The sequence below is a fragment of the Nomascus leucogenys genome, chromosome 25, assembly GCF_006542625.1.
Source record: "Nomascus leucogenys isolate Asia chromosome 25, Asia_NLE_v1, whole genome shotgun sequence".
Lineage (NCBI taxonomy): Eukaryota > Metazoa > Chordata > Mammalia > Primates > Hylobatidae > Nomascus > Nomascus leucogenys.
In genome coordinates, this window is record NC_044405.1 from 17,679,286 (window position 1) to 17,806,597 (window position 127,312).

A 127,312-nucleotide genomic window follows, 5' to 3' on the forward strand; every position below is an offset into this window, starting at 1 on the left:
TAGTTTTAGTAGAGACGGGGCTTTACTATGTTGACCAGGCTGGTCTTGAACTCCTGACCTCAGGTAATCCACCCACCTCAGCTTCCCAAAGTGCTGAGATTACAGGCATGGGCCACCATGCCTAGCTGATATCCTCCTTCTCTTACACCTCTCTCACACACTTTGGGAATATAAAGGAAGGGAGAAAATGGTGACCAAGATGACTTCACTGGAAGGATCTCTTTGGAGACGGGCCCCTCCCCAATAGAGAAGATGAGGGTATCTGCCTCCTTGCCTCAATTTGGCTGACAGGAGACTTTGAGGAGACATTTACATACCTGTTGGTTCCCAGGCAGTTGGGTACAGGGTGACCTGCAGTAGCGTCAAACTGCGTGTGTTTTGGTAGCACAACAAAGGCAAACAAGGTAGGTTGTCAGCCAGATCTGAACTTTGCTGGCAGGATGTCACCTAGAGTCTTAATTTCTGCCTAAGGAGCTAACCTGGAAGCACGAAGACTCCCCAGTGGTGAGTCAAGTGTGAACAGCACTCCTGGAGAACCAGGGCAGAGGGAGAGCCAGCCTGAGATGAGGCCTTGCCCAGTGGGTCATGGGCATGCACCTGGGATTTGGGAGGTGCAGGGAGTCCCGGAGGGGGCTAGAAGAGAGGGTCAGGTCTAACTAGATCTGACCTAAGAGTGCAAAACAAAGTTGGAACAAGTTTAAGTGTGTATTAGTCTGTTCTCATGCTGCTATAAAGAACTACTTGAGACTGGGTAATTTATAAAGGAAAGAGGTTTAACTGACTCACAGTTCTGCATGGCTGGGGAGGCCTCAGGAAACTTATGGCTGAAGGCAAAGGGGAAGGAAAGCACGTCTTACGTGGCAGCAGGAGAGAGAGAGAGAAAGCCAAGGGGAGGTGCCACACTTTAAAACCACCAGATCTCGTGAGAACTCACTATCATGAGAACAGCCTGGGGGAACTGCCCCCATGATCCAATTACTCCCACCACGCCCCTCCCTCAACACATGGAGATTGCAATTCAAGATGAGATTTGGGTGGGGACACAGAGCCAAACCATATCAAAGTGAAAACTGTCCTATCCCCCACTTTCCCCATCTCAGGCTAGGCAGAAATGAAAACTGCAGGGAACAGGTGAGGTGGGAAAGAACAGGGCCAGCCACAGCCCCTTCCCCACCTGAGGTGGGAAGGCTGAGGTGGCCTATGTCCTACCTGGGGCAAAGGGAAAACAGTTCTCATCCTGTAGTGAAGATTGCTATGTTGATTAGTATCTTGGACTGATGCTACCATTTCTTCACTGAGATTCTGTTTGCAGCAAAAGTGCCTACAGAATTGTCTATTCCCTAAGAGGGCATTAGAAGAACACAGAGAGCATGCACTAAAATTCTGCTAGTATGGGGAGGGTTTCTTTGCAAAGGTTTGTAAGAGAGAACCATGAGGGATGGTACAGGAATCCAGGTTAGCAGTACTGAAGCCAACACCACCCTTCCCTCGACCTAGAGGGATCCTGGGCGAGGTTACCAGAAGGAAGGAGAGTTGCGAAGAGCAGACCACCTTGAGACAATCACCTTCCATCCAGGGTCACAGCCACCAGCTGGGTTGACCTCATAGGGAGGGAGACAGGAGATTAAATTCTCTGACCTCGCTCTCTTCTGTCTTTCCGGTTTCCTGCTGGAACTTGACATTGCCCACATCCAGCCAGAATCCACAAGGCACGGAGCATATTGATGTAATCCATACAAGTTAACCACGGTCAAGAGCAGGGTGGAGCGTGAATGGGAAGGAATCCCACACACAGACTGCCCTTGTGCTCATCTAGGGCCACAGGGAAGGCGGTCATCACCGAAGAAGGTCTAAGGGTGTAGCAGAAGGCAAAATGTGAAAGAGAGTTCCATTTTTATTGTAACCTGCAGTCTTTTCTTGCACAACAAATGGGTTACTTGAACTACCTGATTCAACCCTAATTTTTGGCTTGAGACCATAGTATTGTGAGAATTGCCTAAAGCACCTCGTCCAGGTCATCGTTCAATAAACGTTTGTGCCGTCTCCCTCTCTAGATTTCTCCCTTCTACCTTTCTCTCCACACTCAATCTGTAGTTGTGATAATCACTAATGTAACAGGAAACATTCTAGAAAAAACAACTTCACCTTCAAGCTTTGGGTTACAAATTAAAGGGAGAAGAAAAACAATGCTAACAGTCAAGGACTTTGAGGTATTTGTTAATATAAGTATGTCATTATTATCTTAGAGTTAACCTTGACGGCAGTATCACTTCTTACTAATGTCAAAGGGGCAACGTTTTTTTACATTGTTTTTCTACTAGGGTACTTGCATGGATCTTTTTTTTTTCTAGTAAGTCTCTGCTTATCCATCATGAATATTTTAAAATCCAGATTATTATCAGACAAATTAATTCAACTTAATAATCAGTATTTTGTCAGACAGAAGTAAAAATTCCAAACTAATAAAATTATGCTCAACTGGAAAATGTAGAAAGGTCTTTTTAATTTTATCCATTCTGTAGAGGTATCTCCTGGTTTTGTTTTTTGTTTGTTTGTTTTGCTTTTTTTTTGTTTTGTTTTGAGACAGAGTCTTGCTCAGTCTGGGTGCAGTGGCACGATCTCGGCTCACTGCAAGCTCCGCTTCCTGGGTTCACGCCATTCTCCTGCCTCAGCCTCCCGAGTAGCTAGGACTACAGGCGCCCGCCACCACGCCCAGCTAATTTTTTTGTATTTTTAGTAGAGACGGGGTTTCACCATGTTAGCTAGGATGGTCTCGATCTCCTGACCTCGTGATCCACCCACCTCGGCCTCCCAAAGTGCTGGGATTACAGGCGTGAGCCACCGCGCCAGCCAGGTATCTCCTGGTTTTATTTGCATCTCCCTGATGACTAATGACTTGGAGCACTTCTTCATGTGCATAGTGGCTATTCACATATCTTTCTTTATAAAGTATCTGTTCAAATCTATGGCCAATTTTTGAATTGGGTTATTTGTCTTTTTATTAGTGATGTATATATTCTTGGTATAAATTCCTTAGTAGATATATAATTTTTAACTTTATTTCTTTCCAGTATGTGGCTTGCCTATTCATTTTCTTAGTAATCTCTTTCGATAAACGCAAGTCTTAAATTTCAGCCGAATGTAATTTATCAATATGTCCATTTCTACAGTTTGTAAAGCTGCTGGGATGATGATTGGGATTGCAGGGAACGTGATCAATTTGGGGCCATTTAACATCTTAATAATACTGAATTTTTCAAACCATAAGCTGGTACCTCTCTCCATATTTTAGGTCTTATTTCATCTCTCTCAGTAACATTTTGCAGGTTTTACTCTTGCACATCTTTTGTTAATTTTATTCCTATGTATTTTATAATTTTTGACACTAACAAAACATTTATCATAGTACAAAAAAGCATAAATTACACTTAAAAATAACAGTCTGCTACTGTTGAATATAGTATTCTATCCAAGGCAACTAGATCTAGATGATGGATAGTGGTATCGCTACTGGCAGCAAATTCATACGGGTCTGCAGCAACCTCAATTTTTGCCTCTTCAGAAGGAAGAATTCGACTAAGGGGCATAAGGCAGAAAACAGACCGAAGCAAGTTTTAGAGCAGGAGTGAAAGTTTATTAGAAAGCTTTAGAGCAGAAACGAAAGAAAGTACACGTGGAAGGGGGCCAAGCAGGCAACTGGAGAGATAAGTGCACACCTGGACCTTTTGACTTGGGGCTTTATATGTGGGCATACTTCCGGGATCTTGCATTCCTTCTCCCCGATTCCTCCCTGGGCGTGGGCTGTCCACATGCCATGCTTGAGCCCACTCACTCAACTCCTGAGATCCTATCAGGAAGCTGCTGACCAGTTTTAGGTGTTTTCTATCCATTGGGATTCTGCCTTTTCCTGGCGCCGCCTGTGACCAATTATTACTTTAGAGAGACAGTTAACAACAGCCTATCACTTGATGGTTGCCCGACACTCCTGGTGTATGTGTAGTGGGACCCCTCTCCTGCCTTGCTCATATCTGACTAGCTACCCATTATTAGTCGGCTTGGTCTGCCCAAGTAGCCCAAAGTCCCATAGAGTAGGTGTCTTAACAGAAATATGGCCAGGCATGGTGGCTCATGCCTATAATCCCAGCACTTTGGGAGGCCAAGGCAGGCTGATCTCCTGAGGTCAGGGGTTCGAGACCAGCCTGGCCAACATGGTGAAACCCTGTCTCTACCAAAAATACAAAAGTTAGCCAGACGTCATGGCGCATACCTGTAATCTCAACTACTTGGTAGGCTGAGACAGGAGAATTACTTGAACCCAAGAAGCAGAGGTTGGAGTAAGCCAAGATCACACCACTGCACTCCAGCCTGGACAACAGAGCAAGACTCTGTCTCAAAAAAAAAAAAAAAATCAGAAATGTATTTCCTCACAATTCTAGAGGCTAGAAGTCCAAGATCAAGGTATAAGTGGGCCTGGTTTCATTCTGAGGCCCCTTGCAACTGTTGATGGCCGTCTCCTAGCTATGTCTTCACATCATCTTCTTTCTGTGCCTCGGTGGTATCCCAACCTCCTCTTCTTATGAAGACACCAGTCACCTTGGATTAGAAACCATTGTCATGGCTTTTTAACCTAATTATCTCTTTAAAGATCCTATCCCCAAATACAGTCACATTCTGAGATACTGGGGGTGAAGGCTTCAACTTAGGAATTTGGGGGAGCACAGTTCAGCCCAGAATAGTGGTGTAATTTGCACAGTGTTGTACACCCCTGGGAGGCATGTGTACAGCAGTGTACACAGAAACATCTGGAAGTACACAGGTGAGTGCATGGTGTGGGGGATGTCTGTGATATTCTGATATAAGAATCATGTAGAGCTAGGTGTCACTTCACAGCGGGGATACATTGTGAGAATTGCATCGCTAGGTGATTTCGTTATTGTGTGAACACCAGAGAGTGTACTTACAGGAATCTAGAGGGCACAGCCTACCACGCACCTCGGCTGAACGGCCTAGCCTATTGCCCCCAAGCTACAAACCTATTGTCACTATGCTGAATACTGTAGGCAATTATAACACAATGGTAAGGATTTATGATAGTATTATGATATTATTAGTGTTAGATATAAACATATCTAAGCATACAAAATGTACAGTAAAAATACACTATAAAAGGTTTTTTAAAAAATACTACATCTGTATAGGGCCCTTACCATGAATGAAGCCTGCAGGCCTGGAAGTTGCCCTGCATGAGGCAGGGAGTGGTGAGTGAATGTGAAGGCCTAGGACATTACTGGACGCTACTGTAAACTTTATAAACACCACACTTAGCCTATACTAAACTTATTTATAAAATAAAGTAAATATGCAATGATGTTATGTTGGCTACAGTGTCACTAAGTGATAGGAATTTTTCAGCTCCATTATAATCTTATGTGACTACTGTTCTATATGGAGCTGGTCATTGATGGAAACATTATCAGTCAGCATTTGACTGTATTTGATCTTTGTCCCTGGTAGCACAGAACTCATAAAACTTGCAATATCTGAGTAATGGGGTAAGAGGAGCATCTTCTGTTATTCAGCATAAGCCACTTTCAACTCTACCTGAGTTTATGCTAATGAGGTGGGGGCTGGTTGTCAGAGGAACCAACCATATATTAGAGGGTTGCAATGTTCACTCCCACCCTGGAAAGGGGAGAGAGGCTGGGGATTGAGTTCATTCACTGATAGCCAGTGATTTCATCAATGGTGCCCACATAATGGAATATAATCATAATCTAGATGGCATAGCACATGATAAAACCCTACAAAAACCCTCCTCGAGGAGGTTCAGAGAACTTCCAAGTTGCTGAACACGTTGAGGTGCTGGGAGGGTGTGCACCTGGATCAGGCGTGGAAAAATCCGTGCCCCTTCCCACACCCTGCCCCATGTGTCTCTTCCACGTGGCTGTTCCTGAGTTGTATTCTTTTATGACAAACCAATCATCTAGTAAGTGAACTGTTTGTCCTGAGTTCTGTGTGGGAGGCATTCTAGCAAATGACATAGTGTCAGGATTGAGTTACATTGCGGGACACCCAGCCAGTGTCTGCCAAGAATAAGAAATTGCTTGGTATGGAAAAGCCCACACGTCTGGTGTCAGAAGTGTAGGGTGTAGCGGGACCAGGGGTTTTATTTTACTGTTCAAGTGGATCTTTCACCCCTCCCTTTGGAAACGCAAGAGCCTCATTCCTCCCCTTCTGGTCAACTGAACTACCCTCAAAGTTCTCCCCAGGGAATGCCTCAGGCGTGGCAGTCCTCGGCAAAACCAGCAGAGGCACTCAAGTTATCTGGGTGGACTGTCTACACTGTCAATACCCAGCTTTATTCTGACAGTGTAGACCTGAATCAAGAACACAAGAAAGCTGGGCGTGTTGGAGGGAAAGGCCCCGTAAGCTGTGTGTTTTGGCCTCCTAATTCTCAAAGGCTAAATTCTAGGGTTCTTCTCACCTGTGGTCCTGCTCATTCCAGATGTTCAGAATGTTCCTCTTGTTAGTGTCTGAGGATCTTAGAAGAGGGTGTATAATTTGGAGTCAAACCCTACAGAAACCCAGAAGAATCTGCGTCACATGTGGTATCAGCCAAGAGCTGAGTGGACTCTATTTCCCAAGAGCTTGAACTACATGCGGTCGTGGCCCAGATAAACAGCCTTTTGAGTCTGAACAAATGCAGCCACTGGTTGGTTCTTGGGGGCTTAGATATAAGCGGAGAGGTGCACTCTGTTGGGGCAGGGGGCTCTATTTTGGTTTTAATTAACTGGCTATGAGTACATGACAGAGGTTTACAAGTTCAAGTTCACGGCTGACATCACTCAATTTCTGCCCTCAGATATTGAATCTAAGCCAGCAGTTTGGTGGTTGCTCAATAGCATCAAGAATTGCTTAAATGTAAGTCAAGGGCACTGTCAGGCTTACATTTTGGTTCTTTTAACTTTTCAAGTATTTAAGGCAAAAAGCGATTGTCTTTCCAGCCCTATTGGGCATCTTCTAAGGGGCCCTGGGCCACTATTTCCCACCCAACTCCCTGTCCTTACACAGAGAGGGATCCTAGGGCGGCCCTGGAAAGCCGTTCTCCCGCCTCTCTGCTCTGTTTGCTTTGGAGTTTTATCAAGAAGGGGCAGGATGGGAAGCTCTGCTGGATGCTGGCGTTGTGAGGCACACCCCCCCTGACCTTTCTTCCAGCCAAATAGCTCTGATAAGTGGGCAGACCTTGAGCCTAGAGACCCACAGACACACTTGGACGATTCCTACAGAAATCAGTGAGGCAGTCTCCTCCCAGGGGCTTGGCGCCTAGCTCCAGAGGCGAGGCTGCTGGCCCGGAGGCTGACTGCCCAGTGCCACAGACATGGCCAACGGGACCAATGCCTCTGCCCCATACTACAGCTACGAATACTACCTGGACTATCTGGACCTCATTCCTGTGGACGAGAAGAAGCTGAAAGCTCACAAACGTAAGTCTGAACTAGGGAAGCCGGCCAGACAGAGGCTGGGGGCTGGGGCCCAAATGACTGGGCTTTCTCTGCATTCACTTATTAACTCCAGTAGACATCACGGGAAAGCAGCAATGTGGCCAGTTCACTCATAGATATAAATGAATGGGGCTGGGAGAGAAACTGTATCTGTTAACTTCTGTAATAAGCTTGGAGTTAACCTGCTAAGTCATGAAGACACTTTGGAAGCAGAATTATTTTATTTTATTTTATTTTATTTATTTTATTTTAGAGATAGGATCTAGCTCTGTTGCCTAGGCTGGAGTGCAGTGGCGTGACCATAGCTCACTGCAGCCTCGACTGCCCTGGGTCAAGTAATCCTCCTACCTCAGCCTCCCAAGTAACTGAGACTATGGGCACATGCTACCGCACCTGGTTAATTTTGTGTATATTTTTATAGAGACATGTTATATTGCCCAGGCTTGTCTGGAACTCCTGGCCTCAAGTGATCCCCCAATCTCGGCTTCCCAAAGTGCTGGGATTACAGGTGTGAGCCACCGTGCCTGGCCAGAATATTCTTTTAAAGACAAATTTCTTGTTTAATTTGTTTGGGGCTCCAATAAGCTGAGCGGGTTCCCTCAAATTAAAGATTTGCCCTTTCCACTGCCTGTATTTAGATTTGGGACAGTTATTCTCTCCATCCCTAAGATGCAGGATTTAATAATTTTTACTAAAATGCCAACATACGTTTAATCTTCATGGTCTCAGCAAGGACAAACCAGCGTGACTTCGCTTCTTTTTGCTCATCTGCCCTCGGGTTCCTTATCTCTTGGCTAACGTGGCATGTGTGGACAATCTTCTCTGAGGAGTCCACCTACTTGGATCACAATGACAAATTAGATGCGGAAGTAAGCATGAGAAACAAAACAAAAACAAAGCCTGGGAAGATTGGGTCTCAGCCCTGGAAACCCACGTGCTACCTATCCCGTAAGAAGTCTTGGCTTCCTTGGGTTTTCACTCACTATAATCACACACTGTCAAACAGTAAATGCAGGGCTGGGTGCAATTGCTCACACCTGTAATCTCACCAACTAGAGAGGATCACTTCACCTGTAATCCCACCAACTAGAGAGGATCACTTGAGGCCAGGAGTTCAAGTCCAGCCTGGGCAACACAGTGAGATCCCATCTCCACACACACACAGAAAAAGTAAATGCAGACCAGGCATGGTGGCTCATGCCTGTAATCCCAGCACTTTGGGAGGCCAAGGCGGGCAGATCACTTGAGGTCAGGAGTTTGAGACCAGCCTGGCCAATATGGTGAAACCCCATCTCTACTAAAAACACAAAAATTAGTCGGGTGTGTTGACACATGCCTGTAATCCCAGCTACTCGGGAGGCTGAGGCACAAGAATCGCTTGAACTCGGGAGGCAGAGGTTGCAGTGAGATGAGGTCACACCACTGCACTTCAACCTGGGCAACAGAGCAGGACTCCATCTCAAATAATAATAATAATAATAATAATATTTTTGCTTCAAAAGTATCTTCATTTCTTAGGAGGTGAATTCCAGATTTATGACAGAAGATAACAGACACCATTTTACCTCCAAGCCCCTCAGGGTGTCAGGAGTCCTTGGCACCCACAGAGAGATGCTTCTTGGGGTCTTTTTTATTCCTATTTGTGTCACAGTATCCCAGTCTTTATGTTTTATTTGAATGTAATTTCTATTTTCTCTAGAAGTTTGGGGCTAGACAAAAATCCCCCCTACCCCCCACAACACATATAAGAATGTTTAAGCTTCGAATAGGTAGTTGTTGAGATTTTTTCTAGGAGACCCACCAGGAGGCAGGGGCTAGGCAGATAGATGCCAGGCATGTGGACTGCTGAGCCAGTCGGCTGGATTCACATCTTGGCTCTGCCGCATCCTGGCCGTGTTCCCCTGGCAGGTCTATTACCCAGGCTAGCCAGATTCAAGCAGAGAGAATTAGAGCTCCCCTCTCAATGGGAGAACTGTTAAAAATGTGAGAACTGTTAAAAATGTGAGGTGGTCTTTAATTCACCATAAACAAGAAAAATGTGGCAGATGGTAATATGTGCTCCATACAGAAAAATAAAACTGGGCAGGGCGCAGTGGCTCATGCCTGTAATCCCAGCACTTTGGGAAGCCGAGGTTAGCAGATCACATCTGAGGTCAGGAGTTTGAGACCAGCCTGGCCAACATGGCAAAACCCCATCTTTACTAAAAGTACAAAAACTTAGCTAGGCGTGGTGGCAGGTGCCTGTAATTCCATCCATTTGGGAAGCTGAGGCAGGAGAATTGCTTGAACCCGGGAGGCAGAGGCTGCAGTGAGCTGAGATCGCACCATTGCACTCCAGCCTGGGCAGCAAGAGCGAAACTCTGTCTCAAAAAAATAAAAAAATAAAACTGGAGGGGGCAGCTAGGGAGAGCACGGACCCAAGAAAAGATTGCCACTGTGAACAGGGTACCAGTGAAGGCCTCCCCAGGGTGCCTGGGAGGAGGTGAGCCATCACGATGGCACCTGGAGGACGTCTCAGAAGAAGCCTCCCATGCAGCAGGAACGGCAGGGCAAGGGCTCTAGGGCAGGCGAGCACCTGGCGCTTTCAAGGCACAACAAAGAAGTTGCAGTGAACCAGTCTTTCTCTCTCTCTCTTTCTTCTTTCTTTCTTTCTTTCCTTCCTTCCTTCCTTCTTTCTTTCCTTCCTTCCTTCTTTCCTTCCTTCCTTCCTTCTTTCCTTCCTTCCTTCCTTCCTTCTTTCCTTCCTTCCTTCTTTCCTTCCTTCCTTCCTTCTCTTTTTTCTTTTTCTCTTTCCTTCTTTTTTCTTTCTTTCTCTTTCTTTCTCTCTTTTCTTTCTTTCTTTCCTTCCTTCCTTCTTTCTCTTTTTTTCTCTCTTCTTTCCTTCTTTCTTTTTTTCTTTCTCTTTCTTTTCTTTCTCTCTTTTCTTTCTCTTTCTTTCTTTCTTTCTCTCTCTTCCTTTCTTTCCTTCTTTCTCCCTCCCTCCCTCCCTCCCTCCATTCCTTCCTTCCTTCCTTCCTTCCTTCCTTCCTTCCTTCCTTCCTTCCTTCCTTCCTTCTTTCCTTTCTTTCTCTCTCTTTCTTTCTTTGAGACGGAGTCTATCTCTGTTTCCCAGGCTGGAGTGCAGTGGTACAACCTTGGCTCACTGCAACCTCCGCTTCCTGGGTTCAAGCGATTCTCCTGCCTCAGCCTCCTGAGTAGCTGGGATTACAGGTGCCTGCCGCCACGCCCAGCTAATTTTTGCATTTTTAATAGAGACAGGGTTTCGCAGTGTTGGCCAGGCTGGTCTTGAACTCCTGACTTCATGAGCCACCTGCCTCGGCCTCCCAAAGTGCTGAGATTACAAGCATGAGCCACCGTGCCCAGCCAACTATTTTCTTATATTTTTGGAAACTGTTCTGGAAATATCTTTTTTCTTTTAAAATGGAAACAACTTTATTATTTCATCATTTAATGCGATTTATCAGTCAACAAGAAAAAGAACAAAACAGTATAGGCAAGGGTATGAAAAGATAGTAGCCAAAGGGAAAACTCAAATGGCCCATAGAGGAAGAAAATGTCCAGCTTCACAAGCGGCCTGGGAAATGCATGGGGAGAGAGCCATGAGAGAGCACTTCACGACCGCGGGATTGGCAAAAATTGCAGGATGGATATTCAGCCAGGGCAACATAGGGAGACCCTGTCTCCACAAATGAATGAACGAACGAATGAATGAATGAATGAGTGAATGAATGAACAAACAATTAGCTGGGCGTGGTGGCATGTACCTGTGGTCCCGGCTATACAGGAGGCTGAGGCAGGAGGACTGCTTGAGCCCAGGAGGTCAAGGCTGCAGTGAGCTATGATCGCATCACTGCGCTCCAGCCTGGAGCATGTTTTTTTTTTTTTTTTTATAAAAGGATATTGGTAGTGCCGGGGTAGGAAGTAGAAACATGAGAACTGTCATATGTGGCTGGTGGGATGAAAATTGGGTCCAACATTTTGGAGAGCAACTTGTCAAGGACTAAAAAAGCCAAAGAGGACCACAGGGCACAGTTCAGCATCCCCCTCTAAGTGTCCACCTAGCAAGATGCTGGAACCTGTGGATGTTTACTGCAGCACTGTTTATGGAGCCAGAAATTGGAAATAACCTAATATCCACCCGCAGGAGGTGGGATAAATAAACTGCAGTTGTATTACTGCAACCAATAATACACCGTGGTTATAATGCATGAACCAGGTCTACATGAGTCAAATGAATAAACCACTAAAATATAATGAGGGAAAACAGCAAAGGAAAAAAGGGCAAAAGGACACATCCAATATAATTAAATGATATTAATTATTAATAATCCTATTGATTATAATTACAGCTACTTAAATTATAAATGAACCTATTATAATTAATCACATAATTAATATAATTTGTAAACATTAAAATCTAGTTTGTAACAGGGACACACATGCTTAGTAAAGCATAATTGTGCACATTGATTTCAAGATCATGATTTCCCCTGGAGGAGGACACAATAGGATAGGGGAGGGTTCAAATTCTATCTGTAATATTATTTTTTAATTTTTTAATTTTTATTTTTTGAGATGGAGTCTTCCTCTGTTGCCAAAGCTGGAGTGCAGTGGCGCAATCTTAGCTCACTGCAACCTCCGCCTCCCGGGTTCAAGCAATTCTCCTGCCTCAGCCTCCCGAGTAGCCGAAATTACAGGCACCTGACACCACATCCGGCTAATTATTGTATTTTTAGTAGAGACGGAGTTTCACCATGTTGGCCAGGCTGGTCTTGAACTCCTGACCTCAAATTATCCACCTACCTCGGCCTCCCAAAGTGCTGGGATTACAGGTGTGAGCCACCACGCCCAGCTAGCTGTAATATTTTAATTCTGCCTTTTAGAGAATATCTGGATCAAATAAGGCAACATGTTTGATGTATGCATAGGTTTTGTTACATTTTTTATCTGGAATATCTTATAATTCAAATTGTTGAAATATATTTGTAAAGGTTAACAGGCTCTTGTTAAAGATTTAGGCAGTAAATTACTTCACCCCACCATTCCGGAAGAAAAATCAGTGTTAGCATTTGAGTACCTAGCCAGCTAGGGTCTTCTGAGTCCATATATCCACATGCACAGAGAGATACACACGTGCGTGTGTGTACATTCACACAAACACGCACACACACAAATGGACTTCTACTCCACACCCTGTTTCCAGGAACCTGCTGCCAGCCACTCCCAAGGAGAAACCGAGAATTGCTTTGAGTCACCTCTCTCCTCCCAAGATCGTCTGGGGCTGTGTCAGGAAGGGTCCTGTGGGTGGGCAAATGGCCAAAAGAGGGACGCGCTGCGCTGGAGAGGACAAGTACTCTGAGTCTGTAGAAAGCTGTGTCATCAGTTGATGACAGTAACTCCGGGCCCTGAGTGGTTGACAGAATGTTAAACATTTTGATTTAGTTCATTTTGACAAAGATCCTCTTTTTTTTTTTTTGAGACGGAATTTCTTTCTGTTGCCCAGGCTGGAGTTCAGTGGCTCACTGCAACCTCTGCCTCCCAAGTTCAAGTGATTTTCCTGCCTCAGCTTCCCGAATAGCTGGCATTATAGGCATGCGCCACCACGCCTGGCTAATTTTGTATTCTTAGTAGAGACGGTGTTGACCAGGCTGGTTTCAAACTCCTGACTTCAGGTGATCCACCTACCTCGGCCTCCCAAAGTGTTGGGATTACAGGTGTGAGCCACTGCACCTGGCCTTTTTTTAAATTGTGGAAAAATATACACAATGTGCAATTTACCTTCTTAACTATTTTTAAGTGGACAGGTCAGTGGCACTAAGTACCTTCACATCACTGTGCAACCCTCACTACCATCCAGCTCCAGAATATTTTTATTTTCCCCAACTGAAACGCTGTACCCATTAAACAACTCTCCATTCTCTCCTTTCTCAGTGCCTGGCAACCACCATTCCACTTTTTGTCTCTATGAATCTGACTACTCTAGGTACCTCCTATGGACTAAGTGTTTGTGTCTTCCCAACATTTATATGTTGAAGCCTTAATTCCCAATGTGATAGTATTTGGAGGTGGGGCCTTTGGGAGGTGATGAGGTCATGAGGGTGGAGCCCTTGGGATGGGATTAGTGCCCTTTTAAGAAGAGCCACAGAACTGTCTCTCTCTCTCTCTTGCTCTGCCATGTGAGGACATAACCAGAAAGACAGCCCTCACCAGGAACTGAACTTGCTGACACCTTGGTCTTAGCACCTTCTAGAACTATGAGCAATAGATATTATTTAAGTCACCCAGTCTATGGTATTTGTGTTACAGCACCTGCACTGACTAAGACAGTAGCTCCTATAAGTGGAATTATACAGTATTTGTCCTCTTGTCACTGCCTTATTTTACTTGGCATAATGTCCTCAAGGTAACAAGAACCTTCTTGAGGCAGGTCATTTTGCCAGTTTACAGAACCATGTGTCAGAAAGAATAAGCCACTTGCAGGCTGCCACTATGGCAAATGTCACCTTGAGGTTGACAGCCTCCTGACATAGAAAACAAACACTCACAACATAGTGGTGTAAATAGAACAAACTAGTCATCGGCTAAAGACTATTGCTGGTGGCAGAGGGGACATGGGCGCCCCCTGGTTCACAGGAACAGTAGCCACAGCATAATGTCCAGAGAGTTGGTCACAAAAGTGCCAAATGTGGGCACAGATGAACTGTCACAGGAGCCCAGTGAGGGGCATCCAGGCCGCTCTATTGTCAGAATGCTGTCGTGCCCCCACAGCTCACATGCTCAGTCGGGGGGCACCTCCATCTTCCACATCTCTCTCTGTCCAGTGGCCTTCTCACCTGGGTCTAAAGTGTGCCCAGAGCCAAATCCCTACTACTGCTCTCTTGGCCATTAGGCAAAGTCTCTTCCACCTCTAGGTGCCAAATGTCTTAAACGAGTGGTCTCTTTCCCCTCTCCTTCCCCCTTCTCTGGGTCCCTGCAGTAGGCCTCTGTGCCCACCATCTGAAACTGCCCCTTCAGAAAACATTGATCTGTAATACTTACATCCTTTTTCCGGCCAGCCTCCGCAAGTCTCAATCTTCATCTCCATCTCCCTCCATATCTTTCTTCTTTCCCTTGTTGTATTCTGCTTAGGTGAGTATGTGGTCTAAACGTTTGTGTCCCCCCAAAATTCATTTGTTGAAGCCTAACCCCCAATATGATGGTATTAGGAAGTGGGGCCTTTAAGAGGTGATCAGTTCATGAGGATGCAGCCCTCATGAATGGGATTAGTGCCCTTATAAGGTGCGGTTGAAGAGGACACAGTTCTACCCTTTGGCCATATGAAGACACAGCAAAAAGGCACCCTCTATGAACCAGAAGGCAGGCCCACTAGACACCAAATCTGCTGGTGCCTTGCTCTTGGACTTCCCAGCCTCTAGCTGTGAGAAATTTCTATTGTGTATAAGCCACCCAGTTTATACTTTTTTTGCTTTAGCAGCCCAAATGGACTGCAGCAGACCAATTCTTGGTTTGCCCAGCACTATTCGTCTTATCATGGAAAGTTCCACCTCCAAGGAAACTCAGACAGCTCAGGATGGTCACCTACTTCTCTTCTTCCTCAAGCCCCATTAACATAGGAACAGGGCATCCAGTAACTCCTATCTTGGAGAAAATTAGAAAAAGGCTCTTCCTTCAGGCACAAAGCTAATCACAACACATTTAGCAGGGGTCCCTTGAGCAGTGCCCAACCTGTGTAACTCTTCAGCATCACTGCATGCAAGAGATATGGCTTAGCCATGTGCCCTCTACTCATTCCTTGGCCCTGCCCTGCCCAGTAAGTCTAAGCTCCCCTCTTTCTTTTGGCAGTTCTGAAATTTGGTCCTGTGAATTTAATTTTTCATTCTTCCCAATGACACCCACTTCTTCACTATACCAGAGACACACCATGCCTTTTCCTGAATTTAATTTATAAAATTAAATTATAAATTATAAAAGGCAAGATGGACCTTCTTGCCTTTGCTCATGTTTAATTCAACAATCAAAATTCTGTAACTGCCTATTATGAGCTAGACATTGCAATGGGAGCTGGAAGCACAAGAACAAAAAGATTAAATCCATGTCCTTGTTTGTTTTTCAAGAGCTATTTCATTACTATTATTATCAATTATATAATGATGTATCTCTAAGTAGATTATAGTTATCAAGATAGTCCCCCACCAAATGTTTCATTAGAAAATTATTAACAAAGAAGAATATAACATTAGTACACCTAAAACATTTCAATAATGATTTCTTGGTATCATTTAATACTCTGCCTATCTTCGACTTTCCCCAGCTTCCCCAAAAATGTGCTCATGAACTCCTTTGTCTGATCCACGTTGCTGTACTGCATCTGGTTATGTCCCTTAAGTCCTTTTTATCCTAGAGGAGGCCCTTTTTGCAGAGGACACTGATGTGATAGATCAACAGGCTGCTCTGTATTTATCCTTTCTGCCCAGTTATGTGGGAGATGGTGATCATTAATAAGCTATTTTTGGATTAATGGTATTATGCTGCAGCTTTTCAAATGGTGTTAGTCAACCACACAGAAGGAGACTCTTAGAGAGAAGTAAGAGGTCTGAGGAGGGGCAGGTCCCAGCAAGTGAAGGAAGGCGATAGGGTTTGGCTGTGTCCCTACCCAAATCTCATCTTGAATTGTAGCTCCCATAATTCCCATGTGTCGTGGGAGGGACCCAGTGGGAGATAATTGAATCATGGGGGCTGTTTCCCCCATATTGTTTTCATGGTAGTGAATAAGCCTCGTGAGAGCTGATGGTTTGATAAGGGGTTTCCCCTTTCACTTGGCTCTCATTCTGTCTTGCCTGCTGCCACGTAAGTTGTGCCTTTCACTTTCCACCATGATTGTGAGGTCCCCAGCCACGTGGAACTGTGAGTCCATTAAACCCATTTTTCTTTATAAACTACCCAGTCTCAGGTATGTCCTTATCAGCAGCATGAAAACAGACCAATACAGAAGGCTTCCTAGGGAAGATACAGAGAGGCTGACCCTGAAGAATCTACAGGAATTTGCCTGATAGACACAGGGCTCACCCACATAGAGAACAGTTACACTCATATATGCAGAGGTGCTTCCTGGAGAATGACGTGGAGGGTGTTTTTGGGAAGAGTGATGGAGTTAGGAGCTACAGGTCACATCGGGGCCAGATTCTCACAGGCCAGCCTCAGAGGACTTCCTGCCAGCTGTGGGGGTCATTTAACATTGTAAGCAGGGAAGAAACAAAAGCCAATTTGCTTGCTGAAAATGTCCCAGTGGCAAAAAATGTAAGGGTGGCGGGTGACAGCTGAAACTGTGTGTGATGCGCTGGGGCTGGAAATATAACGTTGAAAAGAATCCCACCCTTAGCAGATGACAGTCTGGGACGCAGATGCCAACTTAAGTAAGTGAGTAACCCATGGTGTCCTAGATATGGAAATGGAAGCATACGGATTACCAGGCCCAGAGAAGCCAAGTGACTTGCTCGTGGGCGCCCAGCTAAATATTTGCAGAGCAGGGGCTTAAAGTCCAGGTTCTGATGCCTCCAGGCCTGTTGCCAAGACACTTGTAGTGATTAGTGGGCAGATTCTTACCAGAGTATATGATCCAGGGAATAGGAATCTGGATCCAGCTACTCAACTGTGCCCGGCACATATTAGGCAGACAATAACTTTTTGTTCAATGAATGAATAAACAATGTGAAATAGGCAGCTCTCGCACAGATTGTTAACTTTCATGATGGATATCTGTGTCTGTTATCAATGATTGCCTTTCAGCTCTGAACGCATCTTTCAAAATATGCTCTGAGATAAACCATGAGATTCCATTGAGCACTCCTCCTTGGAAGTGAGCACAGTGTCAGCTCTCTCAGGAGAGGGAACTGGGGGCATGACAGGAGGTGTAGGGTTGGGTTGGGGTTCAGCAGTGAGGTCTGTATGAGGACATCTGGTGGAACCAGCTCCAGTCACTGGCCAGAGCCAGGCTCCTCCGACATCTTGCAGCCTCGGTGGGGCAATAACCTCTGGGCAGCCATTTCAACAGGGAAACCAGAGCCCCTGTGCAGCCTGCACACAGCCACCTGTGACCTCGGGAGCACTCACTGCCTCCTGGCCAAACCACCACTTGCTCCCACCGGCACTCTGGAAGGTCATCTATTGTTGGTCCATCAGCTCCAGGCCAGCCCAGGCCTGGCTAATCCAGCCAATGTCTCTGCTATCTGGTGGCCAAACCACACTCTCTCCAGAGAGGTCTGAACCCCTTCCAAGTTTGCCTTTTCTTGGTGTTGAGGGCCGAAATTCCTAAAAGCCTCAATCCCTAGTCCCTCAGAATGTGACTATATTTGGAGATAGGACCTTTACAGAGGTCATGAGGGTAGGCTGTGATCCAATCTGACTGATGTCCTTATTAGAAGAGAAAAAGAAACATGCACACAGAGGGAAGAAGAAACAGAGAAGATGGACATTTATAAGTCAAGCAGAAAAGCCTCAGAAGAAACCAACCCTGCTGACACCTTGATCTTGGACTTCCAGCCTTCAGAATCTTAAGGACAGAGCTTTCTGTTGTTTAAGCCACCCAGTTTGTGGCACCTTGTTATAGCAGTCCTAACAACTAATGTAAGTGGGCACTCTCCCTCAGCCTTAGGGTACCTTATGAGGTCTGGAATTTCCTTATCCCTTACAGTTACTCTTTTATCATCTTTAATAGTTCTTCATCTTAAACCTCTCTGTTTAACCTACTCTATGGTTTCTGTCTCCTGATTAGGCCCAGACTGCCACAATGTCCTTCTAGTCTTTTTTCTCATGCATCTGCATAAATGCACAGAACCAGTGCTCCAGAAGAGCAAGATGTATCAAGTGCACTCAGAAGGCTGCTTTAGTTTTCCTCCCAGCTGCCTTGCAAACCTAGCTAATGACACTGGCTCTTTCCCTGCCTCATAGCTTCACCACTCACTCTTAAATTTGAAGAAATGTCTGAGTAACTTTAGTTCCTAAAGCAAATGTCCAGTCAAATGTTTAAAAACAAACCATCCTTGAATTCCACTCAAAGTTAGAGCTTCCTATTTCCCTAGAATGGCAGAACAGATGCTTTTCCTTTATTTGTTCTGCCAGCTCCTTTCTCTGTTCTCAGACCAACCCCACCTGGTGTCGTTCCACCATCACTTTAGCCAGCTCCAGGCTCTGAGCCTGCTCTCCCCTGAGGCCCTCTAATGTGCCTTGCACTGCACACAGCTTTCCCTTTGACACCAGGATGGCAGCCCCCCGTCTACTCTGCTGCCACCAACTGCTGACCCTCTTGCTCTGGAGATTTTCTGGAACACACGCCAGACTCTAGCCTGACTCAAGGGCAGGAGAAATGCCTCTGATATGGTTTAGGTCTGTGTTCTCACCCAAATCTTATGTCAAATTGCAACCTCCAGTGTTGGGGGTGGGGTCTGGTGGGACATGATTGGATCATGTGGGCAGATTTCCCCTTTGATGCCACTCCTGTGATAGTGAGTTACTGCTTGTGAGATTTGGTTATTTAAATGTGTGTGATGTCCCCCACCGCTTCCTCCTGCTCTGGCCATGTGAAGATGTATCTGCTTCCCCTTCGCCTTCTGCCATGACTGCAAGTTTCCTGAGGACTCCTCAGCCATGCTTCCTGTGCAACCTGCAGAAATGTGAGCCAGTTAAGCCTCTTTTCTTCATAAATTACCCAGTCTCAGGTATTTCTTTATAGCAGTGCAAGAACAGACTAATGCAGCCTCCCACCCTCTCCTACAGAGTAAGAGTTGTGGGAGACTCCACACACTGTCGTGTCTACCATCTCTAAAAAAAATTCTTCAGAGCCAAGCATCACAAAATCAAACTTGAAGTAGTTGGCACCTGCCTTACTCTGCTCAAGCCAATATAACAAAATACCATAGACTGGGTGGTTTAAACAACAGAAATTTATTTTCACACAGTTCTAGAGGCTGGAAGTCCAAGATCAAGATGACAGCAGATTCAGTGTCTGGTGAGGGCTCCCTTCCTGGCTTGTAGATGGCTGCCTTCTTGCTGTGTCCTCTCATGGCCTTTCCTCAGTGGGCACAGTGGGGGTGGTGCAAATGCATTCTGTGTCTTGTCCTCTTCTTAGAAGGACACTAATCCCATCATGGGAGCATCAGTCTTATAATGGCATCTAAATTTCATTAGATGAGGACCCACCTCCAAATACTGTCACTGTGGCGATTAGGGATTCAACATATGAATTTTACGGGGACACAACACTCTGACCATAACACCACCTTTGGATTGGATTTCAGTCTTGGATTTCAGCTAAAGCAGCCAGAGAGAGTCTACTATTAATATCTTATTATATATATATATATATATATCATGATATATATAAGATATATCATGATATATGATATACATATAATATATATCATATATCTTATATATATCATGTATATAAAACGGGATCTCACTCTATTGTGTTTTGTACTCTGTTCATATTGACCTCATAATATTTTGTTTTCTCATGTCATTAAATATTCTTTCACAAAAACTTTGCATGGTGTTATAGAAATTTGTAACTTTGAACATACAGAATGTTCCCAGAATTTTGTTATGGTAAACAATGGCCTTGGGGAGAGTAAAACTTCTTCCACTGTTGTGTGTTAAGTGAAGCTGTTCTGTGTACTTTTGTTCTCAGTATTTGAATTCAGATAAGTTTACTGGAAAAAAAAATCTAAAGCAGGCAAAAGCAAAAATCTGTGTCAGGCAGTCTCAGGGATGCTGTTCCATGGCTTCAGGGGTGGGGTGAAGTGAGCACGAGTCCGGTGAGGGTGGACAGAGGTCATATCGCAGAAAGCAGGTGACTGCCTTTGTGGACTTCCTTGCTGATGAATTCAACTTTCTCTCAGCTGGCCAGTTCTTTGGAGCCTGGGTCTCCTCCCCAGTCAAACAAATCAGAATAACATCACCTCCCAGTTCTGCAAACCTTCTCTGCAGCAATACACATCAAAGACAGGAAGAAGTTGAGGGTGGATCCCAGGGCCCAGGGATGCTTCAAGATGGAAATAAAAAGGCGAAGCTCTGGCTCAGATGTTTTTGCTAGGCCTGGCGTGGTGACTCACGCCTCTAATCCTAGCACTTTAGGAGGCCAAGGTGGGTGGATCACTTGAGGTCAGGTGTTCGAGACCAGCCTGGCAAATATGGCAAAACCCCGTCTCTACTAAAAATACAAAAAATTAGCTGGGTGTGGTGGCAGGTGCCTGTAATCCCAGCTACTCAGGAGGCTGAGGCAGGAGAATCACTTGAACCTGGGAGGTGGAGGTTGCAGTGAGCCGAGATAGTTCCACTGCACTCCAGCCTGGGCAACAGAGTGAGACTCCATCTCAAAAAAAAAAAAAAAAAAGATGTTTTCGCTAGAATGCCATTTGGGCAGCTGGCTAAAATGTGTGAGGCCAGGCTGGGTTCAAATCTTGTTCTGAGTAGAGGAGGAATCAAAATACAAAGAATATGCAGGACTCATGTATTAACCTAACAAGGAGGATGGATTTTTTTTTTTTTTTTTTTTGAGACAGAGTCTCGCTCTGTTGCTCAGGCTGCAGTGCGGTGACGTGATCTCGGCTCACAGCAATCTCCACCTCCCAGGTTCACGCCCATCCTCCCGCCTCAGCCTACCAAATACCTGGGACTACAGGCACCCGCCACCCACGTCTGGCTAATTTTTTGTATTTTTAGTAGAGACAGAGTTTCACCGTGTTAGCCAGGATGGTCTCGATCTCCTGACCTTGTGATCCACCTGCCTCAGCTTCCCAAAGTGCTGGGATTACAGGAGTGAGCCACCACGCCTGGCCCAAGGAGGATGGATTTAAAAATTTTTGTGTTTATGCTATGATATGATTTGGATCTGTGTCCCTACCAAATCTCATGTTGAATTGTAATCCCCAGTGTTGGACGTGGGGCATGGTAGTGGGTGATCGGGTCATGGGGACACAGTTCTCATGAATGGGTTAGCACCATCCCCTTGGTGCTTTCTCATGATAGTGAGTAAGTTATTATGAAATCTGGTTGTTTAAATGTGTGTGCCATCTCCTCTTTCTTCCTCTTGTTCTGGCCATGTAAAGTGCTGGCTCCCCCTTTGCCTTCTGCCATAATTGTAAGTTTCCTGAGGTCTCCCCTGAAGCAGAAGCTGCCATGCTTCCTGTACAGCCTGCAGAACATAAGCGAATGAAACCTCTCCCTTTTTTTAAATAAATTACCCAGTCTCAGGTATTTCTTTACAGCAATGTGAAAACAGACTAATACATACGTATACTGGAATATATCCCATCATGTTTGGGGCAAATATTTGGAAACATTTAGGGATTTATATATATTTTTATATGCAACAATCAGTGCTGAATTGAAGGCTCTGGGCTGCCCTTTCCCAGGGTCTGCTCAAAGTCTGGTGTGATTTTGTTGCAGGCACTTGACAGGGATTTTGCCCTTGTGATTTTCAGACAGGGCTTCTGACTGTTCCAAGGAAAGGTTAAGAATCACAGCACTGTCTGTCGTCAAGGTAGAAAATGCAAATCTGTTTCCTGAGGCCCTGCCTGAATTGACTAATTACATGTTTGATCTTCATCTGTGCCCTTTTCTGAGGCTAAGCTTAGAAGAAAACCAATCTTACAGCAGCAATACAGATTATTGTAACATAGTGAGTCTCCAGATACCAGCCTAATGCTCCCTTTCAGAGAGTAGGATGGGCTGATTTCCCTTGAGTAGTGCCTGGCTTAATGCTCTATTATTTACCTCTCAGGTCAATATATCTCCTTCCCTTTAGTTATGGGTTAAGAAGAACTGGTCATAGTCCATATTGACCTCCGCTGTCATGCTGGTTCAATGAGACAGTCTGTTCATCTGCTTCTCTGAGCAAAGGAAGCAAGAGAACAAAATGACACTGTCAACCAATTTCTCTGTACACAATGTAGAAAATTCAAAGTACAGATTAAACAAAACAACTACATAAAACCCTTTTTCTCTCATTCAGAGCAATCAATTTCAGGCCTCAACTTTAATTGCAGCTTCAAATTCTTCAGCAAATGATCACTCCCATGGGCATGACATAAGTAGCAAAAGTAATTTTTAAACAAAGATACCAGAATGTGTATCTGTGAATGAATTTCCATCAAGGTAGCACCAGGGGCAGGTGCAACGCTTGAGTGACTCTGCTATTGCTCAACAACTTCTTGAACTGATGTTGTTGGGTGGCCACAACACATTCCAGGAAACATCTGTGGTGATAAATTGTATATATCTTTTGAGGATGAATTTTCTTTTTGGAAATAGTTAAGATTGACCCAGAAACAAGTCAGGTTAATGAAATGGGTGATTAAGCTGGTTGATACCATCTGGATGTCATAAATGAACTATCTCACAACGTAGCAAAATTGTGTCTATGTGTGAGTCCTTGAAGGTATTCCAAAAGGAGAGACCTATAAGTGTTTGATCAATATATGTGTTTTAGTAAGAATTCTATGACTCCATGGTAGAGAGAGGATGATTATTTTGAAGGTCACCTTTCATTTGGATTTTTTAGTTCTGGTACATTCATTGAGAAAGTCCGTTTCTTTGCTGACTTGGTAAAGAAACTGGATTACAACTAACAGAGTACCAGATGAAACAGAAGTTAGTTTATCTCAGTCTACAGGACTGGGCTGGTGAGATGGCTCCATGGAGTCCTTAGGAACTCACATCCTTCTAGCTCATTGTACTACCATCCCTGGGACATGGCTGCCCTCATCCTCAGGTTGCAAGCCATGCTCTGACCATCGCATCCATGTTCAGGGAGCAACATGGAGTAAGGAAATAAGAATGGACACACGGTGCTAGAAGTCTAGCAACCCCTGGAGGGAGGCTCCTAGAAGCTGTCCTGTGATGGCTCTACTCATATCTCATTGGCCAGAATCTTGTCACATGGTTCTCTGAAAAGGAGGCAAGGAAATGCAGTCTTTAACTCAGGCGGCCATGTGTCCCGCTAAAAGCAAAGGTTCTATTATGATGGAAGCACACAAGGGCTGACCTTAGGGTTGACAGCTAGTAACCTATGCCACAATTCCCTTTCTTTTTTTTTTTTTTTTTTTTGAGATGGAGTCTCGCTGTGTCACCCAGGCTGAAGTGCAGTGGCTCAATCTCGGCTCACTGCAACCTCTGCCTCCCAAATTCAAGCAATTCTCCTGCCTCAGCCTCCCGAGTAGTTGGGATTACAGGTATGCGCCACCATGCCTAATTTTATTTTGTATTTTTAGTAGAGACGGGGTTTCACCATGTTGGCCAGGCTGGTCTCGAACTCCTGACCTTAGGTGATCCACCCACCTTGGTCTCCCAAAGTGCTGGGATTACAGACGTGAGCCATCGCACCCCACAATTCCCTGTACTCATATCCGATATTTGGGTGAGCTTGAAGGATGCAATGATATTACTTGCCACAAAATCCTCTTAACAGAAATAATTTTAGTTCTATTTATAAATTGTTTCATAAACATGGAACAAGAAATGGTGGCATGTGCATTATATATACATATTTTAATTCTCCTAACATATAATTTATACTTAATGTAATTCTCTCTCTATATATATAATATATATAGAATTACATAAGTATATTTATATATAAATATAATACTATCCTCAGTTTACAAATGAGCAGATTTAGAGATTAGCCAGGAAACATCCACCTGCGGAGGCTGGGTTCTTAACCACGTTATTATTCCCTAATAAGGAAAAAATCTTTTTTTTTTTTTTAGACCAAGTCTCACTCTGTCACCCATGCTGGAGTGCAGTGGCATGATCTCGGCTCATTGCAGCCTCCACCTCCTGGGTTCAAGCAATTCTCCTCCCTCAGCCTCCCAAGTAGCTGGGACTACAGGCATGCACCACCACATCCGGCTAATTTTTGTATTTTTTTTTAGTAGAGTCAGGGTTTCACCACATAGACCAGGCTGGTCTCAAACTCCTGACCACAAGTGATCCTCTTGTCCTGACCTCCCAAAGTGCTGGGATTACAGGCTGAGGCACCACGCCCAACCAACCACATCTTGATTTTCTACTAGAACTCTGGAACCCAAACGTTAGTAGAATGAAGAATGGAGGAATGCTAAAACTGTTTATTTAACAAAACAGAAGTGCCTACTATAAGAAGGAGCCCTTAGATTGGATTAATTTTTTAACTCCAAGTTAGGGTAAGAATCCTCCCAAGATGAAGTGTAGCCTGGCCATGCCATCCAGAACCATTCCTGTCACTCCGCGGCTGAGGACTAATTCCCCTCATTCCACCAGTGTGGACCCAGAGGGGAAGGAGAGAAAGGAAGGAGGGAAGAGAGGAGAGAGGGAAGGAAAGGAGGAAAGAACAAGCAGGGAGGAGAAGGGAGGATAGGAGAGAGGAAAGGAGGTGTAAGTTTCTATGGCTGGACCAGTTTCACTGTCAACCCAGCCTGGGGCTGCTTGTTGGGAAAAACGGCCTAGGGATGTCTAACTATTTCTGACACTGGAGAGTCACACAGCTCTTGCTTTTGGAATGAAATGTTCTCTCCAAGCACTCGGGTGAACCTTCAGAAGGAAGAGGAAAAAGAATCGTATTCTCTTGCCTGTTTTTTTCAACAGAATATGATGAAAGAGATTTTAGTAAAGAAAATGACTAGTGGCTGATGATTGCCTTTTGGTCTGACAAAACTTAAACTCCACTTATCTGAAGACACTGCGTTCTGTGAAACCTGTCATCTTATTTCTTGCTTAATATCTGGGATGACGACAAGGACTCAGACAAGTGTCAGCCTGGGAGAAAGGGGCTCTCAGGTGCTGAGTTTGAAGCTGTTCCCTTAGATCCCTGGTAGAACTTATCTAGGTGCTATAAGACCTCAAACCCTGCACTATTTTTAGGAAGGAAAAAGAGCATTAGTGTCTGCAGAAACCTAAAATATCCCTACAGAATAAAACTTCCAATCCCATTTTCTGACAGCATATGCACTCTTATACTGTAAGGGTTGTAAAATAGATTCTAACTCTTGGGGAGTGTAGGACAATGCACAGGGGGTGGGCAAGGAAGGCTAAGAGAGTCAGAGGCTTCTTTCAAAAGTCCTTAAGCTGGCCGGGTGCAGTGGCTCACGCCTGTAATCCCAGCACTTTGGGAGGCCGAGGCGGGAGGATCATGAGGTCAGGAGATCGAGACCATCCTGGCCCACGTGGTGAAACCCCATCTCTACTAGAAATACAGAAATTAGCTGGATGTGGTGGTGGGCACCTGTAGTCCCAGCTACTCGGGAGGCTAAGGCAGGAGAATGACTTGAACCCAGCAGGCGGAGGTTGCAGTGAGCCAACATTGTGCCACTGCACTCCAGCCTGGTGACAGATTAAGACTCTGTCTCAAAAACAAACAAACAAAAAACTCCTTTTAAGCTTAGGACACACAGTCCAATCTCATTTCCCTTTCCCCAGGAATCCAGAGGTGCCCTTAAAAAGTTCACTCTTCTAGGGGACTGCATCAGTTTCTCAGTTCGGAGACAGAGAGGAGAGATGTGAGAGCCAGCCTGGAGGTCTTTGCTGTCCCTGCCCCCATGGAGTGTAAATGCCAAGTTGCTGATGAATTATAAGGCAACGGATACTCATGATTCTTTTGCAAATACTGTGCCTTTTCATTATACCTTGTTTTGAGGGGGATTTTTTTTTTTTTTTTTTTTGAGACAGCATCTCGCTCTGTGGCCCAGGCTGGAGCACACTGGCATGATCATAGCTCACTTCACCCTTGAATTCCTGGCCTCAAGTGATCCTCCAACCCCAGCCTCATGAAGGGGTAGGACTATAGGCATACACTACCATGCCCAAGTAATTAAAAAAAAATTTTTTGTAGACATGGGGTCTTGCTATGTTGTCCAGGCTGGTCTCAAACTCCTCCACCTCCTACCTTGGCCTCCCAAAGTGTTGGGATTATAGGCATGGGCCACTGTGCCCAGCCCATTATACCCTGTTTTTAATGTTAAATTTTAGAGTCCAAGATCAACTCTTATGAGTGCTCAGTTTTTCCTTCTATCTCTCAGGGATCGTAGATGGCAGAGATGACATCCTTTACTCAAATACCAATCTTCACCCCAGAGCCTCCAACTCTGCCTCTATGTAGATTACTCTCACTTTATTCATTCTTTCAGTGGTTTGCACGTTCTCTCATTCATTTATTCACAGTGTTAGTGCTGGAAGCACTGCAGAAGTTCAGAGGAGGAGGAGGTTGGGGGTGGAACATTGTGGGTGAATGTGGGGAGTTAGCAATTTCTGATGTGCTGGTTTAGCCCCCTCTGAATCCTGAACAGTCCCTCGTAAAAGGTGCTCAATGAATTCTCATTAGGTTATCATCCTGTAGTAGCCCCTTTTGGTCACACACATAGGCGTCTAGAATATCCCAGCTTGTGGCATCTTGGCCTTACGCAGTTGGTCTGGCATAAGACACTTGCAGACCCTAATTACGAGCTGGATTGCCCATAGCCACAGACAACCACCAAGAAAAACTGTCGTGCTAGAAAGTAGTTCCATAGCAACCGGCCTAACATTCCCAAACTGGAGCCTGGAGAAGGAAAAAGGCCCCTCCTGGCCTGCCAAGTTCTACCCAGGGCCCCAGGGAGGCTAAGTGCGTTTCCTGGTTTCCCTTTCCCCCTTCAGCCTCAGGCCACAAATACAGCCATCATGCTGGTGGCAAAAGTGCTTTTTCCTTCCTGCCATAGCCCCTGAGATGAGACTTTCTGCCTGAGAGAGGGACTCGCTATTTCTACCTCGCCGATCCAGACATGAGCAGACCTAGGCTAACTCCTGTGGAGCGGAAAGGGCCTCTCCACCAGAGCGCTGCAGCCCAGCGCACATCCTCCTTAGAATATCAACTCTTGGGGTCTCTGAAGCTGTTCCACCAACGGCCCCTGGTAGGCGCTGCATCCCTCCCGGGGGCCCAGGAGTCCTTCCTAATACACGGATATGCCCACAGCCCTCTCCTCTCCCTACCATCCTTCAGGACTGTTCCTCTTAGCACCACTAGGAGCCGGGCAAGCAGATGCATAGGGTAGGGGGGCCCACAATTCCATTCAATGTTTCCTCTTAACAATCACCCTAAACAGACCCCATGGCCAGCTGCCCTGAGAAAAAAAACACTTCTTGGCTCCCCTGTTCTTTCCCAAAGTTATTGTTAATGGGAGATCTTCCCCATGGTAACAGCTGAGAGGCTGGTGGACAACCGAAACTCAGGGCCCTCATTCCACAATACCCTGGGACTCCTTACTGCCCCTCAGTGTTGCTTTACGTCGACATCAACGCAGCGCTGAGATGCATCTCCTCCTCCCACAGATTCCATCGTGATCGCATTCTGGGTGAGCCTGGCTGCCTTCGTGGTGCTCCTCTTCCTCATCCTGCTCTACATGTCCTGGTCCGGCTCCCCACACATGAGGTGAGTAAGAAGGGGTGTGGGTGTGTGGGTTACTCAGACGCTTTCCAGTGAGTAACGGTGCAGGTCGAGTATCCCTCATCCAAAATGCTGGAGACCAGAAGTGTTTCAGTTTTGGGATTTAAAAATATTTGCATTGTATCTATCAGCTGAGCATCTCAAACCCAAAAATTTGAAATATTCCAGCGAGCATTTCCTTTGAGCCTCATGTCAGCGCTCAATATGTTTCAGATTTTGCAGCGTTTCAGATTTTCGGGTTTGGGATGCTCAACCTACGTCCCTACAATGGAATAGTATTCAGCAATAAAAAGGGACGGAGTTCTGATCCATGCTGAAACATGCATGAACCTCAGAAACATCATGCTAAGTGAAAGAAGACAGACACAGAGCTGCATGTTGTATGGCTCCATTCACACAAAACATCCAGAGTAGGCAAATCCAGAGACAGAAAGCAGATTAGCAGCTGCCTAGGTCTGGGGGGAGAGCAGGGAAGGGGGAATGACTGCTGATGGGTTTCTTCTGGGGATGATAAAAATGTTCTAAAATTAAGCTGGGTGCGGTGGCTCACGCCTGTAATCCCAGCACTTTGGAAGGCTGAGGTGGGTGGACCACTTAAGGTCTGGAGTTCAAGACCAGCCTAGCTAACTTGGTGAAACCCTGTCACTACTAAAAATACAAAAATTAGCCAGGCGTGGTGGCACGCTCTTGTAATCCCAGCTACTCGGGAGGCTGAGGCAGGAGAATCGCTGGAACCCAGGTGGCGGAGGTTGCAGTGAGCCGAGACTGTGCCACTACGCTCCAATCTGGGCAACAGAGAAAGACTCCGTCTCAAAAAAAAAAGAAAAAAAAAGGTTCTCACACCTGTAATCCCAGCAACTTGGGAAGCCAAGGCAGGAGGATCGCTTGAGCCCAGGGGTTCGAGACCCTGTCTCCACAAAAAATATCAAAAAATTAGCTGGGCATGGTGGTGTGCACCTGTAGTCCCGGCTACGCGGGAGGCTGAGGCAGGAGGATCACTAGAGCCCAGCAGGTCAAGGCTGCAGTGAGCTGTGATTGCGCCACTGCGCTCTAGCCTGGGTGATAGAACAAGACCCTGTCTCAACAAACAAACAAAAAGTTCTAAAATTAGATTATGGTGACGGTTGCACAACTCTATGGATGTACTAACGACCACTGAATTGTACTCTTTAAATGAGTCAACTTCATGGATGAAAATATATCTCACTAAAGCTGTTAAAGAAAATGAAGCCAACTTGACACCATGGGCATTAAGTCTTGCCGGCCAGCTCACCAGGAACATAAGAACTTACCTTTGGCCAGATGTGGGGGCTCACACCTGTAATCCCAGCACTTTGGGAGGCCAAGGTGGGCAGATCACCTGAGGTCAGGCCTTTGAGACCAGCCTGGCCAACATGGTGAAACCCCATCTCTACTGAAAATATTTTTAAAAATTAGCCGGGTGTGGTGGTGCATGCCTGTAATCCCGGCTACTCGTGAGGCCAAGCAGAAGAATCGCTTGAAGCCAGGAGGCAGAGGTTGCAGTGAACTGAGATCGCGCCACTGCACTCCAGCCTGGGCAAGAAGAGCGAAACTCTGTCTCCAAAAAGAAAAAAAAAAGAAAAAAGAAAAAGAAAGATCCTTACCTTAGGCACCTATGGCCAGCATCTGTTATTGGATGCCTGCTGTGTACCACTAAATTGGAGGTGAAATCCAGGAGTTTTAAGGAGTAATTGGAACCCAGCTTGTTTTATGTTAATTCTGTTGTGCTAGAGGATTGGCTGCCACATCCAACGTTCCCTTCTAGGCTAATCAGCCCTCACAGCTGCTGCTCTCCTAATGACTGTTCTTAGAAGGGACCCTATATTTTGCCATCACTCACCCGAAGAGGGCCTGTCCAGTGGCTGGCCCATGCCCTTGGAAACGCGTGCCCTGGCAAAAGAGCTGGGACAGGTCAGATTCTTGTCTTTGGAATTTGGAATCTAGAACCTGAGGGATGGATCTGGTGGCTATGGGGGCTGCACTGATTAGTCCAGGAGGAGGAGTAGGGCTGGATGCCATTATGGACCATTATGTCCATTACGGACGGAAGTCTTGGGGACTGAAAACCCTAAGTGTAGGAAGCTGGTCAGCAGAGAGATGAGCCAAACTGTGCTGAGGAAGAGCTGAGTGGCCTTGGAGCCCGAGCTAATGCGTCCCATACCAGGTCCCGTGAAGAGCCATGGACTCGCACATTCGCACAGCATCTTCATGTTTTCTGTTGCTCTAACAGAATACCTGAGGCTGAGTAATTTATGAAGAAAAGAAGTTCATTTAGCTAATGGTTCTGAAGGCTTAGAAGTCTAGGAAGCATGGCACCGACATCTGCTCAGCTTCTGGTGAGGGCCTCGTTTTGCAAAAAGATCTAATTCAGTCTAGAGAAAAAAAAACTCATTACCTCTTAAAGGCCCCACCTCCCAGTGTTGCCACACTGGGGACCAGGCCTCCACGAGTTTTGGTGGGGACAAACCATACCACAGCCCAATGGTACCTTGAAGGGGCCTCTGATTCTCCTCCCCGCCCCCGCCTGCCGGGCCCGTGGTGTCTCACCTACCAGGGCTACACTCGCCAGGCCATTTCTGATCACCTTTGGTCCCATACGGAAGGTAGCTTTAGAGCAATGAAGAAATTCGTTCTTTTTTTGTTTTGTTTTTGAGACAAGAGTCTCGCTGCGTCACCCAGGCTGGAGTGCAGTGGCGTGATCTCGGCTTACTGCAACCTCCACCTCCCAAGTTCAAGCTATTCTGTTGCCTCAGCCTCCTGAGTAGCTGGGATTACAGGCACCGTCCACGACGCCCAGCTAATTTTTGTATTTTTAATAGAGACGGGGTTTTGCCAAGTTGGCCAGGCCAGTCTCAAACTCCAGACCTGTAATCCTAGCACTTTGGGAGGCCGAGGTGGGTGGATCACCTGGGGTCAGGAGTTCGAGACTGGCCTGGCCAACTTGGCAAAACCCCGTCTCTATTAAAAATACAAAAATTAGCTGGGCGTCGTGGACGGTGCCTGTAATCCCAGCTACTCAGGAGGCTGAGGCAGGAGAATCACTTGAACCTGGGAGGCAGAGATTGCAGTGAGCTGAGATGGCATCACTGAGGTATGGAGCCACTGTGCACAGCCAGAAATCTGTTCTTTCCTTTCAGTTTTTAGAACTCACATTCAATTTAAGCACATTTTACACCCAAGACACATCCGATGGATAAACGAGTGATGTCACCTTTCTTTTGCCTTATGCCAGGGAAGGTGCAAAGATCATCAGTAATCCTCCTGATGCAAAGCTCCCTGGTCCGCTCCAGCAAGCCCAGGGGCTGCCTCCACCATGCCCAGCTCCCTGGGGGGCACAGGACTTCTGGGCTATTTCACAGGGGCAAATTGATGACACTGTACCTCCTGACCAGCTACAGGGCTTACTAAGGAAAATGCTCTCAAGGCCCTTGGTAACATTCCTGGAATGCTCAGGGCAGCAAAGTGGATCCTTAGCAAGATTTAGGAGTCATTCCCTGAGGAGCTGACCTTCCCATGAGGGAGGTGGGGAGGGCATTCTTAGGCGAGTGTCATCTGAAAGGACGGCCTCTGCCCAGTGCGTTCATCATGTGGTACTCTTCATTCGTGCCAGCACTGTAACCACATTTAAGTCGTTTTATACATCATCTCATTTCATCCTGAGGATATCTGTGAGCCAATATTGTCCCATTTTACGGATGGCATTGAAGGCAGCTGGGAAGTGGTGACCAGAGCTCACTCCCGATGGCCATGTCCACTGCCCCAGCACTTCCCGGGCAGGAGAATCCACCCAGGGAGGACGCATTTCTTTTCTTTTTCTTTTTTTTTTTTTTTTTTTTTTGATATCGAATCTTGCTCTGTTGCCAGGCTGGGGTGCAGTGGCGCAATCTTGGCTCACTGCAACTTCCGACTCCCTGGTTCAAGTGATTCTCCTGCCTCCTGAGTAGCTGGGATTACAGGCGCCCACCACCACACCCAGCTAATTTTGTATTTTCAGTAGAGACGGGGTTTCCCTATGTTGGCCAGGATTGTCTCGGTCTCCTGACCTCATGATCCGCCTGCCTCTGCCTCCCAAAGTGCTAGGATTACAGGTGTGAGCCTCCATGCCTGGCACAGGGAGGATGCATTTCTAGCCAAGTGTATTAGTTTGTTCTCGGCTGCTAATAAAGACATATCCGAGGCTAGGTAATTTATAAAGGAAAGAGGTTTAATGGACTCACAGTTTCACGTGGCTGGGGAGGCTTCACAATCATGGCAGAAGGCAAAGGAAGCGCAAAGCCACATCTTATATGGCACAGGCAAAAGGGCATGTGCAGGGAAACTCCCCTTTATAAAACCATCAGATCTCATGAGACTTACTCACTATCATGAGAAGAGCATGGGAAGACCCGCCCCCATGATTCAATTACCTCCCACTGGGTCCTTCCCACGACACGTGGGGATTATTACAGTTCAAGGCGAGCTTTGTGTGGGGACACAGCCAAACCATATCACCAAGATATAAGTTGGCTTGGGCTATGGATATAAAATGAGCTACACTCAGATACAGGGCTGGATGGGAGGTCAACCTGCCCCTTCCACCCCCCAACCCCCCATCCTAAATCAATATAGGAAGAAGTGGCCTCCAGGGAAAGACCTGAGGCCTAGTTCCTGACAAAGCACTTCCTCTCCTCTGAGATTTCTCTAGAATGGACACCTTTGTGAGCTGGCTGACCCTTCTCAGGAATTTGCCTGTGTGGCCTTCCCTATGGGGTCTGGGCAGATGGCAGGTGTGGCAGGAAACCCCCCAGCCCCACAGTACAGACTGTTCTGCAGCAACTATGACGCCTGCCTCCCACTCTGCTCTGTTCACAGGAACGGCCCCAAGCACCACCAAACATGCCCCTGGAGTCACAGCCTCAACCTCCACCTGTGCATCCAGAAGTGCCTGCTGCGCCACAGGGAACCCCTGGGGACCTCACAGGCTCAGGCAAGCTCAGTGGAGCCAGGGAGCAGAACTGGCCCTGACCATCCGCTACGACAGGAGAGCTCCTCCACCTTGCCCCTCGGGGTTTTCCAGACCCACCCCACTCTCCTCTGGGAACTGACCCTCAATGGGGGTCCCCTCGTCAGGAGCAAGCCCAGCGAGCCTCCCCCTGGAGACAGGACCTCTCAATTGCAGAGCTGATGTCAGTAAATCGTGGCCATAGCTGAGTGAACTGGTGAAATCAAGCCAACCTGGACACAGAACATCCTTGTTCTTCTTAGAGGCCGTCTGCATGTAGCAAAAAGGGCACCTAGGTCAAGTGCAACTAGAGCAGGAGCATCCTATGCCTTTGACAAAGATTGCAGTGGCCCCTCGAATGCAGAGGTCATCCCAGGTGTTGCTGAGTTTATTGAGCACACCTCAATAGTTTATTGAGCACACTATTGAGTAAGCCTGCTTGCTTACTGCTTATATTTGCTTAGGGAAGAGTAGGAAAATAAAATATATGCAAATCAAGAGGAAAAGCTGTTTGCTTACTAATCTTTACTATGCCACTTTACCATGACTGTGTAATGTGTTATCAGCCCTGAGTTCACCTGGTCCTTCTGTACCTTTGTTAGGATGCTGGGTAAGTTCCCATCCAAGCTCCACTGACACCCTCCGGCTCCCCCAGATGCAATGGCATCTGCCCTGCCAGGTCAGCTCACTGCAGTCTGGGGACCTGAGTTGCACCTTCAACCTCCCCACAGCCTTTCAAAGACACAGCCCAAGGAAGTGTCTCCCCTGGAGGGCAGGCAGCCAACGCCTGTCAGCAGCCAGGCCGGGTAAGCAGGATCTATGCCCAAATGCTGTCACAGAACACAAAGAGCCCTGGAAGCTGGCAGGAAAGGTCTCCTTCTGGATGTGACTTTATGTGACAGTGGATCTGGGACCCTTGAAGGATCTAGTCCTCTAGTGCCCAGCAGCCTTGTCCCTGGAGAGGAGACAGCATCACACAGCAAATCCCAGAAGACCCATATGTCCCCTATAGCTTTCAGGCAGGGAGGCAGTTGATAGGTTTTATTTTTAAAATAACTGTGCCCCCTGCCCCACTTCAGATATTTCTAATTTAGCATTTTATATTTTAAGTCAAGTGAAGCCCATGTACGATCTATTCTCCATGGGATGAGATTCCCTTCCTCCACACTAAGTGACTGGAAAATACACGGACAAGGTCAGGGCAGTGCATTTAAAAGAGAGAACAAAGAAAAGCAGGACTGATGGGCTCCAGAGATGCAGAAAAGAAGGTGAGGTGCTGAAAATGTGTCCTCACTTGACTGAGCTGGAACTCGGCTTTGGAGCACTTGTCACCACCTGACGTAGCATGTATTTGACTTGCTGGGCCCTAAGAACCTGGGAGGCAGCTTAGGCCTGGAGCCGGGGATGAAGCCGTGGAAATCCACCCCACCTGCTCGCTGCCCCTCCCTGTGCCCCCAGAGGCATGGGGTTCAGGGATATTCCCCAGACCAATGCCCTTCCGGCCAATGTCCTCTGCATAAACGAGCAGAGGTGCCTATAACCAAAGGAATCCCCATAGACAGGCCTTGGAGAGGTGGATAAAGATTAAGGGGAAACAGGAAGAGAACGCTTTGTTGGAGCAGTGCTTGCCTGAGTCCAACTTGGATCTAAATGTGGGATTTCAACTTCAGGACAGTCTCAAAGAATAGTGTTGTATGGTTTATTTGTGTAGGGAAGGGGACAAGTGACGTAACTGATCCTTGCTTTGTAGACAATGCAAGACAATTATCTGTGGTGAAGGGACTGTATGCCAACAAACGTTACTCATGCTTTAGTTAGAACTTTAAGTCACCTAAAACAGAAACAATTCTAAAGAACACTGGTGGAAAATAAAAGTGTAAATGTTTCAGACAAAACCAAGATATTGTCAGCACGATGTGCATTATATGGCAAATAAAACAGCCACGTCCTAGGCCACAGAGCAGATCCCAAGAGCGCCAGGTATACAGGAGAGTTTTAAAGGAACAGACAGAAATTTTAACTGTGAAAACCACGAAATTTCATGACTTTTGTCAGCTACAACCCCAACTAATATATGACCATTAATAGTAAAATTCTGACCTTTAAAATAAATGCAGGCCTATGTGGAACAAAAATAGCCTCTTAACAACAATGAAAGGAAAACACAAAAACCTTACAAAAATAGACATTAACAAGCATTTATAAAATTCAAAATCCCCTCTTTGAAGTATAGCTTTAAAAATTACAGGCTGTCTTCTCAAAGCAGAGGTCAAATCACTTTTATACTTCAAGGATTCAATGTAACATCCTTTTATTTAATAAAATAATTAAACACTGGCAGAAATTAACTTATTCAAAAAGTCATACTAAACTTTGTTATGAGTTTTTATAGAAAAACAAACTTTACTTTTTCATTTTTTTGAGATGGAGTCTTGCTCTGTCACCTAGGCTGGGGCGCAATGGCACGATCTCGGCTCACTCTAGCCTCCACCTCCCAGGTTCAAGCAATTCCCCTGCCTTAGCCTCCCGAGTAGCTGGAATTACAGGTGTCCACCACCACGCCTGGCTAATTTTTGTATTTTTAGTAGAGATGGGGTTTCACCATGTTGGGAAGGCTGGTCTCGGACTCCTGACCTCAGGTGATCCACCCGCCTTGGCCTCCCAAAGTGCTGGGATTACAGGCGTGAGCCACTTCACCTGCTGAAAAATAAACTTTAAACATCTCTCTTCATTTTTGTAAAAAAAATCTGATACTTTTTGACATTTCAGCTTTAACACAGATGAATCTCTTCTGCATTCAGAAGTGCTGCCTCAAACTTGAGCTATTTCCTGTGACGAGCTCCAAGCCCCTAGAGAGGAAGGGGCTGGCCTGACGAGGCACTGGATGGGCCTCATGGCCTAGAAGTCCCCACATTCCTTGCAACTCTGATGCTGGGCACCTACAGGCCCGAGTTTATCATGTACTGGCCAGTTCAATAAAGTCCTCTCAACTTTTCTTGTCAAAGAACTGAGCCAATGTACTGAACCTGTTGTTTCCCATGCCTTTTCTGGAAACCCTTGACTCAACCAAACTTCTAGAAGCTGGTGCTGTGCTCGAGGCTCTGGTCATCAGGGCGCAAGGCGCTGGCCGGCAGGAGTCAAGCATCTGAGGCTGCGCTGGCGGCGTCCTTGCAGAGCACCACAATAGCCTCCTCTTCACTGCTCGGGGCATCATCTGCGGCCTCACACACCATCCGGACGTGGGTTAAGAGGGTGTCCGGCTGCTGGGCCCCCAGCCAGATGTCCTTTATGTAGAGAGACACCAGGAATGCTGCGGAGGCTGAACAAGAGCAGGGGATAGGCCGTTAGGATGCACACCTGTTCAGCTCGAAACAGGTCATCCTGCCCACAATGCAACGGCTTTGCCAAGTGCCCAAATGAACCGTGCCACAGGCCTGGGCAACCCAAGGTGAGCTGACCGATACAACAACTCATTCTGCCTTTGCTTAACTTTTGTGTTAATTTTTATTATTAAAAAATTTCTTTTCTTTAAAAAAAAAAAAAAAAAAAAAAAAAAAGACAAGGTCTCACTCTGTCACCCAGACTGGAGTGCAGTAGCGTGATCTCAGCTCACTGAAGCCTTGACTGCCTGGGCTCAGGTGATCCTCCCACCTCAGCCTCCAGAGTAGCTGGGACTACAGGCATGTGCCACCACGCCCAGCTGATTCTTGTAGAGACAGGGTTTCACTATGTTGCCCAGGCTGGTCTCAAGCAATCTCCCCACCTCAGCCTCCCAAAATGCTAGGATTATAGGTGTGAGCCACTGTGCCTGGCAAAAATTTATCTTTCTTCTGATGAATATGTGTGCATCCCCTCAAAAAGCTGTTACAAGACAAGTCTCTTCCTGGTTCTGACCATCCATGCCAAGAATGACACTGAAGTTTGAGAAGAACTTCCCAGAATCATTTCCTACCATTTCCTCAGTGGCATGGGTGAGGAGGAGGAGAAAGGTTTGCAGGCAAAAAGGCTCAATTCCCCAACTGCGGCCAGACCAGAGGGCGAGGTCACCCTGCTACCAGGTGAGCCCACCCGCTAGGCTGCCGGCCCCTCCCTCCCCTGCACCCCCACATTCCTCCATGAAAGGACAGATCTCTGGGTTACCACACCCAGCTCCCTGGAGCTCTAACGGCCCCCTGGAGCCTGTGCTACTCACTCATTCACACTGCTAGGCTCCTAGTGACTGCCAAGTACATAAACTGCACATGTGCGCATTTGTACGCAGTGAAGCTATATGTGCACACACACGCGCGTGCACACGCACACATGCATGCACACGCACGCACGCGCACCCACACAGCTGGCCACATGTGAAACAGAACTCATCACGTGCCTAATGGTCGGAAACCCATTGCCCTGCGGGGTGGAGGGATGCCAAGGTTCTGAGGTGCCCTCTCTGCACCACCAACATAACCAGCACCAAAGGTTTCCCCTGCAAGCAAAGGCAAAGACTTCCTTCCCTTCACATTCACTGCCCAGTGGCAAGTTCTCTGCAACCCCGGAACCGTAAGGGGCCACCTAAACAAGCACAATACCCAGCTGAGGAAGTCGGCAGAAACCTGAGCGTTCTAAGCACAGAAGTCACTCCTGCCCCCAGGCCCACTTCTGCATCTATTTCTTCAGCCTCCAACAAAAGAACCAGCCTTACCTCGTGTGGCTTCATCCTTCTCACTCAGAGAAGACAGGGAGAGGGCTTCCATGGCCGGGTGGAAGGGGCTCCCTGCCCGGCCCTGGGCGGCCACCAGCTGCAGCATGACCGTATTGAACAGGCAGGCCACCTCCTGCGTGGGCCCTGCCAGCCCCTCAGCCCCACAGAGCCGGCTATACAGCTTGAATATGCTGCTCCTCACGGCACCATCCTTAAGGAGGTCAGCCACAACCACAGGGTGTGGCAAAATGTGGTTCTTAAGCCAGCCAACGAGTCCTGCAGCCTCTGCCCTGCTGAGCGGGTGCTCGGCCACCGACCGCAGCACCCATCTGACTGCCAGGGAAGCAGCAGCATACACGGGGCCCGGCACATCGCTCTCGGGGCTGGCTGAGTCCACAGGCTCCTGAGTGGGGTCAGGACCAGGGATCACTGGTCCCCAGTAAGTCAAGATGGACCTCAGGAGGCCCTTGCATGTCTCCAATGTAGATGCCATCAGCTCAGGGTCGGCCATCTCCTCTGCCTCCCCAGGCCTCCTCTTTCGGCCCCGTGGGCCTTTGGCTCGGGCTGGCATGACAGGCTTGTTCTTATCCTTGAGCATTTCTGTTAAATGAGACAAAGAGAAGGTAGTGAGACTGGGGTCCCTCCTGCCCACACAGATACAGATGTAGGAAGGTGTCAATGGGGGACACGAGGGGCGGCTTGCATGTCCTGAGCACCCGGCCCTGCTCGATGTTTCACTATGCCTGTCATCACTGTTATTATAACCAACTCATTAATCCTCACACCATGAGGCAGGTGCCATTACTGTCCTCTTTAAGCACAGGGAATCAGGGCAGCATCAGAGCTTCAGTCCAGGAGGCCTGGTTCCAGTCTTTTCCTTAACCCTGCACTACAGGATGAGGTGGGGGGCAGGTAGCTCATAGCCACCCCCAGCCTCTTTACAGGTGAGCACCATGATACTAAGGTAGGTGAAGTGATTTCTCCAAAGACAGGGAGCTAGTAAGCAGCCAGGCTGAAACTCAAAGGCTGCCCAGCTCCCCATCCAGGGCTCCAAGATGGATGTGTCCCATCTCTGAGCCTCAGTAGCTTTGGAAATGTGGCTGAGAGACAGAGAGAGAGGGAGGGAGGGAGAGGGTAAGAGAGATGTGTTGGCTACTCTGGGCCAGTCCTGGGTTCTGACACTCACTCATGAGCTCCCGGGCTTGGCCCTTCTCAATGGCTGCTCTCAGGTCTTCTTGGAGCTTGACGTCTCTTTCAATGAGGCTCCATTTGTGCAAGAGGACAAGGACGTCCTTGGTGGAAAGCACTGTCTCATTTACGGTAAATCTGTTCATGTCCTTGAAGGCCTGTATGACAGTGGCCCGGTACCTCAGCACGGAGTCAAGTGTCCCGAAGAAGTTGGTCAGCTGGACAGGGGCCAAGGTGGGCCTGTTTGGGAGTCCATGTTACAGACTGAGCAAAGGCTGCCGCCCCAGCCTGGCAGTCAGCACCGCGGCAGCGTGACGACATCACACACCCAGAGGTGCACACAGTCCCTCCAGGAACCAGGTTTTCCTGCACAGCAGACATCTAGCATGGGCCCCCAGGACGCAGAAAATAAAAAAGTGAGCCACTCCAGGAAGGCACAAAGGGGACCTGGAGTCTGACCTGCACCCCAGAGGCACAGAAACCTCCTGAAACCCTGGCTAAACAGGGTAGCCAAACACACAGCTTGAGAGCCAGGGTGCCAAGAGCCTGCGAGGGCTCCACTCCAGGCCTGCCAGTTTCCCCTAGCTCACAGACCACCATTCTGAAGTGAGAAAAACCCAGGGAGGCCCTGGGACAGTGTAACCACCCACAGCCAAAATCTGATGACCACTGGGAGGAAAAAGATCTCCCTGAACTCCAAGAGAGTTAAATCCTGTAACATCGGTTCCACACAATTGTAAACACAAAACCAGTATTTTAAACTGCAATTGGTTCTTAGACACCAGCATGTCTTCCGACAATCCCTACATAGGAAACGTTGACTATCCAGCACGGACTTAACAATTTAGTTTTGAACAATACAAAACAAAAGGCCTTGTTCTTTTTATCAAGATATTTTTCAAACTTCTGAGATTACAATCCTCTTGCTATCAACCTTCTGGTTCCGGTTAGCATAACTTGGCTCCCAAATCAGAAATAATGAGTGCACACAGTGTATTTTCTGTAACGTGGTAGAATTGGAGGGAAATTTAGCTCTTCTGAGGAAACCAAAAACATGACTCCAAGGGATCAGAGGAAAATACTGAAACATTCCAGAGAATTCATGGATAATGAGTCTTCGCAGGCTAATGAAAGCAGAGGCAAGTTTGGGAACACCCTGTCTTATGTTAGAGTCACAGGAAATTCTTTCTTTCTACGAAACATGACTTGATTCAAGTGTTTGAATCATAGTATCAAGGTAGATGGCTCGCCAGCTAAAAATGACCTCGTATGATGCATACTAGGGTTTGAAAAGTATGTTAAGTTCTCGGGGTCTTGGCAAGAAGCTTTATAAAGTTGAAGGGGAAAGAAAGAGCTAATAAAATAGATGTTCTGACACTACCTACACCTGACACTGGTACTCTGCCCCAAACCACAGCAGGTTATGGCCCAGCGTCCCCCGGTACAGAGTCGTGACGGAGATGTGGTGTCCACAGGTGGCAGACCAACACAGCATCCAAGAGGCCAGGAGGGCCCCCCTGGCGGGGGCAGGACTCACCTCAGGTGCTTCATGAGCACGACGAGAACATAAAGGAACTCATTGACCAGGTGCAGGGCAAGCCGCTTGGCCGGCTCCCGGGAGCTAGGCTGGCAAGGGCGCTGGCTCTCCCACTCTACTGCCTTGTCCCCCAGGTTGGTCACCCACAGTGTGTGTAGCAAGGAGATCACATTAGACAGCAGTGGAGTCTCCAGAAACCTAAAACCAAGCACAACAGCCTTCAATCTGTCACATCCTGACCTTTCAGCAGGATCAGACTATCCCCCTCCATAATCCTATCTGCTCATCCCCCTAGATAAGCATAGTCTCCAAGTAAAAACAGGGTGCTTGCTATACAAACACAGCTTCCACACAGGACAAGGTGCACCTTCCTAACAGAAGACTGCCCTGAGTCCCTCCAGAAATTCAGGAGCCACTGGGGCACACTAAAAACAACTGTCCTATTCATGACAACAACTCAATTTCTAAAACAAGACAATATTAGCCAGGAACATTAGCTAATTATGCCTTTTATAAATCTGAAACAGTCTTGAAGTTGATGTCCAAATACACATTCTAATTTTGGATATTAATTTCTTCCCCCACCCCCTTTTTTTGTTGTTTGCAGATGTACTTGGATATATTACTTTCTTTTAGAGAAATTTCAGGAAATACTTAAAAAAAAAAAAAAATGCACAAAAGGGCCTGCTTCTCCCAGGCTTATTATAGTAGTTAGTTCTTTGTAAGACAGAGCCCTCCCGCCAAGTGCTGTCTGCTGTGACAGGGTCTTCATCTTTTCAGACAGTCTCAAACAGCAGGAGAATCAGGAATCACAATAAATCATCAAGTTCAGACCCTTGGTGCTGCTCCTCTAATGCAGGCTTGTCACTGAGAACAGAGACCCTGCACTGACAGCAGAGCCCTGTCACCCATCAGACCGGCCTTCCTGCAGCAGAGGGCTGCAGCTGCTAAAGGCTTAGAGAACAGGACACTACTTCAGAGCACAGAAAGCTGCTGGGACACCAGGGGAGGAGTCTGACCTGTGCAGAACAGAGCCAGACAGGCTGGCAGACTCTGCCAGATGTGAACAGCAGCTGGTGTCTGCTGATCCATGGCAGACAAGAGACACTCAAGGAAAGGCTGTGAATGGAGGAAAGGCACTTTGGCACTGCCAGGAACGGGACTGCCAGGCATATGGTAGCATTGGAGGACACTGCATTTCAGAGAGCACGGATTTTACTGGACATTTCCAACCAACAACAGAGCTGGCAGCAGACATCATCGTTTCTGTTCCTTTCCTTCCCACCTGACGCGCACCTCGCATGCAAAACGTACTTACTTGCTTTCAAGGATGTGTAAAATCCATGTTAAAAGGCTATAGTCTCGTATGATTTCATAGGCAGATCTGGCAACCTGGGCAGCATTCTGTAGAATTTCCAGAATCCAATTCTGAAAACCCCAAACAAGAAGTTACTCTTCAGTGAGAAAACCCAATTTACCTGATTAAAGAAACCGTTTTAAAAATGTAATGGTATGGTGCCATTACAGGTGGTGGCTGCAAATGAAGCCTGCTTTGCTAAGTCTGTCAGAGCAGTGGTCATATACGAATGTGCCCTTCCCCACAAATGACAGCCAGAGGACACAGACTTCCACAGCCATCTCTGGGCCCGGGGGATCCCCACTTCTGTTAATCCATCATCTGGAACCAACCCACAAGCAAAGATGCACCACAGAAGCCAAATGGCCCAGACGCACAGCCACCGGCACAGGGAGTGCATGAGGGTCCGCCTCCAGGCCAGCCATGAGCCATGCGGCCCTGTGTTTACCACCTGGAAGGGAGGACATAAAAATGGGACTGTCCCCTGACTTGTTCATGGGGTGCTTCAGAATTCTCACATGCCATAAAAAACAAAAAGTTATCGTACTCAAATTCAGTTTATTCAAATGGGCTTCTTAATCTTGACTTACTCCTATTTACCCACATTTTACATATGAGAAAAAAAAGCTGACTACGCTAGAAATTAATCAAAATACTAAAAGCTTTTCCTATTTCCTTCTACCACCCACCTGTAATATTTAGAAGGCACACACACCAGCTCTTGGTTCCTGACTGGCTAGATGAGGCTGTCTGTTTCGACCTGACCCTTGCTTTCTAAATGAGTTCTGATGACCCCAGCTTCTGTGGTAGGTGAAATCCTGGTGATTCAAAAGTGCCTCAGAGTACCTCAGTCACTGACAGGGGGTTTCTAGACTTGTGACCACTCTGAAGGCTCATGATTACTGATCAGTACCCCCACTGATGGCCTTCGTATATGCCAAGGGCCATATACACAGTAGGAAGGTTGCAGTAAAGAGTATTCAGAGGACAAATGACACTGGGGGTCACAACACTGCAGCCTCGAGTGAATCCACCTGCTCTGCATGCAGGGAACAGGGCAGCTGCTCTCAACGTCTCACTTCCCCTAACTGAGAGCCAGGTTTAGGTCGGTCGTGTCCAGGCTGGAAACTGAATTCCTATGAACTTGACTTGCAAATAAAATCTTAAGACGGGGCACAGACCTCTCGCTCTCAAATAAGCTTGCGGAACCCATGTACCTGTGCCGCCTCGCCACACAGCGGGCTGTGGAAGAAGGACAGGATGATGCGGAAGATGCCACGCCGGGCACACAGCTCGTAGCACTGCTTGTCACGGATCCCCTGCCGCAGAAGGCCAAACACCCACTCCTGCTCCGTTTTTTGCTATAACCCAGGCACACAAAAAATTGTTGTTAATAAGTGAAAGTCCTTTCATCTGACAACTGTTCAAACACCACTATTTTAAGTGGTGGCAAAAGTTGTAACACAGCAGCCCTGACCTCCACGTCTGATTATGAAAAATCCCTTTTCTCATCTTTGATTCCATTTCTTCAGGTGAGAAATAGAGGATCGAGTCACGTTTAAATACTGAAGTCAGATAGGTATTCTATAAAAGAATATTTAACATGAATATCTAAAAAAAAGAATTTAATATTTAACCCAGTGATTCACCAAGAAAATATGACAATGTTGTAAAACTCAGGACTCTGAAGCAGAGTTTTTAAGGTTTGAGGTGCCATGTAGAAGTGAGCCCACAGCACGGAGACATTCCGAAGTGCAGGCCTTCGTGGCCACTGACTGCACAATCGTGTTGACTGTGCAGCACACAGTATCCATGGGGGAAAATGTCAGAATGACAACGGTGACTGCATAATCAATTCAGGGGCCTGCAGAAGGCCGTGAGGACTCTGGAAGCATACCTCAAAGTCGGAGCTGTAGAAGAACTGGTAGAAGCCTGGCACCTTGTCCATGTTCAAGTACTCATGCGACAGCAGGAAGTTGCTGACCTTCAGGTACATGTGCTCCTCTGAGAACACAGGCAGACAGTCAGTCACGGCAGGCCCCAGCAGGACGACCCCAGGTCTGGCAGCACTAAGAGGCAGGCGTTCTGGGTATCAGACATAAATCCCCTCCCAGGAACTTTTGTATCCTGACCCACAGGACTGGCTCTCGAGAATGAGAACAGAATTTGACACCTCAGCTCCATACCGCGCACAGGCTTGCTCTCCTAGCTCAGAAACCACTGCTGGATGTGGAGTCCTTCAGGGACCTCGCACCCTCTGCCTCCCCAGCTCCCGTCCTATAGCACAGGCTTTAAACCAGCAGGTGGGAAGGGTGGGACTTGGTCACACATCCCACAGATCAGGGCTGACACCACACTCACCCACTGCACCTGCCTCTAGCTTCTCACTGAGAGGAACCGTCACAGCGGGGGAGGCTCAGACACTACTGAGTGCCTCTAGAATGCGACAAGGCAGAGGCAACAGACACCCTAGCTCCTGCCACCTCCTATCCTTGGATCACCAATGAGTCTACCCCATGACCATGCTGCCCTGCACACGCTCCACCCCAACATGAGCACCGGTGTGGGACACAGCCACACCCAGGACCAGAACCATCATGGTCTCTGCCAATTATTTTCTTCCCCTTCCAAATCTCCAAGGCAAGTAAACCCATGGAATAAAATGAAATGGGAGCAGATGAAAATCAGATCTGAATTCTAATAGCAACTTGACTGTGAACTAACTGTGGGGCCTTGACAAGCTATCTACCCTTGGCAGTCTCAGTTAGTGAGTACGGGGGATACGGGTGGAAATAGCACCCTGTGGTCCCTGATGGTACCAACTTTCTATGATTTTTCTCTCAATAACCAAAAAAAGTCTTAGAATGAGCTAACTTCTAGTCACACTATCTTAGCAGTGGTACCCCCATTCCTGTAACAAAAAGGAGCCTTGTTCTAACACTGTGGATTACACATGTACAGTACTCACATACCAAAAGCTTTGTAGCTAAGGACCCGCAAGCCTAAGCATGAATCAGTGATTAATAATGGCGGTGATGGTGACGGCAGCTATCACTGATGAGTTTTTACTGTGCCAGGCACTTACTATGCCAGGTGTTAGTGTGCGTGATCTAGGCCAGGTGTGGTGGCTCACACCTGTAATCCTGGCACTTTGGGAGGCTGAAGCAGGAGGATCGCTTGAGCCCAGGAATTTGAGACCAGCCTGGGCAACATAATGAAACTCTGTCTCCACAAAAAATTAGCCAGGCGTGGTGGCATTTGCTGTAGTCCCAGCTATTCGGGAGGCTGGAGTGAGAGATTACCTGAGCCTGGGAGGTCGAGGTTGCAGTGAGCCGAGATCATGCCACTGTACTCCAGCCTGGGTGACAGAGCCAGACCGTGTCTCCAAAAAACAAAAAAAGTGTGTGATCCTCATCACCCTCACAGCAATGCTAGAGGCAGTGGGTCCTATCGTCACTCCATCTTAGAGGAAGAAACGGGCATGGGGAAGTCCGGACGGTCTGGCTGTGTCCACGCTTTTAGCCCCTGGGTTCCAATCCCTATGATGTGATCGGCCCACATTTTAACTTCAGTTTTATTTGCTCTCACCACAGTCTTCTATAACTACAAGCAAATATGAATATATACTCTTTCCCTCCATTATAAATACTGTTCTGCACTTTGCTTTGCCATCTAATTTTTTCTGGATTTCACCCCACAGGGGTCCATGACGAGCTTCCTCACAGCCATCACCTATTTACTGTCCAGAGCTGATGTGGACTTCGGTGACTCCTCATCTTCCATGATCATGAGCACAGAGTGGCCTTGAACACAGATGCTGACCCACTATACCTGTGGGACCAATCCCTAGAAGTAGACTTGCTCAGCCTCAGCTTTTCAATTTCCCCTCAACCTAATTATGTCAGTGATACCTGGTTTCAAAATCTGCAGGGCTGCTTTGGCAATGAAGAGAGCCAAGGTAAAAGTGAGTCTCATGTCCTGAGTTCGAATCCCATTCCGGACTACATCCAACAGGTAAAGTAGCTTGAAAACAGAACAGAAAAGGAAAATGTAAGATGAGCGTGTTCAGAGCTATGGTCAGTCTTCTCTGGTGCAGCCGAACCAGGGCTCGGCAGGGTGTGCCTGCTCCTCATATCCCAGGGGCCACTGAAGACGAAGCTCACAGGGGCAGACACACTACTTGCCAGCATCTCCGGAACGCTTTTCATTTTTATTTTAGGAATCAGTCATGTGCACAACAGCAGAGAGAAGTCTGGCACCATGCCCTGAAAATCTAATCTGCTCTTGTTCCTCCAGCACCATGGGGTACAGGTTTCTGAGGTTCAGTGTGTCGTGGATAATAGCCACCTTAACCACTGAGTTTAGACCAAAGAAATACTCAGTAGAAGTCAAACCATTTTGTCTACACACAACACAAGAAAGCCTGTAAGGAGAAACTTCTCAACCTCCACGGTGGGTTGTGGATCAAAGGCAACCTCCAGCATCACCTCCTAAGGGAACAGACTTTCGCTCTTCAGCAGAGATCTCCTGGCAACACGGCACCTCCATGTTCCCTAGTAAATCCTTCTACCAAACCGGGTGGACAGCCAGCTCTCTGAAGCCCGCCAGGCCCACCCCCACAGTAGGATGTGCGCCCTTCCTACTTACCTGGGACTGCTCTTGGAACCGTGCCCCCTCCAAGTGCGAGTAGTAGGCCGCCAGGACATGGTAGGCTATGGCTCGCATCTGGGGGTCATAGCTGCTGAGGGCTGTGACAGTTAGGCCCAGAGCATTTGAATCCAAAAATTTTCGACAATCCACCACAAACTCTACAGGAAATGAAATACAGCATGAAACACACACAAGATGATTTTATTATTCTTGTTAACCTGGAGAATTAAATTTCCTCTTGCGTCTTACCAATAGCTACATGTGCCAAGCACAAGGAATGCAAGTCTCTCTCCAACTCCTCCTAACTTCTGCTGAACTCAGACAAAAAAAACTCTTCCTTTATGTGGCAATAATGACCATACCTTCAGTTTCTAAAATGCTCATACATCCCAACCAGGACAATTTCATTACTTCTCATAAACACCCACTGAGTCAGGATATTGGAGGTGACACTGAGACCCACTGCAGAGACCCCAGCATGCCAGAGGCCTGGGGAACACAACTGGGAATCAGCAGAGAAAATCAGTCCCCAGCTTCCACCTTGCTCAGCCCTCCACCACGGGCGCCTGTCTATAAGCATCACCGAGGAAAGCACATACGGCAGTGAAAGCAGGAAAAGGCAGCTGATGCCAAAGGCAGCCCGACAAAGGACTCACTCACACCCACTCTGCAACCCTAGCTCTTCCTTCAAATAAACAACACAAATCTCACAGAAAAGTGGCTCATCAAGCTTAAGCAAAAGCTACGGTCCAGAGAGCCTGTTGGCTGGTATCCATTTGCCATTTGTGAGGCCTAGAGAAGCTGACGACCACCAGAGGAGAGGAAAAGACTCAAAGAGAGAGGGAGAAGGTCAGACACATGAGGGGATGCACCTTACCACAACCTAGAGGGCTCTCCACTAACAAAACTGAGGACACCTTGCCACTCCTTAATAAAAACCCAGGCTATTCTACAAGATAAATACTGTCAAGAAGAACCTTAGACTAGGAATTAATGATTAATGATTAAACTGATCATAATTATCCACAATGATGTTCTCGAGATAGAGTGACCAGTGGCCTAATTGGGAACTAAACACAAGCCAACTGAAATGACTACTCCAAATGAGTAATTATGGAATATACTATCAATAAGAGATAGTCCATTGATGGCATTTTTAAAAGTTACAGAAAGATAAAGCATTTAAGTTAAGCAGGGACACAGAAGATACAAAAACTCAAAACCAAGCTTCTAGAGATGAAAACTAAAATATCTGAGCTGAAAAATGCATTGGATGGTGATATGGTTTGGATTTGTGGCCCTACCCAAATCTCATGTCGAATTATAAACCCCCGTGTTGGAGGTGGGGACTCTGGCGGGAGGTGATTGGATCTCGGGGCAGATTTCCCCTTGCTGTTCTCATGCTAGTGAGTGAGTTCTCACAAGAGCTGGTTGTTTAGAAGTGTGTGGCACTGCCCCACTTCCTCCTGCTCTGGCATGTAAGATGTGCCTACTTTCCCTTTGCCTTCTACTGTAATTGAAAGTTTCCTGAGGTCTCCCCAGCCATGCTTCCTATACAGACTATGAAACCATGAGTCAATTAAACCTCTTTTCTTTATCAATTATCCAGTCTCAGGTTCTTTATACCAGTGCAAGAATGGACCGATAGAGATGGGATTATCAGTGATTAGACACTAGACCAAAAAGGATTAGTGAACTTAAGACAGCAATAGAAACTATCCAAGCTGAAACACCGAGAGAAAAAGTATGAACAGAACATCAGTGTCCTGTGGGTATGTGTAATTGGGATCCCTGAAAAAAAATCTGAAGAAATAATGACCAAAACTGCTGGGCGCGGTGGCTCACGCTTGTAATCCCAGCACTTTGGGAGGCCGAGGCGGGCGGATCACGAGGTCAGGAGATCGAGACCACGGTGAAACCCCGTCTCTACTAAAAATACAAAAAAAATTAGCCGGGCGTGGTGGCGGGCGCCTGTAGTCCCAGCTACTCGGAGAGGCTGAGGCGGGAGAATGGCGTGAACCCGGGAGGCGGAGCTTGCAGTGAGCCGAGATCGCGCCACTGCACTCCAGCCTGGGTGACAGAGCGAGACTCCGTCTCAAAAAAAAAGAAATAATGGCCAAAACTTTTCTAAATCTGACCAAAAAAAAAAACCATAAACCTAGACAGCCAAGAAACTCAATAACATAAAACATTAAGAATATCATGCAAGCATTATTACAAATAAAGCATATATATTTATATATAAAAGAAAACTACACCAAAGCACATTGTGATCAAATTGTTTGACACCAGTGATTTAAAAAAAATCTTAAGAGCAGCCACATGACATACAGAAGAATGAAGATAAGAATGGCAGATTTCTTGTCAGAAATAACTCAATTCAGAAACCAGAGAAGCAACTTCTTTAAAGTACTGTAAGAAAAAAAACTGTCAACCTTGAATTTTATATCCCATCAAAATCTTTCAAAAGTTAAGACTTTTTTCAGACACAAAAAAGCTAAAACAATTGGTCACTAGTAGACTTGAACTATAAGAATTCTTAAAGGAAGTGTTTTAGGAAGAAGAAAAATGATACCAGACAGAAATCTAGATCTACACAAAGGAATGGTACAATATGGCAAATATCAAATATTTACACTTCTTTTAAAAATAATGACAATTTGAAGCAAAAACAACACTATATTGTAGGGTTTATAGCATACTGAAGTGTAATGCATGATAAGAATAGCAGAAAAGCCAGAAGGGAGGAAATGGATCTATACTGTTACAAGGTTCTTATACTATACATGAAGTGGTATCATCTCACTTGAAGATAAACTATAACAGATTGAAGATGTGTAATATAAATCCTAAAGCAACCAGTAAAAATACGCATGCATGCACTCATACACACACAAAAGTTGCAGCTAAAAGTCAACAAAAGAGATAAAATAGAGTCAGATCAATAATCACATTAAATATAAATGATGTATACACTCCAATTAAAAGGCAGAGATGGTCAGATTAGATCAAAAGCAGAACCTAGGTACATGCTGCCTCCAAGAAACCCATTTTCAATATCAAGACATAGACTAAAAGTGAAAGGATGAAAAGAGCATAGTCAGATGACTCTTGGGCATAGCAGTTTAGGAACAAAATTTTCTAATTCTCTTATCTCTACTTTTTTAAAGCCAGAGTCTCCTTTGTTGCCCAGGCTGGAGTGCAGTGGCACAATCTTGGCTCACTGCAACCTCCACCTTACGGGTGCAAGCAATTCTTGTGCCTCAGCCTCCTAAATAGCTGGGACTACAGGCATGTGCCACCATGCCCAGCTAATTTTCTTATTTTTAGTAGAGATGGGGTTTCACCATGTTGGCCAGGCTGGTTTCAAACTCCTGGCCTCAAGTGATCAGCCCACCTTGGCCTCCCAAAGTGCTGGGATTACAGGCTTGAGTCACCGTGCCCATCCTAATTTTCTTATTTCTCACAAGTGACTGTTTTTGATAAGAGGGGAAAAGAAATCCAAAAGCTTTAAAAGCACCAAACTAGATACAATTATATTGTTTTACAAAAGATGGAAGAAATGTGTTTAAGAGACACCTACATAAGTACATAACAAATATAGGTAAATGGAATACACTTGGGAAAGAGAAAAGTCTAAACATTTAGTTTATACTCACTAAAAGCAGCTAATACTCAGCTGGCTGGGATATTTTTAGTAATCACTGACATTCTAAGACAAATGGATTTTCCACGTGTCCATGAGGAAAAGTCAGTTTCCTGTTTTGTGCTCATCTCTGCCACTCTATGAAAATCTTGGCTTTGTAACACTTATGGAAAAGAGCTGCCCTCAGAATGCTGAAAACATAATAGGCTATTTAAAAATAGTTATAAATGCCATTCTCTTTGTTTCAAGAACCTCATGAATAGCAACATGGCCTTAACAGACCTTCAGATCAAAATGGCTTAACCAGGACAGTTATCAAGGATTAAAATTAAAACTGCCCCAAAACTGGGTGTAATGGCTCACCCAGCCTCCCAAGGTGCTGTAATCCCCCAGCAACTTGGGAGGCTGAGGTGAGAGGATTACTTGGGGCCAGGAGTTCCCCTGGCAACATAGAGAGATACAGTCTCTACCAAAAAAAAAAAAAATTAGCTAGGCATGGTGGTTCACATTTGCAGTCCTAGCTACTCAGGAGGCTGAGGCAGGAGGACGGCTTGAATAGGAGTTTGGGTATACAGTGAGCCATGATCATGCCACTGCACTCCAACCTAGGTGACAGAGTGAGACCCCGACTCTTAAATGTGCCCCAGTATCAGTGGGCTTCGGTAGCAGTGTAACTGCTGTTGGAGCATCAGAAATCTTCCTTACACCTCTTTTTACATAATATTCCCCCAGAGGCGCCCCACTGGGCTAGACTCATCACAGTGAGAAGAGTCAGAGGAGCCTGTGTGCTCTGGTCATCTGGTGATGAGGCTCACAGAATTGCAAATGGGGCTTCCTGTTCTGGCTGCCTTGTGGCATGTGTGAATTATGAGCTGTAGATTTCAGTCCAGTTCTGTTGAGGACAAGAGTTCACTGTGGAAAAAGCATTTGTCACTGCCATTGCTAACAGCCTTGGCTGGCCCTGTTTCTTGGCCAAGGACTCAAAGAAGGGAAGGAGTAAGGTTAAGAAAATAGGTTCCCATTTCCAGCAAAGGGCTGAAAACGGAACAGTGAGACTGTAATTACTCTCAAGACTGGCAGCCACATATAAAAATTAATTGTATGCTCAATTTAGGATTGCAGTTAGTTTAGCAATACCTGGACCCAGATGCCACCACAGGAAGTAAAAACATACAGTTCAGAACTTCTGCTACACTCTGCATAGCTGAATCTCACAAACGTAACATGGGATAGATGCAGCTTGGCAGAAAAGATTACATCATGTGTATCGCCATTTACATGAAGTTCAAATACAGGATGCTGGCCCCTTCTAGAGAGGAAGGGGCTTGAGGAGCTGCTTACTGTTCTATGCCCTGATCTGGCTGGTGGTGTCACCACTACTGACTTTTCTATGTGTCACACTTCAACTATTTTAGTGCCAGGAATTTGCCTCTTCCAACAAATGTGTGCTTCCTTTCAGCAGTCAATGAAATCTGTTTAAAAACCAGGCCTCCATTTTTGTTCAGGATGACAAGATGCCCAGAGTAACATCTAATAAATATACTTTTTGGGGAGTGTTTTTTTTTGGGGGGGTATATCCCTTTCCCTCTCCACCTCTATGCCTTTTGAAATGTTCTACTTTGATATGAATTTTTCGTGTGAATTTTTGGCTATTGCAATTCCTTTTCAAATTGGGATAGGCAAGCTCTGCCAATTTTCCTACCTGTATTAAACCAATAAAACTTAAATAGATGTATTTGGAAATTTAAGGTAAGGAAACCGGTACCTGGTATATTTTCCTAATTTGAAAGGCCATTTACTAATGACAGCTCTTCAAAAAAGTCCTCCCAGACCAAGGGGGGGGGGGGAAAAAGGCACAGTACTCAAGATTTCATGAAAATTAACATCCTGATTTTGCTATTAAACAGTTTCCAAGTCTTTTTCTCCTGAAAGCTCTATTTGTTATAATTCACTAAAGTTAAAATATCCAGTAGTCTTGCATTTTTTTAGAGTACGGAAACTTTATTTCCATGTTTGATGAGTAACAGACTTAGCAGCGCCATTGAGGCACAGGGGAAATCAGAAGAGCTTCCTGGCCACAGACTAGGAGATCTGCTGCAGTTAGCCTGCTGCTTAAAATCGCCATCAGGGCAACGAAGATATCTATTTGCTATTACTGTAATCTGACATTTGTATGAAATGCCCCCTGCTCTCTTGCAAACAAAATCCAGCTTCAGCAACAGAGCACAGTGCTCACCACGGGGAGCTAGAGCCAACACAAAGGCCTATTGATGGGAAGATCTCTATGAAATCCTAGCCTCTTTGATCTTTTTAAAAGGGATACAAAGGGCACTGATAGAGGATTGGCAAATATATTCAGAAGTAGGAGCATTTGTAGAGAAAAGAAAATTTCAAGTGGAAATGAATCGTGGAACACTGTCTCCCCAGTGCACCTAAATCTCCCCAGTTGTGAAGTCTGGGAGTCCATTCAGGGATCACGCAAACCAGCACAGAAGCAAAATGAGTGCCACCACACCCCCAGCACACCCCACTGGAATCTCAAGCTGGACCTAGGAAAACCTGAGGAACTGCAACAGTTCTCCCTCTAGAATGGGGAAACTGTGGCCAGAGGTAGGGCAGGAAGTGGATTTTCCCTGTATACCCTTCAGCACCTGCTGAATTTCAAACTGTGAATGTATTACCTAATGTTAAAAATCAATGAACTTAGACTTCCCAACTCTGGCAAGATGGAGTAGACATGCTTTTTCCTATTCTTCCTATCAAGTAGAACTAAAAATACTGAGCATCATATGTAGAACAAATATAAGATGATTCTGGAAGGTAAAAAGAAAGTAGACCAGACAGAGACCTTGAGACCCAAAGAACAAGGTAGTGCATTCCTGGGTTGTCTTCTTGCCTCATTTGTCCTAGACTTAGAACTCAAGTCAGGAACCTGGAAACATCGACAGGCTCTCACACACACAAAGGCCGGAACAAAAGCCTGTTCTCTCTAACAAAAAAGAATGGAAAAAAGGCTGCCTAGCAAGACAGAAAACTGTGAGACAAGAGCGGCGATACTTCAGCCAAACACTTCACTGTGCCCCACTCCCAGCCACACCAGCAAAGGTGGAGCCTAGACTCCCACCCCTGCCAGGCTGGAAGGAGGAGCCCCAAATCCCCTGTTGAGGTGGCATGAGAGAAGGCCAAGTAAGGGAGGCAGGATGTTCCTTTCCTGGGCAGTGACAGTACACTCCTCCTGCCCCCACTGGGTTGTCAGAGGAAGCCTAGCAGACAGTAAGGACTTTCAGCATGCCCAGCAGTGACTCGGTGGCCCCCACTTCTACCTGTCCCCGCCAGGAAAGACCTGCAGAGGCCTAGTGAGCAGCTGGGATCCCCATCTGGACCAACAGTCACAAGCAGGACAGATGGACTTTTCAACACACAGAGGCTGTAACAACTGACAACAGGTGAAGCAGTATGAATCGAGACCCAGACCTCACACCTCACAGAAAAATGAGCTCAAAACAGATCACGGGCTTAAATTTAAAGAGTAAAACTAGAAACTTTTAGATAGAAATGTAAGAAAAATTCCTCAGGATCTAGGGCTAGACAGAGTTCTTAGATGCCAAAAGCATGATCCATAAAAGGAAAAACTGACCAAATGGACTTCATCAAAATTAAAAGCTTTTGCTCTGTGAAAGAGCCTGTTAGAAGGATTAAAAGATAAGCTACGGATTGTTAGATATTTGCAAACCACAAATCCTTCCAAGGACTAGTATCTAGAATATATAAAGAACACTCAAAACTCAATAGTTAAAAAAAAGAAAGACAAAAAAAAAAAAAAAATTCCCCAAATTCAATAGTTACAAAAACAAAAAACAAAAAATCCCATTAGAAAATGGGCAAAAGACATGAACAGACATTTCACCAAAGAGGATGTGCAGATAGCAAATAAGCCACAGGATGTTCAACATCATTAGCCATTAGAAAAATGCAAATTCAAGCCACAGTGAGCTATCCCTACACACTGTCAGAATACCCCCAACCACGAGACCTGACCAGCCTGGGAAGATCAATCCCAGTGTTTCTCAATGTGTGTTACATGGAAGTGTTTCTTTCTCTCCCCACAACCCATTCACCCACAAGGACTCCCACTCTGAGGCTACTAGACACAAAACATAATTTCCAAAATGTTCTTAAGCCAAGAAAAAGGCAACCTCAGCAGGCTGACCCATTTTCAGGAATAAAATCTCTCATTTCAGTTGGTATTTGACCAGTAACTAATAAAAATTCAGAAAATGTTCATCATTAGGAATTAGGAAAACATCAAAGACAATTGGACATTCCCAGATTTTAAAATTACAATTTTTTTTTTTTAATCACTGTATGTTCAAAATACTAACTGTGACTTTGCTGAAAATCACTGGAATGAACAGACGAGAGGATGGCTGAAGATCCTTTAAGAATTATTTCCAAGATTCAGGTCCTCAACTGGTAATTATGGCAATAATTACCATAATCAACCTGACCTCTGAGAAGTCATGCATAGCAAGCCCTGACCCCAGAGAAGACTGCAGTTACCTGGCCTGGTCAGCTCACTGAAGAGCTGAAGGAGAAAGCAGGGGTCGTAGAGGCCATCAAGATCCACCCTGCTTTTGTCTTTGAATATCAGCTCCTGTGTGTCCTGAAAGAGCCAAAACCAACAAAAACGTGTGACTCAACCTCACAAAGGTAATACAGGTTGAGTATCCCTTATCTGAAACACCTGGGATCAGAAGTGTTTCAGATTTTGGAATATTTGCATACATAATGAGATATCTTGGGGATGGGAGCCAAGTTTAAACACACAAATCATTTATGTTTCATATGCACGTAATATACATAGCCTGTAGGTAACTTCATATAGGAATTTAAGATAATTTTGTGCATGAAACAAAGTCTCTGTACACTGAACCTCAGGAAAGCAAAGGTGTCTCTATCTCATGTTAGTGCTCAGAAAGCTTCAAATTTTGGAGCATTTCAGATTTGGGATTTTCAGATTAGAGATTCTCAACCTGTATGGTATAACTGTTTACCCACTATTGCCAGAGCTCAAATTATTTTGAATATTTAAGGACATAAAACAAAGTGCTTCTGTAAAAAGCAGTGCTTGTACATGAAATGATAGGACCCTTGGGATGTGCTGCAAAATAATCTCCTTGGGGGCAGGGGAACAGAGTGGTATAAACAGAACAAGTGTGGCCAGTGCAGATCATTGTTGCAGCTGGGTGGTGGGCTTATGAGGGTCTGGTCTCTGTACCTTTATATATGATAAGATTCTTACTTAACAAAAAGGTAAATAACAAGAAAAACGAAGCTGAGGGTGCAGATGGAGCCCCTGAGGCTGGGGCGAAGGGGTGGGTAGGGACAGAACAGAAGCAGCCCAACCTCGGGGGGCAGCAGCCTCCGGTTCTGAGGGAAGTGCAGGATGGTCTGCATCATCCGGTCCCGGTCCAGCAGGCGAAGGATGTCCCCGACACTCGGCTGCTGCCACAGTGACCTGCCCAGGCTCCGGCATGTCTTGTGATGCTCCACGGCCGCTGGGCCCCACAGCAGCACCCTAGAGCCAGAAAAGGGAAAAGAGACTGGTCACAGAGTCCCCCGGGAATAGAATTAATCATGATAACAACAGGTAGCAGTTGTCAGGCTGCCAGTTCACACCAGGTGCTGTTCTGAGCATGCGACGTGTTACATCACTCAATCCCACCACAGCTTACGAAGTGGGTGGTGGTGATGGTGATGCTGAGGGTGGGTGACAGTGTCGGTGATGATGACAGAAGCCGGTGTCTACTCAGCTGGCCCTATTCTAAGCCCTTCATGTAGATCAATTCACTCAATCTGCACAACAGCTCCATCAGGTGGGTACTATTATTATCCCCCTTGTGCAAATGGGGGAAAGAGGTGCGGAGTGGATTAAGCAAGTTGCTCAGCTGCTCACCTGCCCAGATGGTATGTTGCAGGGCTGGGATTCAAACTCAGGAAGTCTGGCTCCTGAGTCCATGCTAGACCACAGTGGCAGAATCCTGATCTCTCACTGCTCACATGTGGCCACGAGTGAACCAGGTCTGCCTACACAAGCCTTTCGGCTAAGCCCACCATGTGTGTGCCATGGACAACCTTCACACCACAACCGCCACCGCAGCTGTCAGAGGCCACCTTGCCTTCCTCCTAGAAAATGACTCCAGCCTAGCACTTCCCCCAACTCTTCTCCTCCCTCCCCCAACCACTGCCCTGCTGCTGCCCCGCTGCTGCCAGGCCGCTCCCCAGAGCCCAGCTGTGACGAGGAATGCTTCTCTGCTGTCTCCTGGATGGAATGGAAATGCTTCCGTCTGGTACTTCTACCCTCCACTGCCAATCCATTTGGCCTTCCCATTGCCTGGTTCCCTGCACACATCCAAGGATCCCGATAAGCCAGGCTACTCACCCTTTCCCCAAATGTCCTGATTTTCCACTCCTGCATGCTGTTTCCTCCTCATGCTGCCCCAGGCCCCTCAGCCCACCTCACCTCAATTAAATCCCTCTGACTCACCAAATGCCAACCCTGGCATGAATCGGTCTTGAGCACACAGAGCCTGGCTCTTGGTGCTCCTGTAAGAGCTGGTTTATATCACGGGGCGTGAGTCAGCTGCCACTTTAAAAATGTCTAAATTTCTCACAGTCTGATACCCTCAGCAGACGGGAAGACTGTATCTCATTCAGGTTTTCCTGAGAGCACCAAGCGCAGCGCCTCCAGGCAATCAAGGAACATTATCTATAGAGCTAAATACTTCTAAACAAAATTCTTCTAAATACAGGTTCGCTTCTGTGCAAGTCAACAACAGTCACTAATGTTAGAAAAGGAAAGAATCATCCTTTCCGGGATGCTCGCTGTTCACCCCAGTTTCTGGCAGGCAGAGAGCCCATGCGCCAGGCACACCTGGCAGACTGCCAACCACTGACCGGCGGGAGAGCCGCCATGCAGCGTCCAGGATTCCCAGCTCAGCTCCCCGAGCTCAGGCCTGCTCCCTCATCTAAGGACGAGATGTTTATTTTGTTTGTGGAAATGCTCTGTGCCCCTTAGAGCCACAGAGCCAGTGAACGGCAGATCCTTGATTCGCTCTTCCCCCAGGAGCTGAAACTAGACTCCCTTCACAACCAGCCCTATCCTGTGACTCCCTGGGCAGCCTTGCTTGGCGTTCTCTGCTCTCTGTGTTAGAGATCATTCTCCTGCAGAAATAGGTAGCTCGAACAATGCTGCACTGTGATAAAACCCGCCTCTGATTTGCTCTCCCCTCTTCCTCACATAAGAAGGGCTATTCTACTCCAGAAAGGACATAACTGACATAGCACCAGCTCTGACGTCAAAAGAGCAAAGCTGCCGCAGGAGAAAGGAAAAGAGTTTCTATGCAAGCCCTGGGCATTCTTAAGAGACAGAAAAAAATGTTTTCATTTCCTTTTTCTTTTTTTTTTTGTGGGGTGGGGAGGGTTGGGAGATAGCTTCTGGGCTGATACAGCTCTTATCTTTAAACAAAGTACTTTGACGTGGAAATTGTTTTCTCCTCCCTGCAAGTGCTCCTGAACAATCTTCCTTTGCCCAGTCAGCCCGCCTCCTGGCTGAACACACACACACACACGTACATATTGAGCAGCTGTTCCAGTGCTAGTCCCAAATGGTAAGGAGAAAAGAAGACTCTAGGGTAGCAAAGAGGATCCAAAAGTGCATTCTATCAACGGCACATTCGATCAAGCTCCTGCTTAGGTGCGGCACTTGTAAAGGTGAGGCAGGGCCCACAGGGAAAGGTGTCACACTCAGCCCTGCAGGACCAAAGCCCATCTGACCAAGAGACTAGGAGCCCAGGAGAGACAGACATGCACACCCACACCCACCCACATACACGCATGCACACACAGACAAAAAAAAGAGATTTTATGTACAGTTGGGCCCCCGACACTTCCCCTGAAATCCCTATGGCATAAGTCAATCTACCTAAAGGCATGAGCAGAAAAGTTTTCAGAAAAATCAACCAAATGAGATACCCCAGCCCAGCCGACAGTGCCCAACAGGGGCAATTCCAGATGAACAGGCACCCACCAGTCAGCTGCAGCGGCCCTGCCCAGATGTCTTATGGCACAAGGCCAAGCTTCCCCAGAGCAGCCTATGCAGAAGCCAGTGTGAGTCAGGGGAGTGCTGCCTGCCTCACTCTTTCCCTGAGAACCAAAATGGAACGAGAGAAAATCTCGAGTCTGGAGCTCACTGTGTGGAGAGCAGGCTGCGACCTCAAGGCCTAGTCTACCTCTAGCCCAACACTCACCTGAAGTTGATGAGGCTGAGCTTGTTCTGCTCATATGCTCGAAGCAGAAGTAAAATCTTCTGATCTACAAGTCAAAGCAGGATCGGTTTAGGAAGATGAACCCCTGACACCCTCCTGCTGCTCCCACCACCTGCCCTCATATCCTCCCTGTTCAAATGGCCCTGTCCTCCCATCTCCGCCCTGCTCGCACCGCCTGGTCTCACTCCCTCCTCCTGCTCACATCCCTCTGGCCCTCATTCCCCATCTCTGCTCACACCCCCTGGCCCTCACTCCCTCCCCCTGCTCATACCCCCTGGCCCTCACTCCCTCCCCCTGCTCACACTACCCAGCCCTCACACCCTCACCTAGGACACTGAGAGTGGCGCCATAGGCCCCGAGAAGCACTGCAAAGTGGCTGCTCTCACAGACAGAGGGGCACATCTCCACCACCGTCAACATCACGTCCACCAGCGCTTCTGCAAGAAAACAACCCTGAAACACGTGGCATGGTGGGGCAGACACATTGAATACCAGTAGAGAGAGCCTTCCAGGCAACACTGAAATGCTGGAAATCTCCTCCTCTGAATAATACTGGTGTTTGGACTGCCATCTAATCCCTTCCCCGCTTATTTTTTTGTTATTATTATTATTTTTTTTTTTTGAGATGAGGTCATGCTATGTTGCCCAGGCTGAACTCCTTAGCTCAAGCAATCCTCCTTGGCATCCCAAAGTGCTGGGATCAGAGGCATGAGCCACCACACCCAGCCCCCCACTTATTTTTCAATTAAGACATCTCCACAATCACCTTTCTTCCTAGGCCTTTGACAAGGCTGAATTCAGTCCCTGCGCATTCCCCCTCCCAAATGTTAAGCCAATACAGATTTTCAATCCAGGCATGTTCTCCCCATGACTGTGCTACCAAAGCCTCTACTCTGTCTACTCTTGCCTGAATTGAATGGGGGAGCCCTTTTTAGTTTTTCTACTACCCATACCAGTGATGTGGCTAATGGCTGTCTTCGACTTATTAATAGCAGTTTATTACAGTCTGACCCTGTGGTGATTGCTAATACTTCCGGGTGTGAATTTTATCTGTCTAAACAGAGCATGGCGTCAGGAGGGCAGGAACCCTTGGATTATCTTCTCTGACATCCGACCTGTGAGCACTAAAGTGAATCCTTACTGAATTAGCGATGGAGCCTAAACTTAGGCTTTTGAAGTTCTTTACCACTGAACTGTCAACGGGCAAGTTCTAACCGTTTTCCCTTGATAAAAGTTTCAATCTTCCCGAGCAGAAATTTCATGCAACTAATCAATGTCTCTCAGGTGAGACACCCACACTTTTTTCCCACACATGACTTCCCCTCGATCCCAGATTTTAACATGAGCCCATGATACGGCACTAAGATCTCAAACACAACTTCTGTAAGCCAGTTAAGGCCTTGAAAACAGGTTTGTATTTGCTGTTTGACTACAAGTCAGAGGAGGCATTTCTTGACCCTGGATTTGACAGAAATAAAACATTCCGAGACTGTCTTGGCAATGCTTCCTTAGCTCCGAGAGCCTGAGGGAGATGAGCTCCAGTACAGCCGGTCTAAGGACATCAGGAGATAAAATCTGGATCTGGAATGGAAGGGTTGGGGTGAGGGGTCACCTTTTACTTGGCTGTCCGGGCTCTCCTCTCCGTCAGATTTCAGTAGAGTCGGCAGAAACAGCGAGTGCTGCATGAGCATCATGTGGACCACCGGGAGCTGGATGAGCTTCGTGCGCACGGAGCTTTCTGGGCTGTACAGGAGCTGTATGGCGGTGAGGAGCGTCTTTAAAAATGTGTGGTCCTGGTACCGAAATCTAGGCGGCGAGAGTCAAAGGGAAAAGAGCTTTGTTAAAAGGAAAATTTATTTTACAGGGAACAATAAAAATTCTTTTTCTCAGCATTTTATTTATTTATTTATTTTCGAGATGGAGTCTCATTCATTCTATTGCCCAGGCTGGAGTACAGTGGTGCAATCTCAGCTCACTGCAGCCTCTGCCTCCCAAGTGCAAGTGATTCTCCTGCCTCAGCCTCCGGAGTAACTGGGATTTAAGGCATGCACCACCATGCCTGGCTAATTTTTGTATTTTTAGTAGAGACGGGATTTCACCATGTTGGCCAGGTTAGGCTTGAATTCCTGACCTCAGGTGAGCCGCCCACCTCGGCCTCCCAAAGTGCAGGGATTACAGGCGTGAGCCACTGCGCCTGGCCATTTTCTCAGTATTTTATTAAGAAAATGTTCAAACAACACCAAGTTGAGAATTTTGCAGCGAATACCCTATACCCACCATCTAGGCTCTACCACTGACACAGCACTGCATAGCTCTATCACACTCCTGTCTGTCCACTGACACAGGGGGCACTTTCCAAAACAAGGGAAGGATGCAGTGCATTTATTTTCTTTTTCTTTCTTTCTTTTTTTTTGAGACAGAGTCTCGCTCTGTCACCTAGGCTGGAGTGCAGTGGCGCGATCTTGGCTCACCGCAAGCTCCGCCTCCCAGGTTCACGCCATTCTCCTGCCTCAGCCTTCCGAGTAGCTGGGAATACAGGTGCCCGCCACCACGCCCGGCTAATTTTTTCATATTTTTAGTAGAGACAGGGTTTCACTGTGTTAGCCAGGATGGTCTTGATCTCCTGACCTCGTGATCCACCTGCCTCAGCCTCCCGAAGTGCTGGGATTACAGGCATGAGCCACCGCGCCCGGCCCAGTGCATTTATTTTCTTTATGACTCAAACACCAAACGAACTTCCTGCTTAGTGGAAACGCCAGGAGGCATGAGAACAGCTGCGCCTGAGAAAGAGGCAACTTAGTGCCTCCCAGGTTACCTTGCCCGGCCTCCCTCCTTCCTCACTCTCCTCTACTCAGAACTTCCATCAAATGGTTCAGAAGCCTTCTATGTCCTAAATCTCTTCAAAACCCACTAGGGAAAGGAAAGCAACATGCTCTAAAGAAAGTGTTTTCCAGTCCTATACGAATAACTTTAATCTAAGATGGAAAGAAACGTCATAATTCTGTGATGGTAACCTATAATTGTCATTAACCTGGCACCCACTCTCACTTCTCTCTCTCCTCTTGTGTGAAATACTTTTCTCTGTTTCAAGTTCACGGGATGGTCAGGGAAATGAAAATAATGCATGACTATCTGATTGCCCCAAACTGAAGAGTTGGAATGTATCAAGGGTCAGGAAGGATGTGAGGGAAAATGAACCCTAACACACACTCTGTGGGGAGTGCAAATTCGCTGGCCGGGCACAGTGGCTCACGCCTGTAATCCCAGCACTTTGGGAGGCCGAGGCAGGTGGATTATCTGAGGTCAGGAGTTCGAGACCAGCCTGCCCAACATGGTGAAACCACGTCTCTACTAAAAATACAAAAAATTAGCCGGGCATGGTGGTACGTGCCTGTGGACTCAGCCACTTGGGAGGCCGAGGCAGGCGAATCACTTGAACCTGGGAGACGGAGGTTGCAGTAGGCCGACATTGCACCATTGTACTCCAGTCTGGGCAACAAGAGCAAAACTCTGTCTCAAAAACAAAAACAAAAAATTTGCTCAACAACTTTGGAGAGCAGTTTGAGCATCTAGAACTGAAGATGCACCCACACTAAAAGCTAGTAAGTCCCCAACCCACCCCAAGAAACATGATAGAGACTGCAAGACTATAATGGGAGAGAATGAGAGAATGAGACAGAGAAAGAGAAAAACAGAGAGGGAGGGAGAGAGAGATGTGATGTAAAGGGGAGAATAGGGAGAACAGCCTAGACATTTGTCAGTAGAGGACTGGCTAAGTAAACTGGAATATAGTCAAAAGACCGAATATTCTACAGCAGTAAAAATGAACGACTAAGATCTACAAGTATCAACACGGGTAAATTAGAAACATCTCAGTGAACAAAAGGATGTATAAAGAATGATACATTAAAAAAAAAAGAATGATACATTAGTGTAAAATGTTAAACACGCTAAATAATATTGTTTAACAACATACTAACACTCAGTGTATGAAAATACAAAATAAGATACTGACAAGACAAAGCAGAACCTCAGAAGAGTGTTGACCTTTGGTTAGAGATGGATGAGAAAGAAACAGGACAAACACAGAAAACTGTCAGCATGTATTAAATGTGGGGGCTACTATTATTCTCTGCACATTTCTGTATTTCTTTAAATAGTTCTTTTAAAAGACCGCTTCTCTCATCATCAGAAGCACCCTGTGTCAAGAGGCAAATCATTTAACTTCTCCAACTTCTATCTCTAAAAACGAGGTGACGTCTGCTCCACCACGTGGATTATGCTAATAACAAGCTATAAAAGAGGCTTTGCATGAGGAACGACATTCACACCTTTACTGAAGGGCACCAAGAAAATAAAATCAACTTACTTGAGTCCCGTCTTCACGAATTTCTGCCAGTCACCAGGATCAACTTCATTAAGTGCATGCTATGAATAAAATAAGTAAAAAAAACACATGAAACATCTCAGTCTACAAAATACTAAAAGGTCCCAGCTGCAGAGCCTTCAGAAAGGCATCTACCTCCATGGCCTGACTCCTCCTCTGTAAAACCCAGGATCAAAGGGTTGAAAAGAGGAGCGCCGGTGTCCCCTTCTGCGCTGACACTTGTGATTCAACCCAGCAGCTGCTCTGTTCTAGACTCTTTGTGCAATTATTATTATCATTTTTTAATAAACTAGGCATACAAATTTATTAATGTGCGTGGGAAAAATCACTGAGCAGTTACTCTTGTTTGCACAATTCTTGACAAGCATGTGATAGCTCAAACTTACAGGGGCAGAGAGCAGAACCAAGATTAATCTTAAAACAAAAACTAAAATGCAGAATATGAAATTACACTTAGAGCCATTCAGTAAATATGAAACACAGTCATCCAAACAATCCACAAGAGCATGAAGGTTTTGGATTTTTTTTTTAACTTAAAAAAATTGTTTGGTTATTTCTGCTAGTAGCTCTGACATTTTATCAGCATAATTGTGTTTATCAAATAGTCAAAGGAAATTTCCTGAGTAGTCCTGTTATATTTTTCCTTTGTCTATCATTTCAAATAGCACTAATAGATTTGTAATTAGCTTTTTATTAAATAGCCAATGAAAACTACTAGTGTGACACCTTTACCCAGCCTCCAGGACACAGGGTTGGATGACATGAAGAGGTCTGTGGAACTGGACGATCAATGCTGGCTCCAGAGAGACCAGCTACAGGCCGTGTGTGTACAGGCTGCTGCCTCCCACCAGGCTGGCTGTGCAGGAGGCCACAGTTCCAGAAATCACAAGGAAATCCAAGGAGATCCTGGACCTATCAGCTGAGGCATATCTCACACTGGTGACTTTTTCTCTCTCTCTCTTTTTTTTTTTTTTTTAAAAGAGATTGGGTCTTGCTAGGTTGCCAAGGCTGGAGTGCAATGGTGCAATGGCTATTCATAGGCACAATCCCACTACTGATCAGCACAGGAGTTTTGACCTGTTCTGTTTCCAACCTAGGCCAGTTCGCTTCTCCTTAAGTAACCTGGTGGTCTCCTGCTCCAGGAGGTCACCATACTGATGCCAAACTTAGTGTGGAAACCCAACGGGAATAGCCCGGAACCTCTGGGCTCAAGCGATCCTCCTGCCTCAGCCAAACTACAGGTGCGTGCCACCACGCCTGGCTCATCACATTTTTAAATACATGTTCTCTTTCCCCCAGCATTTCCTGCAACTGGACATAAATGGCCAAGTGTGCAAAAATAGACCATGCAAAGATGTTTATCACAGCATTCTTCATCATAATAAAAAACTAGAAACCCACCCACAGGTCCAGTATCATACAACTGTGTGATACGTGATGGTACATCTACCTATCTACCACTGACCACTAACAAAGTCACAGCAGGTCCACAGTCATCAGGTGGGAAAAAAAATCTCTAAATATGGTATTATGCTAAAAACAAACAAAAGACCAGGCTACACACAGCATGCATAATATCCTATTAATATATAAAATTATACATAATTTTATCACACACACGCAGATATATAACAAGGTTTCTAAAGGGAAATTCACCAAACTTATAATGAGATAGACTCTGGGTAGTGGGAGTTTTTTTTGTTTTCTTCTCTATTTTTTGCAGTGTTAATACTTGCAATGAGTATATCTTTTAGCCCTATGATCACAAAAACCAGTAATTCCAAATTTTATGAGTGGTAGAGGACGGTGGACATCATACAGTGGAATTCTACTCAGCAACAAAAAGTAAGAAACTACTCATTCCTGCCACATGGATGAATCTGGAAAGCATCACTGAACTTAAAGAAGTGAAACACACCACAGTAGACACACTATATGATTATACTGCACAGTTCCAAGTATACAAAGGTTTCAAACAGGCAAAACAACCTCAGGGTGACAGAAATCAGAAGAGTGGTTGCTTTGGAGGGAAGGGGATTTTGAGAAGATGCACAAGAAGCTTTCTGGGATGATGAAAATCTTCTTGGATAGGAATGTGGGGTACACAGATACACGAAGTACACATATTTCTGTATATTTCAAAATATGTAAACTTACCTCAATTAAAAGAAAAGGCAGGTAAGGAGGGAGGCAACCCTCTAAAAGAGCCCACTCTGTCATTCCATCATCAAGCCACCCACTGGATGGAGAGGAATAATGGCCAAATATCTCTAAATTTTGTGAAAACTATAAACCTACAGACCACGAAGCTCATTGAACCCAAAGTACAAGAAACTTGAATAAAACTACCCTGAAGTGTATCATTATTAAGCTGCTTTAAACCATGTCAAAAAAAAATCCTAAATCAGTCAGAGAAAAAAGACACAACACACAGAGAAACAAAGGCAAGAAAGGCAGGTTTCTTACTGGAAGCAAAGCAGGCCAGAAGACAGAAAAGCAACAAGTTTGAAATCCTTAAAGGAGGAAAAAACTATCAACCTAGAATTTTATACCCAGTGAAACTTCCCAACTTGTTTTATGAGGCCAGCATTACTTAATCCTTAAGACCAAAGACATTGCAGGAAAATAAAATTACAAATATCCCTCATGGACATAGATGCAAAAATTCTTAACAAAATAGTAACAAATCAAACAATATATAAAAATAACACATCAAAATCAAGCAGGCTTATCCCAGGAATGCAAGGTTGGTTTAACATTCAAAAATTTGTTAATATAATTCATCTTATTAGTAGACTAATCAAAAAACAAGACATTATATAACATCTCTAAATGGAAAACGCATTTGACAAAAAGCATTTGACAAAATCCAACATCCATTCCTGATAAAAGATGGTTCATCAATTCTGGGATTATCCAGTATCTGCCACTCTGCCCCAGACACAGCCCCTCTCATTTCCTACAGGGCCATATTCATGCCACCTAGCTTGAAATGCATCTACAGCTTGGTTTGTCTAGCATACTCTTTCCCACAGAGATTCAATCTGGATCTCTAAGAAAAGACACTTACCAACAACACATTTAATCTAAGCAGCATTTCCTTCTCCTGATCCTGCGTATTGTCATCATCTTGCTGGCCACCATTGAAAGACACGATCAGCCACTTCACACAGGACTCCAAAAGGGTCCTCCTCCAGGCACACAGCTCTTCTGCTGACCCTTCCAGAGCTGCTGAAATGGAGTCGGCCACGATCCACCTGCAGCAGGAGATGAGAGTCAGAGACAGAGAGCAGGCTTAAATCCTTCTGACTTTACATATAATCCAGCATCACAAAGAGCCATATGGGATAGATGCTGAGTCCTGCTCCCCATACTACCCACTCACAGGAATCACAGGCTTCCCTGGACTCTTACTCAAATGCCAAAGATATACCAAAATTTTTACAAGCAAGGGGAATACTATTAGTACACCAGGAAAAGGATATGTATGTCCAGACTTTTGCTAAATCAGGGTTTCTCAACCTCAGTGCTACTGACATTATGGGACAGATAATTCTACCCTTTAGAAGCCAGAAGCAACACCCCCTCATCCTAGTTGTGACAATAAAAGATGTCAGACATTGTCAATCGTTCCCTGGGAGAAAATCACCCCCAGCTGAGATCCATGGCTCTCAGGGAACCCGACCCAGCCATCTATTTGTGGAGATGTACAAGCTCCAGGCAGGATGGCTGGAAGTAGAATTCTCATAGGAACTGCCTGATCACAGATGGGGCATAACAGTAATGCAGCAGTTTTTCAATGACTTACTCCGTGAATTTAAAAAAGAGAAAAGTGAAGCCGAGAGGAGAACATCCTAAAACCAACCTGAGCCCTCATACCTCTTGTGACGGCTTGGGGTGTGAAGCAAGCTGGGCAGGCGGTCCATGAGTACACTGAGATCCTTGGCTCGTGCAAATGGGACCAGCTGTGCCAGGATCTCCTGGTACGGCCCAGACGCTGGGGGACTGTCAGTGCTAAGAAGCCTGCTCTGTAGCTGCCTCCACAGGGTCTTCCTCAAGACAGGAATGACAGCGGAAGACACTAGGGCAGAGATACAGAGGAGAAGTCATCACACCCAATGATGGGATGGAGCCAGCTTGGACCAGCTCATAGGAATTGGCTGCTGTATTTTAGGTATCCTGTGACCCTGGTGATGCCACACTGGTGGCTTGAAATTGGTCACAGCAGGAGTACTGACACCATGGAAACTGGCACACTTGTCTCCTTCAAGGGTCCTCCCCTATCTCATCAGTCAACACTCTTGATGGATACTCTTCAACCCAGGGGGCCCTGGTTATAGCCGCTATTTCTAAGCTCATGATGAGACCATGAGTGCCACAGTTCTCAATTCATATGGGATTCATTCTTCAAAGCCATGGAACAGGAAGGGTAGCTGCTATGGTTTGGATGTCTGTCCCCTCCAAATCTCATGTTGAAATGTGATCCCCAGTGTTGGAGGTGGGGTCTAATGGGAGGTGTTTGGGTCATGGAGGCAGGTCCCTCATGAATGGCTTGGTGCAGTCCTTGTGGTACAGCGAATGAGTTCTGGCTCACCCTATTAGTTCCTAGAGTGCCAGATTTTAAAAAGAGCCTGCCACCTCCTGTGCCTCTTGCTTCCCCTCTGGCCATGTGATCTCTGCAGAGGTGGCTCCGCTTTTTCTTCCACCATGAGTGAAAGCAGCCTGAGGCCCTCACAAGAAGCAGATGCTAGCTCCTTACTTCCTGTACAGCCTGCAGAAGCATGGGCCAAACAAACCTCTTTTCTTTATAAATTACTCAGCCTCAGGTCTTCCGTTATACCAATGTTAAATGGACTAAGTGCCCAAGGACAGGTATGTCAAGCACCACTGACTAGAAGACTCTTAGTTGCAGGGCACTGCTTACTTTTTAAAACCTCTGTCATCAATGATACGAAGTTATGCAAAACAGAGGCAAAGTGGTGAGTAAAAATCATCCATGCATTCAACAAAAGGGAATTATATCAAATTTGGGGTAATCAAAAAGTGCCTCAGCTCTGAAACCCAGTGAGTGGAGACAGAAGAGAGAGCTGAACCCAGGCTGCCTCGACTCAACATCAACTCACCAACATCTCCCCAAAGGGCAGGGAACCCTGGGACATGGGATGGATTGGCGCCCAAGAACTCCTTCAACGTAACAGGACAGCCCTAAATAACCCCAGCTACTGTACCCAACTCCCGTCAGCTTCACGTGGGGGAACTCAGACCTGATGGGGCACAAGGTGCTGTGCCTCAAACCACAAAGTAGGGAGATTGAAGGGAGACAGGGTACTGGGGAAAATTACTCCATCTTTCTCCATCTTCAGAGTTGTCTCAGATACTGGAAACTAACCCACATCCCAGAACCTGAATTTCTAGGGTTTAAAAATGGCCACGCAGTTCACCTTCTTAGCCCATGCAACTTAAGACTCCCAGCTGCCCAAAGTTAGCCTTTCCCTTACCTCCTGCTGGGCGTGTGAAGTGGCTCCGCATCCTGCACTGGAGGTACACATGGATGAGGGGGAGGAAGTCCTCCAGGTCCCCCTGGAGGCCGAGCCCTGGGCCAGCCTGCAGGCACCACTGCTCGAACCACAGCAGGTGGGTGCAGCTCTCCTGGAGGAGCAGGGCAGCGATGCTGAGGGACGCCTGCGTGCGCTGGGCCAGGCAGTAGTCAAGCAAATCAGCCCCGACTGCAGGGGCCAGCACAGGGTCTCTCTGCAGAGTGTGGAGGAGCACTGTGTCCAGCTCGTCCACTGCTAGCATGGGCAGCAGAGCCCCCAGGCCTCTCACATACTCGGGGGACCACAGGAGCTCGCCACTCTGCAACTGATCCTGGGGGCTGCAGGTCAGCAGCTGCACCAGGGTCTTCCCAAGAGCATTCAGGTGTCTTTCTCTCCCGGGGGATTTCGTGGGTTTCTGGGTCACCAGGTGTGTCTCAGGCAGGCTCAGCAAGGCCAGGGTGATCTCACGGAGCTGGGCACCCTCCATGTATGGATGCAGCTCCTGCAGGGCCTCCAGCTGCAGCGGGGTCTTTGGTGGTGATGTGGCCGGGCCCACCCTCCTGTTCTCAAGTTTCTTCAGCACACTCTGGGTGATGGCCTCTGAGTACCTGGCCAGAAGGCCCAGCTGCCCAATGTTCCGGAGTATTGGGGCACTTGCTGCCAGCAGCTGAAGGACCCCTGCACTAAAGTGGGTGGCCAGGAGCTTCACGAGGACAGGGCTGAGCGTGTGCGGCGGGAGGGCCTGCTGCTCCAGGGCCAGGAACCAGCCCTCCAGGGTGGGGTGTCTGAGGACGGCCACAAGCACCTCCTCCAGCGTCTGAAAGGCAGTGACGAGGCACAGACGTCACACAACGCACAGGGCTAAGAGAGAGGTGGCAGCTGCCACACAAGTATTCACTGTTGTTAGCGGTTCAGAGAGCAGAAGGCCCCTTTCCTAATCCATTCCTTCCTCAAGCCCACATTTCCATGCCCTCCTCAGGGGTGCCCACCACATCCTGGCCAAGCCCAGCCAGAGCTGTCATCCAGTTATACCACAATCACCTGAGGCACTCCACCTGCCCCGGAAGGACTGGACTGTGACCTGGCTGGTGCCCCACCCACATTTGCAGGCACGTGTCTGAAGAACCCAGCCTGCGTGAATTTCCAGCATGGGAAAAGTGCTCTCTATGGTCACTCAGTGTCGGGGGCGGGCCGTGCAGAAACACCGCCATGTGAGTAAGATCAATCAGCTGCTGGCTTCTCCTCAGCAGGCTTGCCCTCCTAAATAAATCTGGTTGAGGGACAGGGGTGTCTACTTACAGCTGGGGTGATGTCAGTTTAGATGAGACCATGTGTCCGGGGAAAGTGGGTTGGGATTAAACCACCGTGTGTCTACGATCTTGAATTGAAAGTAATCCTGTCTCCACTGTCAGGAGGTGACTGGGCCTCCAGTGACCCCATAAAACCCCCAAACTAGTTCTGACTGGGCCAACTGAGTAAACATTGAGCAGAATGCAGTTGAGCACCCTTGCTGGATTAGAGAATAATTTCATTCAGTCATTCCTCACAGCCCTGCTGAACCGATTCCTCACCAACGACACTCCACCAGTTCCCAGAGACAGACAGAAATTTTCTTCCCTTATTTATTCTTAGGGAAAGAAAGAGGAGCCTGTCACAGTCTCCACTCAAGCTTTACCAGTTAAAAACAGCAAAGCTGGCCGGGCGCGGTGGCTCACGCTTGTAATCCCAGCACTTTGGGAGGCCGAGGCGGGCGGATCACGAGGTCAGGAGATCGAGACCACGGTGAAACCCCGTCTCTACTAAAAATACAAAAAAAAATTAGCCAGGCGTGGTGGCGGCGCCTATAGTCCCAGCTACTAGGAGAGGCTGAGGCAGGAGAATGGCATGAACCTGGGAGGCGGAGCTTGCAGTGAGCCGAGATTGCGCCACTGCACTCCAGCCTGGGGGACAGAGTGATGGGGGACAGAGCGAGACTCCGTGTCAAAAAAAAAAAAAAAAAAAAAACAGCAAAGCACGATTACCTATTGAGAATGCTTTGCCTCACACTGACTGGCGAATAGGTGGTCCCACCCAAGCAAATACCTCCCAGAAAGGCAACTCGGAGCTCAAAGGAAAAAAGTGTATATTTCAATGAGATTGTGAAACAAGGAACATGTCTGCCTCCTGAACCTGGTAAAACACGTTACATGGCAAACTGTGAGAGAAATAGTCATCCTGGCCCCAATTAAACAGCCTGCTTCCCAAGACTCCCAACAAGACAGAAAGGCTGCTGCTTCTCGGAGCAGTCTATTTCCTGTGTGTATCTCTTGTGAAAAGCAGCACCCGCTGCCCACCTTGCACTCAACACAAGCTGCAGCTATTCACGCTGTTTCTCAGCAGGCTCATCTCACATAGCGTGAGAGAAAGCTGTCTGCAGGGAGGGTGACTGTGCACAGAAAAGCAACTGGAAAGAGAAACGCCCAAATTAAACGGCACACTGAGCGGGTGATAGGAAGTTTTTATGATCTCTGCTGTAGTTTCTGCATTTCCCAGTTTTCCCACAATAGGACCTATGTTTGTTTTTAAATCAGAAGTGAAGAGAAAGCCACTGCCCATGACTCTGAGAATAGGCTACCAGGTGACCTGTGGGTACCTGATCATTGGCCATCTCCAGCGAGGCCACGGACTCCATGTCCAGGAAGAGGTCGGCTTCGGCCCGGGCAGCCTCACATCTCTGCTGGTTCTGGGCATCCAGCTGCTCACAGTGGACAACCAGGCGCCTGAGGAGATCCAGGAAGAGCTGCAGGAGGGGTGGGCCCACACTTCTGCCCAGCTGTGAGAACAAGAGCACGAGCCTCAGCAGGGAAGAGACGGGCTCACAGCCACCAGGCAGTGACTTCCAGGGCCCGTGTTTTCAGAGCAGGAGACTCGGGGGGCAGGCTGAGATGGCAACTCCTCACAGTGTGTGAGACACCCGTCAACGCAATGCCATTTCTCAAATAAGAGATGTGTCTTCCTAAGCCTTGGTGAAACACAAAGGTTGTTTTGACTAAACTGAAAGGGATAGGCCCACCTCAAAACTTAAAAATCCCTCGAACCACATCAGGAACAGAAATTCATCAGCCAGCTACTAAACTAATAAACTTAAGAGGGATGACTGGGCCAGGCACGGTGGCTCATGCCTGTAATCCCAGCACTTTGGGAGGCTGAGGTGGGTAGATTACCTCAGGTCAGGAGTTCAAGACCAGCCTGGCCAACATGGAGAAAACCCTGTCTCTACTAAAAATACAAAAATTAGCTGGGCGCGGTGGCGTGCACCTGTTATCCCAGCTGCTAGGGAGGCTGAGGGAGAATAGCTTGAACACGGGAGGCAGAGGTTGCAGTGAGCCAAGATCCTGCCATTGCATTCCACCCTGGGCAACAAGAGCGAAACTCTGTCTCAGAAAAAAAAAAGAAAGAAAGAAAGAAAGAAAGAGGGAGGGCTGGGTGTGGTGGCTCATGCCTGCAATCCCAGCACTGTGGGAGGCTGAGGCAGGCAGATCACTTTGAACCCAGGAGTTTGAGACCAGCCTGACCAACATGGCGAGAACCCATCTCTTCAAAAAACACAAAAATTAGCTGGGAATGGTGGTGCATGCCTATAGTCCTAGCTACTTGAAAGGCTGAGAGGTTGAAGGGTGGCTTGAGTCCACTGAGGTCGAGGCTGTGGTGAGCTATGACGTGCCACTGCACTCCAGGCTTGGTGACAAAAAACACAAAGGCCCGGTAGGGCCGCCAACCCGACCTACTATAGGAAGGGCTCTGTCTTGACCAGAGCTGCCCTGAAAACAAAGTCAGGCTGACCTGGCTCCCATCTGCAGCTGCTGAGGGACATGAAGAGTTTGCAGCCGAGGTCTGGACAGAACAGCACTTAAACTGCCTCTGCAGTGAGTTCCAGGGAGCAAGAGTGTGCTGAGCTGTGGGCCCGACTCAGAGAAGTCTGAGCTCTCTGGTGGCAGAGCTCTGGAGCGTGTGAAGGATGGGGGCAACAGTGACCTGGCTGAAGTTCTCCACGGTGCTCCGCAGGTAGAGCAGCACCTGCTTGGCTGCGCGCAGGACCTGCTGCATGGGGAGGCGTGACATGGTGGCCTGCAACTGCGCCTGGATGTGCTCGTCCCGAAGCGCCTGGCTCTCGTAGGCTGCCTGCAGTAGGGCTGTGAAGGAGGAGGCCGAGGGAAGGGCAGAGGGCGAGGGGCTGCCCTGTGCCTGCAGCAGCTGAGGGAGACAGCAAAAGGCCGGGGAAGAGAAAGACACATCACCACAGATGAAAACGGTCATAGGCACGGGTAACACACAACAAACGGACATTTCACAAAGAAGCACATGCTGGGATAGGACTAACGAATACGGGACCGCATGGCATTTTACTTCAGTAGAGTAAGTTCTGGTACCATGTCATGCGTACTTTCCTAGAGCATTTCCACTGACCACATGTGAAGGCCCAAATTCATGCTGCATCGACATCCCTTGGAGAACAAGACAGGAGCCTGTCCCACAGGCAGGAGCCACGTGTGACAGAGGCAGGATGTGAATCACAAGAATCACTAGAAAGGGGGAAATCAGCCCACAGAGAAGCCTGCTCTGCAAGTGGCCTGCCTTCAGAAGACCTTCCCCAGGAGCTGTGGGTCAAATATCTTGTTAGAAGGACAGAAGATGGGCAGAACACAGAGAAATTTCTGGAGCCCTTCTGCCTCAAACTGAAGTTATTCATTTCTTCTAATGTTACTACCAAGCTGCCTTCTTTATTTACTCCACGTAGCTTATGTTGCTGTAATTCCATTTGACTTCCTTAGGCTAATAAAACCCAAGGCTGTAACATGCCCTGAAACTCGGTGGTTGTCAGAGTGTTCCCCAGGCCTGCAGCAGCATGTGTGAAATGCAAATTCTCAGGCTCCACCCAGACCTGCCAGGTCAGACACTGTGCGGCTGGAGCCCGGCAGTCAAGTTTGAATAGGCCCTCTGGGGAATTCCGACACACCCTGGAGGGTGAGAACCACTGCTAAGTCTTATTCCACAGAAGGTGGACAGCCACTCCAAGCAAGCACGAGGGGCAGGACGGAACCTCCAATACCGCCACGTAAGTTGCTGTCTGGCTATCACTGTGGCCTACGTGTGGAGGAAGGTGGCAACAACATTATGGGTGAGGGCTCTGGAGCCAGACTGCCTGGGCCGAATCCTGACTCCGCCACTGACTGGTGCTGGAACCACTCTGGGCCTTGGTTTCCCCACATGCATAAAGGATGGTGAGAGTCCCGGCCTACTTCTCAGAGTTGCAGTGAGGATTAAACGGCCAAAAATACATGTAGTACACTTAGTACAGGACCTGGTATGCCTCCAAAAAACACACAGAAAATATGCAATCATTGTTGGCTATTGCTACCAATATCACAAGACAAGGAGGGTCTAAGCTGTCTGCTTTTTCAAACGCAGCTAAAATGAAATGAATGCACAAAAATGCGTACCACAAATTTCGTGCCCCACACAGCATTGTAAATACTCTGCATTGGAGCCAGAATCCCACTACAAGAATATAGTCCCCAGCAAAAGAAAATATACTTTTTCCTTTCCTTCCCCAACTTTAGCAGAAGAGACTCTGCTAGAGGCCTTGAGGGGCCATGTGTGACAGCTGAGCACAGTTTGTCTAGGGCCATGCTAAGGTCTGCAGAGGAGAGGCAGGAGACAAGCATGCACAGATAACAAGGTAAGGAAAAAAAGGAAGAGGCAATGCTCTTGCCCCAGGCTGGAAGAGGAATTAACCTATTATCATTATCAGGGAGCCAACGGGAAATTTAATTTGGCTGCATCACTGAGTCCTGTGTGTTCAGTTATGTTAGCTGAGCACCAGGGATACTACTTAGCTTCCTCTCTTATGCAGGGGACTTTAGGGTAAGAAATTGCACCCTGCAGGTTGTCTGGCTACCCAACTGCACAGGTCTGGCCCAGCCAGCTGGGACCCTGGGAAGAACCCTGCACAGGAGCAGTGACCACAGCTGTGGCTGCAGCTCACCCAGGCCTCTCGGGCTGGCTCCGGGATCCAGAGGCTGTAGTATCTGTTAAACCGTGAGAGCTGGTGGCAGCAAGGCACCGGGCATGGAGGCTCAAGCTTGTCATACGCCTGGAGCAGGAGACACAGAGCCAGGGGGTCCCTCTGGGTGTGGAGGAGGTCAGTTAGCACCGCCGTCAGATATGTCACAACGTTTTCCGCTGCAAAGGAACAAGATGCATGTGGGAAGAGGCTGGCTGGGCCCACCCTTCTGTGACCTACCAATACCACCTTCTTCCACATACATGCAAGATGCTGAAAAATTCATGCAACTCCATGAGGGGACACATAACCACAGGGAAGGAGGTGCTACTACTGGAGACTGTACTAGGCTCTGTTTTATTAAACACATAGAGCAAAGTCAGACATCTGCTCCCAAGGCCCAGGAGTGAAGACCCAGGCATGGAAAAGGCCAGGCAAAAGCCACCTGGGACCAGGACTTGCTAGGTGTTCACCAATCCGTTTACTCTACCTCGGCACACAAGCCTCTCTTACATGTAGGCTGGGACCACATGCCTGGTTAGTCACTTTCAGGCCATAACACCCCTTGCTTGACTGTCCACCATTTCCACTTCCCTTTCCATGGTGATCTTGGAAGCCACAAATTGAGTTGGCATAGCTACAAAATGGGAGCAGCCTGAATCCCTGATCAACCTCTTGAAGGACAGCCAACCAGAAGAGCCACCTGGCCTGTACTGGACCATAGCATGGTCTAGAAACAGACCCTTATTTATTAAACTACTGACAAGTCAGGGCTTATTTGTTACTGCAGCAAAGCCTGAGTTCTCCCGACCAATCACGCTCCTATAATCTGTGAGCCTGGAATATCCAACGAGTATGAAGGATTCATCCTCTGCATCAACATATCAAGAATCTACCATCAGAGTGAACAGGCAACCTACAGAATGGGAGAACATTTTTGCAACCTACTCATCTGACAAAGGGTTAATATCCAGAATCTACAATGAACTCAAACAAATTTACAAGAAAAAAACAAACAACCCCATCAAAAAGTGGGCGAAGGACATGAACAGACACTTCTCAAAAGAAGACATTTATGCGGCCAAAAAACACATGAAGAAATGCTCATCATCACTGGCCATCAGAGAAATGCAAATCAAAACCACAGTGAGATACCATCTCACACCAGTTAGAATGGCCATCATTAAAAAATCAGGAAACAACAGGTGCTGGATAGGATGTGGAGAAATAGGAACACTTTTACACTGTTGGTGGGACTGTAAACTAGTTCAACCATTGTGGAAGTCAGTGTGGCGATTCCTCAGGGATCTAGAACTAGAAATACCATTTGACCCAGCCATCCCATTACTGGGTATATACCCAAAGGACTATAAATCATGCTGCTATAAAAACACATGCACACGTATGTTTATTGCGGCACTATTCACAATAGCAAAGAGTTGGAACCAACCCAAATGTCCAACAACAATAGACTGGATTAAGAAAATGTGGCACATATACACCATGGAATACTATGCAGCCATAAAAAATGATGAGTTCGTGTCCTTTGTAGGGACATGGATGAAACTGGAAAACATCATTCTCAGTAAACTATCGCAAGGGCAAAAAACCAAACACCGCATGTTCTCACTCATAGGTGGGAATTGAACAATGAGAACTCATGGACACAGGAAGGGGAACATCACACTCCGGGGACTGTTGTGGGGTGGGGGGAGGGGGGAGGGACAGCATTAGGAGATACACCTAATGCTAAATGACGAGTTAATGGGTGCAGGAAATCAACATGGCACATGGATACATATGTAACAAACCTGCACATTGTGCACATGTACCCTAAAACCCTAAAGTATAATAAAAAAATAAAAATAAAAATAAAATAAATAAAATAAATAAAATAAAATAATTAAAAAAAAAAAAACATATCAAGAATAAATGTTGACGAAAAAACATCAATGTTACAGAGGCTGTCTGGGCAGCCAGACAAACACATTATTTCAGACTCATGCTCAAATGACCAATTTCCCAAAAGCCTAGCCAGCCCCAAGATCCCTACCCCTGTGCTCCTAGCTGTGCTGGTTGGGTAGCTATCACTCTGGGGGTTCTGACCTCTTGTTGCCCTGGATTCTCAGCAATTGATCCCAGAGCCCCTAGAATCCCACACCTCCCACCTTGCAAAGACTAGCTGGCCAGATGCAGCCAGAACATCCTGACTATACACAGGTACCTGCTTCATTGCCTGTCCCAAGGAACAACTTATTCCTGGCTTCCAGGGCCGCGGGGACCACAGCACTGAATGGGAACGTGAGCAGGATCATGTCTTCATTCAACGTGAACCCTATTTCCTCATCCAAGCCTTCACTGCCCTCCACCAGGACATCCACCATGTCGAGAACATCTGAGAGAGAAAGACGAGAATCCAGCTGATGTGAGAGCCACTGAAGGGTTTCACTGCAAATACCCACAGGGAGGGAGAAGCAGAATACGTGCAAAAGGAAAAAAGCCAAATTCCTCTTGGGGGGAGCATTTAATATAGTTTGACCCTAAACAGACGAAGACATTGCCTATGAAATCTTTCGTATCTTTGTCTGATAAAATGCAAGATATTCAGCTGAGGTGATAATAGGTTGAAGTTTCCTCAAGTGACACAAGAAGCCCAGGAACTTAAACCCAGATATTCAGGCAAACAAGCCAAAATCTGAGAGGCAAACTAGTTTGAGGGTTAAAGCACAGGCCAGAGCCAGAGTACCTGGGTTCTAATCCTGACTTTGCTATGTAGTAGCTGTATGAGCTTGAGCAAGTTATTATACTAAACCTCTCTGTGCCCCGGCCGCTTTATCTCTACATAAAATGAGTACAATAATAACACCCTTTTCTCTTGGGGTTGCTTATGAGATTTACATGAGTTAGGACTTAAAAAGAGCTTAAAACCCTACCTGGCACCCAGTAAATACTATGCAAATAAAACAACAAATGTTTCCCATTACATGAACACATAAGGAGATTTCATTTCCAGAACAGGCTGGTCTTTGCTGCAAAGGGATTGTGTGCACTTGGCCTAGGGCATTAGTGCAGTTCTTGTTCTCAATCTCTTAACATGTCAATGTGGCTTGGTCTTCAGACCTCTGAGCAGCGCAGAACAGAACGGAACATACCGTCAATGTGGGAGATGGGAATGCTCATGTCATCGGTTTCTTGCTTCATCATAGTGGCCTGCAGCGTGCTTGCTTCTTGGACAAAGTCAGATGCTTTGTCTGTGTATGAATAGGGATTCGCCACCAATGTCAATAAAATCTGGGCATTAAAGAGCCAAATAGAAAGCATTCAGATGGTCACAGGTGAAATGAAAAAGCCAAAAAATGTCACTGGTCAAAATCAAGGGAAGTGATAATATGTTCAATCCTTAATCAGAATAGTTTTACTATGAAGTTGGGTCTAAACTTTTTATTGTGGAGTTAAAAAAAAATCTCCTTTTACTATAGCACTGCTTTTAATATCGCTTTTGGTATACCTATTCCCACCACCAACAACAAATTCCCAAAAGGAAATGAAACAGCATGCTGTAATATATACCTATTTTACAGATTCTAAAACTAAGTAGATTCTGAAGTCTCAGCAAGAATTAGGAAGTAAGCCAGGACGAGAAGCCTTTTGGTGCTGGTGCATCAAAAATGTCTCGATCACGCTAAGAAGTTAATATAATCATCTCTGAGCATGTTCCTTTATGTGGGAAATATGTGCTTACGCGTTCCAGAAACTGAATCACAGTCTCTTTGTCCTCTTCCACGGTGTTCTCTAAATGCTCCAGCCAGAGCTCTAGCTCCTTCCAGGTGTGCTCAAACACCCCCGTGTCCCGCAGAATCTGCCAGGAAGTAGGCACCAGCGAAAACGTCAGAACAGAACGCGCTTTCTTTCTATTCTTTGAGACAGGGCCTCACTCTGTCACCCAGGCTGGAGTGCAGTGGCACAATCTCAGCTCACTGCAACCTCCACCTCCCGGGTTCAAGCGATTCTCCTGCCTCAGCCTCCTGAGTAGCTGGGACTACAGGCGTGCGCCAACACGTCCAGCTAATTTTTCTAATTTTTAGCAGAGACAAAGTTTTGCCAAGTTGGCCAGGTTGGTATCAAACTCCTAGCTTCAAGTGATCTGCCTACCTTGACCTCCCAAAGTGTTGGGATTATAGGCATGAACCACCACACCCAGCCTACAGGACCCACTTTCTATCGGAGGTCAAGCAGTTTCATTGTGCTCCAGCACCACACGCCCAGGGAGCACGCAGGGGGTGAAAGTTTCATCCCATTTTTCTCTGAAAGTTAGTCTTTCAACATAACATCCCCATTGCTGAGGGAAACAAGGAAATCATTCTATGCTCTCTTAAAGACAATATAATCTGGCCAGGTGTAGGGGCTCATGCCTGTAATCTCAGCACTTCAGGAGACTGCGGTATGAGAACTGCTTGAGCCCAGGAGCTTGAGATCAGCAGAGGCAACACAGTTGAGACTCTGTCTCTACAGAAAATAGTAATTAAAAAACTAGCCGGGTTAGTGGTGGTGTGCACACATGTGGCCCTAGCTACTCAGGAGGCTGAGCTGGGAGGATCACTTGAGCCCAGAAGGTCAAGATGGCAGTGAACTGTGATTGTAGCAGTGCACAGCAGCCTGGGTGACAGAGCGAGAGCCTGTCTCAAACAAACAAACAAAAAAGACAATATGATCCCTTCTTTCAAGGCTACTTATCCTTTATTCTCATTTCCTAAATAAAAAGAAGGGAAAAAATTTGGCTGCTACTTAGGAGCCAAAGACCTCTGGATTTTCACAAAGACGCAGGTAAATGTGTAAAACTTCACCCCTCACAGCTACTCAACCCTCAGCCTGTATGAAATTCTCCAAGGTCACGAGCCAGTCACATCATATCACTTCAATGTAGACCTCAAGACTCACTATTCCAACAGAAGAGAAACTGGTATGAGGCAGGACTTGAATGTGCTGAAGTGATGAAATGATTTCCCTAAATGGTCTGACAGCAGAAACTCAGAGTCTAAGAGGCCTCACGGCACAGAGCCCTGCAACAGCATGCACCGAAGGAAAGCCTGACTGTGCCAATTTCACCTATTTGCAGTCAGATCACGAAATCTAGCTGGGGTTAGGTTCACAGCTGCACTACCCGGAAGGAAATGGCAACCTATGGAGGTCAAGACTTAGACTGCCACATTCTTTAAGCAGCTCAAGAGAGAAGGCTATAAGTGCAGCAAGGTTATCAGCATTTCAAATAAAAGTGAAAGGTGAAACCTCTGTACTCTAAACATAGTGCATCAACCAAGCTGTTTGTTGCAGAGCAGAAATGAGGACTAGATGTCCTACTGCTATCATAAGACCTGACATAGCTCTGGAAACATGAGTATCAAGGACAAAAAAAGAGAAGGAAATAAATTCCTATTCTCTTCCACTGGCTTTGATGACCCATGTGCTGTGGGTGATGGATTCGGGCAAAAAGGCTGAAAGCCCTGGAGAAGGCCAGAGGCTGAGAAGGAAGAAAGAGACACTGCCTAATAAACACCAAGAAGCCAAAATTTAGTATTGAGCCTACAACAAGCTAGAAATGACCTACCTAAAAAAAAAAAAAAAGTTTTTCCAATGCACCAGGCTGCCTCTCAGGAATGTAGCTAAGTGTAAGACACGATAAATTAAACTGCCATAAAACCTTCTATTTTAAAACTAAAAACAATCCCAATACCTCCTGAATTCAACAACTGTTTAACTAAACACTTACCACAAGGAAGATCTATACAAAATGCTTTTCGGAGTTAGAAACTGGTAGAAAATGCTCACCTTCATGATCAGAAGTTTGGTCAATGACTTCAGTTGTAAATGGCTACTAGTCACAAACATTTTCATTAGTAAGTAAAATACTGATCGTTCACCTCCAATAATTTCTGCATCTGGGCCTTCCTAGAGTTTAAACAATATTACGTATTTTTAGTATATATAATTACATACATAATTTTAATATATAGTTATACATTAGAAATATACCATGGGGCCAGGCATGGTGGCTTACACCTGTAATCTCAGCACTTTGGGAGGCCAAAGCGGGCAGATCACCTGAGGTCAGGCGTTCGAGACAAACCTGGCCAACATGGCGAAACCCTGTCTCTCCTAAAAATACAAAAATTAGCTAGGCATAGTGGCGCATGCCTGTAGTCCCAGCTACTTGGGAGGCTGAGGCAGAGGTTGCAGTGAGTCCAGATGACGCCACTGCACTCCAGCCTGGGCAACAGAGTGAGACTTCATCTCCAAAAACAAAAAACAAAACATAACGTAACACGAGCCATCACTTGCTGAACACACAGTATGCTGCCAGGTCCTTACCTCATCTCATTTTAACCACAATTTGGCAGGAAGAGTAGCAAGAGGAAGCACAGGTAGCCCTGTTCCTGTGCTGGAGCCGTCCTAGGGGCCAAGCTTACACTGACTCACTGAATCCTCCCAACACCCCTGTGAGGTGGGTACAGCTGCTACCCTATTTTACGTATGTGGGAACTGAGGCACTGAGAAGGCACCTGGCTGTTTACTGGGAACCAAGGCAGATGCTGTGCTGTCTGGTGGATGGTGAGCAGGAGGGACCCCAGGCTGTCTGAGTCCATCAAATGATGTCCTCGTTACTTTCATCATGATGCCAGTGCTGATAGAATGGATTGCTTATGCATAATTTATCCTCCTCAAAAGGCTTCTGGGCTTTGAACACATCTTCAACAAGTACATGGAGCTCCAGATCCCCTATCCAAACTCTACTGAGCCCGTGTGTCTCACTGCAGCCCTTGGCAATGAGGACAACCCTGAACATGGTAAGGTGCTGGTTAGCTTAGGCAAAGCCAGCAGATATAAGCATAAGGTGGGGCGCAGGATATAAATTCACACCAGCTCTTTCAAATTATGAGGCCTCTGTTCACTTTCCAACTAAATTATCAAGATCCCATGAGCCCAGTTGAGCTGGAGTGAAAACCAATCAGCAATGCCCGAGCCTGTCACCTCCCTTGGACTGGTGACAATGACCTCACATCTCAGTGGAATGGTGGCAAGCAGAGCTCTGGGCAGCACTGCCTGGGTCCCATCCTGGACCCACCACTCATGGACAGGACCCTGCAGAAGGTTCTGACGCTCTGTGCCCAGCTGCCTTGTCTTTAAGTAGTGTGAACTGAGCAGCCACATGAAGCATCCGTAACCTGCCCAGCATTCGAGTAAGTTCTCAGTAAGAATGATCCTCAGCTACGATGCAGGGAAGCCTCAGAATGGGGACTCAAGGGAGAGACACATGGTCCCAGAGGCACAGCATTCTTAAGTCTTCCTGGAAATGTCGCATGTAAAAATGCCAACATACATTTCCATACTACTGGTTCCATATAAGATCTAAGTCATTAAAAAACACATCAGCTCAGATTATAAGAAACACTTGGACAATGATTAATTTTGCTTGATCATATTCCCTCCTCCTCTTTGCATAGAAATGACGCAGCATCCTGGGCGTAAGCCCAGCGTAAATATCTGTGGCATCCTGAGCTTCCCTTTATGATTTAACATTATGTTCTCCAAAAAGTTCTGGAAGATATTTTATTAAAGACCTAGAAAAAAATGCTGGCAATGTCTACTGATTCTTCCACCAGCCTCAACCCTCTCCTGACTTGGTTATCTATTCTCATCTCGTCTTTAATTCTTCCAGGATGAGGACAAAAGAAAGGATATGTATTTTATTTTGTTTATTATTTAAAACTGAGAAAAACGTAAAACAGTTGAGATAAACAAGAAACTCCCTGGACTCAGCAACAATGTATTTGCAGCAAGGCCATGTTAAGCACCCTATTTTACAAAAGCAAGCAGATTCCCAGGCCTCCTGGTTCATGAATCAGGACCTCTGCTGTGGGTCTCTCTAAAATGAGAACGGTTAACCTCTTCTGCCTTGCCCCGTCAGGTTCTGAGCCAGTTAGCAATTCATCAGGCTAAGAAGCCACCCGGCGCAGCAGGTTAGCTTAGAAGACTGGGAGCTCTGCTTCCTACCTGTGCCTTTAACCATAGAAACTTGTTGGCTGGCAGCTCCAGGGCCACCTTCAGCATGTGGTGCTGCAGAATGGGAGGCACCTCCTCTCGAAGGCCCTGCTCAGAGATGATGCCTATGGGTGAAAAAGAGGCAGGCTGAAAAAAGTCACGTGGACGTGGGTGCCCAGCAATTGCTGCCCTGGCCAGAAGGACAAGGAACTCACCATGGAGAAAGAAAAAGGGTGGATGCAGGGTTCTGTTTCTCTGTCCTGTGCTCACCCTCACATGGCACACCTCACCTGATGTCCCCCCACACCCTGGTCTGTCCAAATCTTTCAACAAAAAGCCCAAATTCCACTTGCCTGAAGAAGCCCTCCCGTGCCACACAGTCCACACTGACCCCGAACAGCTGGAATCACTGCACCCACCAAGTGCCCTCCAGGGGTGGGCTCTCGCTAACGTTCTCCCTGGCTCCCCAGACAGCAAGCATTTTGTGGACAGAGACTGCAGCCACCTGCGCCTGAGACTGGGTCCTCATCCTCTAGCGGGCTCTCTGGGCTTCTCCTTTGCTACCAAATACTAAATGGCCACATTCTAGAAAATTTCATATTTCCACAGCAAAGAGAACCTTTCACCTTCAAATGACTAAAAAGTGAATTGCGGCTTTCGAAAAGGAGTATTTCAATAGCTCATATAAATTCCAAGAATGATATTTTTGCAAGTCTTCTCCCATAGGCCCAATTATAAAGTGGATCAGACAAACTTTACTATCCAGGAAACATGACCAGACAAGCATTGTTACTTTTGTAAGTTTGAACCTGACTCAGTGGGGTAAAAGACGAAGTAACTATGTCAAAAGTGTCTCTGCATGAACAGATGTCCCTTCTGCAGGACCCTCGTTTCTGCTACACCCTCTGCACCCCTGCTCCCTTGAAAAGTGACTTCAGAGTTAACGTCACATGATCGGATTTGTGGGCCATTCATGCAGGTTGCTCAGCACTTGGAAGCTGGCTGGCTTCTTCCATTGTTCTCACTGCTACCAAGTGTTCACCTGATATTTACTTACGGAAGACCAGCTATTCAAAAAATACTGATGCAAGTACAATTTCTCAGGCTGACGGATGAGCACGCAGCCAACCATCCACTAGCCTTCCCGATTCTTGGCTGCAGGGCTCTGCTCTGGTTTACCGGCACTTCCTCCATCTGCACTGGCAGCAACAGTGGCGGCTTGTCTGCAAGCCCTTGAAACCCACCTTTCAGGAGCTTGCTGAAGTCAAAGTTGTACTGCATGACCACGTGGGGGACCACCTTCTGGTACAGGCATATGACCTGGAGCAGAACAGCTTTCAAAAGAATGGTTTCCGCATCATCTGCACAAAAAAAAAAAAGAAAAAGAGAAAGGAAAGAAAGAAAGAAAAAGAAAGAAAGGAAGGCAGGCAGGCAGGCAGGCAGGCAGGCAGGCAGAAGGCAGGCAGGCAGGCAAGAAAGAAAGAAAGAAGAAAGAAAGAAAGAAAGAAAGAAAGAAAGAAAGAAAGAAAGAAAGAAAGAAAGAAAGAAAGAAAGAAAGAAAGAGAAAGAGAAGGGAAGGAAGGAAAGAAAGGAAAGAAAGAGAAAGAAAGAAAGAAAGAAAGAAAGAAAGAAAGAAAGAAAGAAAGAAAGAAAGAAAGAAAGAAAATAGCTTGAATTAGAAAATATACTGGTTCTTTGTCCTTGAGCAGCTGAACCAAGTATGGCACCACATTGCAGCCAACTGCATGCTGTACACCGAGGCTGCAGATAAACTGCTCAGTACCTGGATCTAAGGAGTCAACATGGTAAAAACGTTAAAACTGTTCAGGGGGTCTGGGTTAAAACCTCACTTCACTGCTGTGACCTTAGACAGGTTCTGGTCACTCTGTCTCCCTGTGCTTTCGTGTCTTCATCTGAGCAACAGGGACATACAGCAGGGCCTACCCTTGCAGGGCTGCTGTAAGGATGAAATACGATACAGACATAGGACACAAAGCTCAATGCCTGACCAACAACAAGGCTCTGAGCTCTATCTGCAGACCAAGAGACAGCACCCCCATACTGCCATCCCTGGAAAGGCCAGAGCACATGGCACCCAACATTCAAGTCTTTAGAGAGGCACAGTGCTTGCATAAAGATGGGCACATTTCTAACAGACACTAAAATTCAATCTATGATTCCTTTCCATTTCTTCTCCCTAAGCAAAAAAGGATACAGACACATTCACAGCCAGAGGTGCCTTGAAACAAGAACTGCTCCAGGACTCTCTGGATGGGAGCTATCCTAGGCTGTCAGTGTCAGCTCTGTCCCATGCAAAAGGCAGAGGGTCCCCCTCACCCCTGAGACCTTACCGCACTGGCGAGCATCGCAGGCAGCCGGGGGCCCATCGCTCCTTTTCTTCCCTTTCTTGTCATCCTGTTTGGTCTCTTGCTTTTTAAGTGACTGCCAGACCCACACGATAGTGTTCAGGTCTGGCAAAATCTAAACGGGAAAAAGAAGCAAAACATTAGTTGTAGTCAACCATGAAGGGTGACAAATGAACTGAACATACTAACAAGAGGCAAAAAACAGGGAGGGGGGTGCAAGTCTAGAGAAGTGTGTGTAAGAAGGAGAGGGAAGAGTGGTGAGAAAATAGCCCCAAATCCACATAAGCTCTGCTCTGCAGTATAATTTTTTTTTTTTTTTTTTTTGAGATGGAGTCTCACTCTGTCACCCAGGCTGGAGTGCAGTAGGGTGACCTCAGCTCACTGTAACCTCCGCCTCCCAGGTTCAAGTGATTCTTGTGTCTCAGCCTCCTGAGTAGCTGGAACTACAGGCACCCACCATCACATGGAGCTAATTTTTTGTATTTTTTGTAGAAGTGGGGTTTCACCATGTTGGCCAGGCCAGTCCTTGAACTCTTGACCTCAGGTGATCCACCCATCTCAGCCTCCCAAAGTGCTGGGATTACAGGTGTGAGCTACCGCGCCCAACCATGTTCTGCAGTATGATTTCTAGAAGTATACACAGTAAGGATTTGGTGAACAGGCAAGTGCTGATCATTAAAACAAACCCCTTAAGCCTCATTCACCTAAGCAAAAGACACAGGGAACAAAGACAGACTTTCTCAGGAGCAGCTCAGGGAAAGCTACCCTGTGTGACTGGGGCTCTTAGGGCAGCTGGCCAGTTTACAGAAGCCTGGCTTTCAGCCATAGGAAGCAAGAGGGGCTTCCTGAGCCACTGCATCCCTTCTCACTGGGCCACAGTGTGGTCTGTGTGTGTGCCTGCAGCCATGGGTGAGGGGTAAGGACACAATCTACCCTTTGACAACATCACCACGGCTCCTGATTGAACATGAGGTCCCCACCAGAGCCAGAACCCCTGTGAGAGAACACATGTATCGTCTAAATTCTTACTCTGCACGAGGACTTTTGGATCATGCTCTGTGACATCACTGCCTGCAACCACAGTGGCAGGTCTTCTCAGCTGGCCCTCAGCACCCATGCTACCACACTGCCCACTGGCCTGTCCAACCCTGTGGCTCCAAGGACACATCACTTGGCTTCCACCCTAGGGCTCCGAGAATGGCCTTTTCCACCTGGTGAGGTCTGGAAGGAAAGCCCAAACCCGGATCGGAGCCTACCTTGCTCAGGGCTTCTCTGAAGAGCTGCACGAATTCTTCCATCATCACAGCTGTGTACATGCCTGATTCCTGCCACACCTCTTTATTCAGGCAGTGGTCAACCGTTTTTAATGCCCTCTTCAAAATGACAGAAATAAGGGATAAGGCCGTGTGCCTCACTGAGGTGCTGTCCAACTGGGAAGAAAAAGAGTTAAATGTACAAATGTCTCCAGGATACACTGGTGGACACAGATTTGCTAAGCTGTGGGCTTGGCTGGCATTTGCCCCTCCTCAGGTCACTCACAGGGGAAGCTGCATGAAACAGCTGGTCTTTACACTGTGAGAAGAGGCGACCTGGGTATCTCGCCCTCCTGACATCCTATGGGTCTGACTTCAGCAACTGCCAGGAAATGACCACTAATGGTAGCATCCAGCAGTAGTTTCATTTTTATCATCTGCTCTTTGGTAAGCCTTGAGACAACCACTCAGCTACTGTGAATGTTCTCCATTAACAACAGATCTCACCAGAACCCACTCTGCCACTATTTTTTGTTTTTGAGTCAGGGTCTCACTCCATCACCCAGGCTGGAGTGCAATGGTGCAATCATAGCTCACCGCAGCCTCAAGCTCCTGGGCTCAGGCAATCCTCCCGCCTCATCCTCCCAAGTAGCCGGGACTACAGGTACCTACTGCTTCTGGCTTTCTTTTTTTTTTTTTTAAGAGATGAGACTTACTATGTTGCCCAGGCCGGCCTCAACCTTCTGGCCTCAAGCCAATCCTCCTGCCTCAGCCTCCCAAAGCACTGGGATTATGAGTGTGAACCACCATGCCTAGCCTTTTTTTTTTCCTTTTGTAGAGGCAGTCTTGCTATGTTGCCCAGGATTCTACCACTATTAAAAACATTAGCATCAGGTGGAGGAATGGCCAAAAAAAATGCATCAGGTACTTTAGTATGAAAATCCACCTCCAAGCTCAGTGAGCAAGCAACCCACATCACAGGCCTGTGACATCCAGAGCTCTTGACTTCCAGTCAGAATGACACCTGGGAGAGTCACTCACTGCAGAGACTGAGTAGGGTTCAAGAACCTGCGCTACTACCAACAGCAGCAAAAGAGTCCACGCCCCTGCTAGTCACAGTGTGTTCTGGGGCCAGGAGCATCATATGATGGCATCTCCCGGAGCTCAGGAGAAATGTAGAATCCCAGGCCCCGGCCCACACAACTCAAGCAGAATCTGCATTTGACATGATCCCCAGGAGAGCCCTCCAACACTGAGATCTGAGAAGCCCTGGCTGGGACACTGCAGACTGACAGTGCGGTAGAAACAAAGAGCTTTTCTGGTTTACTTTCAGCTCAATAACCACGACACCTCAGAGCCCCAGCATTCCAGTCAGCTGCGGCTTCACTCTGTGTACACTGCACACTAAATCAGGACTACAAGGAACTATCCTAAGCCAAGAATGGCCAGCTCCACAATCGCTTCAAAGGCAGGCCCCACACAAGCGTGCACACCACACCCAAGGGGCTGGGAGCGCAAAGCTCAACCAACAGCCTGGGGCCCTGCTTCCAAACACTTTCTTATTTCCTGTTTCTAAAATAGGCTAAAGCTTCTCCTCCTGACTCTAAAATGTATGCTTTAAAAGTTTTTTAGACAAAACCATAAGAAATAAAAGAAAAAAAAACAAACATCATCTAACTCCAGTCCCTGGATGCATTCACATCATTGGGTCTCACTTACATAAAAACACAGTCTTGGCTCTTGGAAAGGGCACCTGTGGAGGGAAGGCAAGGCTGGGCTCGGTGGCCCCGGCTCTGGCCCTGCAGGGAATGGCAACAGCCAACGGGGGAGAGGAGGCTGTGTCCTCTGAGACTCCTTCCTAGGAGCCACTCCGTGCTAGAACACCCCTCTAGGGGCACAACTCTTTGTTCTGAAAAGTGAGAGGAGGAGGAGATAGGCTTTTCTCTCCCAGACTACCAGGAGCAAGCTTGGAAGGGAGAGAAAATGCAGCCCACAGAGGAGGCACATCTGGCTGGGTGTGGCGGCTCAGACCTGTAATCCCAACACTTTGGGAGGTCGAGGTGGGAAAACTGCATGAGGCCAGGAGTTTGAAACCAGCCTGCGCAACATAGCAAGACCCTGTCTATACAAAAAATAAAAATAAGAAAATTAGCTGGGTGTGGTGGTGTGCACCTGTAGTCCCAGCTACTCAGGGGGCTGAGGTGGGAGGAACACTTGAGTCCAAGAGTTTGACGCTGCAACGAGCTATGATCACACCACTGTACTCCAGCCTAGGCAACAGAACGAGACTCTGTCTCAAAAAAGAAAAAAAAATTTTAATAAAAAACAAAAATAATTAAAAAATAAAGGAGGTTCATCATACTAATCCTTTCAGTCTGGCTTTCCTGCAAGCCCTCGGAGAAATGCAAATGTCTCCCACGTTAATTAAAACAGTAGGGCAAGCTAGCTGGGTGCTAATTTTGCATATGACCATTTGACAAACACAACACAAAACCTTTCTGCCTACTCCCACACAGGCCTCCTCTCTACTCCTCACCCCATTACCCATGCTCAGCACAAACCCTGGAGGGGTATCAAAAAATGGTGAATCTCACCACGTGGTCTCAGGGGTCCACCCCACTTTACAGTGACTGTGCGCATTACCACAGGGCCAACCCAGGCCTGTGCAACCCACCACAGCCAACCTGTTCCTACTGAAGCCACACAACAACTCAGCCTGCCTGGAAGGACGAAGACACCTCTCCGAATACCTGTCCTCCCCCAGGTACCTCAGGCAACTTGGGGTTAGGAGGGGCTGGCAGGGCCCAGGACCCAGGTGTGCCAACAACCCACAGCCATTCACCTAGGCCCATGATGCTGCAGTGAAGACATGTGAACCCCTCAGAATGTGGCTTCTGATGAGACATGGGGACCTTTATAATAAATAATGATGTAAAATTTAAGTATCAATTTCTTCCATGAACATGTCCTCCAAAAACGCTTGAAAACAGCTGGCCTTCAAACTATATGTTTGCCAGGCATCTTAACACCATTCACCTAAACCGTAAAAGAAAGAATTTGCTAGGCAAATTTCAGTCCTACCATGTCTGGAAATTCTAAACTAATGAGATCTTAATGATAAACTTTCATTCTTCTGATTTAGACATTCTTTCACCCTCAGGCAGGACTAGAAAGGCTTAGAGGGATGCAGGGGTCCCCACTGTGTGATGGAACAGGGCCAAGGACACGAAGTCCGTTGTCCCTAGAAGCAAAGTCTCTTTGCTCCAAGGTCCTTACCCAGGTCCGTGGACCTGTCACTTATGGGCTATTTCAAACTACAGCCTCTGTCCTGGAAGCCTCAGAGCCTCCCTGACAAAACACAAACACATCCAGGCCGGTTCTCAGAATAATCACATCATGTAGCCAGCGAGTTTAGCTGGAGGCAGTTCCAGAAGTGGGGCAACCACATGGCCTTACGTTTAATGCTTGGGTGAACATGCTCTTATTGCACACCAGGGGCACGGTGGTCACCATCACCATTGCCAGGAGCCGAGGCAAGGGTATAAACTCTCTGGTCTGAAATGCCCGGGAAATCTCCGGCTGAGCCTCATAGATCTAGGAAAAGCAAAAAAGAGATTTAGTTGGTGCTGGAAGTAAGTTTCAAATCTGAGACTAGCTGTAGGCACCCAAAGGTGAAGCCATTCAAACAAATAATTATAGTGGTAAAGGTCCGAGACTCCCCACAAGGCAGAGTGGAAGATTAACCCCCAAATCTACTTGTCAAAGACAAATCAGGTCAGGAGACTGGCTGTTAACAGAGAAAGGACCTTCAGAGCAGAACTTGACCTGTGATCTGCAGAGTCTCTTAAAATCTCTGATGGCAAATAAATCACTGCTAGAACTACGAATGGTACTACTTACCAGTTCCTGCTGCACTTGACAGGCACCTGACAAATGATGTCAGGAAGGGATGTCAAGAAGCCATCTTCTCAAAGCTTCCTCACAACCCTTTGGGATAGGCACACTTTACATTAAAACAAAAATATATTCACAGGTGACAAAATTGGACCTCAGTGAGGTTAGGTAATTTCCTTCAGGCCACATAGCTAGTAAGCAGCCAAGTAAGGACTCAATACTGGGCCTGCAAAGACCACACACTCACCCTTCCCCTATCCTACAAATCAGACGTTTCATCAGATGCAGCTCCTAGTAGGGGTTCTGGCCCCCGGACTATCTATACCGAAATGAGGGGTGGAGTACATCCTCCTTATCCCAAGGGTAAATGTGGAGACTGCACATAGGCACTCAAGCAGAATAAAAGCTGGTTCTACAGATAATGCCAGGCCCAGGCAGAGGCAAAAGAAACAATCCCAGGTATTTTACCACTAGGCAAACCATGAATCAGTGACAGAGAGTTCAAACAAGTCAGGTATTACTGCCAAAGAGCTAACAGTAGGTACCTCTATTTGTAAAATGGGCAGATGCTGACACTATGATCAAAAGGAAGGTAACGCACATTTACTTAAACCAGCAGACCAACGTTCCACAGCTTATTTCAAGTTGTTCTAATTGAAGCAGCAACCTTTAAAAACTATCCTACAAGTCAGACATTTCATTTTATTTTACTTTTTATGAGCCCAGATGGAGAAGAGATAATCAAGCATCTCACCAACCCCAGTCTAACTGTGCTGAGACTCAACAAGATTTCACTCTAAGCAAAATCTTGATGAACAGGATAAATTGGCTTAAAAGATTCTAAATAAACCTCAAATTCAGCTCAGTGAAAGGCAAAATGCTGTAGAAGATAAGGACACCAAATTTACATGATCTAAAATATCCCTTTTTATCCCTGAAAGGTCTTCATATTGTACAGTTTACCAGATCAGAATGTCTGCTGGTCCCCCAACTCCCTATGCCCCCCTACCTAGCTAACAGACTTTTTTTTTTTTTTGAGATGGAGTCTTGGTCTGTCACCCAGGCTGGAGTGCAGTAGTGCGATCTCAGCTCACTGCAACCTCCACCTCCCAGGTTCAAGCAATTCTCCTGTCTCAGGCTCCCAAGTACCTGGGATTACAGGTGCACACCACCACGCCCGGTTAATTTTTGTATTTTTAGTAAGAGACAGGTTTCATCGTGTTGGCCAGGCTGGTCTCAAACTCCTGACCTCAGGTAATCCACCTGCCTCGGCCTCCCAAAGTGCTGGGATTACAGGCATGAGCCACCACGCCCAGCCTAGCTAACAGACTTTTAAATATCATGGTTTTTTTTACCTTATTTAGTAGTTTGATATTATTTAACCAAGTAGACTTCGCCCGTGGGATAAAGGAAAACGTTACTTCCTTGAAGTATTTGTTCAGTAAGTCCGGGCACACTTTGAGGATGTTCACCACAAGGTCAGCCACCAGATCATCATCAGCTGCAGTTTTCAAACCCAGCAAGAAATGCAAGAGTGTCAGGTTTCCGCCTCTGTTAGAGAAAGAGACATGGGGAGAGGTCAGCAGAAAATGGTCAAAGCACCCTGAGAGCTCATGGTGATGCGCAGCTCTGCAGAATTGCCCTCGGTGAACACAGTAATAACAGTGTGGGGAATTTCCCCCAGGACGTAAAGTGGGAGTTCCGTGGCCTGGGGGTTCCAGCTCTCCACAGAGGGCTTCCCTCTCATCCTCTACTTCTGAGTGGCTGAAAAAGTCTCTGATTGTCCTGCTCCCTTTCTTCTTTCCTACTTCCCTCCCTTGAGTTCAATTTGCTTTCTACAGAAAAGAAAGAAAACCATTCTCTCTCATTCTACCTCAGCCACCTACCAGTCTGCCTAGAAGTCAAGGCTACTGAAAAGAAAGGACAAAACCAGCAGGGAGGAATCCATGCCCCAAATTTCATTTTGAGATTTTACTGACGTCCCTCCTTCAGCCACAGACTAAAAAGCACTATGTAGGGCTGGCTGTGGTGACTCACAACTGTAATCCCAGCACTTTGGGAGGCCAAGGTGGGAGGATCACCTGAGGTCAGGAGTTCAGGACCAGCTTGGCCAACACAGTGAAACTCTGTCTCTACTAAAAACACAAAAAAATAGCCAGGCGTGGTGGTGCCTGCCTGTAGTCCTAGCTACTCGGGAGGCTGAGGCAGGAGAATCGCTTGAACCTGAGAGGTAGAGGTTGCAGTGAGCTGAGATTGCACCACTGCACTCCAGCCTGGGTTATAGAGTAAGACTCCATCTGAAAAAAGAAGCACTATGTAAATACATATGTGAGTGTGAGTGTAAGAAAATGCAGATAAGACATTTTTCTCTTGAAAGGGGGACTTGTTTTAATTTTTAAAATTTTTTATTATTTCTTTATTTAGAGACAGGGTCTTGCTCTGTCACCCAGAATGCAGTGGTGTCATAGCTCACTGCAGCCTCGAACTCCTGGGTTCAAGTGACCCTCCTGCCTCAGCCTCCTGAGTAGCTGGGACTAGAGGTGCACACCACCACACCTGGCAATAAAGTTTTTTTTATATGAACTGCTCATGAGTTGCTGCATGGTTCAGAGTGCCATTAAATTATTTCTTGACAAGAAATCTGACAAGACAGCACGAGGTCTTTGCATGGACCTTCTGCCTTCCCTGTTTCTAGCTTATTTCAAATTCCTTCATTTTCATTTAGCAGCTGAAAGAAGCTAGGATGTGGGAAAAATCTACTGTAGAGAAATACTGAAAAGTTGTCTCAAAGTGGACCGTCTTCAAAGGTATGAAAAGATAATAAAAGCAGCAGGTGAGCCCAGGAGTTCGAGGCTGCAGTAACCTATGACTGTGCCACTGCCTTCCATCCTGAACAACAGAGCAAGGCTCCATCTCAAAAAAAAAAAAAAAAAAGTAAGAGGCAGGAAAGTCTGCAGAGACTAAAACTTGCATAAAGGGAGTAAAACCCCAGGATCCACACAGCCAAAGCCCCAGGACACTAGGCTTCACCTGCCTCAAAGTCTTTTTAGAAAATACGCCCTTTCCTATCTGCTTGACCCTGGGAAGTCAAAACATCCAGAAAATCCTTAGACTCTGCCTCACGTGCACGACACAGTGATGGTTTCTAGGGTCCCCAGTGTCTCACATCTCCCTTATAAATTGAGTAAAACTACAATGCTATATGACAGCTTTACATATAGTAAAAAAAGTTTTTCAAAAAACAAATTAGAAAGTGTAATTTTGATCAGAAAAACTATCCTTTAAAAAAGAATATGAAAATATCCTTTCCTAATATGAAAATGTCATGAACAAAACAGTTTGTACTGTCAAATGAAAAGGATATTAAATCTACAAAGAGTGCTAAAAATACTACACATGCTTTATTTTAATCAACAACGTAATAAAATGGAGAGCATTAATATTTATGTAGTACACAATACATGCCAGACACTGCTCTAGGCAGTTAGCACCACCTCTCTGCGACAGGCACTACTTTTATTCCCACTTTATAGACGAGATAATGGTGGCAGAGAGGATGCCTAACCCAGTGAAGGTCTCAGAACTAAGTTGGGATTGACGCCCAGCTGTCTGTTCTGTTAACCTACACCAGGGACTGGCAAAGTAGGGCCCAGCACCTATCATTGTAATTTTATTGGGACATGGGTAAACCTACTTATTTACGTCTATGGATGCTTTGGTGGCACAACTGAGTGGTCACAACAGACTGTGTAGCCTGCCAAACCTAAAATACAATCTGGCCCTTTGTAGAAAAAGTTTGCCAATCCTTGCTCTATGCTGTAACACCAGCTTTCAGTGAGCACCTACTGTGTGCCAGGCACTGTCCTAGGGACTGGAGGCCCATAATAGACCGGCGCCCGTTCTCACTACTTCTCACCAATCTGATAATGAACAAGCAAATAAATAAATCAGCAAATAAATGTATGAACAGTCAGAAGCCTAAGCCAGGCAAAAAGCACAGTGACAGTGGAGGGACTATTTCAGAAAGGGTTGTCGGGGAAGGCCTCCCTGAAGTGGTGAGGTCTGCACAGGAACCTGAATGAAATGAATGAGTGGGCCACATGTCTACTAGGGAACAGGGAACGATGCAATTCAGTGTTTTCAAAGCTTTCTATTACCATCCACAAACAAATCTCCTTCCTTTCCCTTATACACAAACACTTGTCTTTTGCCCATGGCTTCAAAATTCACATAAATCACGCTTGCTGCAAAGAGACGCATACCCACAAGTTGATTCAATATGCTCATTAAATGCTCATCTATTTCATGGGCCTAGTTATGGAGGAAAAATGCTTTAAAAAGGGGGAACAATGCATGTGTTTTAAGCATGGTGTAATATTCTATTCGACTATAAAAGTCTGCTGTTGTTTCGGCAGGAAAATGAGCTCATTCTTACTGATGAATGAAAAAAGAAATGATGTGACAAGTTAAATCACAGTGACCTCAGAATCAAAACATGTCCCAAGTCATAAGCAGACAAAAACTCCCACCATGTTATTCCATTCTGAAGGAATCACCTGATTTCCTGATTGACTGAAATTAGAAGTAAATCAAACTGCCTAAATCCTTGGGATATAATGCTAGGATAGAATAACAAGGATTAAACAATAAATCATTTACACATTTAAAACGACCAGAAAACATGGCCAATATTTTTATTGTCAAATGGGAAAAAAGCAGATAGGATGAACAGTAGGAAGCCATTTTTGTTATTAAAAAAAAAATTACATGGACCTGTATTATATGACTACAAAAACAAAGTCTCAAAGAATATGATCAGAACCAGTAGATTTGAACTTCATATGTTTCCTTACTGATGAAATATTATCACAATTGTGAAATGTGAAACAAAACGTAAAAAAAAACAATTTTGAAATCGTGACTCACGGGCAGCCTGTCAAGGAGAGGGAGGACTGTTTAGTATCCGTTTGGAGCTGGACTTCCTGGATTCCAATGCAACCTCTGCCATTTAACCAGGGTAAGTGTCTTGACCTCTCTAGAACTACTTTGTTCCTCTGCAAAGTTGGCATAACAATGGTACCTGCGTCAGGACTGCTGTGAGGCCTATGTCAGGGCCAACCCTCTCTGGGAAGGCAGACGCCTTTTCTGAGCTCCAGCTGACGAACACTGTCTTTAGGTAAACATCCGCAGCACCTCCCTGGGTGAAATATCCCATGACCTAACTAAGTGCTAAGAGACAGCTACCCTCAGAACTGCCCCCGAGGACATGCAACGAGTAGAAGTTCTCTGGGACTACAACTGTTCAACCCTGAAACAAGTTAGATAATGTCCACAATTCTAGTTCTAACCTATTACAGTTCCACTAGACACTCACATATGTCGTGACTTCTGAGGAACACGCACACCCTGGGGTCCACAAGAGTGTTATACTTTACCTGCCAAAGGCACCCAAAGATGCATCGTAAAAATTAATTCCATGCTTGAGTGAACAGCAAAGATCCATCAGGAAGTTATGAACAAGCTCCCGCACCATGGTTTTCCCTGCTTCTTCAGCAGAAACCTATGAAGATTTTTAAAAATTCAATGAAAATCCCAAGCTCATACACTTTAGTAAGAGCTAGAGTAAAAACAAGGCCAATATTAACTGCCGATGACAATTTAGAAAACATTTTAAATACTTGGTGTCATTCCAAACAATAAATGAAAACAACAACAAAAGATAGACCGATCAAGATAAAAGAATACTCTGAAGAGGGGCAAGTTTAAACCTGTATTTTTAAAAGCTTTAAAGTGATCTAATTTCTTTTGTTCATTTGAATAAAATTCCATATTTGGGAGTGTTTTTATGCAGGCTCTGAGGCTTGCTGGTCTAGAGCATACAAAAACATGTTCAAAACAAGAGGACCTGGGCAAGTCTCCAAGATAAAAGGAGGTGAAATAGTAGGCTCATGAGTGGTGAATTATTATAAAGTTAACAGGAAGTCTGTGCCTTTACTACTCTGGCCAAGTCCATGTTCAGTAACACCCTGAGGAAAATTAAAATATACACTGGCATTGGGTCAATGTTAAGAGCAGCTGTTTCAATTTAGCACGAGTTAACTAGCACAAAATACATTATATATGTCAGTAGGTGAAGCTCCTAGACATTCAGGTTCCTGAGGTTAAAAACAAACAAACAAACAAAAAACACACAACAAGCCTTGAAACTCCAACAGCTGGACATGAAAGAATGGAAGGACAGGAAGGCAGAGGTAAAGCAAGAGGAGGAAAAGAAGGTCGGGATGACCCTGCAGGTCTAACAGGCAAGTGCTGCAGGGAAAACTAAGATATGGCTCAGCCCAAGGAAATCATAGTTTTCTAATTAAAAAAAAAAAAATTATAAGCATAAGAAATTAGGGGAAAAAAATCCTATTGTAGTTAGCAGACGGTTAATACAACCATATAACCACAGTCAAAAGAAACAGATCAAATGAGGGGACTTCAGCATTGAGTCTAGTGCAGCATTGACAATTCTCCCTTTCCCGGCCCTGAGGATCAAATTCCAACAACGAGGTCAACGAAAACCAAAAAGTGTCAGCACCTTGACATTTTCTGGGTTCACATCGGTAATCCCATTCCAGTTGTACAGCGATGCTATATGGTTCAATAACTGCCCCGTAAAGAAACGCACCTTCTGGGTTTTTGTGATATTTTTATTGTGAACTACCTGAAAACAATAAAACAAATGAAGTTCATGGAATTCAATTATTTTTTAAATGGTGCTTACTGTTTTCTCATCATTATAAAAATAATGCATGCTAGTAGCAGAAAATTTGGTTTAAAAAAAGGAAAAACATAAAAGGAAATGCACCAATATTCCCAATCATCCTAGGATACCTAGTTACTATTTTGATATATTTCCTTTCAGTCACCACCCACACCCACACAACATACATGTGTATGTATTAATTATTTTTTGCCTGAGATTTTATTTATATATGATTACTTACGAAGTATAAGCCTTTTCCACGTCATTAAAAATCCCTTTAGAACATTTTAGGGGGCTAAATACCATTCTATCCTATGACTGCACCACAATTTATCTAACCATTCCCCTGGTGTTTACAATGAGTTGTTTCTAATTTCTGGCTATTCTCCAAAAAGCCGTGATTAGCATCCTTGAACAAAGTCTTCACTGCATCTGACTTTGGACTTAACACTGGTTCCTGCAAGTAGAATTGTGGCACAAATTCTCAGCTCCACCCAAACCTACCCCAAGAATCCCTAGGGGTGTGGCCCAGGTATATATATTTCAAATACATTCCCCTAGAGGTTCTGATGCAACTCCCCCAGTTCAGAACAACCATACGTCAGGGTCCACGAACATATTTACGACCTCTGACACATCCTGTCAGAACTGTTATCTTCCACCGGGGATACAACACTTCCTCCTCAAGAAAGTATCTGATTCAAAGCATCCTTGCTAGCACTGAACACCATCGTTTTTAAAAGTCAATGCTATTTTAGTAGGCAAAAAAATCCGTATGTCATTATTTGCATTACTTTAAATTAGGGTTTCTCAACCTCAGCTGTATTGACACTTGGGGCCAAGTAATTCTTATGGGGGCCATCCTGGGCATTACAGGATGTTTGGCAGCATCTCTGCTGTCTCCCCACTAGGCACCAGTTGTACCTCCCCAGTTGTGACAACCCAAAATGTCTTCAGAGATTGCCAAATGTCCCGTAGAAGGCAAAATTGCCCCCAGTTGAGAATCACTCTTTAAAATACTTTGAAAATAAAGTCCTTTCATGCTTTTTAGCCATTTTCATGTGGACTCTGGACAACTTGTCATGTTGGGAGAGTCACAGAGTTTTTGTTACTGAAGATTTAAAGTGTTTCTGTATTAAAGGCAGTGATCCTTTTAGCAAGTTTTAAAATATCGATAAGATGCTTGCAAAAGGCAGACTTTTGTCATGGAACATGACACAAAACAACATTTTGCTACATATGTGAATGAAGTATTATTTATAATTTACAGCTCACAATGATTACTTCGGGTTGCTGTGAAATGCTGACCAGCAGCTTTTCTGCTGCTGTAATGAAACAGCAGCCATGTCTGGACATCACTGGCTGCTTCAGCTATTCTTTAACCTTCTAGTCCCGGGATACGCTCATCAACAAGAACAAGCTGCTGCTTAGGAAAGAGTTTTCCACTCAACCAATACAAAAATCTACATAAGATGTTGTAGCTCTACAGTCCTGTAAAACACCGGAGAATATCTCCATTGCCAAGGGAAAACAGACAACAGAAACACTGATCACCAAGCACGTACCTTTGTTTTCAGTGTGGATAATAAAATATTGATGGTAGAGATCCTATCTTCCTTTATCCCTGAGCTAAAAATGCAAGGAATAAATTCTGAAAGTAAAAGTTTCAAAGCATTAAATTCAAAAATATTTTGAAAATGAGAATAGATGAGAGAATATTACTGTTTAGGTGGTACAGCAAACAATGCCATTTACTTTTTCTTAAGTTTTTTTTTTTTTAACTATACAAGTTTCCGGTAGAAATAACCACTTCCATGACATAAGAAATCAAGAAGCCAGGCACAGTGGCTCACGCCTGTAAGCCCAGCACTACGGGAAGCCAAGGTGGGAGGATCCCTTGAGGCCAGGAGTTCAAGACCAGCCTGGGCAATATAGCAAGACCCTGTCTCTTAAAAAAAAAAAAATTTAAAAATTAGCTGGGTATGGTGGTGCGCACCTGTAGTCTTACTGTAGTCTTAGCTACCTAGGAGGCTGAGGTGGCAGGATCACTAGTACCCAGGAGTTTGAGGTTGCAGTAAGCCATGATCCCACCACTGCACTCCAGCCTAGGCAACAGGGCAAGGCACTGTCTCCAAACAAAACAAAACAAAAAGGAAGAAAGAAAAGAAATCAAGAGCACCTAAAGGTGAACCAATGACAGAACTTTTTAAGAAGTTCAGTAGGTCTTTAGTTCTATTCTACTTTTCTTTTCTCATATTAAAATTAACTACTATTTGAAGAGAATGTATGGTATAACAAACTAACAAAATTTCCCTCTTGCTTAGACTTGCTGAGATATGTTTAAAGAGATGGTCATCATTTTTTAAGTTGGTAGTAGAATTTTGGGTGATTTAGTTTGTTTACTTTTTGCTTTTTCTTCCTACTTTTCAATCCCCAAGGAAATAGCCACCAGAGCCTGACACTGTATCATTATTAATGCAGTGATGACAGTGGGCAGAAGCAGCAAAACAATTACAATTTTCCTTGCTCCACACATGCTTACTGGGCACACAGAATTTCTACAAAAGCAAATTCATTATTTGTGAAAAAGGAAACCTCAGAAAATACCAGACAAACCAAAAGAATAAGTCAAAGACTCAGTACCCAGAAGTTAACACTGTTAACATCCTCTGAGTTAACTATTAACCTTCTGATGTATTCATGCTATTCTATTTGAATAAAATGAGATCGTACTTTACAGTTTTATAACTCAGTTTACACCCAATCACATATCACTAAAAAACTTTGAAATCATTAAGTGCAGCAAGTTTTTTTTTTCTTTTTTGAGACAGGGCCTCCCTCTGTTCTCCAGGCTAGAGTGCAGTGGCGCAATCTCGACTTACTGCAGCCTTGATCCCAGGCTCAAGCAATTCTCCCACCTCAGCCTCCCAAGTGGCTAAGACAACAGGTACACGCCAACACGCCCAGCTAACTTTTTTTTTTTTTTTTTCGGTAGAGACAGAATCTCACTATGTTGCCCAGGATGGTCTTGAGAACTCCCGGGCTCAAGCAATCCTCCAGCCTCCAACTCCCAAAATGCTGGGATTACAGGCATGAGCCACCATGGCCAGCCTCTAGAGTATTTTTAATCGCTGCATTCCATCTTATGACCAGTCCCCAATTTGCTCAGCCAATCCCTTACTAGTGGATAGTTAGCAGTCCCATTTCCAGCTAATAAATATTATTCCCTAACAAAACCTCTACTCACATCTTTAATTATTTCACTGGGATAAATGACTAGACATGGAATTGCAGGATCAAGTATCTTAAAAGTTTTTTTATCTTTTTTTCTTTATCCATTGTGCAACCCACTTCAGTGCCAGCAGCCTACAGGCACAGAGGCCAGGCAATGGTTCGGGGCTACAGTTTGCTCTGGCATGGGGTACTATGAGAGGTCCAGGGGAACGGACCCATCATAAATCCAAACCCATGCATAAGCACCTTAAAAGTTTTGATGCGTATGGCCAAACTTCCCAGCAGAAACATTAAACTGTAGTACATTCCAGCCCCCTTCAACAGTGTAAATGGTACCAACTGTCCTTGAATAAAAGGCCAGACAGCTGAAATGACCCACAGGAATTTGAAAGAAACTACTGCCCTGGCAGCAGCAAGACATCCGAACCTAGTGCCTGGTAACAAGTAGGAAAAAAAAAATCTGTCTGCTGCATTATGCAGAAACCACATCTCCACTCTCACGCTGCTCCACCACAGCAGCAATGGAGCACCCCACACAGACCAGGCTGACCACATACAGCGTAACCACCACCTGCACTCTTCTCCTAAATGGTCCCGGCAGTCACGTTCCAGGGGCAGTTCAGATCTCCCACCCTGGGAGGGAGAAGAAGGGCTGGAGACTCAAACACCCTGGGTACAGCACCCTGCTACTCCTCCTCAATAACTCCCAGAGTTCCGGCCAGGACATGGGACTGCTCCTCACCTCCTGACAGGCCAGGATTCCAGGGAATCTTACTGAGCAACTGCCATGTGCTGAGCTAAGTGCTGCCATTTATCATCTTAGTGAATCTCTTGATAAAATGCAAGGGGCCCTAGTAGATTAAACAACGCCAAGCCTCACTCTAGGGACACAGCCACCAAAAGGTGGTCAAGTTGGAACTCTCTGAAGCCCTGTTACTGATATTCTCGTAACACAGGGCTAAGCCACCAAAGAAACTAACTTTATTTTTTAAAACTACAGCTCCCAAGGAAATCCAGGTAGCCAGGGCTAAGAGTCTGAGTGGGTTCCAGAGCCATAAAGCCTCCTTTGTTTGCCCGACTCTGCCTCTCTGAGGTCTGCATTTATCCTCTGTTATGGCATCGTTCAGCATTCCAGACGGCATAACAGGAACAACTCTGTTCACTCTGACCAGTGATATCAAAATTGGTACTGAACAAGGCTTTGCACCCGCTCACCCACCTCCCTGCCCCACACCCTTCAATCTGGTGTACACAGCAACTGCAAAGGCTGCAGACTTTTTTCGAACTTGGAAGAAATGGTTTGCAGTAGGTTTTTCAAAACAAATGGGCTTTCCTAAGGGACAAGGGAGTACACCTACCTTTCACTTCCAACACCTGCACTATAGTGCTGTCATCACCCGCAATTAAAAAGGAGAGAGCAAACTGAACGTAGGCCTGCCGAATGTCGTACACTCCCTAGAGGACAAAGGAGACCTACATGTCACATGCATATTCCACATACAGCCAAAGGAATCAGCAACACAGTGGCCAAGCACACCCCTCCCGTCTCAACATCACCAGCTCCCCAGCCTTGTCCCCAGTCACCAGGGGATGCAAGTCTGAAACCAATGCTCATTCTTCATGGAAAGTAAAAAATTTTTTCTATTCTCTTTCCCCGGTAATCTTCTCTACTTTCCTTCTCTTTCAAGCCCTATTCTCAATACAAAAGTATGAGTAAAAAATAGTAGTGTTCCCTTCCCTGACTATGGCATATACATTTTCGTTTCTTGGCCACTTTGGTGTAGAGCAAGACTCTCAGCCTGCCTAGATCCATCTCCTCTCGCTTGCTGATGAAAATAATTTATGTTTTTGAAAATCCAGAGATGATGAAATGGCTGGTACTGCTTTTGGTGAGACATCAATGTGGTGATGTCTGGTTTTTATGAGATATTATAAATAACTTATTAGCTCATACCACAAACCAAAGCACAGATGCTGTCACATTATCAACCCTGTTAGGCCTTCCCAGGGTTGTGGCCTGCACTGTCCACAGGCATCAGCCACCAACCAGGGCAGTAGGCACATTTGGGGAGGGCCCCAACACTGTGACAGCAGCCAGTGCCTCTGGGAAGTGGCTGATCAGCTTCCCCGCCCAGTATCATTAAGACAAAGCTGTGTCACATCACTCCTCGTTTTGTATCTAAGGAACTCAAAGCATGTGGTCATGTCAGTCTCTTATCAGCTGTTCCAGAACTAGCAGGTGTGCCTGGATCCTCCATTGCTTACACCCAGCACTACTCTCTACTTCACAGTTACTGCAAAGATACCTTCATTCACTGCCAAGAAATAAGTTAATATCACAACAAATCACCGCCCCAAAATGCCTGGGAAAATTAAGGAGTGATCTCTGCCTTCCAGATAGTTCTGTTCCACTTAGTAGTAGCAGGAGAGGCGGTGGCAGTAGCAGTGATGATGCGGAGGAGGAGGAGGAGGAGAACAATGTTTACAGAGTGCTTACTATGTGCCAGGCACTGTACCAAATGCTGCACATCCGTTATCTCATTTACTCCTCATAACAGCCTGAGGCAGAGATGCCCACACCACACCCATTTTACAGATGAGAAAACTGAGGGTTCAAAAATTCAGCCAGACACGGTGGCTCATGCCTATAATCCCAGCACATTGGGAGGCCAAGGAGGGTGGATAACTTGAGGTTAGGAGTTCGAAACCAACCCGGCCAACATGGTGAAACCCTGTCTCTACTAAAAATACAAAAATTAGCTGGGTATGGTGGTAGGGGCCTATAATCCCAGCTACTCGGGAGGCTGAGACAGGAGAATCACTTAAGCCCGGGAGGCAGAGGTTGCAGTGAGCAGAGATTGCGCCACTGCACTCCAACCTGGGTGACAGAGGGATACTCCATCTCAAAAAAAAAAAAAAAATTTCACTTGAGGTCACACAGCTAATTAAGTACCAGAACTGAGATAAGAAGTAATTGTACAAACATACTACTTATGTTCAACTACAGAGAAGTTCTTCCTTCTTCACAAGATTCTGTGGCATTTTCCATTTTCATTTCACTTTTTCTTAGGGTGCAAGGACCATACTTGGCACCAGCTAGGTATCTGTGCAAGTCTTTAATTAATTCCATCTTATTTTGTTGGGTCTACGTTTCTTCTGGAGAAAAGGAAGGCTATCCAACCCATGCTCCCTAATATGTGGATCAAGGCCTTGCACACTCATTACATCTATTCAGTTTATCCCCGTCCATGTCACACAGCATCTCAGCAAGACCTTATTACACCAATGCGAGTTTCTTCCAAAACTGAGACCTTCAAACTATCCTCTCTGTTCTGAGGACCTGTGTGTCTCATCACAATAAGGAGTTTGCGTACAATGATCACTGGTGCTGAGAATGTGCAGCACTTCCATAGTGTCAGCAACGCTCCAGTGCCTTAACCCACCAATTCAGTTTTTATAAAACACTCATTCCATTCAAGATGCCATCATCTCAGGCCAAGAGAAGGGTGCAAAGTTAACCAAGATGTTGTCCCTGTCCTCAGGAAGCTTAAGCTGCTCCCAAGCCATCTCTATGCCTCATTGTTCAAATAAACATGCCATCTAATTCAAGCAGTTAATTTTCTTGATCTACACATGCCTTGTGTTCCAGATGAGTGCTGGTAAAATGCTAAAACTTGCCTGGCAAAATTAAATTAAGTTCTGTTTTTTCCCTGCTAGTGGAAAGTTCCTGTGCTTCTATTTTTTGTCCACTGAAGTAACAGTACCGGGAGTCAGGGCCCTGGAATGCTGGTCCAGGTTTTCTGCCATTCTAGATCTTTCTATCCTGCTGGTACACAGCAGAACTAGACCTCCTGTGGGTCCCTCCAGCAATGAATTTATAAATGAAAAGGGATTTACTTATCACCTCCTGGCTTCCATCTTTTATATCCCAGACAACTCCAAATTTCCTGTCCTGACATGACGGAGGAACTGGGTAAGACTCCCGGGACACAGCAGCTGCCCACTCTAGGCTCTAGCAGCAGCCCAGGCTCTAGGCTCTGCCACTGTTGTGGTCCCCTGGGGCTCCATCCTCTGTCTCCAGTCCTCTCCACCAAAGGCGTCCCACTCCTACGGCAAGTGGGCCACATGCCTGCTCTTCATTCCCACCCTGTGACCTCACGGGGTTATTATTCCAGGAAGAAAACGTCCTAAACTCTTCAGGGCTTGTTCTGCAAAACATTGTCTAAAATAGACCAAAATACATTTGGTAAAACTGCTCTTTGGCACAGGATTTTAACAATGCTTTCTTTGGCTGGATGAATATTATCTATAATCCTCCTTCTTCATGAGGCTTTAATAATTTCCTTCGAAATGTTAACAAATATTCATTTAAAAAAAAAATCGCTGCCAGCACTTCAACAACTAAATAGCACTAAAAAAAAAAAAAAAAAAAAAAAGCAGGGGATGGCGTGAGGGAGAAAAACTCAAAGACTCAAAAGGGATCAAAGATATTTAAGAAACATATCAACCAAATGTAATGTAGACTTTGTTTGGATCCTGATCTGAATCACAAAGTGTAAAAACATTTTTGAGACGGAAAAAAACCTGACACCAAACTGAGTAACAGATGATAGTGAGAAATTATTAATGTGTTAGGCGTGATAATGGCACTGTGGTTTCTGTTCTTTAAAAGGTCTTTTTCTGTTAGAGTACATGCTGAAATATTTATAGTGAAATATGATTCACGTCTGGGATTTGCTATAATTGACTGCCCCAGAGGAAACTGAAAAGGTGGAGGGTGGGGACAGTGGCTGAAGCTGGACAGCTGGTACAGGGGTTCCTCACGCTGCTCTATTTTTAAATGTTCCTAACAGTTCCTTATTAAATGTAATGTCTCAGCTCCATTTCCTATAACATACAACGTATCTACGATGCTTATTACAGATTACACAATGGAAGTAAAAACACTTTCAACTTGACTGTAACTCCCATTTTACAGATCCTGGAGAGGTAAAATAATGTGCCCTGAGACCCTGAGATGAAACGGCTCATGCGTGGCCCTGCAGCCGGGGTTCAGGAGGGGAAGCCCTTTCCCACGCTGTCTGGGCTCCTAAAGTCTATTTCACTTAAGACAGCTGGAAGGGCTGAGATCAAAAGACACGGGTGGGGAGGGCATGTGATGGATAATTACTGCCAGGCTTACTGCCAGGTAAGACCAAAGAACCGTGATATCTGCCCTAGTCTGCAAATAGCACACACATTCTTTTTATTAGAAACGTATTTAAAATGTCAGGAGCCATTACTCATTGAATGGAATTTGTTGACACATTGATAAAGCATAGTATCTAAGAGACATTAAGACCTGGAATTTTTTTCCTTAGAGGATACCTTATTTGCAATTCCAGTAAAACCCTCAACACCAGGCCAGTCTCACAGAGCCATAAAAGCTACTTGGTATTATCAACCCTTTAGTCCAATTCCCGGCAATGTAGAAACTCTTAGTTCCCAGGGATACTGACAGAACAAGGCAGCACACGGTTATAGAAGTGAATTATTCTAATGTGGTTCTCCACCACGGCAGATGGGATGGGCTGATATCTGTCCCCTTATTCTTTACGTTCAGGAAGAGGGTGACACTCTGGCCAGGGCTGTTCACAGCACTGAATTCCAGCAGGGGAGCTGATATGGCAACCAGAAGAGGCCCTTCGACAGACAACCTGCAGCCGGCACACACGATGGGAGGATGCCCTCTCTCAAGCTCAGGAGTCCTCAAAGTGTGCCTGCTCCCCAAGAACCTTTCCAAACCCAAGTGAAATTTCAAAAGCCACCAGGGAATTTTTGTTTCACAGGTTTCCTGAAAACCAACCATCCACACTCCCATTTTCTTGGGCACAATCCAACCCTAACCCATCACGAGATTGTAACTGGGAGGTAAAAGTCACTTATTAAAAAGCCATAAAAGTCCTCTTTCAGGACGTCACTGGCTTAGAGCTTCAAGGGCTTTCTCCGAGGTGGGCAGAACAGGAAAAGAGGACTGGGACACACGCTACAAGCTTCAGGGCCATGGGCACATGGAGGGTATTTCGTTTCCTCAGGAGAGGAGATGCCCACAGCGAAGTGATCTTCACAACCAGGAAGGCCCTGCGCCACTCAGCCCCCAGGAGCTCCCTCAGATGTCCCCATTGTTCGGGCTCTGCCAGGTTCTGGCCCTATCGCCAGCCTGAAGTGAGTCCTGTCCTCACAGACAGATCCTGCGGCTGCTGACACACACCCTTCTACATAAACACCTCTCATTTCATCTGTGTGGGCATCAGGGCCAGAGAATGGAGGAAAAACCACTACAGTCCTCCAGGGGAAGGGGACCCATGGAAGGCATGAGACACTGTGGTCCCCTCACCTTTGAATCCCTCTTGGTCACCAGGGTGTACAAGGTCTTTTTATTCAAATCAAAATGGCTGCAGACGTCCCTGGCAGCTTCCGGACCCTGGGTCACCATGGCAGCCATCAAGCTCAGGCAGGCGCGAGCCAACCTGCACAGGGAACCAGAGGAAATCAGACACATCAAGAACAGCAGAAGCACAGAGCCGCCTCACCACAAAGCCAGCTGCAAGCTGCTTGTGTTATTTGCTATCCCCAAACCAGAAAAAAAGAAGGAAAAAGACACGCTCTTCTTTTAAGGAAAAAGAAAAAAAAAAGCATGAAGATTCAAAATAAGGCTAAAAATTAAAACTAAGTAGGATTAAGAATATAAACACAAGATTTGAAGAAGATGGAAATTTCTCTCTGGAGTGAGCCATCGTGTGATCAATAGACCACACCTCAGTCCCTGTGACTGCAGAATACAGAGTACGACTTCTTCCCAAAGGCATCCCCGAACGCGAGCTCTTGGCTGTCTTTCCGTTCTGCGGTTACCCAGATTCCATGGTTTTTTGAGCACCTGCTACGTGCAAGGCCCTGTTCTAGGTGCTGGGAAGGTGGCATTTTATGACACAGGCAAGGCCCTGCCACATGCACCTAGGATTCCAGTAGAGGGAGTCAGTCAACAGATATAGCAGCAAGGACAGTAGCAGGCAGGACAAGAGGGACAAGGGGTAAGTCAGAGAGGAGTCAGAGACAGCCAGGGCTGGTCCACAAAGGAAGGGGGCAGAGACTCGGTCACTGTGGCCTCGGAAACAGCTCAGCTCTCCTCTAACCATAAAGGTAATGACCAAATGCACCTGCGGAGAGCTGAATGTAGACCAAACCCAAAGGCCCATCCTTTGTCACGCGAAGGCAGACTGCCTACCTGTAACCCGAGGCATACAGGGACTCACAGATGAGCTTCATGTGGTTGTTCATCAGCTTTTTCACAATGTTGGTTCCCACAACATGGAGATGTGAAAGATCACTTGCTGTCCGCAATAATATGGCCTCAAAAACTTGAAATATTAACATTGTCTGCAAAGACAGAATTGAAATGCTTAGAAATCGTCTCATTTCCTTTCCTCCTGTACATATATGCTCCTTTTGTCTTAGCCACAGTTACTTGTAGGCTTAAAGCCTTCAACATGCAGGATGAGGCCCACCCAGATCCTGAGTCAAAGGTGACAGCTTGGCAGGCTGACCTGCAGGACCCAGGCTCTGCATGTAGCCCCACTCCCACAGTCCAGCAAAATAAAGAACAGCTTGTTAGGGCCGGGTGTGGTGGCTCACGCCTGTAATCCCAGCACTTTGGGAGGCCGAGGTGGGAGGATCATGAGGTCAGGAGATCGAAATCATCCTAGCTAACACGGTGAAACACCATCTCTACTAAAAATACAAAAAATTAGCCGGGCGTGGTGGCAGGCGCCTGTAGTCCCACCTACTTGGGAGGCTGAGGCAGGAGTATGGCATGAACCCAGGAGGCGGAGCTTGCAGTGAGCCGAGACTGCGCCACTGCACTCCAGCCTGGGTAACAGAGTGAGACTCCGTCTCAAAAAAAAGAAAGAAAGAAAGAAAGAAAGAAAGAAAGAAAGAAAGAAAGAAAGAAAGAAAGAAAGAACAGCTTGTTTACAATTACAGAAAATCAAATGAGAAGAAAATTCTCTTAATGACTGGGCCTCATTCCTTTAGAGATACTCAGGTCTACAACCTTATAGCAATAACCCTGAGATTTCAACAGGCACATAAACATCCCAGTGTTCAATCTCTTTGGAATCACAAAACAATCATCAATTCATTATGTGTTGTGAGTCTGTGACACTATGTGTTTATCTGTTTCCCTTTCGTTTAAATAAACCATACTGAAACCAAGTATATTTTGATTAGGAATCTATGATCCTTCTGATATCATTCATCAAATGTTAATAATAAGTGAGAATTTTCCACTAAAATGCTTTCAAAGGTCATGGAGGCAAAAAATGAATACATTCCTACAGCACAGGGACAAGGCATCATTTTCTATAGAAAGTTGGTAATGGAAATTTCTATCACATTTTTCCTCATCAAACTTAACAGCAGCATTAACTTTTCTTCTCTTCATCAAGCCATGTAAGGAAAAACATACTTCACTTTCAGGTCGTTTCTCTCCACTTAGGAGCTGGAAAATTTCCGCACACTCAACAGAAATCTTTATATACCCTTCCACAACATCATACACATCTTCTTGTGGTAGCTTCTTGGCAGCAGACACAAACGCTTCCAAGCCTGAGAAAAAAGTCATGTTCAAACGTTAACAAGGTCAGTCTTCTTAGAAACAATCACAGCCACCACTGCAACCTGCTTTCCCTATTCTGTGACCTTCCCCGATCCACCTGCACTGCACAGAAGCTATTATGAATGCTATCAACTTAACCGTTCCTCTCCAAAATTCATGTTGAAACCCTAAACCCGGCCGGGCGCGGTGGCTCACGCCTGTAATCCCAACACTTTGGGAGGGCGAGGTGGGCGGATCACCTGAGGTCAGGAGTTCGAGACCAGCCTGGCCAACATGGTGAAACCCCCTCTCTACTAAAAATACAAAAATTAGCCAGGTGTGGTGGCACATACCTGTAGTCCCAGCTACTTGGGAGGCTGAGGCAGGAGAATTGTTTGAACTCAGGAGGCAGAGGTTACAGTGAACCGAGATCGCGCCATTGCACTCCAGCCTAGGTGACAGAGCAAGACTCTGTCTCAGGAAAAAAAAAAAAAAAAAAAAAAAAAGAAAGAAACCCTAAGCCCTAAAAAGACAGTATTTGGAGATATAGCCTTTTAGGAGATAACTCAGGTTAAATGAGTTCATGAGGGTGAGGTCCTAATCTAATAGGATTGGTGTCCTTATAAGAGAAGGAGACATCAGAGAGCTCCCTCTCTGCATGTGGACAGAGGAAAGGCCATGTGAGGACACAGCAAGAGGGCAGTTGTCTGCAAGCCAGGACGTGCCCTTACCAGGATGTGACTACGCTAATGCCTTGATCGTGGATGTGGCCTTCACAACTATGAGAAAATAAATTCCTCTTGTTTAAGCCCCCCAGTCTATGGTATTTTGTTATGGCTGCCCTAGTAGATTAATCCACATGGACATTATGAACACACTTATAAACCATGAAGGCAATAAGGAATGAGACAAACTGAGTGCCAATGTGACTCCCAGGTTTGAGTACTGAGTCTGGCAATGACTCGTCTGGATTCCCATATAGCTTTTGTTCCCTCAACTATAGAATGGGTATAACAAGAAAAACCATATAGAGCATGGTAACGAAACATTACCAAGAGCTTTACTTACATGACATCAGTTAATTCTCACTGCAACCCTCCACCCTAGGTATGAGTATTTTTTTCCCTAGGTACTAGTATTTCACAGATGAGAAAACTGAGGCCCTTGTCCAAAGGTACACAGCTTAGGAGCGGCAGAGCCAGGACTCCAATCCAGGCAGTCTGGCTCCAGAGCCCATATTCTCCCTTCACGAACTGGATGATTCCTGCTCATGCAATGGAGCTGATGCCTGCTGCTCTGAGTGCACTGGCACACGAAGTGTCCGTGCTGCACCTGGCCCACGGTCAGCATGCCAAGCATCAGCTGACATCAGTGCTCTTTCAAAACCCAAAGGAGGGCACCCCACTCGAGTGTTTCCCCATAAGGCCACCCCAGAAGTTCTCCACTCAAAAATCTCCCCTCTCAACAGCCTGAGGATTCTACTACCCTTCCTGCAATTAATACAACCTCCCCTCCCCCACCACTGACACCTGAATCTGAACGCCCACCATAACCCCACCCTACCAACTGGAAGCCACCTGTCTGCCACTGCCCACGGAATTCTCCCACCAGAACCTGTTCTACAAAACTGCCTTTCAGAGAATCACTTGAACCTGCCTCTCAGAGAATTGCCTGAACCCAGGAGGTGGAGGTTACAGTGAGTCGAGATCACGCCCCTGCACTCCAGCCTGGCAAGAGTGAGACTCCGTCTCAAAAACAAAACAAAACAAAACAAAAAAAACCCTGCTTCTCTCTGGTTCTACTCTTTGGGCCACACTTCTCAAAACTAGGAAGGCAGGGCATGGCAGTGGGTTGGAAGCCACATGAGAGCATAAGCTAAAGGTAACACATCTTACTGGGGCCTTCATCTCTTCTGGGGAGTGGAGACTTCACCTTATTAAAAAAAAAAAAAAAAAAAAAACAGAGGAAGGGACTAAATATTTCTATTAAAACTCACTTAGTAATTATCAATACAGTAAAATGTAAAATGCCACAACCTTTAAGAAATACACTACAGTCTTCATAGACACATCAGAATAGGGTGGTCTGCTTTAGGGAGTGTCTGGGCATCCCTAAGGGGTCCTTCCTTCTCTGCCTTGGGGCCACAGGCAATGGATCTAATCCTTCTTTCCCACACCAGCTCCCATCACCCTAGTCGGCACCTCTGAAGACCAAACACTTCCTTTAACCTTTCTCCAGAAATGACAGTTTCGAGACCCTTCTGTGTTCAGGTCACTCTCTATGTTCCCTTGAAGCATGAGGCCCAGAACAGGGCTTGGTACTGCAGGTGAGCTCCACTAGCTGAGCAGAGAGGACCAACACATCTTTCCTCTTGGACAGCAATTCTGCGTGTCTCAGATTCAAGTCCCTGATGCTGCTAAGCAACATCTGCCCAGGGACGCATGAGCAGGACCTTACACCAAAAACGTACCAGAAAAGAACAAAACATGGAGCCAGACTCCTGGGCACGAATCCCCGCTCAGCCACTTACTAGCTGCATGGTACTGAGTAAGGCACTGAACTCTGAGCTTTGGGTACCTCACCTGTATAACGGAACAAGAACAGAACCTACCTGACAGGGTTTGTATGAAGCGTAAAAAGGCTAATTTACACATAAAGCATCCAGCATCACACTTAGGGCAAGGTAAACCCTCAAAACATAAGCAGCCCCCCAGGTGTCCTCAGCAGCAGCAGTGAAAATCCAGTCACATTCGGCCTCTGCCAGCCTCACAGGTGTTTTCGGATCCCATTTTATGCTGCAACATTTTCTGCAGCAACCACTGTCATTCCTTTAACAGTCACCGAGCAAGTGCATCTGCTATGCCAGGCGCTGCTCTGAGCATCAGGGCCAGACTCCATTGCCGCCGTCTGCAGCATGGTCTGGTGGTGATTATGAGCAAGAGCCATGGGTGTTCTGGCCGAAGTGACTGTGAGTCACAGGAGTTCAGTCAGCACAGGAACCCTGGAGTCATAAATAATACCTCCTCTGTCCCTCAAGAAAACACAGATTGCAAGTGATAGCAAGGGCTGTTAATACAGAAAGAGCAGTGCAACTACTTACTCTTTTTAAAGGAATTATTCGCCAAACTCTAGCATGTAACTCCCAGCATTCCAGAGTATTACACGGTGGAAACTGCTGGCCTGTTACGTTTGCCGTCTTTACGGGTTCATCTTTCCATACACCATTTACTGGGCACCTACCAGGTGCTCCAGGCATCACAGGGGGTGCCCGAGACGTGCTGGTGAGCAAATTAGAAATGGCCTCTATCCACATGGTCCTTACAATCTAATGATAGAGACCAATGTATTTATTAAGCACCTACCGCAATCACTTACATAGACACATATAGCACCTGTAGTAAGTGCTATAAAGCAAACATCAAGAGTGTAATGAGGACTGTAACTAGGGAACATGATCTAGATTAGAGGGTTGGGAAGGTTTCCTCTGAAGAAGTAATGCTGAACCTATTATTAATAATAGTAAACGTTAAGTATTGAGGGGGCAGAGGGTGAGACCACATTCCAGGCCCCAAGGCTGGAGGGTACACTGGAGCCAGGTGAGTGGTGAGGGGTGATTGAGTGAGTGGGGAGGGCAGCCTGAGATGAAGTCAAAGAAGCAGGCGGGGCTAGATGAAGCAAAGGAAATGACTTTGGATTTTATCCTAAGGGCAGTGGGATACCACTGAAGGGTGTCATGAGAAGAGTGACATAATCAGATTTGGAGTTCTGAAGGATCATCTGACTGCTGCACACAGCATGGGCTGCAGGGAAGCAAGAGCAAGACAGACCAACTCTGGGCAACTGCAGCCGCAGTCCCAGCAGGGACTGATGATGCCTGGACTAGATTGATGATGAAGGAAAGAGGGGGAGCAGACAGATTCCAGAAATTCTCCGGAGGAGAATCAACCACCAAGGCCAGGGGATAGACTGATGCAGACGGAGGGTTCTGGCAGGAACATCCAGCTAATCAGAATTACCACTTATGCAGTGGGGAAACCAGAAGCAATGTGGGGAGAAGGAGATTAAGAGTTTAACCATTAGTGTACTCTCTTACAGTATGGTCTTTTCTCTATCACCAGTGGAGTCATGGGCACTTTCAAAGGAACTGGCTTAGAGCCAAACCCTTCTTGATGGGGGATCCTCCCACACGCTGACACTGATCCACTCTGGAATACCCTCAGTCCTTACCAATCTAACCCGACAGCTCTTGTTCCTCCACTACATGAAGGGAGCATCATCAGAACCCTTCCCTCACATGCCTGGTGAAAACAAAGTCTCCTAACAGCCATCAACTTCACTTCCCTGATCTTCCAGCAATCCTATCATAGGTTATGAGAGCATATCAAGAGGAAGAGAGGAGGAGAGAATCCAAGATACAGACCAGATTCAAACACAAGTTCAACACAGCCTCAAACAAGTGATCCACACTTTCACCCATTTACTTAGCTTTGCCCCATCTTTCAACTACTCACCTACACCCATGCCCTGTCAACCCGGGTTTCCTTCTGACGTGTGTTCAAATGATGTAGCACCTGAATGTCATGAGGCTCTCTGTACAAGACCATGAAATATACATACTACATCTTTTTAACAATTAAACGTGCTCTTTCTTCTGCCAGAAAGGTTCCTGTCCCTGTCCCATCCTACAATCCTTTTGAAAAGCCACTTCCTCTGATGGCCAGTGATGATGAGCATTTTTTCATGTGTCTTTGGCTGCATAAATGTCTTCTTTTGAGAAGTGTCTGTTCATATCCTTCACCCACCTTTTGATGGGGTTGTTTGTTTTTTTCTTGTAAATTTGTTTGAGTTCACTGTAGATTCTGGATATCAGCCCTTTGTCAAATGAGTAGATTGCAAAAATTTTCTCCCATTCTGTAGGTTGCCTGTTCACTCTCATGGTAGTTTCTTTTGCTGTGCAGAAGCTCTTTAGTTTAATTAGATCCATCAGAGAAATGCAAATCAAAACCACAATGAGATACCATCTCACACCAGTTAGAATGGCCATCATTAAAAAGTCAGGAAACAACAGGTGCTGGAGAGGATATGGAGAAATAGAACACTTTTGCACTGTTGGTGGGACTATAAACTAGTTCAACCATTGTGGAAGTCAGTGTGGCGATTCCTCAGGGATCTAGAACTAGAAATACCATTTGACCCAGCCATCCCATTACTGGGTATATACCCAAAGGATTATAAATCATGCTGCTATAAAAACACATGCACACGTATGTTTATTGCGGCACTATTCACAGTAGCAAAGACTTAGAACCAACCCAAATGTCCAACACTGATAGGCTGGATTAAGAAAATGTGGCACATATACACCATGGAATACTATGCAGCCATAAAAAATCATGAGTTCATGTCCTTTGTAGGGACATGGATGAAGCTGGAAACCATCATTCTCAGCAAACTATCCCAAGGACAAAAAACCAAACACCACATGTTCTCACTCATAGGTGGGAATTGAACAATGAGAACACTTGGACACAGGAAGGGGAACATCACACACCGGGGCCTGTTGTGGGGTGGGCAGAAGGGGGAGGGACAGCATTAGGAGATATACTTAATGTTAAATGACGAGTTAATGGGTGCAGCACACCAACATGGCACATGTGTACATATGTAACAAACCTGCACATTGTGCACATGTACCCTAAAACAAAGTATAATTTAAAAAAAAAGAAAAGAAAAGAAAAGCCACTTCCTCAGGGGAGCCTTCTTTGAGCTCCCAGATTAGATCCAAGGCCTGTTAAATACCCTCAGGCACCATGTACCTCTCCTTTGGAAAATTCGTGCCTGAAACTGTATGTATGTGATTTTAGTGACCAATATCTGCCTGCCCCACTCGACTGTTTGTAAGCCCCACAATGGCAAAGGCTTTTTGAGATTTTTATTCATCACTTTATCTCTACCGTAGCAAATAATAGCCTCTAGTAATACTTAATGAATTCGGAAATATATAACTCTATGCTAAGTAAGTATCATCTTCCTAGCTGTGACTAGCAAGTACAGGTATCAAAGTTTAAAAACAGACCAGGTATGGTGGCTCATACCTATACTCCCAGCCCTTTGTGAAAACAAGGTGGGAGGATTGCTTGAGACTGGGAGTTCGAGGGCAACCTGGACAACATAGTGAGATTCCATCTCTACAAAAAGTAAAAAAAAAAAAAAAAAAACATAGCTGGGCATGGTGGTGTGCACCTACAATCTCAACTACTTGGGAGGCTGAGGTGGGAGGACAGCTTAAGCCCAGAAGTTCAAGGCTGCAGTGAGCTATGATCATGCCACTGCACTTCAGCCTGGGTAACAGAGCAAGACCCTGTCTGTTTAAAAAAAAAAATCAGGACAAAAATTGGAAGTTGAAGATATTTTGGCCATTAATTTAATAATTTATTTAACCTGAGAGAAAAACTGCCACTGTTTTATTTTAGAGCAATGCTTCCACATGGCAACACGTTCAATTGCGTTTTTCCCAAACCATGTTACTTTCCAAACGATTACAAGTAGTCGTGAAGGGTGGTCACACTTTATAAAAAGTGTAATTAAATTATAGAGTCGGCTCCATCTCAGTCACTGGCCCATTCCTGGTCAACTGACAAGTAGCTGTGGTGGCTTCTAGTAGCTTGTTACAAGTTATCAAGTCAGTATGAGTGTTGGGGGATGGAAGCTATTGAAAACGGTGCTGACCGCCCAAGAAGTAGCAAACTGTCTCATGAACCGTCCTGAGCTGACTCAGTAAGGACTCAATAGAGAAGGACACTTCATTTACTTCCCTGACAACTGCAATAAAGAGGTTTTAGAGCTCGCTGAGGGATGCTGCCTGGGCAAGGGAAATAAATGTGTTGTAACATGAAACGGTCCCAATCAAGCAAGTCGGGGCCCTCTCGCTGTCGCCGACAGTCCAGAGCAAGGAAGTACACAGCAGTCCTGAACCTCAGTTTTCTGCAAACCAGAGGCTTGCCAATGAGCCTAGGTGACCCGAAAGCTGCAGAAAGGAGGGGCTGTGCCCGGCACACGGAGGCCGCCTCGCCAGCCTGTGCTCCCGACCCTGCGCCTGCCGCCCCGGACTCACCTGGCCCGGGGCCCTGCGGGTCCTTCAGCTGAGCCTTGAACCGCACGCCCGTGAGCTCTTCTTTGCGGGTCCGCTTGGCTGCACCTGCGGAGGAAGCCGCGCCGTCCTGGCCGCCCGAGGCCTTCCTCTTGGGGACCCCCATGGCCGAGAAGGCGGAAGCGCGACGGAAACGACACACCTGAGGCGACCCGGCAAGAGCACTAGCACAGACAGCAGACACGCGCTTCAGGCCCACATGGGGCAGGAAGGGGCGGGGCTGGCGGAAGAGGCGGGGCTCGGGGAAAGGCCGGCGGAAGGGGCAGACACGAGGGAGGCTGGGACCGGCGGAAGGGGCGTGGCCTGCAGAAGGGGCGGGCCGGTAGGGATCCGGAGTCTTGGGGTTCCATGTGAGTTTGCTGTCGCGGTCACGGCATGGGGCGAGCGGACACTCCACGACATCCCCCGCCCCTGGCTGCAGGGTTTGGGGTTCACCGGGGCGCACTTCTGATCCCGGTGGCTCTTCGGGTGCTCTTGGCCGGAAGAACTCCCAGACCTTTCACTCCTGGTCTGGCCGGTCCACGAAGACTCGGGCCCTGGCGCGTCCAAGCAGCACAATGAGTAGTTCTTGACTCGAGGTCGCCCTGAAGGTGTCGCATGAAGAGCTTGCTTCACACACAACAGGATTCGATACTTTGCCAATTCGAGGCCCTGGCGGCTGGCCGGGAAGTTGGATTCGCCTTGGCTATGTGCCAAGCAGGTCCACCTGTGCGGGTGCCCCTGACTTCGACCCCTAGCTTATGTCACAGCCCGAACCAGATCGACTGGTCTGGTAGCATGTCACTCCGGACTGTCCTCCACCCCAGACTTCCGCAAACTGATGGGCTCTTTGCGCTGTGCAGGGTGGGAGGAGAAGACCAAACGAAGTAACGTCTGTAAAACCCCATCCTGGACAGCGTAAGGCCTCCACATCTAAGTTCCTGTCATTAAAATGGAGACAGCAAAGCCAACCCTATCCAGTCCTTGGGACTGTTATGAACAGAAAATGATGCAATGTATGAAGAACTGCTTTGAGGAGAAAAACAACACAGTGTGTTTTTGGAAGATGTTATTGACTTGTGAACCGCATTAAATGCTCTGAAATAAAATGAAAGTAAAAATAAGTAAAAACAGGCTGGTACATATTTTAATACGACTTCATCTATACTTAGGTATGTGTCCAAATAAATCATGAACCAGCGCATTAGATAAGTAACTTGGTGATTACTGAAATTCTCCATCAGGTTGTCCTCTAGTCTAAGAAAATAGTGTTTCATATTCTGTAAGCAGATGTGTTTTGAACATCTGAGGATGTGGGCTTTTGTGGCCTGTTGGGGTTTCAGAGTTTCCAGTAGAAAAAGCACGTGTGTTGACGCTGAGCCTCTGTCCCCACAAGATGATGTGCCTGTGGAGATGTCTATGTTGTAGGCAGCTCAGAGAGAGGGTGTCACCCCCAGCAGATATGAGCTAATGCAGCAGTGTTAAGAGAGGGGGATATGCTCAAAAAGTTATCTGTAAAAGGCAACACTTATTAGTGAAAACAGACTTAATTCTGACTGATTATCCACACTGGTCCTCTTCTCTGGTTAATCGCTAACCACTAACTTTGTTTTCTGCCATGGTGGTCCCAACCAAAGAGTTATCAGAAAGAGTTAGGAAACAGTCAAAAGCCCTGAGTTCAGTTTCTGCCTGTGTGACCTTGGGCAAATTACCATCTCTCTGCGCTGGTTTGCTTTACAAACAATTAAAGAGCATGAGGAACTTCCCAGGATTATCCAGCTAGTAACTGGTGGAGCCAGGACTCACCCAGTGTATCCTAGTCCCAAATTAAAAACAAAGAAACAGAAGTTGGCAGTGCCCATTTACAGCCTTAGCCAGAGATGTATGGATGGCAAGTGTGGCTCAGAAGTGCATTTGGATGTTTTAGACTAAGTTAATGCCATGAATCATTGATGCTGGGTTAACCCTTTGTTCAGATATGAGGCTCACCAACCTCTGGATAGTGACTTGTCTTTCCATATCAAAGCTTTGCGTTATTTGCCTCCAGGAGCATTCTGGTTTGTTACAGACTATGCGGTACTGCTCCTAGGACATTCTAAGCTGAGGAAAAAAGCCCGAGGGCTTTTGTACTTGTTCCCTTTCTTTGAAACTCTTTGCCCAGAGCTCAAGTGGCTCAGATGTGGACTCTTCCTGTACATACGTCACGCTCTGTCTCCTGACCTTTCTCGATTGGGCCTATTTTATAAAGACACTCACTAATTCCATCTGAGGGCTCCACCCTCATGAGCTAATCACCTCACAAAAGGCCCCCCACCACCAAATAACATCACACTGGGGATGGGGTTTCAACATAATGAATTTGAGGGGGACACAAACATTGAAACCATAGCACTTTCCCAACGTGAAGATGATTTTTCAGTTAAGTTCTAACAATCTTTTCAGAAACAGATAATTCTCACCTTGTGCAGTTTGTTCCACAAAATAAAAACTAAAGTATCCCAACGTCTTTTACGAAGCTCATATAACCTTAAATACAGAACAAGCTAAGGATAACACAAAGTATGAAAATGATGAACTTATTTCAAGTATGGCTATAAATGTGTGTAAATAGAATATTAGCTAACTGAATACAAAACAGCACTTGAAAAAAAACACAAGAAATACAAGGAAATAATATCTTGCTTATATAACTCACCACAATAATGGATTAAAGGAGAAAAATCTATTATTATTTCAATAGATGGAAAAAGACATTTGAAAAGATACCTATTTATGATTTTAAAAATTCACATAAAACTAGGAATAGAAGGACTTTCCTTAAGTTGGTAAAGATTATATACCAAAAACCTGCAGCAATCATCATGCACAGTGGGAAAACTATATGAACTTGAATTATGACTGGGAACAATAGGAAAAACAGGGATGTCCACCACGCTGCTATCTATTACAAGAGGTCGTGGCTAGTGAAATAAGGCAAGACAAAGAAATAAGAAATGAAACTGTCATCTAATTGGAAAATTCAACAGAAATGCAAACTAAGAATTTAGCAAGGTTGTCAGACATAAAATCAGTTACCAAAATTGGTAGCATTACCTGTACATTAGCAATAGCTAATTTAAATATGTAGGAGAAGCTGGGTGTGGTGGCTCATGCCTGTAATCCTAGCACTTTGGGAGACTAAGGTGGGAGGATCACTTGACCTCAGGAGCAACATAGTGGGACCTTGTCTCTACAGAAAAAAAAAAAAAAAAAAAATTTAAGTAGCTGGTGTGGTGGTGCACATCTGTAGCCTCAGCTAGTCAGGATGCCAGGGTGTGAGGATTGCTTGAGCCCAGAAGACTGAGCCTGCAGTGAGCCAGATTCCACCACTGCACTCCAGCCAGGGCAACAGAGGGAGACCCTGTCTCAAAAAATAAAATAAATATAAAACCAAAATAAATAAATATGTAGTGGAAAATGAAGCACCATTTAGAAAGAAAAAAACCCTACAAATTCTCAGAATTAAACTAAAAAGACTGCACAGCATCTTTAAGGACAAAATTGTAAAATAATATTTGGTTAAATAAAGATACATACTATGTTCATGGAAGAATGTCTTCACATTGTAAAACTGTTAATTTTTCCTAAATTAAGCTGTAAACTATTACCATTCCAATAAAAATTACATTCAGAAAACCATAATATATTCTTATGGAAAAATAACAATCCAGGAATAGCTAAGTCAGCTTGACAAGACTAAAGGGGATCTTACCTTATGCATGAAGATGTATCTCAAAGTTGCAATGGTCAAATTAGAATGGCAGTGGCAAAAGAACAGACAAATAGGCTGGGTGCAGTGGCTCACACCCATAATCCCAGTACTTTGGGAGGCCGAGGAGGGCAGATCACAAGGTCAAGAGATTGAGACCATCCTGGCCAACATGGTGAGACCCTGTCTCTACTAAAAAAACAAAAATTAGCTGGGCATGGTGGTGCATGCCTGTAATCCCAGCTACTCGGGAGGCTGAGATAGGAGAATCACTTGAACCCGGGAGGCAGAGATTGCAGTGAGCCAAGATCGTGCCATTGCACTCCAGCCTGGGCAACAAGAGCGAAACTCCGTCTCAAAAAACAAACAAAAAACAAAACAAAACAAACAAACAAAAAACAGACAAATAGCCCAGTGGAATGGAATACAGACTCCAAAACAGACCTATGTAATGGAGGCACAGGTTAACAAATCTGAAACTTCTTTTTTCATATCCTGGAATTGAAAAATAAGTAAATGGATAAAGGATGGTGGGAGCCAGGTTTCACACTATTGGAAAAGAAAGTTACATATAAGCAAAAGGGTAACGCTAGAACAGACCCTGTGATACTGGATTAGAGTTGGAAACATCAGCATGATCTGATTGTGCTACTTTCGAAGGAGAGATGAAGAGATGAGGTCACAGCTTTGCAACGCTGGGTTTCCGGGCCTTACCATGATGAAAAGCATCAGCCAAGTGTGGTGGTGCCTGCCTGTAGTCCTAGCTACTTGGGATGCTGAGGCAGGAGGATCGCTTGAGCCCAGGAGTTCCAGGTTGTGGTGAGCTGATCGAGACACTGCACTCTGGTCTGGGGAACAGAGGAAGACCATCTCTCTAAAAAAAAAAAAAAAAAAAAAGAAGAGGCACCAAGCTAAAAATCAACACGGGTCAAGAAATGAGAGTGTGGTATCCAATCTGATTTCAAGGTTGAAGAAATAGTGACATGTCCAACGGGCACATACACCCCATTCGAAATTATTTGTGCTTATTTAAGAATAAAGGAGGACTGGTCATGGTGGCTCACGCCTCTAATCCCAGCACTTTGGGAGGCCAAGGCGGGCGGATCATCTGAGGTCAGGACAGTCAGCCTGGCCAACATGGTGAAAGCCCATCTCTACTAAAAATACAAAAGTTAGCTGGGAGTGGTGGCAAGCGCCTGTAGTCCCAGCTACTTGGGATGTTGAGGCAAGAGAATCACTTGAACCCGGGAGGCAGAGGTTGCAGGAGCACACCATTGCACTCTAGCCTGGGAGACAGAAGGAGACTCTGTTTAAAAAAGAAAAAAGAAAGAATAAAGGAAAACATTTTTTTCCATCATATGTATTTATGTATATATGTAAACTGCTTCTTTATTATTAGAACACAAATACTTATGTTGCTTGGATATAGCTGTTTAATAAACATAACCGTTTAGGTTTGGGTTTAGGTTTGGGTTTTGTCCTGGGGCACTTGAAAAATTATTGAGACACTAAAGGTGCCATGAACTGAGAAAGATTGAGAACCTCTGGTCTATACCTTTGATCAGAGCTCACTTTTATTAATTCTAAATTCCCTTTGTGGACTTTGATTCTTTTTTTTTTTTTTTTTTTTTGGTAGCCTTAAGCTTTCCCTTGAGAATGAACATTTAAAACTTGTAAATTTTTTGTACACCCATGTTCATAGCAGCATTATTCACAATAGCCAAAAGGTGGAAGCCATCCGTGTCCATCAATGGATGAATGGATACACAAAATGTGGTATATACGTACCATGGAGTATTTTTCAGTCTTAAAAAGGGATAAAATTCTCACAACCTTGAAAACTATGCTAAATGAAATCAGCTAGGCACAAAAGGACAAATACTATATAATTCCACTTATATGAGGTATCTACAGTAGTCAAATTGATAGAGACAGAAAGTGAAGGCCGAGCATGGTGGCTCATCTGTAATCCCAGCACTTTGGGAGGCCAAGGCAGGCAGATCACCTGAGGTCCGGAGTTCGAGACCAGCCTGACCAACATGGAGAAACCCCATCTCTACTAAAAATACAAAATTAGCCGGGCACGGTGGCTCATGTGTGTAATCCCAGCTACTCGGGAGGCTGAAGCAGGATAATCGCTTGAACCTGGGAGGCAGAGGTTGTGGTGAGCCGAGATCACGCCATTGCACTCCAGCCTGGGCAACAAGAGCAAAACTCCGTCTCAAAAAAAAAAAAGAAAAAACGAAAAAGAAAGTGAAATGGTAGTTGTCGGGGGCTAGGAGAAAGGGGAATGGAGAGTTAGTGTTTAAATGGATGCAGTCATTGAATTTTGGAAGATGAAGAGATCTGGAGATGGAAGTTGATGATGGCTGCACAACAATGTGAATGTACTTAATGTTACTGAACTTTACAGTTAAGATGGCTAATATGGTAAAGTTCATGTTACGTATGTTTCACCATAATAAAAATATATTTTTGAAATTCATGGACCCCGATCATCACTCCTAAAACATAAATTAAGATTCCCACCTACAGAGGGCGCCATTGACAACTCCTAGTGGCATTTGGGGGTTGGGTGTGCAGGACCCACAACTGCCTGAAGCTCCAGCCTTCTCCTTCCCCAGCCACCTGCCTGTGCAACAGTCCTCAGCCTCCCCCACCTCTCCGTCACCCTTCTGAGACTTTTGCTGAGGTTTTTGTTTTGCTTGTTTTTTTAAAATTGCTGCCGATCAAAGGGAAACAGACCGGGCATATCCGTGACTACCCCTCTCTTTTCTTCCTTCCGTGAGAGACAAAGTCACTAGAAAAGCTAATGTGGTACCTACATACAACAAGATATCATTCAACCTCAGGAAGGAAGGATATTCTGACACATGCTACAACAACCGGGATGCACCCCGAGGTCATTATGCTAAGTGAAATAAGCCAATTAATCCTGTATGATTCCGCTGATAGGAGGTACCCAGAGAAGTCAAATCCATAACGACAGAAGTAGAATGGTGGCTGCCAGGGCTGGGGAGAGGTGGGGATGGGGAGTTGGTGTTTAATGGGTACAGAGTTTCAGTTTAGCAAAATAAAAAGAGTTCTGTGGATACAAGGTGGTGATGGCTGCACAAGAATGTGAATGTACTTAATACCACTGAACTGTACACTTAGAAATGGTTAAAATGGGCCAGGCACAGTGGCTCACACCTGTAATCCCAGCACTTTGGGAGGCTGAGGCGGGCGGATCTCTTGAGGTCAGGAGTTCGAGACCAGCCTGGCCAACATGGTGAAACCCCATCTCTACTAAAAATACAAAAATTAGCCAGGCATGGTGGCAGCACCTGTAGTCCCAGCTACCCAGGAGGATGAGGCAGGAGAATCGCTTGAATCCAGGAGGTGGAGGCTGCAGTGAGCCCAGATCATGTCACTGCACTCCAGCCTGGGCTACAGAGTGAAACTCTTGTCTCAAAAAAAAAAAAAAAGTTAAAATGGTAAATTTTATGTTATGTATATTTTACCACAATAAAAATATTTATATATAAATTTGTGTATTTATATATACATACATACATACATGTGTATTCATATATACATATGCATATTTATATATGCATATATACATATGTATATTTTACCATTATAAAATATTTTTAAAAAGAAAAATGATTTTTTCTTTTTGGATGTGTGTGTGTGTGTGTGTGTGATATCAGGTCCTTGAGGACTTGAAAAGCTCAAATCAGATTTGGCTGGCATTTCAGAGGAAAGCCAGGCCCCCAAAACTCAGGTGTGTCACAGAGGGCTCAGGGACAGGGATGCTGCTGAGCAGAGGAAACGGATGAGGGAGTGAGCCTGGCCTAAGGAGGCCAACAGAGTGGGCCAGAGGTGGGGAGGGAAGGGGGTATTCAGAAACCAGGGTTGAGGAGAGTGTCCCAGCCAGTTCACAGGAAGAAGAAAAAAAATTCTGGTGGAAAAGCCATTCCAGTATCCCACTGGAGCAGCGGTCCCCACCCTTTTTGGCACCAGGGACCAGTTTCTTTCTCTTTTTTTTTTTTTTCTTTTGGAGATGGAGTTTTGTTCTGTCATCCAGGCTGGAGTGCAGTGGCGTGATCTTGGCTCACTGCAACCTCTGCTTCCTGGGTCCAAGCGATTCTCCTTCCTCAGCCCAAGTAGTTAGGACTACAGGTGCCCGCTACCACCCCAGCTAATTTTGTATTTTTAGTTTTCACAATGTTGCCTAGGCTGGTCTTGAACTCCTGGTCTCAGGTGATCCATCTGCCTCGGCCTCCCAAAGTGCTGGAATTACAGGCATGAGCCACCATGCCCGACATGGGGACCAGTTTTGTGTAAGACAATTTTTCCAAAGATGGGGGTTGGGGAGATGGTTTGGGGATGATTCGAGCGCATTACATTTATTGTGCACTTTATTTCTGTTATTAATACATTGTAACATATAATGAAACAATTACACAACTCACTATAATGTAGAATTAGTGGGAGCCCTGAGCTTGTTTCCCTGCCACTAGATGGTCCCATCTGGGGGTGATGGGAGACAGTGATAGGTCGTCAGGCATTAGATTCTTGTAAGGAGCATGCAACCTAGATCCCTCGCATGTGCGGTTCACAATAGGGTTCACATTCCCACGAGAATCTAATGCTGCCACTGATCTGACAGGAGGCAGAGGCCAGGCAGGAATGTGAGCCACGGGGAGCGGCTGTAAATACAGATGAAGCTTCTCTCACTTCTCTCACCAGTATGGTCCGTGGCCCAGGGTTGGAGACCCCTGCACTAGAAGATCAGGGCTGCTGTCACTCAGAGGAACAAGTTGGAAGCTGTTTCCACCTAAGAGTTCAAATTAAAACCAAACACGGTGGCTCACACCTGTAGTCCCAGCACTTTGGGAGGCCAAGGCAGGTGGATCAGCTCAGGAGCTGAGCTCAGCTTGAGCTCAGGAGTTTGAGATCAGCCTGGGCAACATAGCAAGACCTCATCTCTACTAAAAATTTTTTCAAAAAATTAGCCAGGCGTGGTGGTGTACGCCTGTGGTCCCAGCCACTCGGGAGGCTGAGACAGGAGGATCGCTTGAGCCCAGAAGGCTGAGACAGCAGTGAGCTGTGATTGTGCCACTGTACTTGAGCCTGGGCGACAGAGTGAGACTGTCTCAAAAACAAAAAAACAAAAAACAAAATGTAAAAAATAAATTAAAACCAAACACTATCTTATACCCAATAAAAAATAATATGCAAAGTCCATAAAATGATTATATTTATTGTCATGGCTACCCATTTATGAAGCTTCTACTCTGACTGGCTCTTTTTTTTTTTTTTTATTTTTTGAGATGGAGCCTCCCTCTGTCGCCCAGACTGGAGTGCAATGGCATGGTCTCGGCTCACTGCAACTTCCGCCTCTTAGGTTCAAGCAATTCTCCTGCCTCAGCCTCCCGAGTCGCTGGGACTACAGGCATGCACCATCATGCCCAGCTGATTTTTGTGTTTTTATTAGAGACAGGGTTTCACCGTGTTAGCCAGGCTAGTCTCAAACTCCTGACCTCAGGTGAGCCATCTGCCTTGACCTCCCAAAGTGCTGGGATTATAGGTGTGAGCCACCGCACCTGGTCCTGACTGGCTCTTTAGGCTCTAAACTCCACCACAATCCACAACACAAGTACCAGTCGTGGCAGAGCTGGGATTTGCATCTTTGAGCTCTGACCACAGAGCCCACACCAATAACGACTGCCCTAAAGCATGACCAGGCAAGCTTGGTTTAGCAGAACCAGAGCTGCTGCTTTCCAACATTCTAGGGAGTTTCCTTCCTTTAGCACACTTTCCTTAATGACGGCAGAGCACTAGGTTGGAAGAGTGCCTGGTGCCAGGATGGAAGGCAAGAGCAGTAAGGAGGGTGGAGAGAGGGAGTAGGGGTTTCTGCCCTTTGTTCCCAGGTAGAGCCCAGGCTGGCCTGGCTCCCTGTAGCATTTGCTGAAGGCAGCAGGTCACTGGCACCTCAGGGCTTCTGTTGAAACCAGCACCTTCCTGCCTCCCTTGATGGGGGAAAAGGCACCTGCTTTCTCCAGGATGGAAGCCACGGTGTCCTCCAGAAACTGAGTGTACCACTTACAATGCTTGGGATTTCCCACACTGAAAAATTCCCTTTTCTTAAATTTTTTTTTAAATTTTTTGAGACTAAGTCTTGCTGTGTCATGCAGGCTGGAGTACAACGGCACAATCTCGGCTCACTGCAATCTCCACCTCCCAGGTTCAAGCGATTCTCCTTCCTCAGCCTCCCAAGTAGCCGGGACTACAGGCGCATGCAACTACACCTGGCTAATTTTTGTATTTTTTTGTAGAGATGGGGTTTCCCAATGTCGGCCAGTCTGGTTTTGAACTCCTGACCTCAAGTGATCCTCCTGCATTGGCCTAAAAGTGCTGGGATTACAGGCCTGAGCCACTGCACTCAGCCTTGAAAATGTCCTGTGAATCTGAATTCAGTCATTCACAACGCTTCAAAAACTTCCAATGGTTTGCACGTGCTGCATCTTCTTTTACGAAGACAATGATAGACGTATAAACTGATAGCATACGCAAAAGGTAAGTGAGAATATATAATTAAGAAAACACTCAGGAATGAAAACGATCAGTATAGATTTAGCCTGATTTTTTCAAATCCTACATCTATTTTAAATAGGTTATGGGTTTTTAGAGCCAAAATGGATTTTAGCGTTCAATCTTTTCATTTTGCAGATGTAAAAAAGAGAGACGCAGGTGGGTCAAGTGCCTCTGTGGGTTCCTCTGTCTTAGTGGCAGAGCTGGGACTTGACCTGAGGTCTCCTGAGTGGCTATTTGAATGTAAGTTGACACTACTGGATGAGATGCCTTTGACCTTGGATGGGCTGCCAGTACAGACATCAGTTGACTGCTGTGCACATATTCTTAAAGACCTCCTTCTGGCCGGGCACAGTAGCTCATGCCTGTAATCCCAGCACTTTGGGAGGCAGAGGCGGGCAGATCACGAGGTCAGGAGTTAGAGACCAGCCTGACCAATATGGTGAAACCATATCTCTACTAAAAATATAAAAATTAGCTGGGTGTGATGGCACATGCCTGTAATCCCAGCTACTCAGGAGGCTGAGGCAGGAGAATCACATGAACCCAGGAAGTGGAGGTTGCAGTGAGCCGAGATCACACCACTGCACTCCAGCCTGGGTGACAGAGCGAGACTCCATCTCAAAAAACGAAACGAAACAAAACAAAACAAAACAAAACAAAAACCTCCTTCTGCAGGCTTTGGGGCCACACCTTCCCACACAACTTTTCTAGTGCATTGTGGCTTTTGCAGTCCTCACCAAGCAGGCTCCTTGCTATTGATGCGGCTCTGTGGTGCCAGCTCTAGAAACAAACCACCATTTGTTGCTTTCTAAAAAAAGCCTTTTAAGCTCCAGATGACATTCGGCCTCTCTCTCCTGAGCTGAAAGGTTAGTTTCTTTGAGGTTTCCAAATGGCAGCTTATGTCTTCTCAGAAGGGCTATAGCCCATCTGTTGGAAGCCAAAAACCTTACCTCAATGGCCCAGGTGGGAGGACACGGCTCAGGGTTGCAGTCTGAGTGCGAAGCACATAAACATCTCCCATAATAGGCTTGGTGGCCGGGCCCAGCGGCTCAAGCCTGAATCATGGCACTATGGGAGGCCGAGGCGGGTGGATCACCTGAGGTCAAGAGTTCAAGACCAGCCCAGCCAACACAGTGAAACCCTGTCGCTACTAAAAATACAAAAGAAAAGAAGAAGAAGAAAAAAAAAATTCGCTGGGCGTGGTGGTGCACACCTGTCATCCTAGCTACTTGGGAGGCTAAGTCAGGAGAATCGCTTGAACCTGGGAGGCAGAGATTGATTGCAGTGAGCCAAGATCGTGCCACTGCACTCCAGCCTGGGCAACGGAGCAAGACTCCACCTAAAGAAAAAATAAATAGGCTTGGATATGGCAGA

The 127,312-nt window shown here is 46.1% G+C and overlaps 2 protein-coding genes and 1 non-coding gene across 5 annotated transcripts; 1 reads left to right on the top strand and 2 right to left on the bottom strand.

Annotated features, from left to right (window-relative positions):
• The first annotated feature begins 7,378 nt into the window (after window positions 1-7,378).
• Window positions 7,379-35,777, top strand: MRAP (melanocortin 2 receptor accessory protein). Of its 2 annotated transcripts, none has more exons than XM_030806162.1 (3): window positions 7,379-7,484; window positions 27,840-27,939; window positions 35,726-35,777. In XM_030806162.1, the coding sequence occupies exons 1-3, from the start codon at window positions 7,379-7,381 to the stop codon at window positions 35,775-35,777; spliced, it is 258 nt and encodes an 85-aa protein (XP_030662022.1). The 2 variants fall into 2 exon arrangements, with proteins under 2 accessions (XP_030662022.1, XP_003263906.1); XM_003263858.4 differs by lacking the exon at window positions 35,726-35,777 and adding an exon at window positions 32,827-33,353.
• URB1 (URB1 ribosome biogenesis homolog) lies at window positions 34,642-115,831 on the bottom strand. Of its 2 annotated transcripts, XM_030806158.1 has the most exons (39): window positions 115,591-115,831; window positions 108,348-108,487; window positions 107,109-107,260; window positions 106,221-106,353; window positions 101,203-101,299; window positions 98,176-98,261; window positions 96,443-96,568; window positions 95,298-95,422; window positions 91,218-91,413; window positions 89,425-89,562; window positions 85,972-86,145; window positions 84,701-84,830; window positions 83,594-83,710; window positions 82,362-82,474; window positions 80,139-80,258; window positions 78,055-78,171; window positions 77,465-77,603; window positions 76,537-76,707; window positions 74,295-74,491; window positions 72,284-72,502; window positions 70,902-71,081; window positions 68,231-69,086; window positions 66,612-66,813; window positions 65,803-65,989; window positions 62,715-62,773; window positions 59,958-60,151; window positions 58,672-58,782; window positions 58,328-58,391; window positions 55,425-55,596; window positions 54,579-54,681; window positions 46,370-46,530; window positions 45,634-45,745; window positions 43,620-43,726; window positions 42,940-43,083; window positions 41,684-41,793; window positions 40,366-40,563; window positions 38,827-39,068; window positions 37,641-38,240; window positions 34,642-36,275 (listed from the first exon to the last, which is right to left on the bottom strand). In XM_030806158.1, exons 1-39 carry the CDS (start codon window positions 115,730-115,732, stop codon window positions 36,094-36,096), a joined length of 6,816 nt encoding a protein of 2,271 aa, XP_030662018.1. In that variant the 5' UTR covers window positions 115,733-115,831; the 3' UTR covers window positions 34,642-36,093. The 2 variants fall into 2 exon arrangements, with proteins under 2 accessions (XP_030662018.1, XP_030662020.1); XM_030806160.1 differs by lacking the exons at window positions 34,642-36,275; window positions 37,641-38,240; window positions 38,827-39,068 and adding an exon at window positions 39,082-39,209.
• On the bottom strand, window positions 99,947-100,082 carry LOC115833194. The gene has a single exon (XR_004028639.1). It is a non-coding gene; the product is annotated as a small nucleolar RNA SNORA42/SNORA80 family (small nucleolar RNA).
• Window positions 115,832-127,312: the final 11,481 nt, after the last annotated feature.

Excerpts from the sequence above, each read along its gene's own strand:
- MRAP (XM_003263858.4), top strand. The coding sequence starts at position 7,379 with ATGGCCAACGGGACCAATGCCTCTGCCCCATACTACAGCTACGAATAC. Across the intron at positions 7,485-27,839 it reads GAAGCTGAAAGCTCACAAAC|ATTCCATCGTGATCGCATTC; the intron begins GTAAGTCTGAAC and ends CTCCTCCCACAG. Across the intron at positions 27,940-32,826 it reads TCCGGCTCCCCACACATGAG|GAACGGCCCCAAGCACCACC; the intron begins GTGAGTAAGAAG and ends CTCTGTTCACAG.
- URB1 (XM_030806158.1), bottom strand. The coding sequence starts at position 115,732 with ATGGGGGTCCCCAAGAGGAAGGCCTCGGGCGGCCAGGACGGCGCGGCT. Across the intron at positions 78,172-80,138 it reads CCAAACTTCTGATCATGAAG|ATTCTGCGGGACACGGGGGT; the intron begins GTGAGCATTTTC and ends ACTTCCTGGCAG. Across the intron at positions 43,727-45,633 it reads CCTGCAGATTTTGAAACCAG|AGGAGCACATGTACCTGAAG; the intron begins GTATCACTGACA and ends CTGTGTTCTCAG.